Genomic DNA, 144179 nt, shown 5'->3' on the forward strand with positions numbered 1-144179 from the left:
AGGGTTAGGGTTAGTTTTAGGTTTAGGGTTAGGCTTAGGGTTACGTTTAGGGTTAGGGCTAGGGTTAGGGTTAGGTTAGGGTCAGTGTTAGATTAAGGGTTAGGGTTAGGTTAGGTTAGGTTTACGGTTAGCCTTATGGTTAGGGTTACAGTTAGGGTTAGGGTTAGTGTTAGAGTTGTGGTTAGGGTTAGGGTTAGCATTAGAATTAGGTTCATATTTAGGTTAAAGTTTAGGGTAAGAGTTAGGTTAGGGATAGGATTGTGGTTAGCGGTATGGTTAGGGTTAGATTTAGTTTAGGGTTAGGGTTAGGCTTAGGGTTTTGGTTAGGGTTATTGTTAGGGTTAGTGTTAGGGTTATGGTTAGGGTTTGGTTCAGGGTTAAGCTTATGGTTAGGGTTAGTGTTAGGTTCAGGGTTAGTGTTAGTGTTAGGTTTAGGGTTAGGTCAGGGTTAAGGTTAGGGTTAGTGTTAAGGATAAGGATAGGGTTAGGGTTAGGTTCAGGGTTAGGGTTAGGGTTAGGGTTAGGGTTAGGGTAGGGTTAGGGTTAGGGTGAGTGTTAAGGTTAGGGTTAGTGTTAGGTTAAGGTTTAGCGTTAGGGTTAGGGTTAGGATCTTGGTTAGGGTTAGGTTAGGGTTAGGTTAGGGTTAGGGATAGGGTTAGTATTAGGGTCTGGGTCAGGATCAGGTTTCGGGTTAGGGTTAGGTTTAATGTTAGGGTTAGGTTTAGGGTTTAGGGTTAGGATTAGGGTTAGTGTTATGGTTAGGGTTAGGATTAGCGTTAGGGTTAGCTTAATTATTAAAGTTAAGGTTAGGGTTATGGTTAGGATTAGGTTTAGGGTCAGTGTCAGGTTTAGGGTTAGGGTTAGGGTTAGGTTTAGGTTCAGTGTCAGGTTTAGGGTTAGGGTTATGGTTAGGGTTAGGGTTAGGTTTAGGTTTAGGTTTAGGGTTAGGTTAAAGATTAGGGTTAGTTTTAGGTTTGGGGTTAGGGTTAGATTCATGGTTAGGGTTTGGTTAGGGTTAGGATTAGGGTTACGTTTTGGGTTACGTTCAAGTTCAGGTTTAGGTTTAGGGTTAGGGTTAGGGTTATGTTTGGTTCAGTGTTAGGGTTAGGGTTAGGTTTAGGGTTAGGGTTAGGCTTAGGGTTGGGGTTAGGTTAAGGGTTGGGGTTCTGGTTAGGGTTAGGGTTAGGGTTTGGTTCAGGTTTAGGCTTATGTTTAGGGTTAGTGTTAGGTTCAGGGTTAGTGTTAGGGTTAGGGTTAGGGTTAGGATTAGGGTTAGGTCAGGGTTAGGGTTAGGTTTAGGTTTAGGGTTAGGGTTAGGGTTAGGCTTAGGGTTGGGGTTAGGGTAAGGGTTGGGGTTCTGGTTAGGGTTAGGGTTAGGGTTTGGTTCAGGTTTAGGCTTATGTTTAGGGTTAGTGTTAGGTTCAGGGTTAGTGTTAGGTTTAGGGTTAGGGTTAGGATTAGGGTTAGGTCAGGGTTAGGTTTAGGTTTAGGGTTAGGGTTAGTTTTAGTGTTATGGTTAGGGTTAGGTTTAGGGTAAGGCTTAGGCTTGGTTTAATGGTTAGGTTAAGGGTTTGCATTAGGGTTAGTGTTAGGGTTAGGTTAGTGTTAGGGTTAGGGTTTGGTTCAGGGTTAGGCTTATGTTTAGGGTTAGTGTTAGGTTCAGGATTAGGGTTAGGGTTAGGCTTAGGGTTAGGATTAGGGTAAGGTTAGGTTTAGGATTAGGGTTAGGGTTTGGTTTATGGTTAATATTATGTTTAGGGTTTGGTTCTGGTTAGGGTTAGTGTTAGGCTTAGAGTTATGGTTAGGTTAGGGTTAGGTTTAGGGTTATATATAGGTTTAGGGTTTGGGTTAGGATTAGCGTTAGGGTTAGTATTAGGGTTAGGGTTAGGTTCATGTTTAGGTTAAGGGTTAGATTTAGGGTTAGGGTTAGGGTTAGATTTAGGGTTAGGGTTAGGGTTAGGGTTAGGTTCACGGTTAGGTTAGTTTTTAAGGTTAGGGTTAGGGTTAGTGTTTGGTTCAGTGTTAGGGTTAGGGATTGGTTCAGTGTTAGGGTTAGGTTTAGGGTTAGGGTTAGTGTTAGGGGTAGGCTTACGGTTTGGGTTTTAGTTAGTGTTAGGGTCAGGTTCCTGTTTTGGTTAAAGGTTAGGGTTAGAGTTAGGTTTAGGTTAGGGTTAGGTTAGGGTTAGTGTTAGGTTAGGGTTCGGTTAGGTTTAGTGTTAGGTTTAGGGTTAGGGTTAGGTTAGGGTCAGTGATAGGTTAAGGGTTAGGTTTAGGTTAAAGTTAGGATTAGGGTTAGCCTTATGGTTAGGGTTACAGTTAGGGTTAGGGTTAGGGTTGTGGTTAGGGTTATGGTTAGGGTTCGGGTTAGGTTAGGGTTAGGGTTAGGTTCATGGTTAGTTTAAGGGTTAGCGTTAGTATTAGGGTTAGGTTTAGGGTTAGGGTTAGTGTTAGGTGAGTGTTAGTGTTAGGGTTAGGGTTTGGTTTAGGGTTAATATTAGGGTTAGTGTTAGGTTCATGGTTAGGCTTAGAGTTAGGGTTAGGGTTAGGGTTAGGTTAGGGTTAGGGTTAGGGTTAGTTAGGGTTAGGCTTACGGTTTGGGTTTTAGTTAGGGTTAGGGTTAGGTTAGTTTTGGTTAAAGGTTAGGGTTAGAGTTAGGGTTAGGGTTAGGGTTAGGTTTTAGGGTTAGGTTAGGTTTTAGGGTTAGGTTTAGAAGGTTAGGATTAGGTTTAGGTTATGGTTAGGGTTACAGGGTTAGGGTTAGGGTTAGGGTTGTGGTTAGGGTTATGGTTAGGGTTCGGGTTAGGTTAGGGTTAGGGTTAGGTTCATGGTTAGTTTAAGGGTTAGCGTTAGTATTAGGGTTAGGTTTAGGGTTAGGGTTAGTGTTAGGTGAGTGTTAGTGTTAGGGTTAGGGTTTGGTTTAGGGTTAATATTAGGGTTAGTGTTAGGTTCATGGTTAGGCTTAGAGTTAGGGTTAGGGTTAGGTTAGGGTTAGGGTTAGGGTTAGTTTCAGGGTTAGGTTAAGTGTTAGCGTTAGGGTTAGTGTGAGAGTTAGGGTTAGGGTTACGGTTAGTGTTTGGTTAGGGTTAGGTTAGTGTTAGTGTTAGGGTTAGGTTTAGGGTTAGCTTAATTATTAAAATTAGGGTTAGGGTTAGGGTTAGGTTTAGTTTTAGGGTCAGTGTAAGGTAGGGTTTGGTTAAGGTTTAGATTCATGGTTAGGGTTTTGTTAGGGTTAGGGTTAGGGTTAGGGTTATGGTTAGGATTAGGTTTAGGGTTTGCTTAATTATTAAAGTTAGGGTTAGGGATCGGGTTACGGTTAGGTTTAGATTTAGAGTCAGTGTCAGGTTTAGGGTTAGGGTTAGTGTTAGGTTTAGGGTTAGGTTTAGGTTTAGGGTTAGGTTAAAGGTTAAGGTTAGTTTTAGGTTTAGGGTTTGGGTTTTATTCATGGATAGGGTTTAGTTAGTGTTAGGGTTAGGTTTATGGTCAGGGTTAGGTTAGGGTCACTGTTAGGTTAATGGTTAGGGTTAGGTTAAGGTTAGGTTTACGGTTAGCCTATGGTTAGGTTTACGTTTAGGGTTAGGGTTAAGGTTGTGTTCAGGTTTAGAGTTAGGGTTAGGGTTAGGTTCATGTTTAGGTTAAAGTTTAGGTTAAGAGTTAGTTTAGGGATAGGGATGTGGTTAGTGTTATGGTTAGGGTTAGGGTTTGGTTATGGTTAGGGTTAGGTTCATGGTTAGTTTAAGGGTTAGTGTTAGGGTTAGGGTTAGTTTTAGGGTTAGGGTTAGTGTTAGGTGAGTGTTAGTGTTAGTGTTAGGGTTAGGTTTAGGGTTAGCTTAATTATTAAAATTAGGGTTAGGGTTAGTGTTAGGGTTAGGTTTAGGTTTAGGGTCAGTGTCAGGTAGGGTTTGGGTAAGGGTTAGATTCATGGTTAGGGTTTTGTTAGGGTTAGGGTTAGGATTAGGATTAGGGTTAGGGATTGATTAATTATTAAAGTTAGGGTTAGGGTTAGGGTTATGTTTAGATTTAGAGTCAGTGTCAGGTTTAGGGTTAGGGTTAGTGTTAGGTTTAGGGTTAGGTTTAGGTTTAGGGTTAGGTTAAAGGTTAGGATTAGTTTTAGGTTTAGGGTTAGGGTTAGATTCATGGATAGGGTTTAGTTAGGGTTAGGGTTGGGTTTAGGGTCAGTGTTAGGTTAGGGTCATTGTTAAGTTAAGGGTTATGGTTAGGGTTATGGTTAGGGTTGTGGTTAGGGTTAGAGTTAGGGTTAGGGTTAGGTTCATGTTTAGGTTAAAGGTTAGGGTAAGAGTTAGGTTATGGATAGTGTTGTGGTTAGTGTTATGGTTAGTGTTACGGTTAGGTTAAGGGTTAGTTTTAGTGTTAGGTGAGGGTTAGTGTTAGGGTTATGGTTAGGGTTTGATTTAGGGTTAATATTAGGGTTAGTGTTAGGTTCATGGTTAGGGTTTGGGTTAGGGTTAGGTTAGGGTTAGGGTTAGGGTTAGGGTTTGGTTTAGGGTTTGGTTTAGGGCTAGGGTTAGGGTTAGGGTTTGAGTTTGGTTAATGGTTAGGTTAAGGGTTAGGGTTAGGGTTATGTTTAGGGTTAGGGTTAGGGTTGGAGTTAGGGTTCAGTTTATGGTTAGAGTTAGATAAGCGTTAGGGTTAGGGTTAGGTTTAGAGTTTGATTTAGGGTTAGTATTGGGTTAGGGTTAGGTCCATGGTTAGGGTTAGAGTTAGCGTTAAGGTTAGGTTTAGGGTTCTGTTTAGAGTTAGGGTTAGGTTTAGTCTTATGGTTTGGGTTAGGTTTAGGGTTAAGGTTAGGGTTAGGGTTAGGGTTAGGGTTTATTTCAGGGTTAGGCTTATGTTTATTGTTAGTGCTAGGTTCAGGGTTAGTGTTAGGGTTAGGATTAGGGTTAGGTTAAGGATTAGGGTTTGGGTTAGGTTAGGGTTAAGGTTAGGGTTAGATTAAGGGATAGTGTTACGGTTAGGGTTAGGTTCATGGTTAGGTTAAGGGTTAACGTTAGGGTTAGGGTTAGGGTTAGGATCTAGGTTAGGGTTAGATTAGTGTTAGGGTTAGGGTTAGGGTTAGGGTTAGCGTTAGGTTTAGGTTTATGGTCTCTGTCAGGTATGGTTTGGATAAGGGTTAGATTCATGGTTAGAGTTTGGTTAGGGTTAGGGTTAGGGTTAGGGTTAGGATTAGGGTTAGGGTTTGCTTAATTATTAAAGTTAGGGTTAGGGTTAGGTTTAGATTTAGAGTCAGTGTCAGGTTTAGGGTTAGGGTTAGTGTTAGGTTTAGGGTTGGGTTTAGGTTTAGGGTTAGGTTAAAGGTTAAGGTTAGTTTTAGGTTTAGGGTTAGGGTTTTATTCATGGATATGGTTTAGTTAGGGTTAGGGTTAGGTTTAGGGTCAGGGTTAGTTTAGGGTCACTGTTAGGTTAATGGTTAGGGTTAGGTTAAGGTTAGGTTTACGGTTAGCCTATGGTTAGGTTTACGTTTAGGGTTAGGGTTAGGATTGTGGTCAGGGTTAGAGTTAGGGTTAGGGTTAGGTTCATGTTTAGGTTAAAGTTTAGGGTAAGAGTTAGGTTAGGGATAAGGTTGTGGTTAGTGTTATGGTTAGGGTTAGGGTTTGGTTATGGTTAGGGTTAGGTTCTTGGTTAGTGTAAGGGTTAGCGTTAGTGTTAGGGTTAGTTTTAGGGTTAGGGCTAGTGTTAGGTGAGTGTTAGTGTTAGGGTTAGGGTTAGGGTTAGGGTTTGTTTTAGGGTTAATATTAGGGTTAGTGTTAGGTTCATGATTAGGGTTAGGGCTAGGGTTAGGGTTAGGTTAGGGTTAGGGTTAGGGTTAGTTTCATGTTTAGGTTAAGGGTTAGCGTTAGGGTTAGTGTGAGGGTTAGGGTTAGGGTTACGTTTAGTGTTATGGTTAGGGTTAGGTTAGTGTTAGGGTTAGGGTTAGTGGTAGGGTTAGGTTTAGGATTAGCTTAATTATTAAAATTAGGGTTAGGGTTAGGGTTAGGTTTAGGTTTATGGTCAGTGCCAGGTAGGGTTTGGGTAAGGGTTAGATTCATGGTTAGGGTTTGGTTAGGGTTAGGGTTAGGGTTAGGGTTAGGATTAGGGTTAGGGTTTGCTTAATTATTAAAGTTAGGGTTAGGTTTAGGGTTATGTTTAGATTTAGAGTCAGTGTCAGGTTTAGGGTTATCGTTAGTGTTAGGTTTAGGGTTAGGTTTAGGTTTAGGGTTAGGTTAAAGTTTAGGTTTAGTTTTAGGTTTAGGGTTAGGGTTAGATTCATGGATAGGGTTTAGTAAGGGTTAGGGTTAGGTTTAGGGTCAGGGTTAGGTTAGGTTTACTGTTAGGTTAAGGGTTAGGGTTACGGTTATGGTTAGGGTTGTGGTTAGGTTTAGAGTTAGGGTTAGGGTTAGGTTCATGTTGAGGTTAAAGGTTAGGGTAAGAGTTAGGTTATGGATAGGGTTGTGGTTAGTGTTATGGTTAGTGTTACGGTTAGGTTAAGGGTTAGTTTTAGTGTTAGGTGAGGGTTAGTGTTAGGGTTAGGGTTAGGATTTGGTTTAGGGTTAGTATTAGGGTTAGTGTTAGGTTCATGGTTAGGGTTAGGGTTAGGGTTAGGTTAGGGTTAGGGTTAGGGTTAGGGTTTTTGTTAGGTTCAGGGTTATGTTAATTGTTAAGGTTTGGTTTAGGGTTAGGCTTAGGGTTAGGGTTAGGGTTAGGATTTGGTTTAGGGTTAGTATTAGGGTTAGTGTTAGGTTCATGGTTAGGGTTAGGGTTAAGGTTAGGTTAGGGTTAGGTTTAGGGTTAGGGTTTTTGTTAGGTTCAGGATTAGGTTAATTGTTAAGGTTTGGGTTAGGGTTACGGTTAGGGTTAAGTTTAGGGTTAGGTTTAGGTTAGTGTTAGGGTTAGGGTTAGGGTAATGATTAGGGTTAGGTTTAGTGTTAGGTTAGGGTTAGGGTTAGGTTTAGGCATAGGGTTTGTTTTAGAGTTTGGATTAGGGTTACTTTTAGGGTTAGTGTTAGGGTTAGGGTTAGGGTTTGGTTTAACGTTATGGTTAGAGTTAGGGTTAGGATTAGGGTTAGGGGTAGGTTTAGGGTTAGGTTCAGGTTTAGTGTTAGGGTTAGGGTTAGGGTCAGGGTCAGGGTCAGGGTCAATGTCAGGGTTAGGGTCAGGACATAGATTGAGTGTTACTCTCATTTTGGTAACTTAAATGTAGTTAATGTGATTTCATCAGGGCTGTCATCTAGGAAACTATGGTGCTATGTTTGTCTATTTTGTTGTATCCCAACTTTGGCACTACAAAAAATTTAGTTTGGTGAAGTTTGTGTTTGCATGTGTGAGGTAAGTATTTTGATTGAGTTCATGTAATCTCAGCAGGAGATACACATGAACAATGGCAGTGTCATGTGAGAGTTAGGTATTAAATGTATTTAGTGTGATTTCATCAGGGCCGTCTTCTATGAAACGATGGAGCTTGTTTTGTCTATTTCGTTGTATCTGAACTTTGGAACGACAACAAAGTTTATTTTGTAAAGATTGTGTTTGCCGATGTTGGGTAAATTACACTGAGTGAGTTTCATGTATTCTCAGCAGGGGATTCACATTGCACTGTAACTGTGTTAAGTCTGAGTTATGTATTAAATTTGGTTTTGTATAATTTCATCATGGCTGTTATGTATGGTGTGTGTGTGGCGTGTGTGTATGTAGTGTATGTATGTAGCGTGTGTGTGTGGTGTGTTTGTGTAGTGTATGTGTGTAGTGTATATATGTGGTGTGTTTAGTGTGTGTGTAGTGTATTGTGTGGTATATGTGGGTGGTTTGTGTGTCCGGTGTGTGTGTCTAGTGTATGTGTGTGGTGTGTGTGTGGTGTGTGAGTATGGTGTGTGTTTGTAGTGTATATATGTGGTGTGTAGGTTTGGTGTGTGTGTTTGGGGTGTGTGTAGTATATGAGTGTGGTGTCTGTGTTCTCTCTGTGTGTGTGTGTGTGTGTGTGTGTGTGTGTGTGTGTGTGGTGTGTGTTTGGTGTCTGTAGAGTAGTGTTTGTCTGTGTTGTGTGTGATTCGTATGTGTGTGTAGTGTATGTGTATACTCTATGTGTGTTGTGTGTATGTAGAGTATGTGTGTACTGTATGTGTGCGGTGTGTGGGTGTAGTGTATTGTGTGGTGTGTGTGTTTGGTGTGTGTGTAGTGTATGTGTGTAGTCTATGTGTGGTGTGTGTGTTTTGTGTGTGTAGTGTAGTGTATGTGTGTAGTGTATGTGTGTAGTGCATGCGTGTGTTCTGTGTGTAGGGTATGTGTGTATTGTATGTGTGTGGTGTGTATATGTGGTATGTATGTGTGTACTGTATGTGTGTAGTGTATGTGTGTGATGTATTGTGTTTAGTGTATGTATGTGGTGTGTGTGTGCTTTGTGTGTGTGTGTAGTGTATTGTGTGGTGTGTGTGTTTGGTGTGTGTGTAGTGTGTGTGTGGTGTGTGTGTTTGGTGTGAGTAGAGTAGTGTTTGTTTGTGTTGTGTGTGTTTCATATGTGTGTGTAGTGTATTTTGTAGGGCATGTATGTGTTCTGTGTGTAGGGTATGTGTGTATTGTATGTGTGTGGTGTTTATATGTGGTGTGTATGTGTAGGGAGCCGTTCCTGCATTCTCCATTACAATGATGGTGCCTGCAGGCACCGAATGTAAATTATTTCGCAGGCGCTGGGTAATTTCCATTTCTTTGATCTCTGCCTATCCCGTGGCTCATATGGCCTGAGGAGCTGAAGCCATTCATAGGGTGACACGTCCCAGGCGGCCACTGCCAGCCTTTATTAAGGGATGGGATTCTTGGCTCGGGGTCTCCGCTCTGGTAAGCTTATGCTCTCCTCTCTCAAGATGCATTAAAGCTTTCCTGCAGAAGGATCCGAATGTCCTGTGTGATTCTTGCCGGCGAGAATATCGCGCGGGACATCTATGTGTGTAGTGTATGTGTGTAGTGTATATGTGTGGTGTGTGTGTGTTTAGTGTGTGTGTAGTGTATGTGTGTGATGTATTGTGTTTAGTGTATGTATGTGGTGTGTGTGTGCTTTGTGTGTGTGTGTAGTGTAAGTGGGTGGTGTGAGTGTGTTTGTTATGTGTGTGTAGTGTATGTGTTTGGTGTGTTTTGTGTGTAGTGTATGTGTGTGGTGTCTTTGTGTAGTGTATGTTTTTGGTGTGTGTGTGTTTGTAGTGTATGTGTATGTGTGTAGTGTATTTGTGTGTTGTATGTGTTATGTCTGTGTGTTTAGTGTATGTGTGTAGTGTATGTGTGTAGTGTATTTGTGTGTTGTATGTGTTATGTGTGTGTTTAGTGTATTGTGTAATGCACACACACACCACCTACATACACTACACAAACACAGCACACACACAGCACACACACACCACACACATATTACACACACACACACACACACACACATTCACACACACCATGTTGCATTATGTCACATGTACCATGTTTGTGGCGTGTATGATCCATGTATGTCACATGTCACAAGCATGTCACACGCATGTCGCATGCATGTCACATGTCACACGCATGTCACACGTCTATGCAGAATGGGCACGTACAGGGCTTCTTTGAAACACTGGCTGACGTTGTCTCTGAGGCTGGGTCCCCTCACAAATCTCCTCAGAGTTGCTGTGAGCAGTTTCTGGTCCAAAGCTGATCTGTGGTTGGTGTTGTTTAGCACAGTGATTGACGGGGGAAGAATTTCCTCATGAAACCCGGCAGAAGCTGAAAAGGGTTCTAAACACAAAGGAACAGCGGCCATCACAGCTTCCGGGTTCCAGCATTTTCTCAAATGGGCTCTGTTTGCTACAAGTTTCTGACTCAGCATTAGTGGCAAAACCGCCAGGCTCTTTAAAGAGGTGCAGCTATCAAACAATTAATTGTTGTTTATGAGCAACGAATAGCACACTTCTTGGTGGTGACCTGAGCCTAGAAATTCCCATGAAGCCTAGACTGTCAGAAAGCCAAGGAATAGGATAGGGCAGCTGCCACCTTAATGTCAGCTGTGCTGTTTATCAGATTAAAGACTCATGGACAGAAATAAGATAGAGGAGATATACAGTAAAGACTGATTCAGATGAAGAAAAACCTTTAAACAGTTTACAGTGTATTTAAAAATATATGTAGGCTTGGGAGAGAAAAGATAAAGGATAGAGAAAGTCCTTAAAAGATGCAGAGCAGCTGGCACACACCCTTAATCTCAGTACTTGGGAGGCAGAGGCAGGTAGATCTCTATTATTCCAAGGCCAGCCTCATTACAGAGTGAGATCGAGGGCAGCCAAAGTTACACAGAGGAAACCTGTCTCAAAAAACAAAAATTAAAAATAAAATAGAGTTTTTAAAAAAAGGCTATGTAAAGATGGAAAATAATACAGTCTCACTACTGTATGTTATTGTGTTTTCTTTGAATTGTTTGGTTACTGAGGAAGCAGCAACAGCTGCTAAAAGATGTTTGATTATAAATGCTGCTGGATTAATCCAAATTATTTACTTTGAAAATGCTTTGACTCAAAATTTAAGTCTACGGACATGTTACTTCAGAAAGAGATACTTGTTTTGTTTCACAGAATATGAGAAGCTGTGGATTCCTTTCAGACTAATATTGTTTGATCAATCAAGACCCCTGAAACAGTAGCCCACATGATCCAACATCCAAAGCAGCTAAGACGATACAGTCTTTGAAGAAAGAAAAGAAGATATCGGGAGATAGAAAGACCTTCCATGTTTATGAATCCATAGAATTAACATAGTAAACATGGCCATCTTATTAAAATCTTTGTGAATCACTGAAGATGGGTTTAGTGAATCAAAGGGAGGCTCTGATCCATGAGGTCAGGCCAGTGGGGTGCCTGATTGTTGGCATTCTTCCCCTTTGTTTGTTACAAAAGATGAGGAACTAGCAAGGGGTGATTGTGAGGCAAGAATGAGGGTGCTTTGGTATTTAGACTGCTTTCTGTGGTCTGGGATGTTATCATCTTTGGGGCATTGCTGATATCACTATCAGTAACACATAGTCATGAGCCTTCAGCTCTGTGGCTAGCATTTGGTACTTCTGCAACAATAACTGACTAATTGATTAGAGATGTTTTTAATTCATTGGGGGAACATAGAGAAAACATCGATAAAGCAGGGTGCAATTATTGAAAGCAGAAAAATGAGATTGAGAGGCATCAGGAAGGAAAGTATTCACTTCCATATGGGGTTCTTAAGAGCAGAGAGGCTGGAGGCTGGAGTCAGTGCTTACATTTTTGGAGGTCTGTTTGTAGTAGCTGGATTTTGTTTTATATTCAACCTGATTGGATGACATAGATGACACATTCCTTTTGGAGGAAGAGGCAAAGGCCACCTTTTCAAGCTGTAAGAGTATCTAGTCCCTGTCCATCTTGGAGTACCACTGTAGCCATGGAGTCAATTAGTCCTTGAAGAGTGAGTATGGTTGGCCATCTGCTGGAGATCCTGGATGAACTGGGAAGAAAACAGATAACACAAGGTCAGGGAGCCTGTTAGTACTGCTGTCCTGGTGATGAAACATGCAGATATTCCTTGACAGCCAGGAGGGGCAAAATTCAAACCACATTTTATCTTGTTGGGCAATTATTGAGTCCATGACTGGAATTGATTGGGGTCCTTTTTTATGCCTTAACCCCAAATTGGAGAAGAGAAATAGTAGTGCACAAACTCCTGATCACCTAGCAGGTAGATGATGTAGACTTGAGTAACACAAAGAATGGAGGTGTTATGGACTATGGAGCACTGGGTCTGAAATAGAGTGTTGACTGAGGCTTAAGGTTTTTGTTTGTTTGTTTAGGAGATTTAATGCCCATACAAAAATACAAAACGCACAGGGCCTGAGATGAATGGTAAGGTAAGGTTATTTGACAAGGTTATGAGAGAAGCTGTTAAGTGGCAGTTGTAAGATAGTCCCAGGAGGCCCTTTCTGCCGACCGACGCAGGAACTAGGTGAGTGAGCCTCTGCACTTACCCAACTCCCACCCAAACCATCACTCACCCCAACCACCCCCACACCCCCGCCAGTGCCTGCCTTCTTGGGGAAGACACGCCCAGGAAGGGAAGACCTCCCTGTTCCCTGAATCTGGTAGCACCCCACTCTTCCACCCCTTTCTGACAACCGACCCAGGAATGAGGTGAGTGAGCCTTGGCCCTTACCCAACCCCCACCCAAACCATCACTCACTCCGACCACCCTGGGCCTGCCCCCACCTGCTTGGGTTAGACACCCACAGACAAGGAGGAGATCCCTGAATCTGGAAACACCCCACTCTTCCATCTCTTTCCGCCAACTAATCCACAAGGAATGAGGAGACTACCAGGAGAGGCAAGACCATCCAGAGTTGTGGACATTGAATTCCTGGCCCCCACACACCACTGGGTCACAGGAGGAGATAGAGAGACCCCAACTGCACCCACTAAAAGAAGATATGGAAAGAAGACAGAATAAGATTTCACTCAACAACAGAAAGACCAAGATGACACCACCAGAATCTAGGGACTCCACTCCAGCAAGCCCAACACAGAGCATGAAGATGAGATGGACCTCAAAAATTATCTCAGCAAGATGATAGAGACATGTAAAGAGGAAACAAGAAAATCCCTTAAAGAAATAGAAGAAAAAGCAAACAAAAATTACACGAAATGGAGGAAAAGACAAACCAAAAAAATTCAAGAAATAAACAAATCTCTTAAAAAATCTAAAGAAACCCAAGAAAAGACATCCAAACAAGTGACGGATGTTCTTGAAACAGTTCAAAGCATGAAAGATGAAATAGACACAATAAAGAAAACACAGAAAGAGGCGATGCTGGAAATGGAAAGGCTGGATAAACGATCAGGAACTAAAGATGTGAGTGTAACCAATAGAATTCAAGAGATGGAAGAGAGAATCTCAGCTATTGAAGACTCGCTAGAAGATATACATTCATCAACCAAAGAAAACCTCAAGTCCAACAAATCCCTAACACAAAATATCTAGGAAATATGGGACAACATAAAAAGACCAAACCTAAGAATAATAGGTGTAGAAGAAGGTGAAGAATCACCGCGCAAAGGTACAGAAAACATATTCAACAAAATCATAGAAGAAAACTTCCCCAACCTACACAAGGATATGCCTATGGAAGTACAAGAAGCTTGCAGGACACCAAACAGACTGGACCACAAAAAGAAGTCCCGCCGACACATAATCATCAAAACACCAAAACTACAGAATAAAGAGAAAATATTAAGAGCAGCAAAGGAAAAAGGACAAGTAACCTATAAAGGCAAACCAAACAGAATAACACCCAACTTCTCAATGGAAACTCTGAAAGCCAGAAGGTCTTGGATAGATACCCTACAAGCACTAAGGGAGCATGGATGTCAACCCAGATTACTGTATCCAGCAAAACTTTCAATCACTATAGATGGAGAAAACAAGATATTCCATGACAAAAACAGATTTAAACAATACATATCCACAAATCCAGCACCACAGAAGGTTCTGGAAGGAAAACTCCAACCCAACAAACATAACTACACTCACAAAAACACTGGCAATAGATAATCTAATTTTACCAAACATAAAAAGAAACAAGAGGGCAAAATCCACGTGCAATGACACCACCAACAATAAATCCAAAACAAAGAAGAACCAATGAACAATGGACATTAATATCCCTAAATGTCAATGGTATTAACTTGCCCATAAAAAGATATAAGCTAACATAATGGATACAAAGACAGAATCCATCCTTCTGCTGTTTACAAGAAACACACCTCAATTTCAAAGACAGGCGATACCTCAGAGTAAAGGGATGGGAAAAAAAATTTCCAATCAAATGGGCTCAAGAAACAAGCTGGTGTAGCAATCCTAATATCTAACAAATTAGACTTTAAACTGAAAACAATCAAAAGAGATGAAGAAGGGCATTTCATATTCTTCATAGAAAAAGTCCATCAAGATGAAGTCTCAATCCTGAACATCTATGCCCCAAATATGAAAGCACCCTCATTTGTAAAAGGAACATTACTAAAGGTCAAACCACACATAAAAACACACACACTTATAGTACACTTCAAAACCCCCTTACACCACTAGACAGGAACACCAGACAGAAACTTAACAAAGAAACAAAGGATCTGACAGAAGTTATGACACAACTGGGTTTAACAGATATCTATAGAATATTCCATCCAAACACAAAAAAATATACCTTCTTCTCAGTGCCACGTGGAACCTTCTCAAAAATAGACCACATAGTTGGCAGCAAAGAAAACCTCCACAGTTACAAAAGAATTGAAATAACCCTCTGTATCTTATCAGACCACCATGCATTAAAGCTAGAATTCAACAGCAATACGAATTGCAGAAAACCTACATATGCTTGGAAAATGAATAACACCCAATTGCACCATTCCTGGGTTGAGGAAGAAATAAAAAAAAGAAATTAAAGACTTCCTAGAATTTAATGAGAATGTAGACACAACATACCCAAACATATGGGACACTCTGAAAGCAGTTCTAAGAGGGAAGTTCATAGCACTAAGAAGAAAGTTCATAGCACCACATGAAGAAACTGGAGGAAAGTCACATTAGAGAATTGACAGAACAACTGAAAGCTTTAGAGCAAAAAGAAGCAAACACAACAAGGAGTAGTAGATGCCAGGAAATAATCAACCTTAGAGCCAAAATCAACAAAGTAGAAACTAGGAAAACATTACAAAGAATCAATGAAACAAAGAGTTGGTTCTTTGAGAAGATCAATAAGACAGACAAACCTCTAGCAAAATAACCAAAAGGTAGAAAGAGAGAATGCTAATTAACAAAATCAGAAATGAAAAGGAGGATATAACAACGGACACTGAGGAAATCCAGAGAATTTTCAGGTCATACTTTGAAAACCTGTACTCCACAAAATTTGAAAATTTGAAGGAAATGGACAGCTTTCTGGATAAATATCACTTACCCAAATGAAATCAAGATCAGATAAACAGTTTAAAATGACCTATAACCCCTAATGAAATAGAAGCAGTCATCAAAAGCCTTCCAGCCAAAAAAAGAACAGGGCCATATGGCTTCATTGCAGAATTCTACCAGAAATTCAAACAAGAGCTAATTCCAGTACTCCTCAAACTGTGCCTCACAATAGAAGCAGATGGGATATTGCCAAACTCTTTCTACGAGGCTACAATCACTTTGATACCCAAGCCACACAAAGATATGACTAAGAAAGAGAACTAGAGACCAATATCCCTCATGAACATCAATGCTAAAATGCTCAAATAAAATATTGGCGAACCGAATCCAAGAACATATCAGAAAAATCAGCCACCATGATCAAGTATGCTTCATCCCAGTGATGCAAGGATGGTTCAACATACGAAAATCCATCAATGTGATCCACCATATGAACAAACTGAAAAAGAAAAACCACATGATCATCTCACTAGGCGCTGAAAAAGCCTTTGACAAAATCCATCATCCTTCTTGATAAAGATCTTGGAGAGAACAGGAATAACAGGAACATATCTAAACATGATAAATGCAATATACACCAAACCAATAGCCAACATCAAACTAAATGGAGAGAAACTCAAAGCGTTTCCTCTGAAATCAGGAACAAGACAAGGCTGTCCACTCTTTCATATCTCTTCAATATTAAACTTGAAGCTCTGGCTAGAGCAATAAGACAAGAAAAAGGGATCAAAGGGATACAAATTGGAAAGGATGAAGTCAAACTTTCACTATTTGCAGACGACATGATAGTCTACATTAGTGATCCAAAAAAACTCTACCAGGGAACTCCTACAGCTGATAAACACCTTCAGCAAGGTAGCAGGATACAAAAATAACTCAAAAAAATCAGTAGCCCTACTATATACAGATGATAAATCCAATGAGAAAGAAATAAGGGAAACCACCTTTCACAATATCCACAAGCAACATAAAATATCTTGGGGTAACACTAACCAAAAAACTGAAAGACCTGTACAGTAAGAACTTAGAGACTTTAAAGAAAGAAATTAAAGAAGATACCAGAAAATGGAAAGATCTCCCATGTTCTTGGAGAGGTAGAATTAACATATTAAAAATGGCAATCCTGGCAAAAGCAATCTACAGATTCAATGCAATCACATCAAAATCCCAACACACTTTTTCACAGACATTGAAAGAACAATACTCAACTTTATATGGAAATATAAAAAACCCAAGATAGCCAAAACAACTCTTTACAATAAAGGATCTTCTGGAGGCATCACCATTCCCGACTTCCAGCTCTACTATAGAGCCATCGTTCTGAAAACAGCTTGGTATTGGCACAAAAATAGACAGATAGACCAATGGAATCGAATTGAAAACCCTGATATTGACCCACGCACCTATGAATACCTTATTTTTGACAAAGGTGCTAAATCTATACAATGGAAAAAAGATAGCATCTTCAACAAATGGTGCTGGTACAATTGGGTTCAGACATGCAGAAAATTGCAGATAGATCCATACCTGTCATCAACATGCACAAAACTTAAGTGCAAATGGATCAAAGATCTCACCATAAATCCAGCCACACTGAATCTTCTAGAAGAGAAAGTGGGAATTACCCTTGAACAAATTGGCACAGGAGACTGCTTCCTGAACATTATGCCAGTAGCACAGACATTGAGGTCTGCAATTAATAAATGGGACCTCCTGAAACTGAGAAGCTTCTGCAACACAAAGAAAGCAGTCAGTAGGACAAAGCGACCACCCACAGAATGGGAAAAGATCTTCACTGATCCCACATCTGACAGAGAACTGATTTCCAAAATATATAAGGAGCTCAAGAAGCCAGCCATCAAAACACCAAACAAGAAATTAAAAAGTGGGGTTCAGAATGGCTAAAACCAAAAATACCAATGCCAATCTATTCTGGAGAGGATGTGGGGAAAAAGGAGCACTCCTCCATTGCTGGTGTGAGTGTGAACTTGTAAGACCCCTCTGGAAATCAGTATGGTGGTTGCTCAGAAATATGGGAATCAGTCTACCTCAAGATCCAGCCATTCCTCTCTTGGGTATATACCCAAATAGTGCATGTTCATACAACAAGGACATATGTTCAACCATGTTCATAGCAGCATTGTTTGTAATAGCAAGAACCTAGAAGCAACCTAGATGCCCCTCAACTGAAGAATGGATTGAGAAAATGTGGTGCATGTATACAATGGAGTACTACTCAGCAGAAAAAAGCAATGGAATTTTGAAATTCGCAGGCAAATGGATGGAACTAGAAGAAACCATCCTGAGTGAGGTGACCCAGTCACAAAAAGACAAACATGGTATATACTCACTCATATATGAATTTTAGACATAGAGCAAAGGATTACCAGCCTATAATCCTCTTCACCAAAGAAACTAGTAAACATGAAGTACTCTAAGGGATAAATGGTTCTCAGGAATGGAAGTGGCATGAACTCCTGAACTAATTGGGACCATGAGGGTAGGGGGGAAGGTGCTGCTACAATAAGAGCAAGAGAAGAGGAGTAGAGGAGAGGAAATGGAGTGAAATATTGAGTTGGAGGAAGAATAGAGGAGAGAGAGCAGGATGAGATATACCATATCAGTGGGAGCCACTATAGATCTGAGAAGAGATCTGGAACCAGGGAGATCTCCATAGACCTACAAGGATGACACGATCTGACAATCCAGGCAATGGTGGAGAGTATAACTTAAAAGCCCTTCCCCTAAAATGAGATTGATGACTTCTCTTTATGCCATCCTAGAGCCCTCATCCAGTGGCTGATGGAAGCAGAGACAGACATCACAGAAATACACTGAGCTGAAATCAGGAATTTAGTTGAATAGAGGGAGGAATGAAGAGCAAAGGGGTCTGTCCCAGGTTGGAGAAACCCACAGGAACAGTTGGCCTGAACAAGGGAGAGCACATGGACCCCAGATGCTGTCGGGGAGGCCAGTACAAGACCGATCCAGACCCCTGAACATGGATGTCAATAAGGAGGCCTCTGCACTCCAGGGAGCCTCTGGTGGTGGTGTAGTATTTTTCCCTGGTGCAAGAAGGGACTTTGAGAGCCCATCCCACGTTAAGGGTTACACTGTGGCCCTGGACATATGGGGAAGGGCCTAGGACCAGCACAGGAAGATTTGGTGGACTTTGCAGAGCCCCCATTTAGGGCCCTATCCTGCCTGGGGAGTGGTGTGTGGATGGGGTGGGGAATAGGCTGGACGTGGGGGACGAGTGATGGGTGTGAAGGGAGGGAGAGGGAGAAGGGACTTACATGTGAAATAAGCTTGTTCCCTAACTAGAACTAATAAATAATAATAATAAAAAACTAAAAAAAATAGAAGATAATCCCAGGAGGAACACACAACCGGAAATCTCCAAAGTGGTAAGGTTGAGTGATATTAAGGAGCGTTAGGCTGAAGTCAGAGTCTAGAGCAGAAGACAAAATATCAGGTTTGTGTTATTTATGAGAGGGAATGTTAAAGAGGTTGTGACCTTGAAGGAATGTTTAATTACCTCTTCTACTTCCCCTATCTTCACGAGTTGGATAATTGTGATATATTGTTCTTCGGCTATTAATCATGCCCATTAGGTTCTGGGAGTGGAAGAAATGGTAGAGTTTCACACTTACAATTCTATAGGTTCCAGATATGGAGGTAAAGGGCCCCGTCTTGTTGATAGAAGAGGGAGTGAGAGTGAGGATGTTCATGTGGCAAATGGTATTGGCAAGATGAGTATGGGAACCCTCCATATCTGGCCACTCTTTAAAATAACCTTTTGTTTAGTCATAAGGGAAGCTGACAAAAAGGTCAGGAAACAAAGGAGGAGGAATGGATATAGAGGTGATGGGAAACCTAATTCCCTCCTGACAGCCTGCTATGGAGCAATTTTCCAACCTTATTTGCAGGGACTGTCTGTTTTTTGAACCTCAAATCTCCATATGTAAGGGTTGCCCTGGACAGAAGAAGACAAGAGGGAAAGGAGGTAAAGTCTGTGTCCAATCCAGGAGATTTGAGCATGGTTGCTGGGGTGAAGCCTCATTCTTCTGGAACTGAGGGCAAGGCCATTAATCAAGGTGTCCTCTGACACTTACAGGAATAGTGTCCTTTTGGGGTTGAGATGTAGGCAGGGAAGTTATCTTGATGCAGAGAAGTAAAGGACTTGAAGTAGGGTAGGTGAATACAATAAGGGAGGCCCTCAAGCATAGTGCTTAGGGACTGCAGGGGTTACAAGATTTACATTGAAGGGGCTTGCCCAGGGAAAGGGGAGAGGGAGCTGTTGGTCTTGAGAGGAGAGAGAAGGACCTTATCTCCAATATTGATGGGAGTACAGAGAGTTGGCACATGGTCAGGGTAGGCAGTGGTCAGTATATGTCATGGAAGGTGAGACTATGGGATTAGATACTATATTGGAATTTTTCAATTAAAATAGAGGAGTTAAAGGTATAAGACTCCAGATTTTTTCCATTTGATAGAGTTCCTTTAATGTAAAGGTGACATGTATCTTGACCAGACTGTCTACCTTTGAAATCTCTCACAAAGGGAAAACTGAGGCTGGATTAGGCTGAGTAGGGGAGAGACAGAGGAGGTTTCACTGCAGATCAGGAGTGAGTAGCAGGGAAACTGAGGGGTGCTGGTGGTATGGAAATGAGTGCCAGAGTTGGATGCTTAGAGGCCTGTTGTTGGAGAGGGAGAGGAGGAGACTGAAGGAACTGGAGGAAAAGGAGCTCTGGATTGAAGCTAGCGTGTGTGTGGGGGTTGTTAGCAGGGTTAATATACTAGTGGAGGCTTCCTCTTGTTCATACTTCATAGCTAAAAGGAGCTGAGTGGCTGAGTGAAGGAACAGAAAGAAAAGAGGCTTGGAGTGAAGATAAAAGAAAGCTTGGACATAGAGGATCTCCCTTCCTCCATTTACTCAATCTCTGCCGGTAGTTGTAAAGGTCTCAGATAATATTAGGATTTATAGTACCAGTAGGCAGCAGTTTAGACTGGCTTTCTAAGGGCAAGTGTGACTTCAAAGGCAGATGAGTTTAGAGGCCCTTAAGTCAGGCACTAGATCTAGATGTCTGAGGTTCTTTAAAAGGCATCCCAAAGGAGAATCTGGAAGTACAGAGAGTGATGCAGTTCCCACAGGTGAGGTAGAAGGTCCAAGGCATGCAAGGACCCAGGTAGGACTGAATTAAGGAGAAAAAAGTCAAACAGTGGATCATCATCCACAGTTTAAGAGCTAAGGCTAAAATCCTTAGAAGACACAGAAGTCTGGTACCAGAACTTCAAAAGAAGCCAGAAAGCAAAAACCATGCTCAAAAATGAAATCTCACCTAGAGGAAATAGTCAGAGGTGGGTATCAGTGAAGAGGGTCAACCATAGCCCTTAAGACCATAGCTGGGCATACCTTTGCCTCCAAAAATACCAGAGATGTGTCAGACACTCAGTAGTCACTTCCTCAGATCTAGGCAATCATCCATGTCAACTTAGAGGGAGGATGTACTAATTGTCTGCATTAGATGAATTGCCCAGTTTTCAGTTAGCTGAAAGGTGAGCCTGTTGCAGGTAGTCTGGGGACAGAGCCCCGGTTTACCTCAGACTGCTGGTAGGCAGGGCAAATGTGCAGCCACTAGGAGAGCCTCCGAGAGTCACACAGCACCAATGTAATGGTATAAGCAGCAGAAGGTGCCTTGGCAGGATGGAGCCAAGGAGCTCCATCAAAGTCACTCCATGAAACAGATTTTGCATGAGAGGTTTATTTGGGATGGGAGGGGAGTGCAGAGCAAGGGTGGAATAGAAAAAAGAATGGGGAGAAAAGGTATTGTCTTTTTTCTTCATTTTTTAATAAAATAAGAAAAAAGATTGTTTTACATGTCAATCCCAGTTCCCTCTCCCTCCCCTCCTCCTCTGCCCCCTACTAACACCCTACCTATCTCATACCATTTCTGCTCCCCAGAGATGGTGAGGCCTTCCATGGGGGGTGTTAGGAGTCTGTCAAATCCTTTGCTATAGGGCCTAGGCCCTCCCCAGTGTGTCTAGGCTGAGGGAGTATCCCTCTATGTGAAATGGGCTCCCAGAGTCCATTTCTATGTTAGGGATAAGTACTGCTGTTCTACTACAAGAGGCCCCAGAGATTTCCCAGGCCTCTTAACCGACACCCCATTCATGGGGTATGGATCAGTTCCATGCTGGTTTTCTAGTGATCAGTCTGGGGACCAAATATCCCCCTTATTCAGGTCAGCTGTTTCTGTGGGTTTCTCCAACCTGATATTGACCCCTTTGCTTATCACTTCTTGTCTGTAACTGGATTCAAGTTCAGTTCAGTGTTAAGCAGTTGGTATGTGTTTCTACTTCAACCAGCTGCTAGATGAAGGCTATAGGATGACTTATAAGTTAGTCATCAATCTCATTATCAGGGGTGGGAATTTATGGTCGCCTTTCCACTGTTGCTTAGAAGGTTAGTTGGTGTCATCTTTGTAGAATTCTGGACATTTCCCTAGAGCCTGATTTCTCTTTAAACCTATACTGGTTTCCTCTCTGATGGTATCTCTTATTTTTCTCTCCTTTATTCTTTCCCCTACACAACCTTCCTGTTCCTTTGGGTACTTCTCAACCCTCCTCTTCTCCCCTTCTCTTTCTCCTAGCTCTCTCTCCCCTCCCGGCATGTTCCCAATTTGCTCAGCAGATCTTCTCCCTTTCCCTTTCTCTGGGGGACCATGGATGTCTCTCTTAGAGTCCTCCTTGTGGCCTAACTTCTCTAATGGTGTGGATTGTAGGCTGGTAATCATTTGCTCTATATGTAAACTCCATATATGAGTGAGTGCATACTGTTTGTCTTTTTGTGACTGGGTTACCTTGTTCAGAATGGTTTCTTCTAGGTCCATCCATTTGCCTGCAAATTTCAAGATTCCATTGCTTTTCTACTGAGTAATACTCCATTGTGTAAATATACCACATGTGCTGTATCCATTCTTCAGGTAAGGGGCATCTAGGATGCTTCCAAGTTCTGGTATTACAAATAATGCTGTTATGAACATAGTTGAACAGATGTCTTTGTTGTATGAATGTGCTTCTTTTGGGTATATGCCCAAGAATTGAATTGTTGGATCTTGTGGTAGGCTGATTCCCATTTCCCGAGGAATTGCCATACTGATTTCCAAAGTGGCTGTACAAGTTGCACTCCCACCAGCAGTGGAGAGTGTTCCCCTTTCTCCACATCCTCTCCAGCATAAGTTTTACTGGTGTTTTTGATTTTATCCATTCTGACAGGAGTAAAATGATATCTCAGAGTTATTTTGATTTGCATTAACTGATGGCTAAGTATGTTGACCACTTTCTTATGTGCCTTTCATCCATTTTAGATTCCTCTGTTGAGAAATCTTTATTTAGTTGGTACCCCACTTTTCAATTGGATTATTTGGTGTTTTGGAAACTAGCTTCTTGATTTCTTTATAAATTTTGGAGATCGGGCCTCTGTCGTATATGGGGTTAGTGAATATCTTTTCCATTCTGTGGGCTGCCTTTTTGTCTAGCTGACTGTGTCCTTTGCCTTACATAAGCTTCTCAGTTTCAGGAGGTCCCATTTGTTAATTGTTGAACTCAGTGTCTGTGCTACTGATTTATGTCCAGGAAGCAGTCTCCTGTACCAATTCGTTCAGGGGTACTCCCCACTTTCTCTTCTAAGAGGTTCAGTGTGGCTTTATTTATGTTGAGGTCTTTGATCCATTTGGATTTAAGTTTTGTGCTTGGTGATAGACAAGGCTATGCCAGCATCCAGTTATGCCAGCACCATTTGTTGAACATGCTTGCTTTTTTCCATTGTACATCTTTAGTTTCTTCATCAAAAATCCAGTTGTTGTAGGTATGTGGGTTAATATCAGGGTTTTCAGTTTGATTCCATTAGTCTACCTGCCTATTTTTGTGCCAATAACAAGCTGTTTTCAGGACTGTAGCTCTATAACTCGAAGTCAGGGATGGTGATGCCTCCCAAACTTCCCCTATTGTACAGGGTTATTTTGGCTATCCTGGGTCTTCTGTTTCTCCATATGAAGTTAAGTATTGTTCTTTCAAGGTCTGTGAAGGATTGTGCTGGGATTTTGATGGGTATTGCATTGAATCTGTAGATTGCTTTTGATAAGATTGCCATTTTTACTATGTTGATCTCACCTATCCAAGATCATGGAAGATTTATCCATTTACTGGATTCTTCTTTAATTTCTTTCTTTAAGACTCAAAGTTCTTGCTATACAGGTCTTTTATTGTTTGGTTAGTGCTACCCCAAGATATTTTATGTTGTTTGTGGCTATGGTAAAGGGTTATGTTTCTCTGATTTCTTTCTCAGCCCTCTTATTGTATGTATGTAGTAGGGCTACTGATTTTTATTTTTAGTTAATCTTGTATACTGCCACTTTGCTGAGGTGTTTATCAGTTGTAGGAGCTCCCTGGAAGAGATTTTTGGGTCACTTATGTAAACTATCATATCATCTGCAAGCAGTGAAAGTTTGACTTCTTTCCAATTTGTATCCCTTTGATCTCCTTTTGTTGTCTTATTGCTCTAGTTAGAACTTCAAGGACAATATTGAAGAGATATGAAGAGAGTGGACAGCCTTGTCTTGTTCCTGATTTTAGAGAAATCACATTGAGTTTCTTCCATTAAGTTTGATGCTTGCTGTTAGTTTACTTTATATAGTTTTTATTATGTTGAGGTATGTTCCTGGTATCCCTGATCACTCTATGACCTTTACCATGAAGGGATGTTGGATTTTGTCAAAGGCTTTTTCAGCATCTAGTGAGACAACCATTTGGTTTTTCTTTTTCAGTTTGTTTATATGGTGGATTACATTGATGGATTTTCATATGTTGAACCAACCCTGCATCTCGAGGATGAAGCCTACCTGATCATTGTGGATGAATTTTCTGATATGTTCTTGAATTTGGTTTGCCAGTTCTTTATTGAGTTCTTTTGCATCAATGTTTATGAGGGATATTGGTGTGTAGTTCTTTTTCTTAGTTGTGTCTTTGTGTGGCTTGGGTACCAAGGCAATGGCAGCCTCTTAAAAAGAGTTTGGCAATGAACCTTTTACTTCTATTTTGTGGAACAATTTGAGGAGTATTGATATTAGCTCTTCTTTGAATTTCTGGTAGAATTCTTCACTGAAGCCATCTGGTCCTGAGTTTTTTTGGTTGGGATACTTTTGATGTCTGCTTCTATTTCCTTAGGGGTTATGGGTCTATTTAAGTTGCTTATCTGTTCTTGATTCAGTTTTGGTAAGTGATATCTGTCCAGAAAATTTTCCATTTCAACATAATAAAAGCAATAGACAGCAAGCCAACAGCCAACTTCAAATTAAATGGAGAGAAACTCAATGCAATTCCTATGAAATCAGGGACAAGACAAGGCTGTGCACTCTCTCCATACCTCTTCAGTATTGTCCTTGAAGTTCTAGATAGAGCAAAAAGTCAACAAAAGGAGATCAAGGGAATACAAATTGGAAAGAAAGAAGTCAAACACTCACTATTTGCAGATGATATGATAGTCTATATAAGTGACCCGAAAAACTCAACCAGGGAACTCCTACAGCTGATAAACACCTTCAGCAAAGTGGCAGGATACAAGATTAACTCAAAAAAATCTGTAGCCCTACTATATACAGATGACACATTGATGGAGAAAGAAATCAGACAAGCATCACCCTTTACAATTGCCACAAACAACATAAAATATCTTGGAGTAACACTAACCAAAAAAGTGAAAGACCTGTACCATAAGAATTTTGAGTCTCTAAAGAAAGAAATTAAAGAAGATACCCGAAAATGGAAAGATCTCCCATGCTCTTGGATAGGCAGGAGCAACACAGTAAAAATGGCAATCTTGCCAAAATCAATCTACAGATTCAATGCAATCCCCATCAAAATCCCAACACAATTCTTCACTGACCTTGAAAGAACAATTCTCAACTTTATATGGAGAAACAAAAGACCCAGGATAGCCAAAACAACCCTGCACAATAGAGGGACTTCTGGAGGCATCACCATCCCTAACTTTAAGCTCTATTACAGAGCTATAGTCCTGAAAACAGCTTGGTATTGGCACAAAAATAGACAGGTAGACCAATGGAGTAGAGTTGAAAACCCTGATATTAACCCACACACCTATGAACACCTTATTTTTGACAAACAATCCAAATATATATGCTGGAACAAAGAGAACATCTTCAACAAATGGTGCTGGCATAACTGGATGCAAACACGTAGAAGACTACAGATAGACCCAAGCCTTTCGCCCTGCACAAAACTTAAGTCAAAATGGATCAAAGACCTCAACATTAATCCAGCCACACTGAACCTACTAGAAGATAAAGTGGGAAATACCCTTCAATTAATTGGTACAGGAGACTGCTTCCTGAACATAACACCAGTAGCACAGACACTGAGATCAACAATTAATAAATGGGACCTCCTGAAACTGAGAAGCTTCTGTAAGGCAAAGGACACAGTCAGCAAGACAAAATGACAGCCCACAGACTGGGAAAAGATATTCACTGACAGAGGGCTGATATCCAAAATATACAAAAACTCAAGAAGCTATTCTCGAAAACACCAAACAATCCAATTAAAAAATGGGGTACAGAACTAAATAGACAATTCTCAATAGAGGGATCTAAAATGGCTGAAAGACACATAAGACAGTGTTCAACATCCTTAGCCATCAGGGAAATGCAAATCAAAACAAATCTTACTCCTGTCAGAATATCTAAAATCAAAAATACCAATGACAGTTTATGCTGGAGAGGATATGGAGAAAGAGGAACACTCCTCCACTGCTGGTGGGAGTGCCAACTTGTACAGCCACTTTGGAAATCAGTATGGCGACAACTCAAGAAAATGGGAATGAGTCTAGCACAAGATCCAGCAATTTCACTCCTAGGCATTTACCCAAAAGAAGCACATTCATACTACAAGGACATCTGTTCACCCATGTTCATAGCAGCGTTATTTGTAATAGCCAGAAACTGGAAGCAGCCTAGATGCCCCTCAACTGAAGAATGGATACAGAAAATGTGGTACATTTACACAATGGTGTACTACTCAGCAGAAAAAAAAACAATGGAATCTTGAAATTTGCAAGAACATGGATGGAACTCGAAGAGACCATTCTGAGTGAGGTCACCCAATCACAAAAAGACAAACATGATATGTACTCACTCATATGTGGACCTGCTTTATGATACATAGTAGTGACAGGGCTTTATCAGAGCTGTTTTTAATGATGTTGCTCAGAATGGTTTCCTTCCAGATGATGATTGAGAATCTATTTTAAAAATAAATGGGGCTATGTACCACAAGAGTAACAGAACTGTGCTGTTTTCTGGGATGTTTCTTACTTTTTTGCTGTTTTTTTTTTTAATGGAATGTGCTGGATGTCTCTACAATTTTGTTCAAATTGCTATTATTGTCATATATATAGATATAGATATAGATATATAGATATATATTTTGATTTTTTGGATACTTTTGCTGTGCTGTCAACTTTGGAAAAAATATCCCAGTTTACCATGTTCAGTTGGCATTGTTCAGAAAGTAACAGCCATATTGGCCTAGAAATGTTTAATTTAATTTTTTCCATTTGTACAGGGGTAATGCACTGTATTAAATATTTAAGGACTTATCTATGTGGATTTGATTACAAAAACTATTCTCTAAATAAAAAAAAAGATAAATGGGCTGAGAAAGAAATCAAGAGACATCACCCTTTGCAATATCCACAAATAACATAAAATGTTTTGTGGCAACACTAACCAAACAAGTGAAAGACCTGTATAGCAAGAACTTTGAGTCTTTAAAGAAAGAAATTAAAGAAGATACCAGAAAATGGAAAGACCTCCATGTTCTTGGATAGGTAGGATCAACATAGTAAAAAAGTCAGTCTTTCCAAAAACAATCTACTGATTCAATGCAATCCCCATCAAAATCCCAGCACAATTTTTCAGAGACCTTGAAAGAATAATACTCAACTTTATATGGAAAAACAAAAGACTCAGGATCACAAAGGCAACCGTGTACAATAAAGGAAATTGTGGAGCCATTAACATCCCTGACTTTAAGCTCTATTGTAGAGCTATAGTCCTGATGACAGCTTGATATTGGCTCAAAAATAGATAGGTGGACCATTGAAATTGAATTGAAAACCCTGATATTAACCCACTCATCTGGGAATCCCCAAGTTTTGACAAAGAATTTAAAAGCACACAATGGAAAAAAGAAAGCATCTTCAACAAATGTTGCCGGCATAACTAGATGCTAGAGTGTAGAAGACTGAAGACAGATCCATATCTATCACAATGCACAAAGCTTAAGTCCAAATGGATCAAAGATCTCAACATAAATCCAGGCACATTGAACCTCTTAGAAGAGAAAATGGGAGAGTCCCTTGAACTAATTGGCACATGAGACCACTTCCTGAATGTAACACCAGTAGCACAGACACTGAAATTGACAATTAATAAATGGGACCTCCTGATATTTAGAAGCTTCTGTAAGTTGAAGTACACAGTCAACAAGACAAAACGGCAGCCCACAGAATGGGAAAAGATATTCACCAATCCCACATCCGACAGCGGGCCGATTTCCAAAATATATAAAGAACTCACCCAAACACCAAATAATTCAATTAAAAAGTGGGGTGAAGAACTAAATAGGGAATTCTCAATAGAGGAATCTAAAGTGACTGAAAGACATTTAATAAAATGTTTAACATCCTTAACCTTCAGGGAAACGCAAATCAGAACAACTCTGAGATACCATCTCACTCCTGTCAGAATGGCTAAAATAAAAAACACCAATGATAGTTTATGCTGGAGAGGATGTGGAGAAAGGGTTACACTCCACTGCTGGTGGGAGTGAAAACTGGTGCAGCCACTTGGAAATCAGTATGTTGGTTCCTCGGGAAAATGGGAATCAGATTATCACTAGATCCAGCAATTCCACTCTTAGCTATATACCCAAAAGATGCACATTCATACAACAAGGACATCTATTCAACCATGTTCATAGTAGCATTATTTGTAATAGCCAGAACCTGGAAGCAACATAGATGCCCCTTAGGTGACGAATGGATAGAGAAAATGTGATACATTTACACAACAGAGCACTACTCAGTAGGCAAAAAAAAAAAAAAAAAAAAATGGAACCTTGAAATTCAAAGGTAAATGGATGGAACTAGAAGAAACCATCCAGAGTGAGGTAACCCAGTCACAAAATGACAAACATGGAATGTACTCACTCTTATATGGATACTAGATATAGAGCAAATGATTACCAACCTACAATCCACACTTCCAGAGAAGTTAGGAAACAAGGAGGACCCTGAGAGAGAGACATATATGGTCTCTCAGAGAAAGAGAAAGGGACAAGATCTCTTGATCGAATTGGGAGCATGGGGGAGGGAAGATGTAGAGAATGAGAAGAGGAGGGAAGAATAGGACATGAGGTAGCAGGAATATTGAGTCAAGTGAAGAATAAAGGAGATCAAGAAAAGAGATACGTCAATAGAGGGACCCATTATAGGCTTAAAGAGAAATCTGTTACTAGGGAAATGTACAGAGATTTACAAGGATCATCCCACTAACAGTCTAAGCAATAGTGGAGAGGTTACCTTTAATACCCTTCCCTGGTAATGAGATCGATGACTGATTTACCATCCTAGAGCCTTCATCCAGTAGCTGATGGAAGCACAAGAAGATATGGCTAAACACTGCGCTGAACTCCTGGTAGTCAATTGCCCAGAGCAAGGAGTGATGAGCAAAAGGGTCAAGACCAGGCTGGATAAACCCTCAGAAACAGCTGACCTGAACAAGGGGGAGCTCATGGACCCCAGACTGTTAGCTGGGAAATCATAAGACTCACCCAGACCCCCTAATCATGGTTTTCATTTAGGCGGCCTGGGCAATCTATGGGGCCTCTGGTAGTGGATCAGTATTTATCCCTAGTGTACAAATGGACTTTGGAAGCACATTCCATACAGAGGGATACTTTCTCAGCCTAGACACATGGGGGAGGGCCTAGGCACTGCTCCAAATGATATGACAGACTTTGAAGACTCCCCCATGGAAGGCCTCACCTTCCCTGGGGAGCAGAAAGGGTATGAGGTAGGCAGGGTGTTACTAGGGACAGGGGAGGAGGGGAGGGAGAGGAAACTGGGATTGACATGTAAAACAAGCTTGTTTCTAATTTAAATAAAAATGAAAAATAACAAACATGAAAAAAGAGAATAATTATTGACTACACACTCACTTTACATTGGGGTTATATGTATTCTATAGGCTTCCCTACTACTGAACATAACAAACAAGCTGATCATCAGATTCCAAATGTTTCCATTTCTTTTTGTTTAAGACTTTTGGACCTCCCAGAAGCAAATGTCAGCATGATTGATTGATAGACCCTGTCTCCTTTATGTTAGGAAGAAAGTTTTGACCCTGTAGCATTGCCAGAAATTTAAACTTGGTTACTGATGTACAAGTAGGTTTCACAGACCTAGAATATCAACTTACTATCAATGATATCTGTTGGAAATGGAGCTGTCTAACTTGTGACATTACAAGCTCATTTAGAAAGTGAATCCTAACTGGAAAGACAGCTGTACTCATTTAATCTTGTAAACAGGCCACATGAATTTTGACAATGATCTATGACTGATGAACATACAGGGAGTATTTCAGCTGTGATTTTTTTTAATTGCATGAGGAAGAGAAAGAGGTTGTGGGGATACTGGAATGGAAAATTGATGGCATCTAATTGGGTTAAAGAAGACTTATAATAGATACTCTGTTGGAAGAATAAAAGGCAAGGCTGGTGGTGAGAGTTGTCAGGTGTTCTGGGAGATGAAGCTCATTGTTTCCCTGATTTACTCTGCTCTCTTCCCAAATGTGCTTTTGGAGCTCAGTCAGCAAAGCTGGATTTGAAAATGAGAAAGCCTACTTAAACACTCCTTGACAACAACTCCTCAATTCTGAAAAACAACCTTTCCCAGACTCATCACATTTTCATGTGGCCGGGAGCTCAATGCCATGGGATGAGTTAATCTCCTCAGGTATACAATGGTTTCAGTTGGAGATTGATGCAGTTGTTTTAGACCAGTGACTTAATGATCTGTGGCTATTTTTATAATTTTAATGATTTTCATCTTGAAGCAAATACTCCTAACACTAAACATTCACTTTAGATTTCACTATCCCAACTGTAGCAAGCAGGTAGAAGACAATGGGAATACAAATGTCTCTGATGGTGGGAATTTGGCATTTGGTCTTTCAAGGGAATAAGGTGAGCAGCTTGGCTGTTTTTTGGTTGCAATGAGAAATAATGCTAACTTAATATCCTGGCAGTAAGATGGATTGAAATGGGTAGAAAAGTAAATTTCAAGAGTGCTTTGAAAGGCAAGGCCGGCACTAAGAGAAAGGGCTGAAAGAAAGAAGCAAAATCCTACCCTGTTTCAAAACTATTTTCAGGCCAAGGGTAAATTTTTCATGGTGTGAAACTGTAGTGCTTTTGATTTCCTGGCACAAGATGGGTTGATATTCCAGGCCTTACTCCTCCTAGAGCCTGCCTTCTTGCTATTAAAGCTGAGCTTTCACTGGGCTGAAAACTGCTTGTACATTGGCCATTTAACTAAGTTGCCAGCATTCTGCTCTCCTATGGAAAAGGTGGATCTTCAGTCACGTCATGTCTTTCCATTAGCGATGGTGGCTCTCCAGAGTAGGGCTATGGTTTAAACACAAATGGGCAGTGTGGGCCAAAATGAATGCAATTTTGAGTCTTCTATCTTTAAAAGGTGGATCTGGAGGCAATTTACTGAGTGTAAATTACAATTGACTTTGGAAGAAATAACTCATACACTTGATCCTCCTCAGATGTGTAGCCAACAGGGAGTATCCAGGCTAACATGAATTTTTACACATCTATCAGCTAAAGAAGAGATCCAAATGTAAAATTCTAGCTATCATATGGATTCGTGGAGGACTTGCAGCCCACAAATCAATGAATGATTTATGCTGAACCAAAAATGTACTTGCACCTTTTTTCTTATTTTTCTTAACCATTTTAGAATGATCCTGAAAATCACTCCTGCAGAAGGTTCTCATCTGCAGTGAGGGGCACCACTTAAAGCAGCCAGAAGCATATTTTTTGGCCAACTCCTCAGCCCTTGCAATGAATGGTTTTGTTACCTTTAAAACTTAAGCCAAGAAGACATTTTCCACCACATAGGTGTTTTGATGTGAGGTGCTTTGAAAGGTACCAAACTGTGTGTTACTTACTGTCACCAATTCCCTATGCTTTTGTGCTGCTCTTCAGCATCAGATTAACAGTCTGTTCCTGGTTACTGTCTCACCTCTTGCTGTGTGCATGTGCTTCTGCTTTTGCAGGCTCTGGGTGGTTCTCTGTTTAAGACTGCAGAAAAGACATGTAGTTAACATTAGTATGTGGGTAAGAAGGAATTTGTGTGTGCATGGTTAAGATTATAAAAGTGCTAGCAACTAAATTATAAACAGTACAAACTATTTACTCATTAACTAAATAAAAACTCACAACAAACATCCTCTTTTCGAACAGTGAGATTATCAGTTACAAATACTACATTCTTTGAAAAAGATGTCTGCCATTTTAGCTTTTTTTGGGGGGGGCGTTCTCTGTGTAGCTTTGGAGCCTATCCTGGCACTCGCTCTGGAGACCAGGCTGGCCTCGAACTCACAGAGATCTGCCTGCCTCTGCCTTCCCAGTGCTGGGATTAAAGGCATGCGCCACCAACGCCCAGCCTTGTTTTAGCTTCTTGATGTTGTTTTTTTTAACTATTTAGCATATTTCAACACCAGAGTTTTCCATCACACTGTCCACATTTAAAATATTCAATTAAGATATAAAGAACAAAGCCTCATTTGACTTGACTAATAACAATTACGTCATAATACCTTTGCAAAGAAGGTTGGGAAAATAGATTTTTAGTTAGGCACACTAAAACCCCAAGTACTATCAGGGTTCCCTTAGCTCAACAAAAGGAAACTAAAAGTTAAATAGACAAATAGTGTTATCTGCTACATCTATGACTTTCAAGGCCCAGTAGACAGACCAATGCCAAGTTCCTTTGGCAATGTACTTCTCAAACGGGATGCCTTTTAAAGCCACTTAAACTACATTTCTCATCTTATTAGATTTAAACAGAGGATTCTCAAAAGAGGAAACTCAAATGACTGAGAAACAGTTAAATTCTCAACATCCTTAGCCATCAGGGAAATGTAAATAAAAACTACTTTGAAATTTCATCTTTACCCATCAGAATAGAAGATCAATAAAACAAGTGACAGCTTATTTGGTGAGAATGCAGATCGAGGGGAACATTCATTCATTGCTGGTGGGAGTGTAAACTTGTACAGTTACTTTTGAAATCACTGTGGTAGTTTCTCAGAAAGATGTATGAGAATTGATCTATCTCAATATCTAGCTACACCAGTCTTTGGCATTATATCCAAAGGATACTTCATCCTACCACAGAGGCACTTGTTCAGCAATGTTCATTGTTGCTATTTATAATAGCCAGAAATTGGAAACAACCTACATGTTCATCAACAGATGACTGGATAGAAAAAATATGGTACATTTACACAATGGAGTATTATCCAACTGTTAAAAATGAAATTTACATGCAAATGTTTGGAACAACAACACAAAAACCAACAACATCATCCTGAATGAGGTAGCTCAGGCCCACAAAGACAAATATTGTATGTATTCACTTATATGTGGCTACTTGCTGTTAAGTCAATGATAGCAAAGCTACAATCCATGGAACCACAGAGGTTAGGTATAGAGTAAGGACTGTGTGTGTGGGGGGAGGCAGATAGACCTTCCTAGGAAAGGGAAATAAAATAGATGTTTGTGGATGGATGGGGATTGTGGGCTAGAAAAGGAAGATCAAATGGGGATGGGGAGAGGAAAAGAGGACAAGGGAGGAATGTGAGGAGAGACAACTAAAATTAAGGGCCATTTGAGGGATAATATGGAAACCTAATAAAAGTAATCTAAAAGAAATCACCCAATAATGGAGAAGACAGCAGCCAAAGTCACCATTTCTTATTACCAAATGAAGTTTTCAGTACTGGGATTAGGTAACATCTAATTGAGTTGTTGGCCAAAGGGTCCCATGGGAATCCCCAAACAGGCCAGGTTGTTTCTTAGACTATAGGAAACTCTCCATAAACTAATTGGAAAGCCCAATTGCTGAGGACAATTCATTAAACATGAACAAGACAAGCTGTTGCCTATATAGAGCCTTCATTCTTACTTTCTGGTATCTTTGTTACAGGAAAGTATTCTGCACCTTACTAAAAGAGAAACATAAATACCAACCAAACCACAAACCCTGAATTGACTGAAGTCCACTCCATAGAATAGAACACACAAGGACCTAAGGTAAAAGCAAAATGAAAAGGAAAGGATAAAAAAGTAGCAATAAAATGTTTACGAATGATGTTCTGCTATACTCATTAAGCAGTACCTTGTTTAATCATCATCAGGGAAGCTTCCTACTGCAGCAGATGGGAACAAATATAGAGACCCACAGCCAAATATTATGGAGACAGTAATAGACCTTGAAACACTCAGCCCTAAATGGGTTGTTTCCATCAAATTGATGCCCTCTGGGATCATGGAACCCTGCGAAAAAGGAGGAAGAAAAAGTGTAAGAGCCAGAGTGAGTGGGAATGGAGGACACAAGGCCCTCTAAATCAACAAGATTAAGACGCATATGAACTCATGGAGACTGATGCAGTAGGTCCTTTGCATATATATTATAGCTTTCAGTTTAGTGTTTTTATGGGATTCCTGAGTGTGGAAAAATGGGTCTCTGAACCCTAAGCCTTCTCTCGGACTCTTTTCCTCCTGTCTTTAGTTCTGTGTAATTCCACTGTGCTAGTTTTTAATTTAATTACTACTCCTTTGTTTTCTTATGAGAGACAGGAAGAGAGTGGAGGTGGGGAGAAACTGGAAGGATTAGAGACCATAATCTGTATATGCAATGCAAGAAAAAAATACATATTTTCATTTAAAAAGGAAAGAAAAAAGAATGCACTAGGAAGCATAATGACTATCTAGAATATACCTTGTTAATTAACACCCTTCCATTTTATGTTTCTGTTATTTGGAAAACATTTCTCCTAGGAATTTTCCTGCCTACTGATCTATTCAAGTCTTGCCTTATCAACAAAGTTCTCTCTGATATCCCAGAATCTACCTAGATTTTTCAGCATATGAAATTCATACAATCTGTGATATCCCCTCATTACAAATACAAAGAATATTAAAAATATCAGATTATATATTTACATATGAAAGTGAATATTGATTTCAAATGAAAAACCAGATCTGAAATCATAAACTATTTTAATATCACAAATCTAAAGCATAGCAAAAATATTTTTATTAGTAACTCACCAAATATTCCTCTTTAATGTTTTTCTCAATGTTCCTCCTTTAACAGGTGACATTTTTTTAAATGTTTTCTATAAAGAGAAAAAGGTATCACATTACTACCTCTAGCATGGTTTATAAACACACTTAAATTTTAGATCAACCACAGATGAAAAAAGCTTCAGATTCTTAACAACTTGTACTTCATAATATTCATGGAAAATTTTAGAACTGTTGTCATAATTAAGAAGCTATTACATTTTCTTTTTTAGCATTATAATTTCTTTTGTTTTCTTTTAAAAACAATCTTATTTTACATACCAATCCCAGTTTCCTCCCTCTCCTTTATTCCTGCTCCTCCCACCTTCTCCACTCCCTAGTCACTCCTCAGAGATGGTGAGACCTCCCATGGGGAATCAACAAGGTCTGTCATATCACTTGAGGCAGAACCAAGGTCCTTCCCCCTTTATGTAGGCTGAGCAAGGTATATCTCCATAGGAAATGGGCTCCAAACCAAAACAACAACAACAACAACAAACAAAACAGAAAACAAGCCAGTTCATGAACTAGGGATAAATATTGGTTCCCCTGTTACTGGCCCCACAAACTGCCTAAGCCACCCAACTGTTCCCAGCTGTCAGTCCAGAGTCGGTGAGCTCACACTTGCTCATGTCAGCTGTTTCTGTGGGTTTCTCCAGACTGATCTTGACCCCTTTGCTCATATTATTGCTCCTCCCTCTCTAGAACTAGACTCCAGGAGTTTGTTCCAGTGCCTAGCTGTGGATCTCTGCATCTGCTTCCATCAGCTAGGGGATGAAGGTTCTATGATGACTATTAGATTAGTCATCATCTGATTACAGGGGAAGGGCAGTTATCTTCACTATTGCTTAGAGTCTGACCTGGAGATGCTTGTGGATTTCTGAAAATTTCCTTGGCACCAGGATTCTCCCTAACCCTATAATTGCTCCCTCTATCAAGGCATTTCTTTCCTTGCGCTCCCGGTCTGTCCTTCCCCAACTTTGGAACTTCCTGATCCCGCATGTTATCTTCCCATTGGCCTTCCCTCCTTCCCACTCCCTCCACCCCCATCTTCCCAATGGCTCAGGATATCTTGTCTATTTCCCCTGTGGGGGAAATCTCTCTTAGGTCCTCCTTATATTCTGGCTTCTCAGGGTTGTGGTGTGTATGCTGTTTATCCTTTGACTTACTTTCTTAACACAGAAATTTCTCTCATTAGAAAATGAACAGCATTCTAAGGGATAATAATAAAATAAAAGAAGATAAAACAAAAACTAACATATTGAAAACAAAAAGCAGGAGGAAAAGAGTTCAAGAAAAGGCTCAAGAATCAGAGACCCACTCTTTCCCACATCAGCAATTGTATAAAAACACTAAAACTTGAGGGAATATCAAATTTCTTAAGGTTTGATCAATGATTATAAACACAATTTGACCGAAATATTCATTAACCTTCATATTATTATTGCAGTGGAATACTGTATACTATTTTAGCTTATCCAAAGCAAATGTACTGCTAACTTAACTGCCTCTTAGCAATGATCTAAGCATGCCTACGATCTACTCTGTGCTATCCACATAAGCAAATTGACAGAAGGAGAGGAGGGAATAACATGGCAGCAATGTGACTGATTTCATTTACAACAGCATATTGCTTTCACAGAACATATACTAAAATCGGTATGATACAGAGAAAATTAGCATAGTGTCTGAAAGGTTCAGGGGTTATGCTGGCCTGCCCCTGTCACCTGGCAGAATCCACTCAGGTAGTACCCTGGTCAGCCCAGGGTTCCATGGGAACTAAGTCTGCACAGAGGTGTAGAGGATTCCATTAAAATACAGACCCCTGGCCCCGTACTCTCTCTTCTCTTACACTCTCTTCTCCTACTCTCACACCCTCTTCTCTTTGCTTTCTTCTTTCTCTTGCCTTCCCCCCTCTTCTGTTCTATCCCTCCCCCACCTGTAATAAACTTTAATGTACCCTCCATGGTTCATGTTCCATAGCGTGAGTCTTTAAGCAAAAACCTAACTGTGTCTACACAAGGATGACATGAAAATATATGGAATATTTCACATTTAAAATAAACAACAAACAACTTAAATTTCCGACATTTATTAAAGCATTTTAGAAGAGGTACATAAAAGAGTGTGGGTTCCTGAGACTTCTACTTTGTTAGTTTCATAGTAAATCCATCTGATTCAAAATTATTACTCTGTGAACTTCCTGATTCTTCTTTCTGTGTTTATGTGTCTTCATATTATTTAGCATATTATAATGACATTTGTTTAAATTTTTACTGTTTGTTATCTTTTTCACCCTACCAGAATGTCAACTTTAGGATGAAAAGAGATGGCTCAGCCATTAAAGATGAGGCTTACAACAAAAAAGACAAAGGGGGACCTTTTTTCCCTAATTAGATTATATCCACTGTGAGGAAAGTTACACACACACACACACACACACACACATACACACACACACTACATTACATTTATATGTATATATACATATACATGTATATATATGATCAATAACTCAATGGCTTCACTTTTAAACAATTCTTAAATTGAGTTTTGCTTCTTAAGTGGGTACAAAGATGATCATTTTTATATTATACTTTTCGTTTTCAGAAAGAAAGATGAAAATATTACCAAAGGTGGTGATGATGGGGATGGAAGTGAGGAAATGTTTTCAGTAGAAGGAAACAGTTCATCACCATTAGGTGATGAACAAAGGATGTTTCATAAACCATCTGAAAATGCAACAGATAAGGGAGGCCAATTTTTTGACTTTTCAAAATGATTCTGGGCTGGGAAACACACATCAAGGTCTAGGGAAATCTAGCCTGTGTGTAACCAGAAGAAACACAGCAGTAAAATATTTGAGTTCATCCATAAGTTCCACTTGACGGTATAGCCATTGAAGAAGCTACCATGTTTGACAAAGTGTGTAGCACATAGGAATTTTCCATAAAGAACTTACTTTTGTTATCTCATGGGTTCATAATTCAATTATTTTGACTGTAGCTCAATGACAGGATGTTCTAGCCAATCACTACTGGTAGCAAAGATTCACAAAATGTTTCATCACATATCCTCTTGCAGCTTGTTGCTAGCTTCTTTGCACCTTCACATACCAGGAGATGAGGCCTATGGTGACTATGTGACACTTCTGTGCATCACCACAGAAATCCTCAAATATGTTCATTTTGGTTCTGGAAAACTAAGCACCCAGAGAGAATTGATTTCCATACAAGTGACAATCAATAGTTTAGAATTATCCTAGAAAATGTGTCATTGAATATCTGACTTTAAAAAAGTATACACAACCAGTAGAAGGCAAAAAAGTAGATTAGTAGTAGGCAGAGAGGACCAGGTTTGGATTAGAAAAATATGAGCAGCCCAAAGAAGGCAACCCTAATCTCTGCAGAAAGCAACTCTAAGGGAGCAGAGCTGACAGCCAATTCAGTAGCTACCATGAGGCCACCTGATTTAACTGAAAGCTGCATGCCACAAAGCACTGTATGGCAGCTGCTGGGATGGCCTATGTCCCAGTTGTCTCAATGAGGCTTTTCCTACTTGTATCTCCTGAGGCAAACTAGGTCATCATCCTCATGATTCTGATTATTTCTGTCCCCACCCTAACTGTGACTTTGTGTAACTAACTTAAAGTAAAGGAAATATAAGTAAAATTACTTTAAATCTCTTAAAAATATTTCTGATGTACTTTGACCTCAGGGCAACCATATTTATTTATTTATTTATTTATTTATTTTCAAATTAATAGTTCAGATATTTTTTCTTAGCTTTCCTACACAATAGTTATCTGCTAAGTCCTCATAGGAATCTTAAAATATTTTAACAAAGTCTGTAACCAACATATCTTAGGAATGAGATTCTGTATGTATATCTTTCTATCAGCCATACTCATTGATTCCAAGCAATACAGAATCATAAAATAAAAAGTTGAAAGGAACTTGAAATTGTTTTTTTCTAACTTTTCTTCAAATTAGCACAGTATCATGGAGGCATAGGGTGACGTCTGTTATTTATTTATTTATTTTACAATCTGACCACAGTTTCCTCTCTTCTCCTCTCAGTCCACCCCCACCTCCCCTCTGCCACCCCATCAACTCTTCCTCCATTTCTCTTCAGAAAAGTGCAAGCCTACCTTGGGTATCCATAAAGCATGACATATCAAGTTGCAGTAAGACTAAGCACCTCCCCCTTGGGTTGGGTGTTGTGTGATAGATTGTTTGTGTTCTGACAAATAAAGTTTGCTTGGACTGGGTGTTGTGTGATATTTTGCTTGTGTTCTGACAAATAAAGTTTGCTTTGTGATCAGAGGGTGGAATTATCCACTAGTTAACTACATAAGCTGGGTATTGGTGGCTAACGCCTTTAATCCCAGCACCCTGGAGATGGATAAAGGAAGTGGTAAGGTCAGGTGGAGACAGGATCTCATCCCTTTTGGTTGGAGAATCTAAAGAGCTCACAGATGCATTCTAGCAATGGCAGCTATCCTCAGCCAGCTGTGCACTGCCTGCGTTTTCCATCCAAATGTGTTATGCAGCTCATACTTCACCATCATCATCAGTGGATTTGGTGAGACAATTAGAAATTCATAAAGGTGGGAATTAGTTTTAAAAAGAAAAACAGATTTTTTTCCCACATTACAAAATGAGAAACTATATTATGATGGAGGGATTTAGGTCTTTGTATGATTACACAATAGGTGGTTTAAAAATAGAACTATTAAATGAGGGGATAATTAAGTTAAATGGGATTTTCATAATGTCAATTATAAACATTATAAGTTTGATAATTCTTGTTCTATCCCTAAAAATGTTGGTTGATATTCATGTCAACTTAGTTGGTATGAGTGTCAAGATATAGACAGGCCTTAGAAAATGTTATGAGAGAAAATAATGCACTTTGACTGATAAGTATCATGCCTTATGATATATTCAGACAAAGACATAGGCCTTTGAAGGAAAACCAGTCTCAGCATTACATTGTAAAGTTAGAGAGGAATAGCCTAACCTTAATTTATCTAATCATAATATAGGAACAACTGACAAATGACAGATATTCCTAAGGCTGTATAAAAGCTGACTGGATTCCTGTGGAAATGTTAGCTTTGAGGAAGGAGATTTAGGGAAGTGATAATCTCACGTGTTATGCATTCATCTTCTGTGAATCAGTTGTTAAATTCATGGTCAACTAGTAATGGAATTGTCCCACAAGACAGGCAAGACTTGGTTATAACAGTATTTGAGCCTGGTCCTCAATTGAAGTGGAGGACCTGACAGAAAGATGAGGCTAAGACCATTGAACAGCAAAGTGGCACTAGAGGTATTGATATTTTCTGAGACAAACATCTTGGAGAGGGAAATCATGCTGATGTACAAAATCAGTCTCTATATGTTGATCACACCTTGCCTGTATGCCACAAAGCAGATTTGAATGCTTGGGACAGAACTGAAGAAGGTGGAAAGAGAACTGAGTCATTTACTAAAGTTATAAGGGACCCCAATGAAATCATCACTGAATTTTTACAAAGATTGACTTCAATTGTAAAAATAATGAAGCCAAATTTAAAAGCTAGACAAATAATAATTTAATCTTTGACTTTTAAAAGTGCTAATCCACAATTCTAAAGGGTAATTAGACTTTTAAATGCAAGATAAGCACTTATATTATAAATATTGACATATTATAAATATGATATTTAATATTATAAATATTATTATTTATAACAATCATATCATATTATTATAATATTAAATTATAAATATTGAATCTCATAACAATGATAATTCTTGAATAGGAGAGATGATTCCCAGAGGTTTGAGAAAAAAATCAAAATGTTAGGTGTTTTACCTAAAAAAGTATTGTAGATATGGAATTCCTAGAAACAAGTTTCTTCTAATCCAAACATAAGATCCTTGCTTTATGGAGTATGCAGAAGGTGCAGCAAAAGTTAACATTGGACCAATGAATATAAATCAACAAGGGACAAACAAGGTAACCCTTATGCATTGGAAAACACCTTGGAGTGCTCTCTCATAGGCTTCCATGTCAAATTTGGTTCAGTCATTCTCTGTCATCATGAGGGAAATTGCTCCCCAGGGCAATTAAAGAATCTAATGACTATTGTAAAGCAAAAACAGAAACCATACTGTTCTGGAGGATTGAAAAAGCTTTAGAAGATAAAACAAAAATTTTAGGAGGAACCATAAAGAAAATGTTATAAAGATTAGATTTAAACAAGAGAGAACTCTTAACTAGAAGATGTAATAGTTCATCAAACAGCAAGACCATTCATTCTAAACTAACTTATAAAACGAACAAATGCTTTTTTTTTTGGTCAGATGTAACTTACCAAAAGGGAAACAACCTGAAGTTAGGATTGGGGAAGGGTTTTATTTTTATCTTTCCAGGAAAATGAAGACATCCAACTAAGGAATCTGAAGAACACTGGACAATACGACATCTGAAGAAAAAGGATGAGTAATCCAGAAAAATGTCCCAAGACACAGTTCCAACAGGTAGATCCTATTTCCCCAAATCTTTGTTTCTTCTGTTCTCTACAGACATATAATGCAAATGGACTTTTCTGTAGTCCCAGTTAATTTAAAAATTAAAGCTGGCTATGGAGTTGAAGCATGGCTCTCTCCTTCTCTAAACCCAAGCATGCTTGTTAAAAGGAAAATCCAAAATCTCTGTTTCATATCAGAAGACTCACCTGATGTTGGACAGAAGAAAAATTAAAACTAAGAGACTGTTCTATTGAAACTAACCTCATAGTTCCTTTGTTTTATTTTCACTCCTTAAACTTCTTCTTATGGTATATTATCTCAAAATTTATAAGATATGCATGCGCCTGGATGCACATGCACACACACACACACACACACACACACACACACACACACACACACACACATTACTACATTAATATATATTAATTTAATATAATTAAATCCAGGTGGAATTGTAGTAATGCCACTAAGCCAAAACACCATCAAAAATTGGCTTTCAAACATAAGCTGCTCAGGACAACTTCAGGTGGCTATCTGAGATGGTCTAGACTTACATAACACTCTAGCCACGACTTGAGATAAGCCATGTACTTTCCCATCACACAGAGACTGGACAACAAATGATACAGCTAGTTCTCCCAGGGCTTGACAATTATCCCATTTTCTCAGGATCCCCTAAAAGTGCTGTTACTCCCTGACACTGACATAAAAAAGTAATTTTAAAAACATATTGCTCACATTCCCAAGAGTTGGGGTGTCTGGTTTTTGGTCATTGAGTAGGTATCAGAATGCAGCCTGAAATACTGGGCTCCTGTCTTTCATATACTTCTCTAGGGCTAGGATTAAAGTTATGAGCTCTGATTCTTTTTTAGACTGATTCACTCTTGTGTTGGCCAGAGTGGCCTTGAACTCAGAAGTATCCATCTGCCTCTGATGAGTCATGGTATTAAAGGTGTGCTCCACTAAGGTTTAGCTTCTATGGGTAGCTAGTATGACTGCTGGGAGTAAAGTTGTGTATCACCTCTATAGCCTATGGCTGGCTTTGAATCCTGTACCCTCAAGCAAGCTTTACTAAATCATAAATAATATATCACCACAATGTAATGCAATTTCTAGTCCTTGGAAGCTATTGTTATAAACTATTTAGGATAGTAAAGAAATGTTAGTGGTTAATCAACTATTACAATCAAACTTGTAGTCATGTTAAGTATGTTTTCAAGGATAGATATTTTTAGGATGACAGGAAATCCTCAATTACATGAGAAGGTTCTTTTTACTTTACCTTTTTAAAAATGATATTGAAACTTATTTGCTCCTGGCAGCACCAATCTACTCCAGAGAACATGATGTGCATTGAAGAAACTCCATATGGAGTTTACTTTCTTTTAAGCAAAAGTTAGCCACTGGGCAAGACAAGACACTGCTGACAGTTTGCTGTCCAAATTGGAGAAGCAGGACACAAAAGAAAGTGACTGTCAAAATTTTCCAAGATGAGATAGATCAGCCCTTCAGATTTTCCTGCTTCACTGTAAATGAAGATAGTCTAAGCCGATAGCCTGAAGATGGATGCTCAAATGTTACAGAGGAACCTTGGTTGATTCTTCAGGCAGCCAACTGTTTCTGTCATTTCTCATATTTTTTGGAAGCTGCTTGCTTGCACTACCTACTTACTCAGGCAATATATTTTTAAGACAAGGTTTCTTTGTGTAGCCTTGGCTGTTCTGAACTCACTCTGAAGAGCAGGCTGGCCTTGAACTAAAAGGGAGTAAGGGGACTTGTTTTTGATGATAAAGCCAGGGTTGGTTGCTCCTCCCACCCACAAATGTACCCCACATATTCCCAGATGTCATCAAATTAGATTACAGCTTATCATCAAATTAGAAGGACCTTGAACTTTGGATCCACCTGCCTCTACTACTCAAGTGCTGATATCAGAACCATTTATGCAGTTCTGGGAACTGAACCTACAGCATTGCGCATGACATTCAACTACTCTACACTGAGCTAAAAGTGAGTGGAGAGATAAAACAAAAAGTGCCCAAGGAAGGAAGGGTAGCATTCTTTCATAAGGAGATTCTGAAAAGAGAAGAAAAAGAAACAGGAGAAAGTTGAGACCACCAGAGACTTCTAGATAGCCTTTGCTCTGGAATAGATAAACTCAGTGGCTGTCACCTTTTTAGGAAACCTGAGAACCTCTTGCTCTGACAATAGGGCCCCATGAGAACCCATATCTTTGTGAGAACCTGAAGGCTAGTGTCTGTCTTCGTATTCCCTTGTATAAGTCACAACTACATAAGACACTCTCTAATGAGCAGAGTGTGTGAGAGAAGCAAATTGATTTAAAAAGACTAGACAAGTATAAGACTTGTTTTCATTATAAACATTTAAAAATAGACCTGAGGTTGTAAATAACTTACTGAGTAGTTAAAATAAAAACTATAGAACAGTAATACAACAGTCATATATAACATCATGGTGTACAACATATCAATAGGGTATGTTCTTCAGGAACAGTATAGATTAGCTCTTACTAATATGAAAGGCCCATTTAAAATCCATCTCAGTTCTTTCCTCACCAAAGTACATTTCACTTTATTATTTGCCATGGTTGTTTGAATGAGAATGCCCCACATACATAGGCTCATATATTTAAATGTTTGGGTTCCACTGGGTGGACTGTTTTAGGAAGGATTAGGAGGTGTGGGCTAATTAGAAGTGTGTCTCTAGGGGCTGGCTTTTCCAAAGCACATGCCAGGCCTAGTCTCCTTTGTCTCTGTTTCTGTCTCTCTGTCTCTGTCTCCTTCTCCTGCTTGTGAATAAAATGGAAGCTATCAGTTACTGCTTCTGTGTTATGTCTGCCTGCCTGCTGCCATGTTTCCTTCTATGATGGTCATGGACTAAACCTCTGAAGCTGTAAGCAAATCCACAAATTAAATGCTTTCTTTTATAAGATGCTTTGGTCCTGTAGTCTCTTCAAAGCAAAAGAACAGGAACTAAGAAACTTGGAATTTATTTTCCAGCATTTATGCATTTGCCACACATGTTTGCTTAAATATTAAGTATTTTTTGTGATATTTTAGAAAAACAATTTCAAACTTTGCTTTGTGTACTTAATACTATGTATTCTTAGTACTTGCATGTTGTTGTACTTAGACCATTTGTGTCATTTTAACTCCTCTATGTCACATCATTGTATGATTATAATTTGCTTATCTATTGTCTGAATAATAACAGGCTGTTTGTGATGTAAACTGACTCAATCTCAGTGTGCATGTTTCTATAATCCCACATAGGAACCCATCCATTCATGACCCTGAGACAATCTTCTTAGGGAAAACATGTATAATTGAGGTAACGAAAATTCTACTAGGTCTCAATAATAAAAGCCCAGAAACAGATATAGGGGGACATGCTGGGGGATCAGAGAGAACAAGGAGCAAGCCAAAACTACCTTTACCCCACTAGCTTCCCAGAAGAAAAGAGAGTGAGTTCCTGTTTCCTCCTGCCTATATTCCTTTCTACTCCTAGCCATATCACTTTCTGTTTGTTTGTATACACCTTCAGACCTCTGTGGTTAGCTAGTGGCAAGCTCCACCCTGTGATCTTCATTTGTACAAAAACGATATCATCACAATTCCCCCTTTTGTCTAAAAATAAATATAAGAAAAACTGTATACAATAAGTATAATAACTATATGCAACATAAACATTCAATAAATACATCAAAAATGTCTAGTTCATTAACAATTGACCCTAACCCTAACCCTAATATCTATCCTATCTTGATGAGTCCAAGATAGGACTTGTACCTAATTTAATTTGGGATATATGCATCATGTTCTTAAATTTACTTCATGCTGTCTGGGGGTGATCTTTAGGGGATCCTGAAAAAAGGGTTAATTGTCAAGCTGTATCATTTGGCATCTGGGCTTGTTTCTAGTCCTGACTAGTACTCTAATCTGTGAGTCTGGATTACCTAAACTAGCCACATTGAAATTGTTCTGAGTAGTGTCTGTGAGGCTTGATCATCTTAGCTGGCCACTTCAAAATTGTTTGTAGTTCAAAGCCAAACTTCAATTGGAGCTGTTCAGCTTAATGTTGCTGTCATAGTCATCATGAAATTGTCATTGCGGGGCTTTTGGAGACTTCAATGGTTTTAGGTAGTCATGGTCTTAGCTCACTGCAGAAAACTGCTAGAGAATCAAAACAGAAATCATGTACAGAAAGATAGATGAAACCTTTTTCTAGATTTAGCTATTATTCTATATGACCATTAATAATCATGATAAAACTTTAAAATACATATATGTTAAACTTAAAATATTTATATATAATGTTTATTGTAGGGAGACACCATAACCATGCCCCGTAAGGGCTGGCTACAGGCGTGCCTGACCTGGCCTGCCAGGGCATGGTCAAGGTGAGGGCAGGATGATACATAATAGGTTTTTAAGGGGCTGCAAGGTACATGGGAGCCCTTCTCTCTCTCTGGCCTACCTGCCTTGTGGTTCCTGGAATGCTCTGGCTTGAAGGTTTTCCCATACCTAGTAAACACACCCCCAATCTGTTCTTAAATGCTGAGTAAGGATTTTTCAAGAAATTTCAGGTCCAACTCAACACAACCACAACTGAACATCTGCATCACCTGTGCCACCTGTTGGTCAAAATTGGTTACTGCAACTGGAGTGGAAGCAGACTGGTAAATATGGCCTAACATTTATCATTTGCCTCAATTTGTAACATTTTCACTTCTAATGTAAATTCAATGTTTGAGGAAGTTGTTGATCAGCCAATAATTGGCCTATATGCCTTACCAGCTGTTAGCATGCTAATGCACGCATTATCGCTAGCTAGAGGCCTCAGGGATAAAGCTAATTTTACCACATGCCTACAGGACATGCAAGCTTTACATAATGAGGTTTTGGAGACCAGACTGACCCATGATAAGTTTATGCAGCATGTAAAACAGAAGGTAGATGATAGGCTTTGCTCTATGTCTGATACGATACAGGCAAAGTGGTCAGAGACCGTGATGAACTAAAGCAAATTGGTAGCCAACTAGAAACTCAGATAGGCTCTCTATCCTGTAATCTGGATACTAGAATGCAATATACCCAGGTTAGGTTTAAACAATTGGATAATGTCATTAAATCAATGTCTGAAAAACATGAGAGAGTAGATAATAGAGTTAAATCTAGGTTTGAGTATTTGGAAGATGATATACAGAACAGGGCTGACAAATTAGAAAGGTCCATCAAGTTGATTGCTGGGGCAAATCACAACCTCAAGGCTAAACTTCAATTCCTGGATGGCAGTTTCCATGCCACCCAGATGCTAGCTAGAGATGAATGTATTAAACACTTAGAAAACCATATAGAAGAACAGTCACAGCAATTTATGGATTCACTATCATGCCTACAATCTTTTATGATTAAGGAGATTGAAACTTTTCTTGAGGATATCATTATGAGACTCAAGGATCATTGGGATGACATGGAGACAGAATCAATCTAATCCAAGGCAACTACTCCACCCAGGTATCTTGATCATTCTAAAGTTATTATGTGTACACCATTGGTCTACCCAGCAACAATGGTAGAAGAGCCACCAACTAAAAAACACCCCCAGGGACAGGTGAATGATCTTAAGCATATTAAAGAATCAGTTGTCTCATTTGGTCTTCATAGACCATACATAAAACAGCTATTACACTCACGGGCAACCTTTAACAGGGTGACGCCCACATATTGGGTAGCACTTGTTTCAGCTGTACTTGAGAATTCTTGTCAAATCCAGTGGAAGTCATTAAGGGAGGAAGGGAAGCTTCTTGAACATCAACCCATTAAGGACAGTTATGACGCTCTACTGGAGAAGATTCTGGGTGAGGGTATTTATGCTGACCCACAGGTTCATGCTGAATATGATGACCATATACTGTCCCTATACAAGAAAGCAGCACTAAATGCCTGGGATAAGGTTGGTGAGACAGAGGAACAACTGGAAGCTTATACCAAAGTAGAAAAGGGACCAACAGAACTATTCCAGGACTTCTTAGACCAGTTGACCAGGGCAGTAGAATTACAAGTAACAGATGCAGCAGTAAGACATTAGATTGTGTATACAGTAGCTTATGACAATGCAAACCCAATATGCAAAAGAATACTTTTTGCCTTTAAAAATCAGATCAGCTCCACTAGAAGAATGGGTTTTTGCATACAGCCCACATTGACTATAATATACAAGATGCTGCAGTCTGGGCAGGAGAAACTATCCCAAGAGGTTTCAAAAGGCAGCAGGAGATTAAGAGTTTTCACAATCCCTCATTTATCATTACATGAATGATATTCTTTTATCAGATTCTAACAAGGAGACTTTGGGACATATGTTTGACATGGTGAAGGAAGTTCTGACTAGATGGGAGTTACAGATTGCCCTGAAAAAGATACAAAGAGGAGATTCTATTAACTATTTAGGTTATAAGATAGACTTACAAAGAATCAGGCCACAGAAGGTACAAATTACAAGGGATCGTTATTAAACTCTTAATAGTCTTCATAAGCTGCTAGGAGAAATTTCTCAATTACAGACAATATTGGGGTAAAAGGACATGACTTAAGGCATTTGAAAATGGCTCTTAAAGGTGACAAGGACCTAAACAGTCCATGAATATTATCTGCCAAGGCAGAAAAAGAACTATAATGGGTAGAAAACAGAATATTGGGTGCACTTGTAGATCAGATAAACCTTGATTCAGACTATATTCTGGTTATCTTGCCAACCAGAGAATATGCTTCTGTAATTCTGATGCAGAGGGAAGACACATTATTGAAATGGATATTTCTGCCACATAAACAGAATAAAAAGTTAAATACATATATAGAAAAGATTAATGATTTGATTTTAAAGGGCAAATTAAGATTTCGTCAACTGACTGGAAAAGATCCAGCAGAAATTATAGTACCTTTAACTAAGGAAGAAATTTCCTCCTTATGGAAGGATAATGAATATTGGCAAATATCTCTTACTGACTTTTTGGGAATGATTAGCAACAACTGTCCCCAAATTGACAGAATTAAATTTATAAAAAAGACAGTCTGGTTTCTTCCATGCAATGTAAGACAAACTCCAATTTCTGGAGTTGTTACCTTCTACACTGATGCCAACAAATCAGGTAAGGCTGGTTATAAAGCAGTGAGGTAAGTAAAGTAGTTCAAAGTCCATATACATCTGTACAGAAGGCAGAATTATATGCAATTCTCATGGTGCTTATGGATTTTACAGAACTATTTTAATATAGTTACTGATTACCAATATGCAGAGACAGTTTTCTTACACATTGAGACTGCATAATTTGTTCCTGATAATGCAGAATTAACCTCGTTGTTTCTACAATTACAGGAAACAATCAGAAACAGAAGTAATCCTCTATACATTACCCATATCAGATCCCATATGTGTCTGCCAGGCTCACTAGCACAAGGCAATGATGAGATTGATCATTTGTTACTTGGAAGTGTGCTAGAAGCCTCAGAATTTCATAAGAAACATCATGTAAATAACAAAGGTTTAAAAAAAGGATTTCTCCATCACTTGGCAACAAGCTAAGGAGATAGTGAGAAACTGACCTACTTGTTCTTTTTATAACCAAAATCCACTGCCAGCAGGCAGTAATCCTGAAGGCATTCAGAGGAATGAGATCTGGCAGATAGATGTCTTTCCCTTTACAGAATTTGGAAATTTGAAATATGTGCATCATACTATACATATGGACTACTGCTCTCATCTCTGAAAAAGCTGATTCTGTTTTTGCACACCTGCTAGTGGTGATGGCAGTTATGGGTATACCTGCACAAATAAAAACTGACAATGCTCCGGCATGTGTCTCCACAAAATGGAACAGTTTTTCAAATATTATAACATAAAGCATGTCACTGGTATACCATACAATCCTACAGGACAAGCAGTGGTTGAGAGATCTAACAGAACACTTAAGGAGATGCTCCATAGACAGGCTGAGAAGTCAAAAGCTCCCAAACATAGGTTACATAATACTTTATTGACACTAAGATTTCTTAGTGCCAATAAAAAAGGACAAACAGCTACAGAAAGACACTGGACTACAGAAAAAACTGCTGAACTATATCAACCAGTATACTTCGAAGATGTATGAAGGCCTGGGCATGTGTTATATTGGGGTAGGGGTTTTGCATTTGTTTCCACAGGAGAAGAAAAATTTTGGATACCATCAAAGTTGATCAAGATTCAAGTTGAAAAAGGCAAACCTCTTGACAAGGACAAGTGACAGGTATTTTACTGAGATATATCTCATAAATGGGATAGAAACCTCATAAAGGAAAGGAAAGTGTTCTGCTTCTATCTTCACAGGAAAACTCATCTCCAGAAGTCCAAGAACAGTACATGGATAGATGCTTAAGAAGAGAAGGTTGCTATAGCCCTCAAACAAAGGGAGCATGCCATATGGTAAACTTTACAGCTGTCTCTCAAATGACTCTATTTCTCTTTATTTTTCTAGTCCCTATTCAAGCAAATTTAGAGTTGGATTTGGCTTTCCTCCTCTAAAATCCAAGCACGTTGTTTAACTAAACTTTAGAGTTTCTGTATTATATCAAAAAGCCAATTAATGTAATACAGAATGAGAGAAGAATTTGGGAACTGTCTTTGTCTTTCTTGGCTCTTTCCTTCAAGATATACACTGTCTCATAATCATTATTTTTCCACGATTGCCTTTTCCAGCATGCATACATATACAAGTAAACATTTCTCTGCTTACACTTACGTTTGAGTCCCACACACCCAATGAAGACCTGCCTGACAGCAATCTCTAAATGCTCTGGAAAGAAATTGGGCCATACCTCCTAGACTGCATTGGATACAACTTACTCCATTTCAACTGACACTCTGACCACAGCTTTGAGTAGAGTTCAATCAAGTTGAGGATTTCAACTTAGGTCTTCAATCCCTTCTAATGACTGGATATAATCCATTACAGACTTTCACCATACTAACATTTTCTACCCACAGGACCCCATGAGGCTACCATCATCCCATTTCAGCAGGAAGTAACTTGGAGGATGCTATGCCCCCATCCCCCATTATTGTCAATTAGGGTAGAGTAAGCCTAGTTAGGGATAACTTACTGTTGTTTATGGTTGGGATTGGAAGGAGGCATTCAGACTTGGACACCACCTTTCAGATGACTTTAGGGTTTAGCTGAAATAGACACAGTTAGCATGTGCCATAACAGATTACTGTATCTTCTTGTGTCTCACTTTTATGATTGTTAGTTATGGAAACTTTACACTGTTAAGTTTTAATCCTCTTTTAGACTAAAAGGGGAATTGTATTGAGACTTCATAACCACACCCCCTATGGGCTGGCTACAGGTGTGCCTGACCACGCCTGCAAGGGCATGGTCAAGGTGAGGGCAGGATGATTCATAATAGGTTTTTAAGGGCCTGCAAGGCACATGGGAGCCCTTCTCTCTGGCCTGCCTGCCCTGGGGTTCCTGGCACACTCTGGCTTGCATTTCGCTTGTGTTTATCTGAATAAAGATATCTTAACCTTACAGACTATGGATTGGCTCTCACTATAGTTTATCCATTAAGAAAAGCTGTTACAACTCAGTATAAAACCAAATGATTATGAGATTAGTAGCAATGCAATATTCTTTAAATATATGTTTTTGTTCTGTTCCAAATCAGGTGGTTCTTCTGACAAAAGACAGAGATTTGGGATTTCACATTAATAAACATGCTGGGGTTTAGAGAAGGAGAGAGCTACAATCCAACTCCAGAGCCAGCTTTAATCTTTAATTGGACTGGGACTACAAAAAGACCATTTGTATTATATATCTGTAGAGAAAAGCAGAAACAAAAACCAGAAAAACAGAAGATGTGAAATTTTATTCTGTTGGAAATATAGTATGGCAAGAGGCCAATTTAATCCTTTTCTTATGGAAAATTTTTGGATAATTTTTTTTCTTTTTCATCAGATGTCTTATTTGTCCAGTGGTCTCTGGATTACTTAGCTGGACACCTTTATTCTCCTGAAAAGACAAAAACAAAACCTTTTCCCAACCCTAAATTTGGGAGAGGTTCTCCTTTGGCAAGTTATATCTGATCAAATGGATAAAATGGCCATGTTGCTTGATGAAATGTCATCTCTTCTAATTAAGAGGTATCTTGTTCACAGGAAATCTTTTTCAATTTTGATGTCATCCATAGCTATTTTTCCCCCTATGGAAACAAAAAAAAAAAATAAAACCTTTTCCCCAATATAACAAATGTTGTGGTTTCCATTCATAGGTCAAGACATCTTTAAAGTATACTGGTCGATTTAATTCCTTAGTTTTTCTGTTATCTAACATCTCTCCACAGCTGTTGTTCCTTGTTTCAGAAAACTCAAAGTTAATAAAGCACCATGCAATCTATTTCTGGGGTTCTTTATCATCCTTTTCTGTTTATCTAGCATATCTGTTAGAGTTCTGCTTGATCTTCCTATAACTGCTTACCATGTAGGATTTTCTGGTATACCAGTAATATCTTTTATAATATAATAAGGAAAAACTGCTTCATTTTCTTAGAGATGAATGCTGGACCATTGTCTGTCTATATTTGTGCAGGTATACCTATGATTTCCATAACTTCAAGAAAGTGTTATTGACTGGTTAGACATTTCCAAACTCAAAGCAGCTGTCCATTGAAACCTGAATAGGTATCAATACTGGGGTGTACATGTTTCAATATTCCAAATTCTACAAAATGGAACATATCCATCTGTCATATAATTTCTTTGAGTACTATTAGGTTACTTCCTGCAGGTAGTAGAGTTTGGTTGCATAAAGAACAAGTAGGGCAATTCTTTACAATTTCTTTGGCTTGTTGCCAAGTGATGGAAAAGTTTGATGGGGGTAGTCCTTCTGTGTATATGTTTCTCTTATTGATTGATCAATAAAATACTGTTGGCCAATAGGGAAGCAAGATAGGTGAGAGTAGGAGTTGAGGAGGATTCTGGGAAATTAGTAAAGAGAAGTCTTGTGATCCAGGCAGGAAATGACACAGCAGGCAGACTCAGAATATAAGCAGGGACAAGCAGGAAATCACTCTCTTCCTCCTCTCTCTTCTCTGAAGTCACCATGTGATCCTGGAAAGAGGATGCATTCTGTCAGCATCCTCAATAAAATAAGTTCATATAAAATATATAGAATAGTAGTTATGGTTGATAATTAAGACTGAGATAGCAGATAAGATATCCTAGACATTAGCCAGCACCATTGTACCTAATATAAGACTCTGTCTATTATTTTGGGTGCCCACATGGTGGCAGGGCTTGGGTGGCTTGGCAGAAAGATTTATCATACAAAAGTCTGTTTTTATACCTTTTTCATTGAGACGGTGTTTTTTTAAATGAAATTCTGAGGCCTTTAGCACATTTCCTATCAGTAGTTGATCAATTTCATCATTTCTTTGTTGTAGAGGGCCTGGCTGACCCATATGGAAACAAATGTGTGTTATATACATAGGGTTACTCTTATTTCTGATTATGTCTTTTAACTAATTAAGTAATAAAGTCAATTCTGTATCATCTATAAAATCAGGTTTCAATATGAAAAACAATTCTTTCTCCATCTTTATGATCCATTAACCCCATGAAAATATCATATAATTTTGACTATTAGAATTATAAGAATCTAGATCCATTTACTTAAATTTTCAGATTTATAACTTGCCTTTTCTGATTTATTTGCATAAGTATAGAATGTAGGGGTTACAGTTATTTGTGTTGCCCATATAATGGGAGTAAGAATCCAGTCAGTTCACTTTATAAGTTGAATTCCCTTGCTTTGGGGACATTGGTTGTTAATCTCTCCCCCAAAATTATTACAAATTCTTTGCCAGGGTTTAATTTATACCCCCAATTTGTCAATTTCATCATTAGTAGCAGGTACTGCTGGATCTATTCCTGCTAATTGATGAAATCTCGATTTTCCTTTTAGAATCAACTCAGAGAGCTTTTCCACATTAGTTTTTATTTTTTTTTACTGAGTTTCCGAAATAACAATATCCATTTGATGGCGATATTGTCCCTCTGCATTAAAATTCCTGTAAGGAAATGTTTAGAGAGTTCATATGAATAGAACGCAGCTAAGCTTTCCTTCCACATGATCCACATGTACAATCTGTAATTTCTGTTCCACCAATACCAATTCTGTCTCATATTCACCTGGCAGTGACTACCTGGGCCCCGCCCTGCCAGCCTCCCTACATTCACTTGGTCAGATGGGCCAGTCCCTTTGGCATTCCCCCCCATGAAAATTTTTATCTGTCTTTTTCTTGTCAATGTATACTAAAGAAACAATGCCCACTGCACAATCCATGAAGGTTTGTCTGTCAGTCATTTTAAAGGTAGGTTGTTGGTATCTTTTGAAGATTAGTAGCTGCTGTGTCCTGTTTTTGCACAACCTGAATGCTCAGTGAATGTTCTTTATAAAACCTTCTTATAATTTTTCCAGAACCATATGTTTATTTGTGGTTTATTGCTAAGATAGGGGGAATGTTTATCTGAGTATTCCATTGCCAAAACAAATCACATCCCCACAAATTCATTGCAATATTGGAAACATATTGCTTTAATATTCTTCTCTGTCCTTCTATCCCTATACATTCAAGCCATCTCATGCTCTTTTACTTGATAGAAAATTTCAATCCCTAAAAGTTGAACATTTACCTCCTGAAGAGGGCAATTTGCTTGCCAAGATTCTTTGATGTAATTGTTACATCCACCCCTGTGTCTTCCAGACCTCCAATGATAACATCATTTATTTGTACTTTTAATTTTGGTCTCTGCTCATTTATAGATATTTGCCAATACACTTACTTTTTTATTTTTCTTGACTCTTTTTGTTCTCTCCTTTATAACTCTTCTATCATCCAGAGCATCATGATTTCTTACAGTAGGAACTTAGATATAGAGTCTATAAATACAGCACTTTGTGCAACTTTGGCACAATTAGGGCTTCTTTTGAGCACAGTGGCAAAGTAATTGTTTGGATAGACAATGATGCATTTATTTCAATATTTAATAAATTAAAACAGATGTGGAGTTGAGGTGTAAGTCATTTGTCCAACCACTTTATGAGCTCTGGGATCTTGTGAAGAGATCCATGAGCAGGAACCATAGTAAGGACTAATTATGACGATAAGCATGAAAACATAGACATCCAGAAAAATAGAAAATAAGATGATGCACTTCACCTTCTGGCTATAGTATAGGGGACTATTTTGTTATCATGTGTGAACACTGATTCATGGACTTCTACAAATAATGAGAGATCCACCATGAGGAAACAAAGCATCAAGCTATTACACATTATATAGTTTGGACACTGGGCATGGATACATAGCCTTGTTTGCATTTACAGATTGTTGAAGGACACATGGTGCTGCAGAATGGAGGATATATAACTTTTCTTTTTCTCCTTTCAGTAGTGCTAACAATAAACACTTGCTTACATTTCTTTCAATCTGTATGTACAGAAATACTTTAGCGATTAATTTTGGGAAGAGTGCTTTAGGCATGCAATAGATGGAAATTACTGAAAAAAATTAACTGGGGAAATTTTTATGTGACAATTTTAGAGGACTTGACAGACAAACATACTTTGTATTTTATATACTTTGGTTATAATTTCCTATATTTTGTCTTACCTGAATGTTAATAGGCAAAAGGTAAACTTAATATACCTTTCAACTACTTGAGCTTGAGGTTTCATAAGGAGTTTTATGAAATTTTAATTTAAGTATGTACTTTAAAATACTTTTTAATTAATTTCTTCCTTAATAGTTGGACTGAGATGATATATCTTACTTTTTATTATATTGCCTCAACTTCTCAAATAGATTGCACTTACTGAGGTAATGAATATGTAGTATTTTTATCCATTAGGACTAGCAGATACTTCATTGTTTATTCAGGTCATTTTGGAGTTTAAGGTACTAAATTCTAAAGGATGAGTTTATTCTTGCTTTTAATTTCATTTTTCAATCATACAGTTCCTGAGAACATACCTGGAAATGGGTGCTGTAATTATTACATTATTCATATTACTGATTATTTGTCATCCATGATGTATTAATTTTAAAAAAGAGCAAGAAACATACAAACAAACAAACAACAACAAACACGAGAGACAGGCACAATTTTAAAGCCAGAGGCTTATTTACAAGAACCAAACCTTGCAGCCTTTCCATTCACCTCCTTCCAGTTTCATCATTTATCCAAGGCTGCCTTGTTTCATTAGCTTGTTAACAGTATGGTTTCTATAGCAACACCCATTGGTTGTTGTGAAAATGAAAGCCACAGTGCAATCTCCTGCAGAGAAATCCTTGCTGCTGCAGAGATCAACTCATATTTTCTTTGTCTGATGTTTCCTATTTCTTCTGAGAATGACCTTTTTAGCAGAATATAAGCAATTTCTACTAATTACCAGTGAAATAAACAGCTGAAGTCAGGCAGCCCAGACAGCATGTCTGATATTAGCTTTATTTCAGTGTGGTACTGCCTGAAAGAGCAAGCCAATTTCCTTAGCCATAAATCCCACTACCAAGCACTGTTAACATGAAATAGAATGAAGGTCATTATACTTCTTTCAATCTGAGTCAAAAGGTTTTATTTAGAGAAAAATTTCCATATAGTATCGGTTAGGACTTTATCACAATAGGAAAAAAATTGTCTGGTGGTATTTTTTTTATGAGTGATAATATCTTAGTAATAAAAAGAGAATAATGTTTAAAATAAAAGTATGGAACATTAATTCTGATGATATAGAATTAGACATTCATTGGGGCAATAACTCAGTAAATCCCTTTTTGTCTCTATTTCTAGTCTCTATTTAATGCTCCACTTTTTAAATTAACCAACTGTTGACCCATTTTACTTTGACACATTCACACTTTTTGAGGTTAAGGTTAGAACAACTGAGAAGTTGTGAGTAATATTGACTGTGAATTTTATCAGTTTTACATCACTAAAATTAAGGTATTGTTGCTTAGAGTTTTGACTAATGGGATGGTTAATCCCAGGTCCTTCAGGAATTGATAAATTGTGACATTATTTATTATTTTCTTCAATTTCTTTTCAGGGTCTTCCTGATTTCCTCATGGTCTCCTCTATTCACTCTTGTTTAGTGATATCTTCTAGTAAGCTCAGTGAAACAATCACTGTAAATCTGCACAGCAAACAATTGCATTAAATCTCCCTATTCCAAAAATTAAGTGTGTTTAAAAACACACTTTCCTGTGTGTTTTTAAAAGTTTGTCCACCCAGGATAATGTGGTAGACTTTGGTGATCCCCTTTTGAGGGCCTTACCCTGCCTGGGTAGTGGAGGAGGGATGGCTAGGGGCAGGTGGGATATTGAGGGGCAGGAGTGGGAGAGGGAGAAGGGATTGACATCTGAAGCAAGTTTGTTCCTAATTTGAACTAATAAAAATTTACAAAAAGTTTGTCCATTATTTCAGTATTTTAAATGTTAAATATTATCTAAAGTCTTAATCTTTGGAAATGAAAAGCAATATGGGATAATATTAAGTATCTCAATCTTAATGACCAATGTTCAGTGTGCATATGAAATAAGACTTGGCAGTCTTAAATTAAGGCTTGTCAGTTGACAGAAAAGACATGAACCACAATTTTTGTTTCTATCTTCAATTTCATCCACATATTTGCTTTTAGAGGAGGTTCCAATATCTACCATGCAAACTATAAAATGTTGTCACTAAACACACCACACCACACACACACACACACACACACACACACACACACGGAGTTTAAGAAGATATTTTTAGTAAATTCTGTGGTTTCTATACATTATTTCCTGGCCCTAGTTTTATAATTGGAAAGAATGAAAAATAAACACCTTGTAGACTAATTATGAAGATGAAACCCTTCATACTGGGCATTATATTCTGAAATTCTGCAGAACTTATCTCCAGCATAAAAAGTTATTCCCTTAGGAAGAACTTTAGAAACTCTCTATATCCCTCATTTGAGGTACAGGCAAACCAAGACTCAAAATTCCATAGTTGGAGCTAGAGGGATGGCTCAGCAGTTAATTTTACTTACTGCTGTTAAAGATGGCCTAGGTTCAGTTCCCAGCACCCACATGGGGGCTCACAAATGCCTGTAACTCTAGTTTCAGGGGATCTTGATAGGGAAGTACTTCTGTGTATATTTATCTTATTGATTGTTAAAAAAATTCTGTTTGGCCAATGAGACAGCAAGTAGATGGGACTAGGAGTCAAAGAGGATTCTGGGAAATGTAGTAGAGAAGTGTGATCCAGGCAGGAAGTGACATAGCAAGGAGACTCATATTTAAGTGAAGGAGAAACAGGAAGCGCCCCTTTTTTTTCCCCTCCTGCTCCAGTGGCAAGATGTGATCCCAGCAAGGAGGGATGCCAATAAGGTGTCCGATAAGATAAGTCTTATAAAATATATAGTTTTATGATAGTTAAGACTGAGTTAGCAGATGAGAAGTCCTAGTCATTGGCCAAGCAGCTTTGTACCTAAAACAAGTTTCTGTGTATTCATTTGGGCCTAACTCGGGCAGGCGGCTGGCATAAAGCCCACACGTGGCGGTGGGGCTCAGGCAGCTTTTGGCAGAAAGATTTATCGTAACAGGATCTGACACCACTGCTGACACTACATGCATGTGGTGTACATATGTACACACAGGCACACACACACACACACACACACACACACACACCAAATAAATAAGTAAATAAATGACTTTGATCTACACTCCTTATACTTGTGTCATCTTAGGCTTCGTCTGTTATACTTGGGGAACTCTTTCTTCAGTGGTGAAAATGCCTTTTACCACACAGAAGCTAGATGCTATCACCTCTCATTGGCTGGCAATTTCTCCAACATCTGCCATCTGAAACAAATATTTCACATTCCCATGTTTAGCTAATCAGCCTCTTCTGTCTGAGCTATCCTTGATGACAACCCCTCAATGGAGTCAACTTCTCTTCATCTCAGAGCTCATGGCCTCCAGGCTTTAATACTTCTTCCCTTCACTCATTGCCCTTTCACTAGCACCTTGGGCAGCACTAATTTCTATGTTGTTGGTTTTTTTTACATCTCCTTCCTTTTAATTTCTATTATTCTATCATGTCTTCTCTCTGTCAGAAAAGACAAGGAAATCAAAGTTACTCACCACTACCACCAAAAATGGTTTCTGTGGCTAGTTGAATTTTTATACCCTCCAAATGATTCTTCCTGTTTTGTATAAAATTTTCTAACAAACAATTAAAACCCTTTATATTATAGTTCAGGAACATTCATTGATTTTCACTAGCTTTGTAGCAAGTTTCTGTTTTAATTATTCTTTTAAAATTGACTTGTTTTCCTGGAAGATATGAGTCAGTTTTAGAATGCCTGTTTAGCATGTGCAAGGCCTTGTGTTCTATCACTGGCACAAAAACAAGAGAAAACAAAACAAATTGAAGAACACCAAAACATATTTGATAAAACCTGTCTCTTGAAAACCCTAGTGACATCTGTGACATGGGTACTTTCTATACACCTGCCTCTGCCTATCCTCTGAGGGTAAAAAATCCTCTCTGATTGTCTGATCAACCTCTCTGATTAGTATAATCATCTTGTTCCTCATAAACTGAACTGAAATTCTCTGTGTGGCATGGCTTCAGTTTCTCATGTATCTGAGTTAGGTACTTGTGTTTCAACCCTTATTTCTAATGTTTTCACCAGCATATACCAGTCTGAATAATTCTCTTCCTGAAACACATATCTTTTGACTTTCATAAGCACTACTGTTCTACTCCTCTTCCCCAGATTTTGTGCTAAGCACTTTGGTCATCTGTACTAAGCTCTGCTTCTTAAAAGTCCACAGTACCACCCAATGTGACTATGATGAAATCACAGCTTCCTCTCTGGACAAACCAATCCACAACCAAATCTCCTACCAGGCAGTTTCCTTTGTCTCTTGATACTTTTTTACCTTGAAGAGTATACTAATTTTGAAAATATAGTTCTCACACAAGTATTGGCTTTTATACCTAGTTCCTACTTTCTCTTCCCCAATTCTAAAAGAAAAAAAATCAAGAAAGAATGTGTGGTGTTATTTAATAAAATGGCTTCCAAGGGGAGTGGCACTATTAGGAGGTGTGGCTTTGTTGGAGTGGCTGTGTTCTTGTTAGAGGAAGTATGCCACTGTGGAGTCAGGCTTTGGGGTTTCATATATGCTCAAGCCATGATTTATGAGGGAGACCATTTCCTTTTGTCTATGGGATCAAGATATAGGATCTCCAAGCACCTTCTGCCTGCATGTTGTCATGCTTTCTGCCATGATGAAAATGAAGTAAACATTAAAAATTTAAGTGAGCCATCAGAATTAAATATTTCATTTTATAAGAGTTGTTGTGGTCATGATGTCTCTTCACGGCAGTAGGAACCCTAACTAAGACAGAAGGTGGTTTCAGGAGTGGGGTTATACCTGTGATAACCTGACCATGTCTGTGTTTGAAGGAATATGGAATATGAACTGTGTATTAAAAAATCAGTTGAATACTTTAAATGCTATTCAATGCACCATCCTGGTAGGAACATGAAGACAGTGGTGCTGAGTGTGATTTGAACTGTGAATACCTGTTCAAAAGGTTTGGGGGAAGAAAATTTTTAGTATGTTGGCTAGAGAGCATTGTTGTAAAGAAAGTGGTTGCATTTTGCCCTTGTCAGAAGAGTCTGCCTGAGGCTAAATTTACTTAAGAGTTTTGGATTAATTCCCTTGGCAGAGGAAATCTCAAAACAGCCGAGTATAGACTCCATCCTGTGCTTATTAGTGGAAACTCTAATGAAGATTTATAATGATAGGGAGCAGGCTGAGCAGAGTAAAATACAAGTGAAATTTAAGGAGAAAAGGATTACTAGGGAATGGAGTGGATTCTGTGTTCAAGGAGATAAACAGATTAGGAAATGGGAAGTGATGACCTCAGGGCAAGATAACACTCAGCTTAATTTCCAATGAAAGGCAATTAAACAAAAGCTTAGAGCGGGGTGTGGTAGTACACTTCTTCAACCCCAGCACTCCAGAGGCAGTAGTTGGTGGACCTCTGAGTTTGAGGCCAGCCTCGTCTACAGTTCTAGTTTCAGGACAGCCAATCTTAGACAATAAAAAAAAAATGAAAACAGAAAGGTTGTGAAGATGTAATTGAGCAAGGGGACTATGTTTCAGCCATAGTAAGCACAAGAAATTGGCAGCTTTGGTCATGTGGTTCTGGAGGTAAGAATAGAATAAAGGGCCTATGGAATTTGCCTCCATAATTAAAGAAGGCCTCTGTGTCAAGGCATATGTCAGGGGTGTCCCTGAATGGGAACCTAGAGAGTGTGAAGATGTGAAGAAACCTGGATTGCCTTGGAGACCCCAAGATGTTGGAGATGCCAGAGTCATGGGATACCTGCTGAGTGGAGTTGCTAACCAGGAATTGGCACAAGACAAAGAAGTATGTTGCTCTCAACAAAGCTAAAAGGAGTTGGAAATCTGAAAGGCATTTCAACATCAGACATGGAGATACAGAGTTTGGAGTTTGCCCAGCTGATTGATTTTCAGTCTTATTTGTCTCATATTTCCCTAGTATGTTCCCATCCAAAAATTTTGATATATAGTTACAGGGGATTACAGTTAAGTAATTGTAATCTCAGATGAGACTTTGAACTTTAGACTTTAAATAAGTTTGAGATTGTTATTGACCATGGTACTTTTGAATTTGGGCTGAATGCATTTTTGCATTATGGCATGGCTACAAGCATTTTCAAGCCAGGGACTGGAATGTGGTTGTTTGAAAGAAAATGGTACCCAAAGGGAGTGGCACTATTTGGAGGTGTGGCCGTAATGTTGTACGTGTTGTCTTGTTGTGGGAAATGTGACACTATGGAACCAGGCTTTGAAGTCTTATCTATGCTCAAGCAACACCCATCGAGACAGACCATTTCCTGTTGTATGTGTGATCAAGATGTAAAACCCTTAGCTCCTTCCTTAGCACCATTTCTGCCTGCAGACTGCCTTGCTTCTCCCAATGAAGATAATGGACTAAACCTGTGAACTGTAAGTGAACCAACAGTATTAAGTGTTGCTGTGATAATGGTGTCTCTTCACAGCAATAGAAACCCCAACCAAGACAGAATGCTACTATTGTTGTAGGTGACTAATTCAGATGTGTTATTCTTTGAAGCCAGGTCAACCAGGTAAGTAGGGTCTGAGGAGCTCCAACAGGAAGACAAATGGATGGGTCTTTCCAGCATGCTCTTATCCCCAAGGATTACTGAGGGCCAATGTGATAAATGGGTTCTCCTGGATACATGCAGTAAAGGTGGAAACTCTCAGTTTACAATTTAAGCCAATAGAACAGGAAGTTACTCTGCTTTTGCTTCTCATGTGCCTGGAGAATTATAAACAATATTTCCAGTAAATACTTCTTCCTCCAAAAATGTCTTTCAGTGATCTCTATTGTAAACAACTGCTCTGATTCCCATAGAGTTTTAACTATATACACATCATTGAATTAGAAAATCTTTACTTATACCATAAGAAGCTTTGAATTTTGTGTAAAAGTTAATTTGGAGGACTTCCCTTTTATAGTTACCCCAAACATATGAGCACTCAGCTTTTCTACAGATTCCATTCAAAGGATAAAATTCAATGTTTCTGAGTTTTCTGAGACGTCTTATAAGCAGTTCTCCACATTCCTGTATTGAAAGGGAAGCCTCAAAGACAGACAAGAAAGGACACCAAGCTTAGGTTATCAATATCAATTCTGTAACACTAAACGACTCATTTTCCCACTTAAGTCCCAAGTGTCTGCTCTTCATACTTTCAGGAAAGACAGAATTTCAGTTACCATGAAAGCCCTGCAGGACTTTGTTGGGTCCCACATTTCATGCTCATCCTGCCGCACTATCTACTTCTGCTTATGTACCATACTCCTTCACTTGCTTCCCCTTTCATTTCCTAAAATATGCCAGGTTATTTTGAGTTGCTTCTCCATACGAACCTCATGTGATTGCTTACTTCTTTTGTATCCTTGTGCCTGTGGCATCAATTTTACAGCAATCTTCTTCTGTAATTTGGATATGGTTTGAGTGTGTTTACAGAGGAAGCTGTGATCTCATCATGGCCATGTTGGGTGATAGTGTGGTCTTTAAAGAAGCAGAGCTTAGTACAAATACAAATACTGAGGTCGTTGAAGGTCCTGACCTTGAAAGTGGTCATTTCTTTGAAGGTCCTGATCTAGAAAGGGATAATAATCTCAGGGAATCATAATTTCTTTGTTGAATAGAAGGGTGTTCTAAAAAAACACAACTGATGAGGCTGAGGAGGTGGCTCAGTCAGTTAAAATGCTTGTTATAGAAACATGGGGATCTGAGTTCAGATTTCCAGCACTCATGCCTGACATGATGACACTTGCTTGTGATTCCAGCATAGAGAAGGCTGAGACAGAGGATTCACTGGACTTGGTGGTTAGCCAGTTTTGCCAAACCTTTGAGAGATCTTGTCTCAAAAACTAAGATGGAAGGTAAATGAAGAAGACACTTGATTGAACTCTGGCCTCTGTGTGAATGCATGAACACATGCATGCAACTTTCTGGCTTCAAAACCATGATCCAAGTGAACTGCTTTCTTAAGATAAAGTGCCCTTTAATATGGTATTTTATTTTAGTTACTGAATACTGACTAATATACCTTATTTATGACTAATGTATATTCTTCAATCACATTTTAAAGAACAGATTCCATACCTCAAAGTCAAATATTTTGTTTTATAACCACTGATTTTCTTAAGGAATTTATTCATCCAATCAATGTTTGACTTACTGACAGTGCTTCTGTATTACTCTGGACAGTGTGTGTGTGTGTGTGTTTGTGTGTGTGTGTGTGTGTGTCCATCTAGTGCCATAATCATAGCATGTACACAGGACCTATACTTAGTGAAGAAATATATTGAGTTATAAGCACACATTTGAGGTATTATTGTTTTGTATTGGAAATATTTCCTAATAATCCCCCATGAACTGCACAATTAACGGCTCCTTATGGATTCCACCATATAACAATGATTTCTATGTAATAAGACTAGAGATTTTCTTATTATTTGGCCTTTAGAAGATCAAGTGAAGATAGGTGATAACTTTGTTTATCTCTGCATCTTGGCATGGCAGTAAGAACATTACGGCTACTCAGTACACTCAGTACTTTTTTGATGAGGGAATGCTCTGAGGTCTGTAGTACCAAGCTCAAATTTGCCATACACTCTATAAAGTGGATCTCATTTGATAAAAAGAGGTTGTTGGCGCTTTATTTCAGAAAGTTCTTGGATAGCATTGTCTATTCCTGGCATCTGGGATCCAAATACCTGGCTACCTCAACTCAAAGTTGTATGTCAATCAATTCTGCCACCTTCTCTCTTACTAGCAACTCTGAAGAGTTCTTCTTCAGACCGAGCTTAAGCTTGAGAAATACTACATCTTAAACATTATTATTGATTGTTACCTCTGGAACCAGGACAATTTCTATTCTTTCTGCACAGCTGTTTGTAATTAACAAATATCCAGATTTTTAATTCACATTGAATATCATTGAATCTATTGGCTAAGGTAAACATTTTAGAACAGTTCAGGCATGCTACTTTGTAAAGTATACTTATAAGCTATAGTCTGTAATTTCAATGACAAATTAATTAAAAACAAGACTGTTACATGTATGAGGTGCTGAGGAGGTAGGTCAGTGATAGAGTGTTTGCCCAGCATGCATAAGGTTTTATGTTTGATTCCCCAGCACCTCAAACATACATGTAACAAGAGAAAGGGAGAAAATTTAGTAAATTTTAAAAGAAAGGAGTGGCAATGAGTTATTATTAAGGTAGTTCCTGACAGTAGTTTGAATATAATCAATAATTCTTGGAAAACATCATAAGTGAGTACTTGCAAATAATTAGGTGGCTTTTTTTGGTGATAATTTCCTTTGAAATAAGGAAGGTAAAACAAGCAATAATGTATAAACAGGCATGAATCACATGTTTCACTTACTGTCAGGTTAAGCATTTCAGTGATGTGTTGCTGGACCTCTTTTCTCAGACATCGTCTTGCCATTTGGCCTTTCCTGAAGCACATGGTTCTCTGTAAAATTTCCCGTGTAATGTGCTCACTTACTCTGGAGTGAAGACAATTGTTTCTTTTATTTTTGTACTGAATCTGACAGAATTTTATATTTAATATGAGATGATGTTTTTCTTAGTAAATTGGTCTGTTGGACAAATATCTTTCTTGAATCTGATTTTATAAATCTTCTGTTCCTTTCTAGATTACATCATAGGGAATAAGAGTGTAATTTTTAGCCTACTATGAGCAACATTAGTAAATTGAAATTCATATCTAGGTTTATGATGTGTTAGTAGTGTATTTTTCCTCTTAATCTAGTGAATTTTAATCCTGTGATTAACTTTGATCTGCAAGTTTATTATAAGAAAATTGAATTCCTTTGTTAGTCCTAGCTCTAAGTTAAGATATGTAGCTTCTCTCCTTCCCAAGCCATCCTGCTGGAAGAAAGTTTTAAGACATATGTCAAATACTTAAAAAAAACTAATTTTTTTTCATCATTTTTAAAACCAAAGTTTTCTGTGACTGTGAGAAATTGTACCTTTATGAGAACTCAAGCATGAAGTTTTGTGATACCCATGTGAGATGACAGAAGTGGCCCAGGTGTCTTCTCCTGGCCTCCTCTATGTAGCAGAGCACGTCGTCTTCCCTACCCCACTGTCAGTGATCGACCACTGGGAAGGAGGAAAATAGGAGATGGGAATCAGGGTTGGAGGCAGTGAGCCTTTAGATAATTTAGTAACCACAAGCAGTGGTTTAACAGTTGAAATAAAATAATTTTTTTCTCAGAAAAACAATCCTGTTTTCAGAAGAGATGTAGTAAAATGAAATAACCAACTGAATCAAGATGGAAAAGGAAAAAAAATAGGTGAGACTTTGCTAATGAAGAAGGAGCTGATTTCTGTGATGATGATCCCATGCTGCGAATCCCACTAAATGCAGACTTGCAGTGTGTTTTGTTTTAATTACATATTCAAATTCATTCAGATTTAACTTACTGCTACTGCATGTAAACATGGACTACTCTTTTAACATTTTCAAGTTTCAACTCTGTATTACCCCATGCAAAATGTATGCGCTCAGTTGATTTGGACTATAAATGATCTATGTTCCTGTGATTGTAGCCAAGTAAAATGGAACTTACTGTGAGCAGTCATCTGAGCCCAACAGAATTTGGAGATAGCCTAAGAAATGGAAATGTTAAGGTGGAGAGGCTAGCAGGGATTCAAAGAAATACTAAACCATAAAAAATAATTCATTAAATGGAGTATATACCAGGGTTTTGTGTGACATTGAAAAAGATTATGGTGTCTAAAAATATTTTAGAGGCACAAGAGATTTTTGTTTTAACTAGGCTTTATAATTTTATTCAAAATAATGATGATAATAATAAAAACTCAGGGCATTATCTTACCTAGCAAGTTTTAAGGAGATTTGGATTCTATATTACATAAATTATGATATTGTGAAACAGAGCAGAAATAACCATACTCAGTGCTTATTTAGTATTTTATTACATAAAAGAAATAATGCAAATTAAAAACACACTTTTATTTTGCAGTTGTTTTGAGTAATGTATGCTTATAATTTTGTGTTCTAGGATGATGCCAGTATGGAATTTCTACTTTTGATTTCCTTCATTCTGAGAAATATATAATCTGTATGTTCAATAAAAATTAAATGATATAATAAGCAGTGACATTTTTAATATTAAAGTACTGACAGCGTAGTTCCATTGCTTCTGGTGGGGCTTCTGTTGAACTTGATTCCTGAATGGGATAATAAGCCTGACTTCAGTGATTTTGCTGTTCTCAGACAGCCTCAGGACATCTACATTTTACTGCTGTAACACCATCTGGACTTTGTTCAAAATCCTCCTTCTTATGAATTGTAGTTACCCAATGTCTTTCCCTGTATAAATACCATAAATTATCTACACTCAGTAGGGACTGCTGTCACTTTGCAATTTAGGTTATTCCAACCTTTCAAGACACATTTTTTTGTTACAATTTATAATTTATTTAAAGCATTTCACATTGAGACTTTTTTTTTACATGCTTAGATTTGTGCTTAGTGTTATATCCTGAGGGTTTATACTTTCAAGAGCTGAAAATTCCTAAAAACAAAATAAAACAAAACAAAACAAAACAAAAAAACAAGTGGGCTTGGTGGTACATATTTGTATTCCCCATGATCCCATTATTTGGGGAATTGAGGTCAAGGATTGACAATTTGATACTAACTTGGGTTACACAATAAAATATTGTCTCTAAAAGCCTAATTAGTTAAAATAAATAAGTAAATAGTAAAATATAGCTATGTAGGTCAGACAGAAAGAAAACATAAGTTAGACATTTAAATAGGATTAGCAAGACTTAATTCCTATTTTTCTCTTTAACAGGTAGAGTCTTGGAAGTAATGTTAACTTTTGTTCACTCATTTATAATTTTTCCCCATATCTGCTCTTCCTAATCAGAGAAGTGTCTCCTCCTTTGGCAGCAAGCAGCCAAGTAATGTATTGAAAGACCCTCGGACCGAGGAGTGTCCACAAATCGGACGGTCCCCCCAAAAACACTCAATGTCCAGTCCAACTGATGCAAAAACAAGAGGTAAGTTTATTGTGGGACGTTTGCGCAAATGGGCCTCCTAGTCCGACAGACAAAGGAAAAGCCTTGTTCCTCTAAAGCAGGCTACTTTTATAGAAGAAAAACCATAGTGCCAGCATCCTCCTCTTTCTTCCTCTGTGCCAGTAACCCAAAAGTTATTCGACTCATTATTAGACAGATTCTGCAGTCTACGCTTTTCAAATAAGAGAATTGAGTATGGGATTTGCTTAATTTTAAGTGACACTGCATGTGAGAATGGAGTGGTGTAGGGAGTCATGAAAATTCCATTAGGAAATTTCCAGCAGTTCCAGTAGCCAGGAGCTCTGGTCTGCATTGAATAGTGGATGATAACTGATTTGCTATTGAATAGAATGGCCTCAGCGGGGGAATGTCCCCTAGTTTGCATCTCTACAGAACTAAGTATTTGAATAGGCCTGCACCTGGGATGGAGGGCTAGGTGTATAAGTAACAAGTGAGGACAGTGAGTTAGGAGCTATCTAGCAGAGAGGGGTGTCAACTAGAGGAGAGAGAAATGGCTTCAGGGTCAGGGAAGCATGGTTAGGAAACAGGAAGATGCTGAATAAAGGAAAGACTCCAGTTTTGCAGCATGGAACTGAGAGCTCTCTAAAGATGACAAGATGCCCATGTTTGGTGTTTATTGCTGTAGGTTGCTAGGAATTTCCAAGTCCATGCCCCGTCACTCAGGCCAAACCTCATGGCTACAGTGGCTTGGGACTGAGACATGCTGGGCCGTGACAGAGTGACAAGTGGGACTGACAAGAATAGCAGAGGAGAGCTTCAGGATTATTCATGGGAATACCAGTACTGGCTGTTTGACAGCATAGGTATAAAGCAACAGAATTCTTCAAATGTCCACAAGTTCAGATGTGAATGAGAGCTAGGACTTCAGTTTTTAAAACCACATTTTTAAAGTTTCTAGGATGATCTCTTGCTCCATGGAAAAATATTTTAGTCAAATTGGGAAAGTCTTGTCTCTTCCATGTAGCATGAGAGCCCCCCATGTCAGGGGAAAGAGGAAGGTCAGGACAGAAATATGGTGTGGGCTCTGATGCTATGCTGGTAACTATTTGTGCTAGTCTGTGTTACCTATGGTTCTATAGCTCCAGTCAGTATCTTCCAAGGGTATGAAATTATTTACTGGTACACAGAGAGTCACAAATCCTGTTGGGCTGTTAGAACCCTGGAAATCTGAGGCCTCCGGAGTCTCAGCCTAGGACTTAGGTCACCCCAATCACAAGGCGGAGTTGAAAGCTTGATGCAAACTGAACGAGGCTTTATTGTTTAACGAGTTAACCCCGTATTTGCTCAGGTGTTTCACCCACCCACCATGGCGGATGGCTAGCAAGGACAGCTCGAACCGGCTGCATAGAGATCTTGTAGGGCAGCATAAGGGGAGTGTCTAGGGTTATGCACAGGCTCAGGATTGGTGTGCCTCCAGACTTGGAGGGTTTACCCTGTGTTGATTGGCCAACTGGTTGTTATGGCCCATAGGCCTTCCCAGGGTGGTTGCTATGCTCTGCACATCACTGCTGTGCACTTGTCCATTAAGCACACCCAGAGCCGTAAAGCATAACACCACCAGCTAACTTCTGATTGGTTCCTTGCCACGAGGCAGGCATCTGACTTTCTAGTGATTAGGACAAGGTCAGGAGGAGTGGGTGAGAAGACCAATAACTCAGCACTGGGAGTTAGTGAGTGCTGAAAAATCCTTTATTAAGGAAGTGACGCCTGGCTTCATACCCTCTCCCAAGGTCCTAATTGACTCAGGCAGCTGACTCTGGTGCATTATCTTTTTCTCATTGGTGTCTCTGAGTCAGTTGTCTCTTTGTTAGCAGTCTCTGGGCATACAGGAAGGCTTGGCTAAGGGAGGAAGTGTCAGCCATGCATGCACATGCTCATGTAGACTGGCCTGGGCACCTGGAGACTATGGCTTAGGTAGGCTGGCCCAAGTTTCTCCTATAGGTAGGGATCTCTAAGCTGAGTTAAAGAAACTGACGTCTGTATGCTCACTCAACTCCTTTATTTTTGTTCAAGTCTTGGTTCCCCATTCTACTCCTCCAATGTGGGCAGTTGAAGTTGACATTTAATGAATTATGAAACTCATGCAGATTACAATGAAATGGAAGCAGATAATTTTCCCAGAGTCTTTCTACATGACATTTCTGGGGATTCTCTTGTTGCTTCCTGTAATAAATTATATTTATGGGGTACTGAGTGAATTTCTCTGATGCATTCCTCCTAGTGCTCATAGGATGACTTTGATTTTCTGTACTGAATAGACAGGGCTGTCAAGTATCTAAATGACTGGATATGATTTTGACTCTTTCATCAGAAATTATAGATAAGTCCAGGTCAGTCTGACATGAAGAGAAGTCAATTGCTGATAAGTGACCTCATCTCTGGCAGATACTCTTTTGTAGAACATGTATAACCTTACATGTTTTAGTAACATTTGATGAATGCTGATAGAATATTCAGGTACTATTACGGATAATTTTCTTTTCATATACTGTTTATGTGAAGTTTTAGAATTGAGAATAATTTCCTCTTATTCACATTATTTTGTATCCTATTCTGAATGAGGGTTGGCTGATATAAATCCTCATGTATGAGAGTTAGTTGTGTTAAAACATCCTATTCTAGAGAAAATCCAACCATATTATTATTGTAAAATTTATGGTGTTTCCTTTTAGATTAAAAAATAGGAAGGCTGTAGATGCCATTGAATAGAATTAAATCAGATAGGTTGGGTTTCAATCTTAATTGTCTCATTAAGTAAATAAGCTAAATTGCTCAAATTTTGGGTTCTTCCTCTGAAAACAGGATACAGACTACCTTATAAAGAATATACCTTAACCTTCCCTTATGTAATAAATTATTTCTACAGCTTCTTTGAAACACCTGATGCTAGGCACTTACAAATATATCTAGTGAAAGTAAAGAGTGCATAATATGATCAAAATAGGTCTTTCTCCTACCTTAGCTAAAGCTTCAGTTTTAAAAGGACTGTTGTTAACTAGATGATTTTCTTCAAAATCTTATCTCTTATTTCTCACCTATTGTTAATTTTCTTGAGTCTCATTCGTGTGTGTGTGTGTGTGTGTGTGTGTGTGTGTGTGTGTGTGTGTGTGTCACATGAACAGTCTTTCCTTTGTAAAGTATACCATAATTAGTTACTTCTTTTCTGGTACTTTATGTTTTGAATTGTAATCATATAGTTTAAGTCTTTTATGTTAGTCTTTGGTTCATCATATAGCATTATGTTAAGAGGATTCATGCAAGTTTTTAAATACCCATTTATTTTACTTAATATTAATCTACTGCCTGTAGATATACATGCATGTATATGTATATATATATGTATATATATATATATATTATATTCATTATATATAGTATCTATATACACACATATATTATATATATGTGTGCATATTTATATCACAAATTGTTTATCCCAATTATAATTTAGCTGACTGCCATCTTTGGCTCTTAAAAACAGTATTCTGAAAATTTGAGAATAATCATTGTGTGAATACATTTTCATATCAATTGGGTAAAAGTATAAGAGTGATACATCTGGGTCACATGGTGAGTACATGTTAAAATTGTAAGAAACACCATATTTTTCTAGAATTCATCAGATTTTTCTCATCACTACACCAATAGATGGATTGACTTGGTATCTCACAGATTTAGTTTTTTTTATATTACAATCATTTCTTAAATTTAGCTATTGTAAAAACTGTACAATGATAGTTCATTCTGATTTTAATTTGCATTTCTCTCCTAATGAGTCCCTTCTCATGTGTTTTGTATCAGTCACTTCCTTTTTGGTCAAGGGTCTCATTTAAATCTTTTGTTCACTAAAAATATCAGGTTGCTTATGTTATTACTACAAATGTCTCTATAAATTCTGAATTTATATCAGATATCTTTCTTTTACAAATAAGGCCTGTCTGGGGGGTCAGAGAATGGAGCTTACCACTAGCTAACCATAGAGGTCTGGAGGTCTGTACAGACTGACAGGAAGTGAGATAGCTGGGCATAAAAAGGATATAAGCAGAGACAAACAGGAAATTGCTCTCTTCTCTGCTGAGATGCTTAGGAGATAAGGTGGGTTGCTCCTTATCACTGATCTCTCAGCATTCCCCTCTGTATCTGACTCTGGCCTTTTATTATGTGGACCAATTAAAAACTCTTTTTACAATTATATCAGCTACATGATTTGTGTTTATTTCTGTTTCATGTCTTGCTTTTACACATAAAAGAGTTATTTTTACTGATTTTAATTATGTGTAGGTGTCTGCATATGCATATATACATACAAGTGCAGGTGAACACAGAGGCCAGAAGTGATAGATGCCATAGAGCTGGAGTTACAAATGGCTGAAAACCCTGTGATGGGATTGCTGAGAATTGAACTCAGGATCTTTAGAAGAGTCACAGGTGCTCTCAACTACTGGCATACCTTCCCAACCCCCACACAACAAACCCTGCCTGTAACTGCTGAGACACATCCTCTGGCTTATAACTGCAGAGACACTATCCCTTTCACCCCACCATAGCCCCCACTCCACCTTCCCACAGGGATCTTATAACTACTGAAAAACTCCCCCACAACACTACCCTCCATCCAGGGTTTATAACTACTGAGACACATCTCCCTGGCTTATAACTGCTAAAATACTCCATCCACATACAATCCTTCCCCAGGGAGGCTTGTAATTGCTGAGATACCTCCCCAAATGTGCTCCCCATCATCTCCCTACACTATCACCCTCTCCCAGGTTTGTAACTGCTAGATACCTCCCCAGCCCCAGGTCTGCAACAGCCCTGGCCTCTTTACTTTCTTAATAATATCATTGAAGGGACAGTAAAATTAGTTTCTATAAATTCTTGTTCTTTTGTTTTTGACTAATGACTTTTGTGTCCTGTGGTGGTTGAAATTAGAATGAACCCCATAGGCTCATACTTTGAATGCTTAGTTATCAGGGAGTGGCAGTACTTGAGAAGAAATAGGAGGTTTGTCCTTTTGGAGCAAGTGTGTCATTGGGGGTGGGGTTTGAAGTTTCAAAAGCCCAAGCTAGGCCAATCTCTCCTCTCTCTCCTCTCTTCCAGCTACCTGCAGATCTAGTAATCTCAACTTCTCCAGCGCTGTTTCTGTCTGCATGCCCCTATTGACTACTTCAATGAGCCATGAGGATAATGAACTAAACCTCTGAAACTGTAAGCAAGCCGCAATTAAATGTTTTCCTTTATAAGAACTGCTGTGTTCCTGGTATCTCTTCACAGCAATAGAACATTGACTAAGTCATGCCCTGAGAAATCTTTGTCTTTCCCAAAGTCAAAATATTTTGGTTTTTGCTGAACTTTAACTTAAATAAAATTGTTAATTAGTTTCTCAATAGGACTGCAAAAATTAAGGTTTGACTTTAAAAGCAAATGATTTTCATCAGATCTTTAAAAGGAACAGGGAAAGCAGCATTATGTTAATTCTTATAGGTCAACCAATTATGGCATAAATAATTACAAGAGGTAAGGCACAGACACACAAATATTACTGTCACTCACATTTTTCCCTTTTAGAGTTCTAATAATAATTCTAGGTTAAATATTTGTTGATAAATGTTCACCATATTTTATTCACTTAAATTTCTTAATACCATCCAGCTCTCTCCCATCCCTACCAGCTCTGGCCATTTTATTATGTCTGTGGTTAATGTATAGTCTCCTGAAGGAATAGCTCCCAGAAAAAAAAATGCTTGTCTGGTTAACAGCTATGACATATTAGAGACTGTGAGTCTTCCAGTACTGCAGAAAGCTGCTTAAACCATTTCTTAAATCAGAGACTATATTCATAATGTTTTTATAGATAATTCATTTTAAAATAGAGTTCATCTCATATGGTAGTTACAAGGTATTTTTCAACTATATATATAGTTTTAAAATGTTCACTACTTTGAAAAATGATCAGCTTTATTTTTCCAAACTCTTGATTTTTTCATCCCTAACCAGCTTGTATTCTCTAAGACTGCATTCCAGTCTATATGTAAACTAAATCACACCAATGAGTCCTGGGGCTGTTTCCTCACACCAAATCTTTCTTGTTTAACATTCCTATGAGAGAGAGAGAGACAGAGAGAGAGACAGAGAGACAGAGAAAGACAGAGAGAGAGAGAGAGAGAGAGAGAGAGAGAGAGAGAGAGAGAGAGAGAGAGAGAGAGAGAGAGAGAGAGACCTGCTTGGCATTCTGCAGATGTTATACTCCTGTTACATTTTCGCATTTCTGGGTGATGGTTTTGTTGCATAAAAGAACTAAGCTGGGGAGGGTTTTCAGATTTTTGAATTATAGAAATAGTATGATGAAACAACAACAACAACAACAACAAAAAACCAACACTCTAATGATCCCCAGCAGAGTTAAGTGTTTTTGTGAAATCTATTTGGAAAAACAGAGGGTTGTTCTCCCCCTGCTGTGAATTTCCTGCTTTTCCTAGACTCTGATGTACAGTACTAGTGAGAAGCAGTGTGCCTGTGGCTTGTTATGCTTCATTAAACAAATGTGGGTAGGTAAGTGAATCCCAAGCACCAAAAAATGTAGCATTTTAGTCTGTGTTCATTTTCACTCATTGAAAAGTCATATTTCCATTCCATTTCTCTTTTATCTTTCAAATTAGTAAGCAGCAATTTAATGTAAAAGCCACCGATCTTCCTTTGGAATTATTCAAAATGTTCTCAAATGAAAATGATTTTATGTAAATAACACATATTATTATTTCCTTTAGCTTTCTGAGGATTTCTCTTTACCCTCCCCCATGTTACTTTGAATGTCTTATAAAAGCAGTTGGAATGTAATTGATACATTAAGAATCCAAATGCCATCATTTGCTTCACTGAAATCTGTTATCTTTAATCTGTTTCTTCCCAGGGAACATGTCAACTGTGATGGAATTGATGCAGCTTCTCTGGTGTAGCTTCCCCAAATCACTAGTACATCCTTCTGACAGGAATTTTGTAATACATGCTAGCAAATTCCAAATATGGCATCAAAGAAGAGGTCTGGAGGTGAGGTGGGGAGGGAGATCCTTGAGATCTTAGTGAAGTTCAATCAAACTAGAAATCTTACAAGAGCCTCAGAACAATACCTTTGTTATTTACTGAACATCCACTATGTTGCTGGCACCCAGAACACGTCCTTCATAATTACCCTCACTTGGTTAAGCACTTTCTACCTGCTTAGTAGAAAAATAAAGGAACAAATATGATTCAGCCAAGGTTAAACAACCAATGAAGAGGAGATCAGTGATGTAAATTTCATTTCCCTGGTTCTTATGTGCACTCAAAATCTGCACCCACAGCAACCGTTGAACAAGCTGTTAGGAACATGCATTTTGAAAAGGCTTTTTTTTTTCTTCAAAATTACTCTGAAACCTCAGCTCTGTTTTTGGTTTTACATCCCTTTAACAGTTTGTAGTTAAACTTAAACACACACACACACACACACACACACACACACACACACACACACACACACACACTGTCCTCATCCTCAGTCTTTATCCCACCCTGAAAGAAAGTCCTTGAAATTGTATTCTAGGGCTTTGCATGTTACTTTGTAAATAAAATGCAATAGAAACACAGGGGTATCAAGCTCAAGCCAGCATGAAATTTGCCCTGTTAGAGAGCCAAACCTCACTGATAGTCCCCCAGGGGCATGTAGGGTATGTACACAGCACCACTTCTTCCAGCCAAGCCTCTGGACTTGGCTGCTAGCATCCTGCTATGATTGTGGCTGCATCTTGTTATAGGGACTAAGAATTAGCTTTGCAGCACATCATCTTCTACAAACCAGAAATAACCGAGGTTAGAGATGTCGACATTTTATTTAAAAATGAAATACTGACAGTTCTCTTTCCCCAAATATTTATCCATCTTTAGTATTTTGTCTCAGAAAGGACACACAGTTTTGTGCTCTGAATTTGAGCACATCTGATTTTGTAAGTAATGTTTTCTACATAACAGAAGGGATGTTAAGCACCTTCTCTGCTGCTGCCCTCTCTGTAAAACTGGCACAAATCTGATGCCCCAATGCATTTTAAAGGATGTTGGTGCTATTTTTTTCCACCCACAGTTATCAGCTCTCTCTTTACCAAGCATTTTTTTTTCTTTTTATGTTGGGACATGCCAAGCAGCAGCTAAATTTTAGCTCTGCTATAACTTATTTACTGAAAACTTTAAATGGATGCTAATCTCACAAAACGTTATTCACATTCGTGATTTTATCCAGTCCTGCCATTGTTCTATAACATTCCCAAGCAATAGCATCTTGTTGAGCAGGGATATGTGAGCCAGACAACTTTCTAGTTAGCTCAATTTCCCAGTTAATTCTTACCTAATATGACAGTCCTTTTGGTTCATGCTTAGGATGAAATTTCTTTCTTTCTTTCTTTCTTTCTTTCTTTCTTTCTTTTTTTTGTTGATGTTCAGTATTCTTTTGTTTATTTATTTATTTGATTGTAAACAGATTTTTCTCTCATCCAATACATCTGAATTACAGTTCCCTCCTTCCACACTTCCCAGCCCTCCAACCTCCCCTCCCCCCAAGATCCACTAACCCCATTTCCCTTTAGAAAAGAGCAGGCTTCTAAGAGACAATAACCAAACACAGCATAACAAGATACAGTAAGATGAGGCAAAGGCCTCATATTGAGCTTGGAGAAGGCAACCCAATAGGAGAAAAAGAGTCCCAAGAGCAGGCAAAAGAATCAGAGCCATACCTGTTCCTACTGTGAGGAGTTGTATATAAACACCAAGCTAACAGCCATAATATATATATATATATATATATATATATATATATATATATATGTGCAAACTCTTGCAGGCCCTGTTGTAAGGAAGTGTGGTGTTGCTGACTGAGGAACTCTGGGTTATATATTTCTTTGCAGTTTTTAGAGAGAGCTCTGCCTGTAGACTTTCCATTGGTTGCCTCTGACCTCCTTCTTATTATCTTTTATGAGTTCAAATTCTGGATTTTTTAGGTACTATTTGATTTGGGCAACTTCTTTTATCTTCTTCAAGTCTCAGTTCAATCACCTGTAAAAAATAATTAATTACCTCAAAGGAATGTTGTCAAGGGCAACTACATAAATCATACCAATGCCTTAGCAAATTTGTCACCCAGTTGAAAGTGAATCATAACACCATTAATACTCCTTCAACTCTTAATTATTGCTAGCCCTCAACACATTGATGATGGCTTTTTTTGTGAAACTGCAACATAAGTAAGATTATTTTGTTCCATTTGCCTTTCTTTTGTACAGACAGTTTTCTTGTACTAGAGGAAAAATACCCATATCAGGTTAGCTCTGGATTAGAGTACCCATAAAGTACGTCATGTCATTTGAGCAAATATGCTGTTATAGAGAGGAAAGATATTTAGCTAGAGAGCTTAGTTAGGTTAACTAACTCATGAGCTGGAACTTCAAATACTTCTTTTGGATTTTAAAATATCCTTACTACTGCTCAGTTCCTGATGACCAAGCAACCCTGAGTCTGCTGAGATAGCAGGGATATTCTTGCCCCTACTCAGGGCAGAGGTGAGCTTTGGCCCCTGCCTTGGGTCCAACTTCCTCCTGCCCATGCTGGGAATTCCTGTCCTGGGGTCTACAGTCAGGTCCACTTGGCCCCTGAGGACCAAGCAACCCTGAGTCTGCTGAGATCACTGGGCTAGTCCTTCTCCCACTCACCTGGAGAGGGAGTAACTCAGACCCACCTGCACCCACCTTGATACCCATCAGAGTATCTGACCCTCTTGAACCCACCAGAAGAGAAAATTGAACCCGTACACATCAGAAGAGGAAGAGACACCACGTGCACCCACTGGAAAAAAAGATGGGAACATGAAAGAACACATCCAACAACAGAAAAACCAATATTACTCCACCAGAGTCCAGGGACTCAATGACAGAAAGACCTGAACACCCCAACACAGATGAAGCAGAAGAGAGCAACCTAAAAAACAACTTCATACAGATGATAGAGACCCTAAGAGAAGAAATGATAAAATCCTTCAGAGAAATGGAAGAAAAGACAAACCAAAGATTGCAAGAAACATTTCAAACAGTGCAAAGTTTGAAAGCTGAGATAGAGACAAAAAAATGCAAACAAACAAACAAAAAACCCCCACTGTTATGATAAATCTTTCTGCCATAAGTCGCCTGAGCCCCACCGCCACATGTGAGCTTTACACCAGCCGCCTGCCCAAGTTGGGCCCAAATAGATACACAGAAACTTGTATTACATTCATAGCTGCTTGGCCAATGACTAGGATTCTCATCTGTTAGCTCAGTCTTAATTATCATAAATCTATATATTTTATAAGACTTATCTTATCAGACACCTTGACGGTGTCCCTCCTTGCTGGTAGATCACATTGTACTGCTGGAGCAGGAGCGGAGGGGAAAAGAGGGCCCTTCCTGTTTCTCCTTCACTTAAATATGAGTCTCCTTGTTATGTCACTTCCTGCCTGGATAAGCACTTCTCTACTACATTTCCCAGAATCCTCTTTGATTCCCAGAATCCTCTAGTCCTGTATAACTTCCTGTCTCACCCCACAGTCTGAGGGAATGCTGTAATTAAAACAAAATATGAGTAAATGATCAGGAGCTACAGATGTAAGCATAACCAACAGAATACAAAATACAGAAGAGAGAATCTCAGGTATTGAAGTTACACCAGGAGAAATAGACCACCAAATCCCTAACACAAAATATCCAGGAAATATGGGACACCGTGAAAAAGACCAAACCTAAATATAATAGGTACAGAAGGGGAAGAAACCAATCTCTACGGTACAGGAAACATATTCAACAAAATCACAGAAGAAAACTTTCCCAACCTAAAGAAAGACATGCCAGTGAAAGTACAAGAAGTATAGATTACCAAATAGAGTGGACAACAAAAAGTCCCTTCATCACATAATAGTTAAAATCCCCAAACATATAGAATAAAGAAAGAATATTAAGAGCAACAAATGAAAAAGACAAAGTAACATATAAAGGCAAACCTATCAGAATTACACATGACTTCTCCATGGAAACTCTGAAAGCCAGAGGGTTCTGGATACATATTCTACCTACACTAAGAGACTAGAGATGCCAGCCCAGATTACTATACCCAGCAAAGGTTTCAGACACTATAGATGAAGAAAACAAGATATTCCATGACAAAAACAGATTCAAACAATACATATCCAGTAATCCAGCCCTACAGAAAGTACTGGAAGAAAAACTCCAACCTAAGGAAGATAACTGTACTCACAAAAACATAGGCAATAGATAATCCTACTTTACCAAACGTCTAAAGGAAAAACAACAACAACAACAACAACAACAACAACAACAAAAAACCAAAAAAAAAACCAGGGTAAATCAAAACATAATACCACCACAACCAACAAATGTAAAACAAACAAGAATATGCACTCAATGGAACTTAATTTCCCTCAATATTAATGGTCTTAACTTGCCCATAAAAAGACACAGGCTAACAGAATGCATGCAAAGACAGAATCCAGCCTGCCCTGGGGTCCATCGATCCCTGAAGACCCTGGGACCCTGATTCTGCCGAGATTGCTGGGCTATTCCGACCCCCACAGAGTGCAGAGGTGAACTGCTTCGGCCCTGCCTTGGGCCCAACTTCTGCTTGTCCACTCTGGGACCTCCTGCCCAAGACAGAAAGACTTGACTCCTGAGGACCAAGCAACCCAGAGTCTTCTGACATCAATGCACCAGTCCTGCTTTCACTCACCTGAAGATAAAGTGCAAGCAACCAACTTGAGACCCATCACAGTATTGGAGCCAATTGCACCCACCTGAAGAGAACACCTGTCCCATACACACCAGAAAAGGAAGTGACACTACCTGAACATACTGGAAGAAGAGATGGGAAGACTACAATATAAGAACACACCCAACAACAGGAAAACCAATATGACAACACCAGAGTCTAGGGACTCTACACCAGCAAAACATGAACATCCCAACACAGAAGAAGCAGAAGAGAGCAACCTTAAAAACAACTTCGTGCAGATGATAGAGAATCTAAGAGAGGAAATCAGAAAATCCTTCAGAGAAATGGAAGAAAAGACGAACCATATGATGCAAGAAATCAAGGAAAGCCAAGAAAATACAATTAAACAGCTGAAGGAAACAGTTCAGGACTTGAAAACTGAATTAGTGATAATAAAGAAAATATAAACTGAGGAGATGCGGGAAGTAGAAAAACTGAGTAAACAATCAGGAACTACAGATGCAAACATAACCAATAGAATACAAGAGATAGAAGACAGAATCTCAGATGCTGAAGATAAACTAGAGGAAATAAACTCATCAAGCAATAAAAATCCGAAGTCCAATAAATCCATAACACAAAATATTCAGGAAATATGAGACACCATGAAAAGACAAACCTAAGGATTTTAGGTATAAAAGAAGGTGAAGAAACCCAACTCAAAGATGCAGAAAACATATTCAACAAAATCATAGAAGAAAACTTCCCCAACCTAAAGAAAGACATGCCAATGAAAGTACAAGAAGCCTACAGGATGCCAAATAGAGTGGACCACAAAAGAAAGTCTCCTCATGACATAATAATTAAAACACCAAATGTACAGAATAAAGAAAAAATATTAGGAACAGCAAGGGAAAAAGGCCAAATAGCATATAAAAGCAAATCCATCAGAATTATACCAGAATTCTCCATGGAAACTCTGAAAGCCAGATGGACCTGAATAGATATTCTACCAACTCTGAGAGAACATGGATGCCAGCCCAGACTACTATACCCAGAAAAGCTTCCAATCACTATAAATAGATAAACAGAATATCCCATGACTAAACCAGATTTGAACAATGTGTTACCGCTAATCCAGCCCTACAGAAAGTACTGGAAAGAAAACTCCAAACTACAGAAATTAACTACACTCACATAAACATAGGCAATAGATAATCCCAATCTACAAAACCACAAAATAAAAGGCAGGGTAAATCCACATACAATACCAAAACCAACAGCAAATCAAAAACAAACAAGAATAAACACTCAATGGACCTTAATATCCCTCAATATTAAAGGTCTTTCCTCACCTATAAAAAGGCACAGGCTAAGAGATTGGATATGAAGACAGAATCCATCCTTCTGCTGCATACAAGAAACACCTGGAATTAAAAGACACACATTCCCTCAGAGTAAAGGGTTGGGATAAGATATTCCAATCAAATGGGCCCAAGAAATGAGCTAGGGTAGCTATCCTAGTATCTAACAAGTTAGACTTCAAACTAAAATCAATCAAAAGGATGAAGAAGGTCATTTCATACTCATCACAGGAAAAATCCATCAGGAAGATGTATCAATTCTAAACATCTATGCTCCAAATACAAAGGTACCAACATTCATAAAAGAAACATTATTAAAATTCAAATTACAAATAAGGCCTCACACAGTTATAGTGGGAGACTTCAACACCCCACTCTCACCACTGGACAGGACTACCAAACAGAAACTTAACAATGAGACAAAGGAACTAACAGAAGTTTTGACGCAATTGGGACTAACAGACAGCTATAGAATATTCTATAGAAACACAAAATAATATACCTTCTTTTCAGCATCACATGGAAACTTCTCAAAAATTGACCACATACAAGGCCACATAGCAAACCTCAACAGGTACAAAAAAAATTGGAATAATCCCTTGTGTATTATCAGACCACCATGCTTTAAAGTTAGAAATCAAAAACAAAACAAAGTGCAGAACCTACCAACTCATGGAAATTGAAAAACATGCAATTGCACCATTCCTGGGTCAAGGAAGAAATAAAGAAAGAAATTAAAGACTTCAATGAAATGGAATTCAATGAAAATGTAGACACAACATACCCAAACTTATGGGACACTTTGAAAGCAGTACTAAGAGGAAAGTTCATAGCTCTAACTGCTCAAATGAAGAAACTAGAGAATAGCCACACTAGAGAGTTGACATTACAGCTGAAAGCTCTAAAACAAACTCACCTTGGAGGAGCAAACTCCAGGAAATAATCACACTGAGGGCAGAAATCAATAAAGTCAAAACAAAGAAAACAATTCAAGAATCAATATAACAAAGAGATGGTTATTCCAGAAAATCAACAAGATAGACAAACTGTTATCCAAACTAACCAAAAGGCAGAGAGAGAACATGCAAATTAACAAAATCAGAAAGGAAAAAGGGGACACAACAACGGACACTGAGGAAATCTAGAGTATCTTCAGATCATACTTTGAAAGCCTATACTCCACAAAATTTGAAAAATTTAAAGGAAATGGACAATTTTCTGGACAGTTATCACTTACCAAAATTGAATCAGGAACAGATAAGCAACTTAAACAGACCTATAACTTCTAAGGAAATAGAAGCAGTCATCAAAAGTCCCCCAACCAAAAAAATCCCGGGGCCAGATGAATTCACTGCAGAATTATCCCAGAAATTCAAAGAAGAGATAATACCAATATTGCTAAAATTGTTCCACACAACAGAAGCAGAAGGGACATTGCCAAACTCTTTTAACAAGGCTACAATAACCTTGATACCTAAGCCACACAAAGACACAACTAAGAAAGAGAACTACAGAACAATATCCCTCATGAACATCGATGCAAAAATACTCAATAAAATATTGGCAAATAGAATCCAAGAACACATCAGAGAAATCATCCACCATGATCAAGTAGACTTCATCCCAAGGATGCAAGGATAGTTCCACATATGAAAACCCATGAATGTAATCCAACATATAAACAGACTGAGGAAAAAAATCGACATGATCATCACACTAGATACAGAAAAAGCCTTTGACAAAATCCAACACCCCTTCATGATAAAGGTCTTGGAGAAATCAGGGATAACAGGAACATACCTCAACATAATATAAGCAATATACAGCAAGCCAACAGCCAACATCAAATTAAATGGAGAGAGACTCAATCCAATTCATCTAAAATCGGGGACAAGACAAGACTATCTCCATACCTCTTCAAAATTGTCCTTGAAGACCTAGCTGGAGCAATAAGACAACAAATGGAGATAAAGGGAATTCAAATTGGAAAGGAAGAAGTATCTCACTATTTGCAGACAATATGATAGTCTACATTAGTGACCCAAAAAACTCTACCAGAGAACTCCTACAGCTGATAAACACCTTCAGCAAAGTGGTAGGATACAAGATTAACTCAAAAAAAAATCTGTAGCCCTACTATAACCCGCTGAGACATTAGTGGAGAAATAAATCAAAGAGACATCACCCTTTACAATTGCCACAAATAACATAATATACACTAACCAAAACCGTTAAAGACCTGTACCATAAGAATTTTGAGTCTCTAAAGAAAAAAATTAAAGAAGGCCAGAAAATGGAAAAATCTCCCATCCTTTTGGATAGGTAGGATCAACATAGTAAAAATGGCAATCTTGCCAAAAGCAACCTACAGATTCAATGCAATCCCTATCAAAATCCCAACACAATTCTTCACAGACCTTGAAAGAACAATTTTCAACTTTATATGGAGAAACAACAGACCCAGGATAGCCAAAACAACCCTGTACAATACAGGAACTTCTGGAGGCATCACCATCCCTGACTTCAAGCTCTATTACAGAACTATAGTCTTGAAAACAGGTTTGTATTGGCACAAAAATAGACATGTAGACCAATGCAATAGAGTTGAAAACCCTGATATTAACCCACATACCTATGAATACCTGATTTTTGATAAACAATCCAAATTTATATGATGGAGCAAAGAGAACATCTTCAAAAAATGGTGCTGTCACAACTGGATGCAAACATGTAGAAGACTGCAGTTAGACCCAAGCCTATTGCCTTGCACAAAACTTAAGTCAAAATGGATCAAAGGCCTCAACATAAATCCAGCTACACTGAACCTATTTGAAGAAAAAAGTGGGAAACACCCTTGAATTAATTGGTACAGGAGACTGCTTCCTGAACATTACACCAATAGCATAGACACTGAAGTCAACAATTGATAAATGGGACCTCCTGAAATTGAGAAGCTTCTCTAACACAAAAGACACAGTCAGCAAGACAAAACGGCAGTCCAGAGACTGGGAAATGATATTCACCAACCCTACATCTGATAGAAGGATGATCTCCAAAATATACAAAGAACTCAAGGAGCTATTCTCGAAAACACCAAACAATCTAATTAAAAAGTGGGGTACAGAACTAAATATACAGTTCTCAATAGAGGAATCCAAAATGGCTGAAAGACACATAAGAAAGTGTTCAACATCCTTAGCCATCAGGGAAATGCAAATCAAAACAACTCTGAGATACCATCTTACTCCTGTCAGAATGGCTAAACTGAAAAATACTCATGACAGTTTATGCTGGAGAGGATGTGGAGAAAGGGGAACACTCCTCCACTGCTGGTGGGCATGCCAACTTGTACAGCCACTTTGAAAATCAGTATGGTGACTACTCAAGAAAATGGGAATGAATCTACCACAAGATCCACCAATTACACTTAGGCATATACTCAAATAAGCACATTCATACAACAAGGACATCTGTTCAACGATGTTCATAGCAGCACTGTTTGTAATAACCAGAAACTGGAAGCAGCCTAGATGCCCCTCAACTGAAGAATGGATAGAGAAAATGTGGTACATTTACACAATGGAGTACTTATCAGTGGGGGACAAACACAACGGAATCTTGAAATTTGCAGGAAAATGGATCGAACTAGAAGAAACCATTTTGAGCGAGGTAACCCAGTCACAAAAAGACAAACATGATATGTACTCATTCACATGTGGAATTTAGACATAGAGTAAAGGATTACCAGCCTACAATCCACACTGCCAGAGAAACTAGTAAACAAGGAGGACCCTAAGATAGACATACATGGTCCCCTGGAGAAGGGGAAAGGGTCAAGATCTCCTGAGCAAATAGGGAGCACTAGAAGGGGGGCTAGAAAATGAGAATGGGAGAAGAGGAGGGATGCAGAGGACATGATGGAGCTGAAAGGTTGAGTATGGGGAAGAATAGGAGAAAACAAGAAAGGAGATGCCATTATAGGAGACATTTTAGGTTTACAGAGAAATCAGGCACTAGGAAAGGTCTGGAGAACTACAAAGATGAAACCAACTAGCAATCTAAGTCACAGAGGAGAGGCTACCTTAAATGGCCTCCCCTGATAATGAGATTGATGACTGTCTTATATGCCATCCTATAGTCTTCATCCAACAGCTGGTGAAAGTAGAAACAGACACCCACAACTAATCACTTTACTGAATTGGAATCCAGTCACAGAGAAGGATGAGTGAAAAGCAAATCATCCAGACCAGGCTGGGGGAACCCACAGAAACAGCTGACTTGAACATCTGGGAAATCTTGTTCCCCAGACTGAGAGCTGGAATACCAGCATGGGGCTGATTTAGACCCTAGAAACATGGATTTGTGTGAGGAAACCTCAGAAATCTTCAGGACCTCTTGTAGTATTTCAGTACTTATCTTTAGTATAGATGTGGACTTTGGGAGCCCATTCAACATAGATGACTACTCCCTGAGCCAAGACACATAGGGATGGGTCTAGGCCCTATCCCAAAGGATATAATAGACTCTGATGACACCCTATGGAAGGCCTCACATCAAGGGGAAACAGAAAGGATATGTGATAGATAGGGTTTTAGTTGGGGGGAGTGGGAGAGGATGGGAGGGATAAGGGAACTGGGATTGTCATGTAAAACAATCCTGTTTCTAATTCAAATAAAAAAAGTTGAAAAACAGACAGAATCCATCCTTCTGCTGGATAAAACAAACACACCTCAACTTCAAAAACAGACATTACCTCAGAGTGAAGTTTTAAGGTAAGGTAAGATATTCCAATCAAATGGAAGCAAAACACAAGCTGGTGTAGCTATACTAGTATCTAACAAATTAGACTTCATCAAAAGAGATGAAGAAGGTCATTTCATATTCATCACAGGAAAAATCCATCAGGAAGATGTCTTAATTCTAAAGATCTATTCCCCAAATACAAAGCCACCCACATTTGTAAAAAAAAAACTCAAATCACAAATAAGACCTCACACAGTTATAATGGGAGACTTGCACACCTCACTTTCAGCACTGGAGAGGACCACCAGAGAGAACCTTAATAAAGAGACAAAGAAACTAACAGAATTTATAACTCAATTGGGATTAACAGACATCTTTAGACCATTCCATCCAAACACAAAAGAATATACCTTCTTTTCAGCACCACAAGGAACCTTCTCTAAAATCAGACACATACTTGGCAACATAGTAAACCTAAACAGGTCCAAAAATTTGGAATAATGCCCTGTGTCTTATTAGACCCCCAGCTTAAAAGTTAGAAGTCAACAACAACACAAATTGCAGAAAATCTATCAACTCATGGAAATTGAACAATGCGCAATTGCACAATTCCTGGGTCAAGGAAGAAATAAACAAAGAAATTAAAGACTTCCTAGAATTCAATGAAAATGAAGACACAACATACCCAAACTTATGGGACACTTTGAAGGCAGTATTAAGAGGAAAGTTCATAGCTCTAAGTGCTCACACGAAGAAACTAGAGAATAGTCACACCAGAGAGCTGACATCACAGCTGAAAGCTCTAGAACAAATGGAAGCAAATTTACCATGGATAGACACCAGGAAATATTCAAAATGAGGGCAGAAATCAATAAAGTTGAAACAAAGAAAACAATTCAAAGAATCAATGTAACAAAGAGTTGGTTATTCCAGAAAATCAACTAGATAGACAAACTTTTATCCAACTAACCAAAAGGCAGAGAAAGAACATGAAATTTAACAAAATCAGAAATAAAAGGAGGGACATAACAACAGACACTGAGGAAATCCAGAGAATCTTCAGGTCATACTTTGAAAACCTGTACTCCACAAAATTGGAAAATTTAAAGGAAATGGACAATTTTCTGGACTGATATCATTTCTCAAAATTGAATGAGGAACAGATAAACAACCTAAACTGACCTATTACCTCTATGGAAGTAGAAGCATTCATCAAAAGTCTCCCAACCAAAAAAAAATCCCAGGGCCAGATGGCTTCACTGCAGCATTCTCCACCAGAAATTCAAAGAAAAGCTAATACGAATACTTCTAAAATTGTTCCACACAATAGAAGCAGAATGTTTATTGCCAAACTCTTCTTAAGAGGCTACAATTACCTTGGTACTCAAGCCACACAAAGACACAACTAACAAAAAGAACTACACACCAGTATCCCTCCTGAACATTGATGCAAAAACATTGAATAAAATACTGACAAACTGAATCCAAGAACATATCAGAAAAATCATTCACCATGATCAAGTTGACTTCATCCCTGGGGTACAGTGCTGGTTCAACATATGAAAATCTATCAATGTAATCCACCATATAAACCAGCTGAAGAAGAAAAACCACATGATCACCTCACTAGATGCTGTAAAAACCTTTGACAAAATCCAATACCTCTTCATGATAAAGGTCTTAGAGAGATCAGGGATAACAGACATATCCGAACATAATAAAAATAATATACAGTAAACCAACATCCAACATCACACTAAATGGAGAGAAAAATAATGATAAAATCAAGAACAAGACAAATCTGTCCATTCTCTCCATATTTCTTCAATATTGTCCTTGAAGTTCTAGCTAGAGCAATAAGACAACAAAAAGAGATCAAGGGGAAAGGAAGAAGTCAAACTTCCACTGTTTGCAGATGATATGATAGTTTACATAAGTGACCCAAAAAACTCTACTAGGGACCTCATACAGCTGATAATCACTTTCAGCAAAGTGGCAGGATACAAGATTGACTCAAAAAATCAGTATCCCTACTCAATACAGATGATGAATGGGCTGAGAAGGAAATCAGAAAACCATCACCATTTACAATAGCCACAAACAACATAAAGTATCTTGGGATATCACTAACTAAATAAGTGAAAGACCTGTATAGCAAGAACTTTGAGCCATTAAAGAAAGGAATTAGATACCAGAAACTGGAAGGATCTCCCATGCTCTTTTATATTTAGGATCAACATAGTAAAAATGGAAATCCTGCCAAAAGAAATCTAGAGATTCATTGCAATCCCCATCAAAATACTGGCACAATTCTTCAAAGATCATGAAAGAATAATACTCAACTCAACTTCATATGGAGAAACTAAAGACCCAGGATAGCCAAAACAACCCTTTACAATAAAGGAACGTCAGGAAACATCACTATTTCGGACTTCAAGCTCTATTATAGAGCCATAGTCCTGAAAAGAGCTTGGTATTGGCACAAAAATAGACATGTAGAACAATGGGATCAAATTGAAAACGCTATATGGACCCAAACAGCTACAAACACCTGAGTTTTGACAAAGAAGCTAACGTTATACAATGGAATAAAGAAAGCATCTTCAACAAATGGTGCTGGCATAACTGGATGCTGCCATGTAGAAGACTGCAGATAGATCCATGTCTATTGCCATGCAAAACTTAAGTTCAAATTGATCAAAGACCTCAATATAAATCCAGCAACACTGAACCTATTAGAAGAAAAAATGGGAAGTACCTTTGAATGAATTGTTACAGGAGACCACTTCCTGAATACATCTACAATTAATCTACAATTAATAAATGGTACCTCCTGATGCTGAGAAGCTTCTGTAAGGCAAAGGACACAGTCAGTAAGACAAAATGACAGCCCACAGTCTGGGAAAACATATTCACCAACCCCACATCTGACAGAGGGCTGATCTCCAAAATTTACAAAGCACCCAAGTAGCTAATGTTCAAAACACCAAATAATCCCATTAAATCTTGGATACAGAACTAAATAGAGAATTCTCAATATAGGAATTGAAAATTTCTGAAAGACACATAAGAAAGTGCTCAACATCCTTAGACATCGGGGAAGTGCAAATCAAAACAACTCTGGGATACCATCTTACTCCTGTAAGAATAGCTAAAATAAAAAATACCAATGACAGTTTATGCTGGAGAAGAGGTGGAGCAAAGGGTAAAACTCCTCCACTCTTGGTGGGAATGCCAATGCATACAGCCACTTTGGAAATCAGTAAGGTGATTTCTCAGGATAATGGGAATCAGTCTACCAGAAGATGCAGTAATTCCACTCTTTGAATGGATATAAGACATCCATTCAACAAGGACATCTGTTCAACGATGTTCATATTAGTATTATTTTTAATAGCCAGAACCTGGAAACAACCTAGATGACCCTCAATGAAAAATTTATAGAGAAAATATGGTACCTTTACACAATGGAGTACAACTCAGTGGAAAAAAAATGGGCTTTTGAAATTTGCAGGCAAATAGATGGAGCTGGAAAAAATATTCTTAGCAAGGTAACCCAGTCACCAAAAGACAAATATGGTATTTACTCACTCATATATGGATTTTAGACAAAATAGCAAATGATTACCAGCCTACATTCCACACTGCCAGAGAAGCTAGGAAACAAGCAGGACTCTATGAGTGACATACATGCTCCCTGGGAGAATGGGAAAGGGACAAGATCATTGGGGGAGGGGAGATGGAGCTAAGAGAATGAGAAAGGTAGAAGAGGAGGGGTGAGGAGGATATGAGGGAGCAGGAAGGTTGAGTTGGGCTTTGGGGGGCAATAGAGGAGAGCAAGATAAGAGATGCCATAATAGATGGAGTCATTATAGGTGTAAAGGGAAATCAGGCACTAGGGAAATGTTGGAGATCTACAAGGATGACACCAACTAACCATCTAAGCATCAGAGGATAGGCTACCTTAAATGTCCTCCCCTGATAATGAGATTGATGACTAATGCATATGCTGTCCTATAGCCTTCATCCAGCAGCAGATGGAAGTAGAAGCAGACACCCACAGCTAGACACCCACTCGAATCCAGTTGCAGAGTAAGGGGAATAATGAACAAAGTGCTGAAGACCAGGCTGGTGAAACCAGCAGAAACAGCTGACCTGAACAAGGGAGAGCTCTTGGTCCCCAGACTGATAGCATGGGACTGATACAGACCCCATGAACGTGGGTGCCTGTGAAGAGGCCTAGGACATCTATTGGGCCCCTTATAGTAGTAGATCAGTACTTATCCCTAGCATAGGATGGACTTTGCGAACCCATTCCACATAGAGGGATACTCTCTGAGCCTGGACACATGGGGACACATAGAGCCTACATCCTATCCCAAAGGATATGACAGACTCTGAAGAACCCCACATAGACTGCCTCACCCTCCCTGGGGAGGAGACAGGGTATGGGATAGGTAGGGTGTTAGTAAGGGGTGGCAGGAGAGGAGAGGAATGAGAGGCAACTGGGATTGATATGTTAAACAATCTTGTTTCTAATTTAAATAAAAAATGGAGAAAAAATTTTAAAAAAGTCCTTACTAATCTGTGTTTTTATTTCAATAACTTTACTCAGTGAATTGGCTGATGATGGTTGATGGGGAATGGGATTTGATTGTTGAAATCCATGATTAGACAGTCTACCTGCTTTTCCCTCTTTTCTTACTCCTTTCTCTTTTGTCCCAAAGATGAGCACAAACCAAGGGAAGAAGAAAAGTTCATTTGCTATCTGGTTATCAGCCCCCTCATAACCATCAGCTCCATCATGCAAAGGTCGTCTTCTAAGGCCTTCAGGGTGAACACTTTGACCTCTCTGCCAAATCACTTTTCCAGAAAGTGCCAGGAGATCATGTGTCACTTATATGAACTTGTGGCCTAGTCAAGCTGATATAATGTGTTATTCTTTTTTAGGCTAAAATATGTGCTCTCCAAGAGCAACACCATTTCTAGTCTGTTTGAAAGGTTTTATTTCTTTCCTGAAAAAATTAAGATGTGTTTGAAGTAATGAATCATTACTAACGATTATTGCATCACATTTAAATAGCATATTAAAACAATGTTATAATTCATTTCAATGAACTTATGATACATATTTTAGTTGCATTAGTTAGAGGTATGCAATTTGATTAGAAAAGTGTTTCAGATGAATGTTTATTTTGTACATTTAAAAACCAGGTTTTATTGCTTTAAAAGTGGGCACTTTAATTTTACTAAATATACTGTGACAGATTTCTTACTACTTTGGTCTTATGATAAATATTTATGTTAATTTTTGATCACTTAAGGATTTAAAGTATATTGAAGCTACATCACTAAATAGAAGATAATTCACCTTAAAATAAAATTATATATTGAACTATTGCTAGCATGGAACTTAATTATGGTTCATTAGCATATTATAATATTACATTATAGTGGAATACTATAAAAATTATAGGTTTTTTCTGGTTTAAATTTACCAATGTAGATAGTCAAAATTAAAACAACAAAACCTTCAAAGGACCAAACCACAGACTTCCACCATTGGATCAGTGAGGGGACACGGCAGGCAGGGAGAGAAGGATGAATAAATTCAAGAAATTCAAGCATGGTATTTTGCTGTTTTATGTAAAATGAACCCACAAACAGAAATCTGTCACATTTTCATAGACCTTCACAGAAGAATATGGTATAATTATCAGTTTGTAATTACATGGCTTAAAAAGTAAAGTGCTAAACTAGCTCAAGTTTTGTTTCTATAACTAACAACTTACATGTGGGGACTTACAAAGTAAAAGATATATTTGCTTCAGAGTTCTGAAAGCTGAAAATCATGGCAATACAGACACTCAGCTCTTGTGAGGTCTTCATGGCAGATGACATCAGAATGGCAGTACCACATGTGGAAAATGCCACACAACAAGACAGGGAATAGATTAGCCTTTCTTTTTAAAAAATATTCAAAAATTACCTTTTGTGTGTGTTTGAGTATGCCCTGATGTACATGGAGACCAGAGAACAACTTTTAGGAGTTGGTTCTTTCCTCGTATCATGTGGGTTCCTGGGATTGAACTTGTCATCAAGCTTGTTAACAAGTACTTTTACCAGTTGAACCATCTTACCAGCCCCACATTTTCTCTTTTCACAATTCATTCTGTGTGGTACTAAAAACTGATGTCAATACTCAGAATTTGTGATGGGTATTGGGTATTTGAGACCATCTCTGTTGCCTTTGAGAAATGTTTTGGTTTTGGTTCTCTTCTTGTCAATCACATTTGAAGGAATGACACCCTGAATTTTTTTTTTTACCAGCCATCCTTTCCTTACTTGAAAATTTGTTTATTAGTCTTCTTTTTTGTGTGTGTGTATCATACTGCTTAGTAAAGGTTGTGTTTCTGGTTTAGGCTGAGGATCTCACTTGACAATTCTGACCTTGACCTCCTGTGACATTTGAAGGAACTTCAAGAGCAAACCATTTCTAGGAAGGCTATAATGACAAAGATAGCCAGCATTTCTGGCGTGCTTACAGCTTTCATTTGTATTAACTCATTTGATTGTTATTAAAAACTCCATGGAGTAGATTTAAAGTTATCCATCTTTTATGGATTTTAAAACTGAAGCAATGACAAAAATAACTATAAAACATGGTCATTAAGTAAGAATGGTCATCTGAACCCAGACTATAGATTAAGTGGCTCTATAACTTAAGCAAAACTATCTGCTCATTTATGGCCTTTCATAGGAACAGTGAAATCTGGGGGTGGTAAACTATAAAAGAAATGAATTCAGAAGAGTGTGGAAGCTACCTCTGACACATCACCCAGTTTAATTTTAAATCAGATCACTTTTCATAGTGATCAAGAAGATCATCTTGATCTCAAAGTGTTTTCTTTCAGGAGTGGGAATCTGTTTTCTTTCAGGTCTCCTAAATTATACTGGTATAGTTAAGTTTGTCCTTTCTCTTTAACTCAATTCAATTTACAAACAAAAAGGTGGTTTAAGGGCTGCAGATACAGCTCAGCTGAAGAATGCTTGACTAGCACATGCCAAGGCTCTTAGCATAGGATGGGGAGGGGTATCCAGGGCAAGTAACAAAAACATCAAACCATAAATAACCAGCCAGACCAAATCAAAGAAACAATGACAGCAGCAACAGTAACAACAGAACCTGACAGAAATAGTTTCACAAAAGAAAACAAACAAGCACAAATCATTTTAAAGGTGAAGTGAACATTGTAGGTGATTAACATACAGAATTTAGAATGTGTTTTATTTAACACATATGCAACAAAACTAAACCAAACAAAACCTTAAAGCAGACCACATCAAATTACTCTAAATAAAAAACAAATGAAAAAGGAAAAAAAATAAGAAGTCCTTGGAAAACAAATTGTGATGATTTTAATTTAACTTGTGGATCTTAACACCAGAATTTGGTCAAAAGATCTAGATAATTTCTCAGAAAATGTTACATATGTTCATATTCCCTGACAAATAAGAATGGCTAATAATCCACTTTGCTAGTTCTGTGAGTTTGGTTATTTGAATAATTGATGGTTATTTAGCCATAATCCTTGTATTCTAAATCCTCAGGAAAATTATTGTTTTAAAGATTGCTTTTCTTTTTAAATTGGTATTTAGTGAATTCTCTGTTCACAAAAAGGAAATGGGTAGTTCAGACACAAACTTCCTAGGTTTGACTTCAGCCCTTCTCTTTGCCAACAAAGGCATGAAGAGGCTACCCCAGTCTAAGATGTGTTTTATAAGCTTGGACTTGCCATCACCAAAATCAGTGGTCTACAACAAAGATGTCTCACCAGATGTCCTTTGGAGAATGAATAAGAAAGTCTGTGAACACTCAGGCCATTGGCACACATATCTCAAGACAAGTGCTAGCCAATCTATTGTAAACATTGCTTTCATTTTGAAGTTTAAGACAATGAGTCCTCTTGGAAAGATCAGGCTCCTTTTGATACCACTGGAAATTTCTTATTTAACTCAGTTTTGACTGGAGGGATGGAACCTCTTTTCAATGACATGGATGATGGTCAATTTAACCAGAATAAGATAGAAAACAGAAAACTGGAATTGAGCCATTCAGGGAGTAAGTATGGAAGAACTGCATATCAGTAAGAAAATGTTAAAGAACATTTTGCAAGAACCACCAATGCCAAGGTTTCCTTGCATAAAATATAGCACAAATTCAGGCTTCTAAGCTCTATGTACCTCTAACCTTTGCCTCTTTTTATGTCTCTATTTTTTTTTCCTCATCTGACAGACCACATGCCAAAGTGCAACTGAGAATCCCTCACTCTTGTGATTTAAAGCTTACAGCTGCTTCTCTGTCTCAGACATGACAGCTGCTTTTCAGATGTCTTCAAAACAAGTGTAAGAGTGTTAATGTGAACTTGAGTGGCTGCAGGAGAGAAAAAAGAGTTGATAAAAAAAATCATATGCATTCAACTCCAAAGCTTTCCATTGATCTTTCAGGATCTGGCAAAACATTTGGTTTATTTCATAAGCTAATTGGGTATGTGAAAGGCTACTTGGCATTTGCTACTGACTGAACCCAACAAAAGTGATCACAAAGCTGTGTAATCAATAATGTATTGATTATAATTATGTTATTGGATTAGCCATTTGATCAATGTTGTATGCTAATATGTTAACAAGCAAATTACCAAGCAACCCAGAAGCATAATGTTGGCTCTGATTGCATTACAAACCAGTGATCTAATGACCCATCAAGTTCAAGGGGTTAGTTATACAAATAAACACCCTAAAGTATTTTTTCCATTGAAGATTTCTTCTCTGCCAAAGAAAATACTTTCTCACGTAAGATTCTAATGCAATTACAATTAGCAAGCAATTTCATTGGGATACCTAGTTTCCAATCAGATTTCATTTACCAGGAAGGAGGCTTCAGAATCTCAGATAAAATAACCTGTGGAAGTTTTGGGAAAACTTATGAAATATTAAAAAGGCAGGCATAACGTGCTTTGAATATCCACTTTCATGTCTCAAGTTTGGTCCGTGTATCTAGGCTGAGAGTATCTCTCCAGAGGGAATGGGCTCCCAAAGCCCATTCCTACATTAGTGATAAATACTGGTTGCATTGCCAGAGGACCCATAGACTGCCCAGGCACCCCACCTGACACCCACATTCAGGGACCAGGTTCAGTCCTATGCTGGTTCCCCAGCTCTCAGACTGGTGTCACTGACCTCCCACTTGCTCAGGTGAGCTGTTTCTGTGTGTTTCCCTGGAATGGTCTTAACCTCTTTGCTCATGACCCCTCCCTCTCTACAACTGGATTCCAGGAGTTTGTCTCAGTGCTTAGCTGTGAATCTCTGTTTCTGCTTCCATCAGATACTGAATGAAGGCTCTATGATGACACTTAAGGTAGTAATTAATCTCATTATAGGGGAAGGTTATTTAAGGTAGCTTCTCCACTATTGCTTAGATTCTTAGTTGGGGTCATCCTTGTGAATCCCTGGAGATTTCCCTAGTGCCAGATTTCTCTTTAAGCCCATAATGGCTCCCTCTATTAAGATATCCCTTTTCTTGCTCTCCTCTGTTATTCCCCAACTTAACGATCCTGCTTCCTCATGTTCTCCTCCCCTTCCCTTTCTCTCCTCCTCTTCCTCCTACCTCCTTCCCACTCCACCCATTCTTCCAATTTACTCAGGAGATCTTGTCCTTTGCCACTTCTTGGGGGGTCCATGTAGGTGTTTCTTAGGTTCCTCTGTGTTTCCTCGCTTCTCTGGGGTTCTGGATTATAGACTGATTATCCTTTGCTCTATGTCTAATATTCACTCATGAGTGAATAAATACCATGTTTTTCTCTCTGTATCTGGGTTAGCTCACTCAGGATGGTTCTTTTAGTTCTATCCATTTGCCAGAGAATTTCAAATGTCACTGTTTTTTATCACTGAGTATTACCCCATTGAGTAAATGCACCACATTTTCTTTATCCATTCTTTGGTTGAGGGGCATCTAGGTTGCTTCCAGGTTCTGGGTGTTACAAATAATGCTGCTATGAACATATTTGAACAGATGTTCTTGCGGTATGCATATGCATCCTTTGGGAATATGCCTAAGAGTGCTGTTGCTGGGTCTTGAGGGAGATTGATTCCCATTTTCCGGAGAAACCACAATAGTGATTTCCAAACTGGCTGTACAAGTTTGCATTCCCACCAGCAATGGAGGAGTGTTCCCCTTTCTCCATTTCCTCTCTAGCATAAGTTGACATTGGTGTTTTTTATTTTAGCTAATCTGACAGGTGTAAGAAGGTATCTCAGAGTTGTTTTGATTTGCATTTCCCTGATGGCTAAGTCTGTTGAACAAATCATTAAGTACCTTTCAGCAATTTGAGATTCCTCTGTTGAGAATTCTCTATTTAGATCTGTACCCCACTTTTTTAACTTTTATTTTATTTTATTGGTTCAAATTGGGAACAAGCTTGCTTCAGATGTCAATCCCTTCTTCCTCTCCCTTCCCTCGCCCCCAACCTTCCACCTGCCCCTAGCCATCCCCCCTCTACTCCCCAGGCAGGGTAAGGCCATCAAAAGGGGCTCCCCAAAGTCTACCACATCATCCTGGGCCAGGCCTAGGCACGTCCCCATGTATCAAGGTCAAGAGAGCATCCCTTCACATGGGATGGGTTCTCAAAACCCCTTCTTTTTTTTAAGGTCTTACATTTTTAATACAGTGCATTACCCCTGTACAAATGGAAAAAAATTAAGTTCAACATATTTCAAGAAGAATATGGCTGTTAATTTTTGTACAATGCCAACTGAACACAGTAAACGGAGATAATTTTTCCCAAAGTTGACAGCATAGCTAAAGTTTCCAAAAATTCAAATTATATATGTATATATATGCATATATATGCATATATTTATATAAAAAGACCAATAATGGCAGTATGTTATGCATCAATAGCAGCAACAGCGTTTCCAGGTTCTGCAGTCATTTGAACAAAATTGTAGAGACATCCAGCACTCTCCATTTAAAAAACAAAAAAGTAAAAAACAAAATCCCAGAAAAACAGCACAGTTCTGTTGCACTTGAGGTACCTAGCACCATTTTTCTTTTAAATTAGCTTCTCAATCATCATCTGGAAGGACACCATTTGAGCAATATCATTAAAAACAGCTCTGATAAAGCATGGTCACTACTACTCTGATAAAGCAGGTCAACATATGAGTGAGTACATATCATGTTTGTCTTTTTGTGATTGGGTTACCTGGCTCAGAATGCTTTCTTCGAGTTCCCTCCATGTTCCTGTAAATTTCAAGATTCCATTGTTTTTTTCTGCTGAGTAGTACTCCATTGTGTAAATGTACCACATTTTCTGTATCCATTCTTCAGTTGAGGGGCATCTAGGCTGCTTCCAGTTTCTGGCTATTACAAACAGTGCTGCTATGAACATCGTTGAACAGATGTCCTTGTTATATGAATGTGCTTCTTTTGGGTATATGCCTAGGAGTGGAATTCCTGGATCTTGTGGTAGACTCATTCCCATTTTCTTGAGTAGTCGCCATACTGATTTCCACAGTGGCTGTACAAGTTGGCATGCCCACGAGCAGTGGAGGAGTGTCCCTCTTTCTCCACATCCTCTCCAGCATAAACTGTCATTGGTATTTTTGATTTTAGCCATTCTGACAAGAGTAAGATGGTTTCTCAGAGTTGTTTTGATTTGCATTTTCCTGACGGCTAAGGATGTTGAACACTTTCTTATGTGTCTTTCAGCCATTTTAGATCCCTCTATTGAGAATTGTCTATTTAGTTCTGTACCCCACTTTTTAATTAGATTGTTTGGTGTTTTCGAGAATAGCTTCTTGAGTTTTTGTATATTTTGGAGATCAGCCTTCTGTCAGATGTGGGCTTGGTGAATATCTTTTCCCAGTCTGTGGGCTGTCATTTTGTCTTGCTGACTGTGTCCTTTGCCTTACAGAAGCCTCTCAGTTTCAGGAGGTCCCATTTAGTAATTGTTGATCTCGGTGTCTGTGCTACTGGTGTTATGTTCAGGAAGCAGTCTCCTGTACCAATTAATTGAAGGGTATTTCCCACTTTATCTTCTAGTAGGTTAAGTGTGGCTGGGTTTATGTTGATCCATTTTGACTTATGTTCTGTGCAGGGTGAAAGGCTTGGGTCTATCTGTAGTCTTCTACATGTTTGCATCCAGTTATGCCAGCACCATTTGTTGAAGATATTCTCTTTGTTCCAGGGTATATATTTAGATTGTTTGTCAAAAATCAGGTGTTCATAGGGGTGTGGGTTAATATCAGGGTTTTCAACTCCATTCCATTGATCTACCTGTCTATTTTAGTGCCAATACCAAGCTGTTTTCAGGACTATAGCTCTGTAATAGAGCTTAATGTTAGGAATGGTGATGCCTCCAGAAATCCCTCTATTGTACAGTTTTGGCTATCCTGGGGCTTTTGTTTCTCTATATAAAGTTGAGAATTGTTCTTTCAAGGTCAGTGAAGAACTGTGTTGTGATTTTGATGGGGATTGTATTGAATCTGTAGATTGCTTTTGGCAGATTGCCATTTTTACTATGTTGATCCTGCCTATCCAAGAGCATGGGAGATCTTTCCATTTTCTGGTGTCTTCTTTAATTTCTTTCTTTAGAGACTCAAAATTCTTATGGTACAGGTCTTTCACTTTTTTGGTTAGTGTTACTCCAAGGTGTTTTATGTTGTTTGTGGCAATTGTAAAGCGTGATGCTTGTCTGATTTCTTTCTCCACCAATGTGTCATCGGTATATAGTAGGACTACAGATTTTTTGAGTTAATCTTGTATCCAGCCACTTAGCTGAAGGTGTTTATCAGCTGTAGGAGTTCCCTGCTTGAGTTTATTGGGTCACTTATATAGACTATCATATCATCTGCAAATAGTGAAAGTTTGACTTCTTCCTTTCTGATTTGTATTTCCTTGATCTCCTTTTGTTGTCTTATTGCTCTAGCTAGAACTTCAAGGACAATATTGAAGAGGTATGGAGAGAGTGGACAACCTTGTCTTGTACCTGATTTCATAGGAATTGCATTGAGTTTCTCTCCATTTAATTTGAAGTTGGCTGTTAGCTTGCTGTCTATTGCTTTTATTATGTTGAGGTATGTTCCTGTTATCCCTGATTTCACCAGGACCTTTATCATGAAGGGATGTTGGATTCTGTCAAAGGCTTTTTCGGCATCTAGTGAGATGATCATGTGATTTTTTTTCCTCAGTCTGTTTCTATGGTTTTTGTATGTTGAACCATCCTTGCATCCCTGGGATGAAGCCTACTTGATTGGGATGGATGATATCTCTGATGTGTTCTTGGATTTTACTTGCCAATAATTTGTTGAGGATTTTTGCATCAATATTCATGAGGGATATTGGTCTGTAGTTCTCTTTCTTAGTTGTGTCTTTGTGTGGCTTGTGTATCAAGGTTATTGTGGCCTCATAAAAAGAGTTTGGTAATGACCCTTCTGCTTCTATTGTATGGAATACTTTGAGGAGAATTGGTATTAGCTGTACTTGGAATTTCTTTTAGAATTCTGCACTGAAGCCATCTGGCCCTGGGCTTTTTTTTGTTTGGGAGACTTCTAATGACTGCTTCAATTTTATTAGCGTTTATAGGACTATTTAAGTTGCTTATCTGTTCTTGATTTAATTTTGGAAAGTGAAATCTGTACAGAAAATTGTCCATTTCCTTTAGATTTTCAAATTTTGAGGAATATAGGTTTTCAAAGAATGACCTAATGATTCCCTGGATTTCCTCTGTGTCTGTTGTTATGTCCCCCTTTTCATTCCTGATTTTATTAATTTGCATGTTCATTCTTTGTTGGTTGGTAAGTTTGGATAAAGGTTTGTCTATCTTGTTGATTTTCTTCAAGAACCAACTTTTTGTTATATTGATTCTATGTATTGTTCTCCTAGTTTCTATTTTATTGATTTCAGCCCTCAATTTGATTATTTCCTGCCATCTGCTCCTCCAGGGTGCATTGGCTTCTTTATTTTCTAAAGCTTTCAGTTGTGCTGTTAATTCTCTAGTGAGATTATTTTCCTGTTTCTTCATGTGGGCATTTAGCACTATGAACTTTCCTTTTAGCACTGCTTTCAGAGTATCCCATAGTTTTGGATATGTTGTGTCCACATTCTCATTCAATTCTAGGAAATCTTTAATTTCTTTTTTTTATTTCTTCCTGGACCCATGAATTGTGCAATTGGGTGTTACTTAATATCCATGAGTTTGTAGCTTTTCTGTAGTTCTTGTTGTTATTGAATTCTAATTTTAAAGCATGGTGGTCTGATAAGACACAGGGGGTTATGTCAAATTTTTTGTACTTGTTGAGGTTTGCTGTGTTGCCAAGTAGGTGGTCGATTTTAGAGAAGATTCCATGTGGTGCTGAGAAGAAGGTAAATTGTTTTGTATTTGGGTGGAATGTTCTGTAGATATCTAGTAAGTCCAATTGCGACATAACTTCTATTTGTTCTTTTGTTTCTTTGTTAAGTTTCTCTTTGCCGGTCCTGTCTAGTGGTGAGAGTGGGGTGTTGAAATCCCCCACTATAAGTGTTTGTGGTTTTATGTGTGATTTGAGTTTTAGTAAGGTTTCTTTTACAAATGTGGATGCCTTTGCATTTGGGGCATAAATGTTCAGAATTGAGACTTCATCCTCATGGATTTCTCTGGTGATGAGTAAGAAATGACCTTCTTCATCTGTTTTGACTGATTTTAGTTTAAAGTCCATTTTATTGGATATTAGCATTGCTACCCCCACTTGTTTCTAGGGTCCATTTGATTGGAAGATCTTTCCCCAATCTTTATTTCTTAGGTACCGTCTGTCTTTGAGGTTGAGGTGAGTTTCTTGTATGTAGCAGAAGGAAGGATTCTGTATTCTTATCCATTCTGCTAATCTATGTCTTTTTATAGGCCAGTTAAGACCATTAATGTTGATGGATATTAATTACCATTGATTATTGTTCATTCTTGTTTGTTTTTGATTTGGTGATGGTGGCAAGATTATGTGTGGGATTCTATTCCTTTTTTCTTTTGACTGTTGGTAAATTGGAATTATCTATTACCTATTTTTTTTCTGGTTGTAATTAACTTCCTTGGGTTGCAGTTTACCTTCCAGTACTTCCTGTAGGGTTGGATTGCTGGATATGTATTGTTTGAATCTGGTTTTGTCATGGAATATCTTGTTTTCTCCATCTATAATGATTGAAAGCTTTGATGGGTATAGTAGTCTGGGCTGGCATCCATGATCTCTTAGTGTAGGTAGAATATATATCCAGGAACTTCTGGCTTTCAGAGTTTCCCAGGAAAAGTCAGGTGTGCTTCTGATAGGTTTGCCTTTATACGTTACTTGACCTTTTTCCTTTGCTGTTCTTAATATTTTCTCTTTGTTGTGTATACTTGGTGTTTTGATTATTATGTAGCGAGGTGACCTTTTTTTTTTTGGTTCAGTCTATTTGGTGTTCTGTAGGCTTCTTATATTTTCATTGTCATGTCTTTCTTATGTTGGGGAAGTTTTCTTCTATGATTTTGTTGAATATGTTTTCCGTGCCTTTGAGTTGGATTTCTTCACCTTCTTCTATACCTATTATTCTTAGATTTGGGCTTTTCAAGGTATCCCATATTTCCTGGATAATTTTTGTTAGGGATTTGTTGGACTTAAGATTTTCTTTGGTGATGATTTTATTTCCGCCAGTGTGTGTTCAACTCCTGAGATTCTTTCTTCTGTCTCTTGTATTCTGTTGATTATTCTGTTACATCTGTAGTTCCTGATCATTTACACAGCTTTTCTATTTCCAGCATTCCCTCAGATTGTGGTTTCTTTATTGTCTCTATTTCAGTTTTTAGGTCTTGAATAGTTTCTTGTATTTTTTGGTTTGTTTTGTCTTCAATTTCTTTAAGGGATTTTCTCATGTCCTCTTTGCCATCCTCTTTGAGGTCCTCTATCATTTTCCTGAAGATGTTTTAAAGTCATTCTCTTCTGGTTCTTCTGCATCATGATGTTGAGGTCTTATGGTCTTACTGGTGTATGGTTCCTAGTCTCTGGTGGTGTCATATTGGGTTTTCTGTTGTTGGATATGCTTTTACCTTGTCTTCTTCTCATCCTTTCTTCTGGTGGATGTAGTAAGTGTTTCTTGTTCTCCTGGTGGGTGTGGGAACACGGTTCCCTTCTGGTAGATGCAAACAGATCCAATACTCTGATGTTGATGTCGGTCCTCTTCTTGTGGATGGACATGTCACTGTTACCTGGGTGTTGGCAGTGTTCGGGTGTGCTGCATCCCTCCAGGCCGGCAGTTGGAGGTAGAAGTGTCACCAGACCTCGGGGTGTCGTATCCCACTGCAGAACTTTATATGGCCCGAGGGTGCCTTGTGTCAGATGACTCTTAGTAGTGACGACGAGCAGGAGCCAGAAACAGCCCCTGGCCTACCTGGGCTGGTGGATGGAGGCCGGGCTGCCTCTGGGTGTTTGGTGTTCGGAACCCACTGCCGCTACCGAACTGGGTCTGGCACCTTGGTCCCTTGCATCAGATGACTCTGAGCTGCGATGACGAACCCTGTACCCCACTTTTTATGGATATTTGGTGTTTTGGTGACTAATTTCTTGAGTTCTTTCTATATTTTGGAGATCAGCCCTTTGTCAGATGTGGGGTTGATGAAGATCTTTTCCCATTCTGAGGGCTGCTGTTTTTTTTTTTTTTTTTCCATTGTTGTTGTTGTTGACTTTGTCCTTTGTCTTACAGAAGATTACCAGCTCCCATTTTTAAATTAACCTATTGTCTAACTACTGTAATTGAAGAATTGAAAAAATAATGAGGTGCACCCATGTGTGAGCATGTATATGTGCACATGCTGAGTCTGAGCTCATTTGTATATATGTGCACATGAAGGATGAAAGACTGTAGCAGTTTACAACTCTGAGACAGAACATGCAACAAAGAAAATGCTTATTGTTGCTTTATTCATTATACCAAAGAATTGGAATTAACCTCATTGTTTATCAACAGATGAATGGATTATGAAAATTTGATGTGCATATACAAAAAATGAAATATTACCGATATCTAAAGAAAAAATAAGTTAAAACTTTTGCAGGAAAATATATTCCCTTAGGACTTAGGATGTTTTATTACACATTCTCAGAAAGAAATAAACAGTACAGCAAGAAGAAAAGAGAACAAGAAATATTCATCATAGAGTATGAGGAAGAAATCCTCCTTATATCTCCCCCTTTCTGTTTATTGCATTCAGCAATATACCTGAGTTTATATATATTAAGCTAAATGATTTATAGTTCTAAGTCTGTCATGGATTTTTGGGGGGGTGGCTGATTGTGGATAAGGGCATAAATTTAGTGTGAAGTTTCACTGCTTCCATTTTGAATGTCATTTCTAATGTGTGAATTTTTGTGTGTGGTATTTTCAATGATTTGTTTTGTAATAAAGGGAGCTTGCAATGATTTCCACATCAATATCACTCAGTTTATAAATCTAAGCATTAGTTCTCTTGCTGTCAGCACTTCAGACTCCACCAGGAATCAGTCAAGAAAGCTGTTCTTCCTGCCTCCTAGAATCATCATACAAAATAAAGATTCTGCATTTGGAATGTGGCTAACAGTTTGGTTGATGATGCACCAAGCAATAAGGAATGTGCATTCCATCCTCAACAGTGTAAGCTCTTCTGTTCCACTGGCTTATTCTTTATTAAGAAAAGCAGATGTGACTTAAGGAGAAGGGACATGAGATGCATACTGTGGAAAAACCATGACTTTTTTAACACATTTTGAATTTCAGCATTTCCCAGCCTTTCTTTAAAAAACAAAGAAACATTCAGTTTCTTGCAAATCTGACATTTTTATCCCTGAAACAAAAACATATATTGTAAATTTTACTTTATTTTATTTGTGTGTGTGTGTGTGTGTGTGTGTGTGTGTGTGTGTGTGAAGTATGTGCTCTTAAGACTGGAGATTATCTCCAAGTGGCTAAATTTACCCAATGTATAGTTATTTCCCTTTGAAAAAAAATACTTAAACATTCAAAGGCTATTTTTCTTCAGTACTAGATACACTAGAGTTGTTCCAACTGTTGGTCTTAAACATACTAGTCATTTGCTGTCCATCTCTAGAATCAAGTATACTTATTTAATTTTAGACTCTGGAGATACATGCAAATGCACAGAATTTGCAAGACAGATATTTTGATTAGAGGCTCTTACTAACATTCATTTGTATATTTCTTTTCCATTAGTTGTTTACATGTTACAAATAATATTGCCTTTGAAGCATGATGCGTATGTTCCATTAATCAAAACTCATGATTTTTAAATGCTAGGGATTTCAAAACTGAAGAAATAACTAAGAATTAGTTTTCTGGCTGCTTTTATGCCAGAGGGAGTCTTTGTTACACAAAAATCCATCCAATGGTAGAACTGCTGGATGTGTGCAACTATTAGAAATTTTAAAAAATCAATAAACAGATTTCACACAAAAAATAGATGGATACTCATTATACTGAAATTTTAGGATCTTTGTATATGGACTTTAACAAAACTTGGAAAGAACATGTTTTGTAATGTAATTATACCATTTGTATATTTAAAATTGACTTTTGAATCATTCCCTCTGTTGTTTCTGCATCTCCTCATCTGTCAGATACAAGTTTATCTGTTTATTTAGATTAGACAATGGGCCAAATAAAGTATCAAGTAAGAGTCTGAGTAGCCAAGGAGCATTCAAAGCTACCCTACCATAGAGGATGGGAAATGACACAGATATAAATGCTACTCAATGATGTTTAATTGTATTTCATTTAGTGATTTAGTTCTATACCAAACATAAAACATCTGGATATTTCACATTATTTTAATTAGTAAATTTATTTACAAATTGGTACTGGCCTATGTTATCATCACCCTATTATTGAAAACATTTTAATACAATTTTATTATATCTTAAAAATATCTACCCACCCAAGAAACACATCTTCATTTTAAAAAATATAATTGAATAACATCACTATGTTGATTTTTGCTATTTGATTCAAGACAAGGTTTTAGTATGTAGCCCAGGTTGGCCTTGAACTAATTATGTAGCCCATGCTAGTCTTGAACTTGCATTAATTCTCTGTCTTGGCCTCTACAATGTTGGAACCACAGTCATGTGTCTAATATCTGAATGTAATGCAGGGGGCTGATTGCTCTTGCACTGGCTACTTAGAAAGTCAATTTGCTAAACTGTTTATCTGGGCTGTATTCAAGGATACTGAATAGAGCAAATTTAAAGACTCTTAAAGACAAAGACTTTAATAAAGCCAGTGATCTATAAGGCTGAATATGAGTGGTAATGAGTTTTCCACATCCCTCAGTTTCCATGCCACCTGTGATTCTTATGATAGCATTTTGAGTAGCCATATTTTTTTTGTCTTTTTAAAAAAATAACTAAAACCAGTATTGCATTTGTGACTGTAGCTGGCAAATGCACACTGAAAAAAACCATAAACTGATCTCATGGGAATCATGGCATTAAGAAAGTAAAAACAAAAACAAAAACAAAATCAATCTTGACTGCTTTGGCAAAAACAAACAAACAAACAAAAACAGTATGAATGGTGAGTTGGTTATACTAGTACAGATTGATACAATAAATACACACTGAAATAATGGAGGAATAATAATACCTGTAACAAGCAATATTCAAGAACTTCTCTGTGCTCAATCCATACACTATACCCCAAAGGATTAATTAATGGGGCACTGATTCCATGCAAAACCGAGAAGACTGCTCTAGGGGACACTAACATGCACAGAATATGAACTATATTAATAAACTGTCATAATACTTCTATAGCAGTAGCTTGAAGAAGAATAAAAAACCAGATGCAGTTAATGTAAATGTTATGCTAATGAATAATTACAGATACCTTTACATTCATGTTTATTGCTGCACCATTCCCAAAAGCTAGGTTTTGGAATCAGCCAAAGTGTTCACCACTGGGCAAGTAAAGGAAATATGGCATATAAAGAGCAGGGTTATGTCTAGCCACAAACAAGACCATCAGTGTGTCATTTTCTGGAACATGGAATTTGAGATCATTACATTAAGTGAATCAAGACACTATAAAAAGACAAATATCACATTTCTTTATATGTATAACTTAGTTTTTTATTTATAAATTTGAAAGCAGAAGATGGACTCTCTGGGGAGAGGAAATGGTCTAGAAGTGGAGTGGAGACAAGAGAAAGAACTATTAGAAGTAGACAGGAGCAAAGTAAGTAAATGCATGTAAGAAAATGCCATAATGAAACCTTTTACTTTACACAGTGAATGCACATGGATTTTTTTAACAAAAGGATTTCTTGTTATTCTATTTCATGTGATGAATATCTCTCAAAGAGTAATTAATACATAAACTTGATAACAGCTATTTCTTATTTGATATCACTATGGAGTGCCTGCTAGATACCAGGCACATTTTTTCTATTGTTTTTAATTTATGCAACACTATATCGAAGAAAAACATCATTATTTCCATTTTGAGGATATGGAGACTAAAAAAAATAGAAAGGTAATTTCTCAAAGTTACATGTCAAATTTCTTCCAAAACCAGGATTCTGGTCTCATACAGAGGCAGAAAAATTCCCTTCCTCTCCCTGTCCTTCATTTGGTTCTCAAATGCTCACCAGGCCCTTCCAGACAACCCTGATACCTTTGTCTAGAAGCAAAAGATTTAAGGATGTCTAGCTCAGCTCTCAGAAGCTCATCTCCACATTAGCTCTGGTTAACTGCAAGGTGTTCAGGGCTTCTTCCTTTCCCTGCATCCTAGTGATGACATAGTGATCTTCAATTTCTTATTATGAGCACTGAAGTTTCTGTCTGAACAGTCTAGCTATCATTGTGTTCATTAAGACCCCTGTGCAGCTTGGGAGACTTTTAGAACTCCATCAGCAGTGAGACAATGACTGCCTATGTGGACAGTCCACAATTGCCTGATTTGGTCACTTGGTACTACAGAATCCCTAATAGGAACATGAGATATTTGCAGATAAGGTCCCCACTAACCCTTTATTCATCTCAGTACAACCAAGTTCAAGTACTACTGAGCAATTTTCAAATCTCAGAATGCAGTTTATGTTTGTCTGAAAGGCAGGGCATGAATAGTTCCCTCTGCTTATATTTTCTCTTTCTCTTTGTTTTCTATGTCTTTCTCTATTTTTGTACTTCTTCCACAAAGTTGACTGGTGTTTATTACAGGCATGTCAGTTTGGTTCTTATCCTTCTCTCCAGGTTAATTCCTACATGGGGGCCATCACTGTATTTATGGAAACCAGGACACCCACCGCAACACATACACTCCATAACACTGTTTTCATGGATATAAATCTATTCACCAGGCAATTCCAAGGACAATAAAATCAACAAACATTGCTGGTATGATCCATTTCTATGTTCTTTGATAAAGGAATTTCCTCCTCATTGTAATATTCTAATGTACTAGCTGACTCTCATAGATCTTCTCAGACAACACTGATGATTTGGTTTCTGAACATTTTAAGAATTTGAAAATAGCTCTTCAAGAACAGTGCAAGGGGCTGGTAAGAGGGCTCACGGGGTAAAGGTACTTGCTGCTAAACCTGAAAATTTGAATTTGGTCCCTGGATCCCATGTGGTTGAAGGAGGTAACTCACTCCTGCAAATTGTTCTCTGACCTCCACATGTGTGCTCTAGTGCATGTGTGCCCTTGTACATGCACACATGCACGCACTCACACACACACACACACACACACACACACACACACACACACACACAAAACAAAAAAATTTCTAAAAAACCTACACAAGGAGTAAAATATCCTTTCTTTCACTTAAAGCCTCTAATTTACTTAAATAATCAGGAGGTATGGATTAGCCACCACATTTTAGATATTTGAATTATTCCTTAGTCTTTTTAAACTCTGAAGAGAAATTCATTTCATCCCATGCAAGCACATATTCAACCTTTTTTATTTAATTGATTTCTTAAGTCAATCTATTTTTATGTACTTGTTTGGTAGTTTTTTTTTTTTTTAAACTGTCTTCATTTTTGTGGCCACCTTAATTTTCTTCTTCAGATTAAGATCAGCATTTGAGGCTAGAATTTAAACCCCAGAAAATATGACAAGTAAAGAATCTTTAATTTATGAAACTGAACAAGTTGGCTAATCCAAACTTCTCTAGGGATTTAATGGGAGATGTCTATAATTCTCTGAATTGTATTCCTTTCACAGTGATATTTTGTAATTCCATTCTATTACCCTTGCTTAACATCAATGAGATAAAAAAGATCACATTATGGTGATTGATGTTCTTCAAATTGAATGCATGTTTCCATGTACAAAGCTGTCTGCTAATTTAAAAACATAGCATGTAACATAGAATCATGACCATGGTCATCACTCAGCTGGGACCAGATAGCATTTTTTTAATCTATTCATTGGATTTAACAAGATATGGGATGAAAGCAGAATACAAAGTGAGAGTAGATTATTCTGTAGCACTCCTTTTGGTCAATTCTTGGCAATTAAGCAAGGAAACTGAGGCTTCATGTTTCCATGGAAATAAACCTCAAGGTCAAAGAGGCATATGGAAGGTCAGCCAATGACAAAGGAACATCTTAGAGGCCATCTGGATGAGTGACCTGACATAATTAGTCATTAATCCCACTCTGGGGAACAATAGCAGTGGCAGAGAGTGTTTGGGCTTTGATCCTGGTCAGGGTGATCTCATGGGGGAGAGGGAAAAAAGCTCCACTTGGTAACTAAGCAGATTACTCCAGCATACTGTTAGCTAAAGACAAGGTGGCCAATGAGGCCAACAGGATGGCATTTTACATATTAGAATATACTTCTCTTTACTTATCACAGGCTTTTCTAGGGCCATGTGGCTTTCGGATTAGCTTCTGGGTAGCATTTTTTACAGTTTACAATGGAAATGAGAAAGAGTCCCAAAATACCTTGCTTAAAATTCTCAAGCAGCAGATGGAAAGATTGCTGGAGAGCCAAAGGCAGCTTGGTTTACAGGTGTCAATATTTACTAAGCAAAGTTTGCCAGGGGGTCTTTTGGGAAAAAGCATAGAGAATAGTTAATCAGTAAAACAATAGCAATCAGTTTGTTTTCTGATTTGAGCAGAATGGTTAGAATTATAAGTTGTCTTAAATGGAAAAAATGTACTCATGATCATCTGTCTTTCTCTTTGGCTCATCTTTTTTTATTTATTATTCTTAGCTGACTTTGATCAGCTACCTCTTGCATATTTGAAGGGCTGATGATGTTTGGAGATTGATCTTGTGCATTTCTGTAAAGTGTGAACATGTTAGCTGTCTTTAGAAGTGTGTGTATTTCAATAACTACTGAAACTACCCCCTTCTCCCCAGAGGTAATTTACTGGGAGTAAAGAATAGTAGCCAGATGAGGGAGTGTATACACTTGACCAAAGTCTCTTTATTGAGATAGCTTTCTAAATAATGAAATTTGAAAGTCATTGTGAGCCTTTGAATTTTCAGAGCAGAATCTAATCAATCATTTGGCCTTTATGACAAGCTATGTATAAAGTCAGTAGAAAGAGCATGAGACTGAGAATCATGAAGTAAGACCAGTTCTAGTCCCACTCTACAACTAATGTAATGTGCAATCATTTTGGAAGTGTTCCTTTAGCTATGGAGTGATGGGATGCATAATATCATGTACTGAAAATACATTTTCCCTCTAGAATGCTGACTCTTAACAGCTAGATAGTGGCTGTCTGTACATCTGCTCACAGTTGAGAAAGATTTACTTTAGAGGGAAAGTGATTAATAATGTCTGCCATTGGTGTGCAAAAGAAATGGCAGCCTCGGTATTAAATTCATATTTCTCTGAATTTTAAGAAAATTGGAATGGAATTATTTATATTAAAATTTTTTAAAGTTGTGACAAATTGTCACTGTTGGTACTGATAGCAGAGTACCAGCAATGTAGGATTCACATTACAGTAATGCACACACAATATAAAATGCTTTGCTTTCCAGTGGTTACCTAAGACATAGTGACCATTAACAAAATTAAAATTGTAAATGTAATCAGTGGCATGAAGCATCCCCTGAACAGTACTGTTGCATCATTCCTTTTTCCACTACACATTCACTTCTGAAAGTACATCACAAAGATAGATGTTTAGGAATGTTTTGAGTTTTTCAAAAGATCAGAAATAGGTGGTATACATAGCACATAGCTTCTAGTTTTCTTCTCATGCTGCTTTTACTGATGATAAAAAGAAACTAGTTATGTAGGACTCCATCCTCTTGCCTTCTATTAAGAGTCATTGATTTTTCTGATGTGACAGGCTAAGTCATGCAAATTATTTGGTCCAGCATTTGCAAACATGAAAAAATTTCAGAATTTTCTTCTTTGAGTAAATGTCCTCAAAGCTGCATACAGTGTGACTTGGGTTATACTATATAGAGATACTGCAGATAATAACATAGCATTCATTTTTTAGTAAAAAAGTTTACTAAAATATTTTAGTAGTTTAGAGCTTCAAATGTCCTGAAAAATTTTATACTCAATTTTCTGTTAAATCTTGTTTATTTTCATGTAATTATCTCAGTCACAGTAAGTTTAAGGCAATAAGTCCAGGGAACAAAGTTGTCAGAAGACACCACATTTGGGGAATTGTTCAGTTTTGCTCCCTTGGCTTATAGTCTCTTGACTGCAAATGTTTGAGCTGAGCAGTTTGTGAGCAGACAATGACATGTCCAGTATCTCTGAGGCCCAGAGGAGCCAATTCTGAATACTTGAAATTATTTTCAGTGGCAACTTGGAAATAGTGATCAGAAAACAAACACAAAAAATAAAAAAGAAAGTCTTCTTCAAAAGTTGATTCTCCTTTTATGACAGAGTCTCATTTTATGACATGTTGCACATTTTTCTGTGAGTTAATAAAGGAAGGATTTTAAAGCTATGTGTCTGTTGTTCATTGTTCAAGACTCATGATAGCTGTTTTCAAAACACTTTATGTGACAAATTACTTTATTTGAAATTTTACAACCAAAAGTTTAAACAGTAAAAATTCCACATAGCCATTGCTGTTTATTTCACACTGCTGTTTAAATTGGAAGACTTTATAGGATCTTAGGTATTACAGAAACTGTACAACTTCAAATAATCCTACACTGGTATGATTGTTTGCAACCATGAATTTTATACTCTGTGTGGTGTAGAGTACTTGTAACACTAAGAAATATCTGTGAACTTTCCTGTCAAACACTATATGTGGAGTAGAATAAAATGCCCACATTTATACTACAACAGAATTCAAAGGCTACCCAATAATTAGTCAGAATTCAGACCAGTGATTTGGGGGAAAATGTTTTGTTATTAATATTATTGTTGGCTTAAAGTAGATGGGGGAAGCTCAAGAGGCCTCAACCCTACATGAAAAAATATGGACAGCTATTGTATGCTGAGAATGGGAGAAATAGTCTTCCACAAGGAAAGCACACCACTTGGTTGTCTAGTACCGAAAGATCAGCCCTGAAAACAGGCATACAAGTAACATTATACACAGTGAGCAAGTTATGTTAGGAATATATATATAATAAACAATATATATATAATAAACAATATATAAACATTATATATATAATAAACAATGAAGAAGGTCATGTATTTGAAAGACAGCAAGGAGGGTTTGGAGAGAGGGAAAGAAAGGGGGAAGTTATGTAATTGTAATCTCAAAAAAGAGGGATAGGAAAAAATGCTAGTTTATGGTAGTTGTGAAAAGGAGGATCAATTTTTTTCCTAGCTGTACTGTTATTTTAATTTAATTTTTGATAATTTCATAAATGTGAATGATGTACTGCAGACTTCTGTTATTTACCACCAGATATCCCCTTCTTATCACTTTCTCACTGCTTCAGATCCTTTTCTCTTCCCAACTAGACCTGCCCTACTTTCATGACTTTTTTTTCTTGCATGCTTTTTTCAGATAGCCATAGCAGTTGTGTTCATATGACTACATCAACCATGTCCTATCTAGAAGAAAACACTTCATAGGCCTCCTCCCTATTCTCCAGCACTTGAAATCTTTCCATCTCCTTTCCTGTGATGTTCCCTTTAACTAGGAGGGAGTAATACAGATGTCCCATTTATGGTAGAACAGTCAACCTTATTCTCAGCATTTTACTTACTATGCACCTCTGTATAAACTGTTACTCACTGCAAAAAGAGGGCTCTCTTGTTAAGATGAATACAGTGCTAGTGACCTTTGCACTGTTTTTAATTCTCTACGATACATCCCCTTGTTGCTTGTGCCCAGAGTTGGCTGTTTCTCCCCCTTCCCTTGGTAATTTACAAAGTCTCAGGAAAGGTATTAGAAGACTGCATCACAGGGCAATTTTATCTATCTTCCCACTTCAACAACAGTACAAGATCCTGTGGGTAATGGACACAGTTTTAGAGGATTGTGTAGATTTTTAATGTGGTAATATTGTTTCCTTGAGTACTTGAAATAATTTGTATCAAATATCTCCATATTTTCAATTAGTTTTGTTCTTCTATAGGCATAATGTGCTTATAAAACAAAATCATATCCACAGCTGTTGAGAAGTTCCCACTCTCAGAGAAATTTTTCTCCCTCCCTAGCACAGCACAAGTTTTTTTCCTCACTTTACGAACCCTATCCACAGAAAGTGGAAAGTAGCCTTGAACACACTGGCACAGGAGAGCACTGGCTCTAAATATAACACCAGTAGCACAGACACTGAGATCGACAATCAATAAATGGGACCTCCTGAAACTGAAAAGCTTCAGTAAGACAAAGGACACAGTCAACAAGACAAAACGTCAGCCCACAGAATGGGAAAAGATCTTCACCAACCCTACATCTGACAGATGGCTGATCTCCAAAATGAATAAGAATTAAACAAACAACATCATCACACAAAATAACCCAATTGAAAAATGCCAAAAGACCTTAATACCCTGTGATACAATCCTTGGGCATAAACCCAAAGGATGCTCAATCATAATACAAGGACACTTGCTCGACAATGTTCATAGCAGCATTATTCATAACAGCCAGAACCTGGAAACAACTAAAGAATGTAGTACTACTCAACTGTAAAAATGATGACCTCGTGAAATTTTCAGGCAAATGGATGGCACTAGAAAAAAAAAAAAAAACATCTTGAATTAGGTAACCCAGACTTACAAAGGCAACCACAGTATGTATTCATTTATAAGTGGTTATTAGATGGAAATGATGGAAATCAAGGATAACCAGACTAATTCACAACTGCAGAGAAGCTAGGTACCAAGAATGGCCCTAAAAGGGGCACATGGATCAGCCTTTGAAGGGAAATTAGATAATATTTACTGTGTAAACTGGAGATGGAGGTGGTAAGGGAAGTGTAGGAGGAATGAGAACATGAGGGAACAGGATGGTAGAGACAGGTAGGGATGTAGTGGGAAGAGCAAAGAAAGAGGTATCTTAATAGAGAGAGCCACTATAGGGTTAGGGAGAAACCTGGTGCTAGGGTAATTCCCAAGAATCAACAAGAGTAACCTCAGCTAAGACTCCTAGCAATTGTGGAGAGGAAGTCCAAACTGTTTTACCCCTGTAATCAGATTGGTGACTATCCCAACTATCATCATAGAGTCTTCATCCAGTAATTGACGGAACCAGATGCAGAGATCCACAACCAAGCACCATGCTGAGGTCTGGGAATCCCAAAGAGAGGGAGGAGGGAATATATGAGCAAGGCAGGGGGGAGGTCAGGGCTGTCAAGAGAAATCTACAAAGACAGATGAACCAAGCTCAAGCTCGTGAAAACACATGGATTCTAGACTGACAGCTGAAAAGACTTCAGGGGACTGAAGTAGGCCCTTTGTATATGGGAAACAGTTGTTAACTTAGATTACTTGAGGGTTCCCAGGAACTAGGACCACGATGCAAAACTGGTACAAGAGCTAGCTTGTTATAGCTCATTCCCTGTAGTGGGAGAGGGTGTTGACCTTGCCCCAACCTATTGTGCCAGACTTTGTTGACTCCTCATGGGATCCCTTTCCCACATGGATGAGTGCCCTGGGTTGGGCTTGGGGGAGGTGAGGTGGGGTGGGAGGGAGAACTGTGTTGAAATGTAAAATGAAATTTAAAAGAATAAATTATTCAAAAGATCATCAGACAGAAAAACAAAAAACAACAAAAAAATCTCTTCACAAACCATCCAGGTCTTTACTTTGGCAGTCATCTTGAAAACATTTTCTACTCTTCCATTGGACTATGTAATTCTGGACTATTAACTCATGATATCTCAAATTTCCCTCTCTAATTTTCAGAGGCACCTTCCCTGCCTCTGAATGACCAGTAGCATTAACCCCTTTGTCACAAAGGTTCAGAACATTTTGTTCATATCACTATTTTAAGTGCTACAATTACTTTAAAATATTTTATTTTATTATTTTATTTTATTTTATTTATGTGTGTGTCTATGTACATGTTTCTGTGTGTCCTTGGAAGCCTGAAGAGGGAATTGAATCATGTAGGACTGCATGTGTGTGTTGGGACCTGAATTCTAGTCCTATGAGAGAGCTGTAAGTGTGTTTAACCACAAACTCATCTCTCTAGTCCCCACTTTTTTTTTTTTTACTTTTAAGTATTTATTAGACACTATGAAAACCATAAATTACCCAGATGTGTTTTGCACTGGCAAGAATCTTACATGTTTAACAGGGAGTTAGTTGGCTAATTTAAAATACAACCATGAGGGGGAAAATGTTTCTTTTGAGCTGGGGGTGTCTCCTGTAGCCTAAGTTGGAGCAGAACTTCTGAACCTTCTTTCCAAAGTGCTAGGCTTACAGGCAAGCACCACCATGCTGTGAAGAAAAAAAAATACAATTTTTTTGAAGAACATTTAAGGAACAAGGTAGACAACAGGCTTATCTTAATATGTAATTTTTGTGTCATTGTAGTTAAAACATGTTGTTCAGTGGGTTAAAAGGGCCCACTTTTTGAGCATATGCATACACTCAGTGAATGAAATTTTTTTACAGTATTATAATTTGAATAGGTGCCAAATGTCTTGTTCCTTTTCTTCAATCGGGAAGAGGAAATTATTTTCCAAATCACTTGGACAAAAATGACCATTTCCCCACACCATTCTGTAGTATTACAGATGCAGATGCAGTGACAAGGGACTTCCTCAGCCTTTCAGAGAGGACATCCCACCTCTCATGATCTCATCAGCCAGGAGAATGTTGGTGGCGATCACAGTACAGGAGTGAAGCAGCTGCTTCTTCACACAGTAGTTATCCCACACACCCATCTATGCTGCCACCATTGGCTCACCTGTGTTCAAGTCCACACAGATAAGTTGACCTGATTCTGAATGTTCAGCTTGAACTTTAACTAACGTTTCCTGAAGGTCAAAACCAGAGTTCTGCGCAAGAACCTTGAGAATAATGAGCAAGGCATCTGCAAATGCCTGGACTCCAAGCTGAGCCCTGCCTTTCACACTGGGCTTGTATTTAATCAGAGCTTCTGCCATTGCCGCTTCTATTGCACCAGCGCCTGGGACAACACAGCCATCATCGATAGCATTTTTGATGGCCCTCAAGCCATCTCTTATTGCATCCTTGATTTGAGTCAGTGTGTGCTTGTTTGGTCCTTTAACCAGTAATGTGACAGACAGAACGGGGATTGTTACATTTCTCAATAAAGGTGAACTTCTCTTCGCCCAATGTTACTCATGGACAAGACCTGCAAATCCCAAACAGTGAGGATTCAGGTCATCTAAGGAATTCAGAGTTATACTGCCACAAGCAAGTGTCAGCCTCTCCATTTTTCTCCTCTTGGTCCTGCGCAGAGCAACGATGTCTTCTTTTGCACGTGCATCCAAGGAAAAGGGGTCAATCCCCTTTTGGTTAATAACGACAAATCCTTTATCTGAATCACCACAGACTTTCTTTTTCAGTTCTATTATCTTTTTAACTCTATCTTCAATGAATTTTCTTTCAACCTTTACTAGTTTTTCTCGCTCTTCGGCACTCTTGTAAAAAAAAACCAGAATTCACTTCGGTTTTCTCATATTCTAAGGACACGTTGCACGTGAGGATGTAGGCATTTTCTACTCTTCATATCAGGATGCCGTGCTCCATGATCCAAAACAAGCCCACTGATTAAGCTTGTATCAGTTTCAGATTTATGTTTCATCTCCATGATCTCAACCATGAAGAGGTCAATGGGTTCATCTGTTTTCTTAATGGCCAAAACGGAGTCCACTACAGCCTCTGTTAAGACATCTGCGAGTTCAGCATGAAGAGATGCTCTGGCTATATCGATGAGTGTTTCTCTGTCCATCTCTCTGCTTACTTTGACTTGTTCCAAAAACTGGAGTGCCTTTTCCTTTGCAGCTTCAAAACCTTCAGTTATTTTCCTGGGATGAAAACCCTCAGAAATGTAGAGGTCTGCCTGTTTTAGCAGCTCCTCAATGATAAGGACATTGGATGTAGTACAATCACCAGTATGTCATCCTGGGCTGTAGCTACTTTTGCTATTAAAGAAGCTGTTGGGTTTGAATACGCATTTCGTGAAGCAGCACATTGCCATCTTTAGTAAGCTTGATGTCTCCAGCACCAGAAACAAGCATCTTCATGGTTGCCCTTAGGCCCCAAGTTGGTCCTCAGTACATCCTGCAGACCCCGTGCCGCGCTGATGTTCACGGCCAACGCTGCCTGCACCCGGACCACCTAGGGTTTAGGCTCTTCACCGCCGCCATGGCCGGCAGAGCTCAGGGAGAGGCTGAGAACAAAGTCTAGTCCCCACTTTTAAAATATATATGTGGTTATTATTTTCCTCTCTTCATCATCTCATGCAAGTTCTTATACATCACTATGAAAATCATGAATAAATTAATGGAGATTTTTGGTCTTTCATTTTTTTGATCAGCTTTCCTTTTAACTTGAATCTCTAAGAAAAGACATTAACAGAGTTCATGGTTTTCAAAAATTATTAGTATCTATGAACTGTAAAAAACAATGTATTTCAGATGACATTTTATTCATATATACCATGTGTTTTGAACATATTGAATGAATTTTTACATTAGTGTTTTCTATGACTAAAATTCATTATAATCTTATCCTGTAAGCTTGTCCAAAATTTCCTTAAAAATTACACCTTGACCTAAATATGATTCATATATGCAGATAGGGATAGAATGTTCATTTTCTTGTGCTTCCAAGGTGTAAATTTTGTCCTCATAAAAAATATTCTCTGTCTTTTTTTGTATGGTGTCAGAATTAACAGTCAGATTTACATAGTCAGAAATGTTGTATACACCTATGAGAGTACTCATTAACACAAGTCATTTTCTTCTTTAAGACTAAATCCCAGCAGTGACTGGCTTAGTTAAGAGGCAGAGCTTTGCAACTGAATCAGCAACATAGAAGAACTTAGTCTAACTGATTTGACTGAGAAAAAATGCTTTCTCACAGGAATGCAAGGCATAACGCATTTGAATGTATCACATTCTTATGAATTCAGATTATTAATAGTCTGTCTTATTTATTCATAGAATCCTTGAATTACTCAGACAATAGATTTCAGAAAACTGTTATGCTTCAGTGATTACTATAATCTGTAGTTTCCTATAAGAAGTAGGTATAGATGACACAATGCTGAAGGTAGTGCTACTAGATATAAAAAAAAAAAAAGACCAAAAGGTGGACCACAAAAGAAAGTCCCCTCATCACATAATAATTAAAACACCAAACGTATGGAATAAAGAAAAAATATTAAGAACAGCAAGGGAAAAAGGCCAAGTAACATAAAGGCAAACCTGTCAGAATTACACCAGACTTCTCCATGGAAACTCTGAAATCTAGATGGACCTGGATAGATATTCTACCAACTATGAAAGAACATGGAAGCCAGCTCAGACTACTATACCCAGCAAAGCTTTCAATCACTGTAAATGGAGAAAACAAGATATTCCACGATAAAACCAGATTTAAACAATATGTAACCACTAATCTATCCCTACAGAAAGTACTGGAAAGAAAACTCCAACCTAAGGAAATTAACTACACTTGCAAAAACATAGGCAGCAGATAATCCCACTCTACAAAAGCACAAAATAAAAGGCAGGGTAAATCCACATACAAAACCAGTACCAACAACAAACCAAAAACAAACAAAAATAAACACTCAATGGACCTTAATTTCCCTCAAAATTAATGGTCTAACTCAAAAAAAGACACAGGCTAACAGATTGGATATGAAGACAGAATCCATCCTTCTGCTGCATTCAAGAAACACACCTCAAATTCAAGGACAGACATTACCTCAGAATAAAGGGTTGGGATAAGACACTCCAATCAAATGGACCCAAGAAACGAACTGGAGTAGCTATCCTTGTATCTAACAAGATAGACTTCAAACTAAAATCAATCAAAAGAGACGAAGTTCATATCATATTCAACACAGAAAAAATCCATCAGGAAGAAGTCTCAATTCTAAACATCTATGCCCCAACTACAAAGGCACCAACATTTGTAAAAGAAACATTATTAAAACTCAAATCACAAATAAGACCTCACACAGTTATAGTGGGAGACTTCAACATCCCACTCTCACCACTGGACAGGACCACCAAACAGAAACTTAACAAAGAGACAAAGGAACTAACAGAAGTTATGACCCAGTTGGGATTAACAGACATTTATAGAACTTTCTATCCAAACAAAAAAGAATATAACTTCTTTCAGCATCACATGGAACCTTCTCAAAAATCGACCACATTCTTGCCAACATAGCAAACCTAAACAAGTACAAAAAAAAATAGGAATAATCCCCTGTGTCTTATCAGACCACCATGCTTTAAAGTTACAAATCAAAAACAAATTAAAGCGCAAAAAACCTACCAACTCATGGAAATTGAACAACACGCAAGTGCACCATTCCTGGGTTAAGGAAGAAATAAAGAAAGAAATTAAAGACTTCCTAGAATGCAATGAAAATGTTGACACAACATACCCAAACTTATGGGACACTTTGGAAGCACTACTAAGAGTAAAGTTCATAGCTCTAAGTGCTCACATGAAAAAAAACTAGAAAATAGCCACACCAGAGATTTGACGTCACAGCTGAAAGCTCTAGGAAAAATGGAAGCAAATTCACCCCAGAGGAGCAGACGCCAGGAAATAATCAAACTCAGGGCAGAAATCAATAACGTTGAAACAAAGAAAACAATTCAAAGAATCAATATAACAAAGAGTTGGTTCTTTGAGAAAATCAACAAGATAGACAAACCGCTTTCCAAACTAAGCAAAAGGCAGAGAGACATCAGGCAAATTAGCAAAATCACAAATGAAAAGGGGGATATAATAACGGACACTGAGGAAATCCAGAGAATCTTCAGGTCATACTTTGAAAACCTGCACTCCACAAAATTGGAAAATTTAAAGGAAATGGACAATTTTTTGTACAGTTATCACTTACCAAAATTGAATCAAGAACAGATAAGCAACTTAAACAGACCTATAACCTCTAAGGAAATAGAAGCAGTCATCAAAAGTCTCCCAACCAAAAATAGCCCGGGGCCAGATGGATTAACTGAAGAATTCTACCAGAAATTCAAAGAAGTGCTAACACCAATACTCCTCAAATTGTTCCACAAAATAAAAGCAGAAGGGACATTGCCAAACTCTTTTTTTTTTTTATTAGTTCAAGTTAGGGAACAAGCTTGTTTCACATGTAAGTCCCTTCTCCCTCTCCCTACCCTCACCCCCATCCCTCATCCCCCCCACCCCATCCACCCACCACTCCCCAGGCAGGGTAGAGCCCTCAACAGGGGCTCTGCAAAGTCCACCAAATCTTCCTGTGCAGGGCCTGGGCCCTTCCCCATGTGTCCAGGGCCAGGGTGTCTCCCTTTGCGTGGGATGGGCTCTCAAAATCTTTTTACGAGGCTACAATAACCTTGATACACAAGCCACACAAAGACACAACTAAGAAAGAGACCAATATCCCTCATGAACATTGATGCAAACATTCTGAATAAAATCCTGGCAAATAGAATACAAGATCATATCAGGAAAATCATCCACCATGATTAAGTAGGCTTCATCCGAGGGATGCAAGGATGGTTCAACATACGAAAATCCATCAGTGTAATAGAGCATATAAACAGACTGAGAAAAAAAAAAAAACACATGATCATCTCACTAGATGCTGAAAAAGCCTTTGACAAAATCCAACATCCCTTCATGATAAAGGTCTTGGAGAAATCAGGGATAACAGGAACATACCTCAACATAATAAAAGCAATATACAGCAAGCCACCAGCCAACATCAAATTAAATGGGGAGAGACTCGATCCATATCCTCTAAAATCAGGGATCAGACAAGGCTGTCCACTCTCTCCATACCTCTTCAATATTGTCCTTGAAGTCCTAACTAGAGCAATAAGACAAAAAAAAAAAGGAGATCAAGGAAATACAAATTGGAAAGGAAAAAGTCAAACTCTCACTATTTGCAGACGATATGATCGTCTACATTAGTGACCTGAAAAACTCTACCAGGGAACATCTACAGCTGATAAACACCTTCAGTAAAGTGGCAGGATACAAGATTGACTCACAAAAATCTGTAGTCCTACTATATACCGATGACACATTGGTGGAGAAAGAAATCAGGGAAACATCACCCTTTACAATTGCCACAAACAGCATAAAATACCTTGGGGTAACACTAACCAAAAATGTGAAAAACCTGTACCATAAAAATTTTAGTCTCTAAAGAAACAAATTAAAGAAGACACCAGAAAATGGAAAGATCTCCCATGCTCTTGGATAGGTAGGATCAACATAGTAAAAATTGCAATCTTTCCAAAAGCAACCTACAGATTCAATGCAATACCCATCAAAATCCCAACACAATTCTTCACAGACCTTGAAAGAACAATTCTCAACTTTATATGGAGAAACAAAAGACCCAGGATAGCCAAAACATCCCTATACAATAAAGGAACTTCTGGACGCATCACCATCCCTGACTTCAAGCTCTATTACAGAGCTATAGTCCTGAAAACAGCTTTGTATTGGCACAAAAATAGACAGGTAGACCAATGCAATAAAATTGAAAACCCTGATATTAACCAACACACCTATGAACACCTGATTTTTGACAAACAATCCAAATTTATACAATGGAACAAAGAGAACATCTTCAACAAATGGTGCTGGCATAACTGGTTGCAGACATGTAGAAGACTGCAGTTAGACCCAAGCCTATCACCTTGCACAAAACTTAAGTCAAAATGGATCAAAGATCTCAACATAAATCCAGCTACACTGAACCTATTAGAAGAAAAAGTGGGAAATACCCTTGAATTAATTAGTACAGGAGACTGCTTCCTGAACATTACACCAGTAGCACAGACACTGAAGTCAAAAATTGATAAATGGGACCTCTTGAAACTGAGAAGCTTCTGAAAAGCAAAGGAGACAGTCAGCAAGACAAAACGTCAGCTGGGAAAAGATATTCACCAACCCCACATCTGACAGAAGGCTGATCTCCAAAATATACAAAAAAACTGAAGAAGCTAGTTCTCCAAACACCAAACAACCCAATTAAAAAGTGGGGCAAAGAACTAAATAGACAATTTTCAATAGAGGAATCTAAGGTGGCTGAAATACACATTAGAAAGTGTTCAACATCCTTAGCCATCAGGGAAATGTAAATCAAAACAACTGTGAGATACCATCTTACTCCTGTCAGAATGGCCAAAATCAAAAATGCCAATGACAGTTCATGTTGGAGAGGATGTGGAGAAAGAGGAACACTTCTCGACTGCTGGCGGGAGTGCCAACTTGTACAGCCACTGTGGAAATCAGTATGGCGACTCCTCAACAAAATCAGTCTACCACAAGATCCAGCAATTCCACTCTTTGGCATATACCCAAAAGAAGCACATTCATATAACAAGGACATATGTTCAATGATGTTCATAGCAGCACTATTAGTAATAGCCAGAAACTGGAAGCAGCCTAGATGCCCCTCAACCAAAGAATGGTTAGAGAAAATGTGGTACATTTGCACAATGGAGTACTACTCAGTGAAAAAAAACAATGGAATCTTGAAATTTGCAGGAAAATGGATGGAACTAGAAGAAACCATTCTGAGCATGGTAACCCAATCGCAAAAAGACAAACATGGTATGTACTAACTCATAGGTGGATTTTAGACATAGAATAAGGACTACCAGCCTACAATCCACACTGCTAAAGAAGCTAATAAACAAGAAGGTCCCTAAGAGAGACATACATGGTCCCCTGGAGAAGGGGATAGGTTCAAGGTCTGCTGAGCAAATTGGGAGCACGGGAAGAGGGGGAGGGAGCTAGGAGAATGAGAAGGGAAGAACAAGAGGATGCCGAGGACATGAGGGAGCAGAAAGTATGAGCCAGGGGAAGAATACACAATAACATGAATGGAGATATCATAATAGAGGGAAACATTTTTGGTTTACAGAGAAACCAAGCACTAGGGAAATGTCTGGAGACCTACAAAGATGACACCAGCTAACTATGTCAGCAATGGAGGAGAGGCTACCTTAAATGCCCTCCCCTGATTATGAGATTGATGATTGACTTATATGGCTTCATATAGCAGCTGGTGGAAGTAGAAGCAGACACCCATAACTAATAACCAATCTGAACTGGAACCCAGATGCAGAGAAGGACCAGTGAAGAGCACAGAAGTTCAGACCAGGCTGGTGAAACACACAGAAACAGCTGACCTGAACATCCAGGAACTCTTGCTCCCCAGTCTGATAGCTGGGATACCAGCATGGAACTGATCCAGACCCCAGGAACATGGGTTTCTGTGAAGAAACCTCAGAAATCTATGGGACCTCCTGTAGAACTCCAGTATTTATCCTTCGAATAGGTGTGGACTTTGGGAGCCCATTCCATATAGAGGAATACTCCCTGAGCCGAGACACATTGGGGTGGGCCTAGGTCCTATTCCCAAAGGATACGATAGACACTGATGACACCCTATGGAAGGCCTCATCATCCAGGGGGAGCAGAAAAGATATGTGACAGAAAAAGTTTTAGTTGGGGGGGGGGGAAGAGGAGGACGGGTGGGAGAAGAGAACTGGGTTTGTCATGTAAAACAATCCTGTTTCTAATTCAAATAAAAAACTTTGGAAAACAAAACAAAACAAAACAAAAGATGGTCTTCCCATGAGGAGAATAATCTTTTTTTTAAAAAATAATATTTTTGTTAATTCTTTGAGAATTTTATTTAATTTTTTACTTTTCTTTTTTATTATATTTAAAATAATTCTTCACATGTCAATCCCAGCTCCCTCCCCTCCTACCCTGCCTGCCACCATACCTCCACCACATCCCCTCTGTGCTATCCAGAGAGAGTGAGACCCACCATGAGGATTGCGAAAGTCTGTCATATCATTCAGGCCAGGGCCTATGCCCTCTCCCATGTGTCCAGGTTGAGAGAGCACCCTTTCACCTGGAATGGGCTCCCAAAGTCCATTCATATGCCAGGGATAAATACTGGTCTACTACCAGAAGTCCCATAGATTGCCAAGGCCTCATTTACTGACACCCACATTCAGGGGGTCAGGATCTGTCCCACGCTGTGCCCCAAACCATTAGTCTGCGGTCCATGAGTTCTCCCTTATTCAGGTCAGCTGTTTCTGTGGGTTTCACCTACTTGGTCTTGACCACTTTGCTCTTCACTCCTCCCTCTTTGCAAATGGATTCCAGGAGTTCAGTTCAGTGTTTAGCTGTGGGTGTCTGCTGCTTCTGTCAGCTACTGGATGAATGTTCTAGGGTGGCACATAAGGTAGTCATCAGTCTCATTATCAGGGAAGGGCATTTAAGGTAGCCTCTCCACTACTGCTTACATTGCCAGTTGATCCTTGTAGATCTCTGGAAGTCTCCCTAGTGCCAGATCTCTCTTCAGTTCTATAATGGTTCCTTCTATATCTCACATCCCGCTTTCCTCTATTCTTCCCTCTAAATCAGCCTTCCTGATCCCCATTTCCTCTTCCCCTTCCTCTTCTCCACATCTCTTTCTCCCATCTCCTCCCCTCCATGTTCCCAAACAGTTCAGGAGATCCTATCCCCTTCTTCTTCTCCTAGGGACCATGCATGTTTCTCTTAAGGGGTTCCCCCGATTCCCAGTCTCTCTGGTGGTGTGGATTGTAGGCTGGCAATCCCCTGATCCATATATAAAAATCCATAAATCAGTAAGTACATACCATGTTTGTCTTTTTGTCACTCAGGATGCTTTCTTCTAGTGCCATCCATTTGCCTGTGAATTTCAAGATTCCATTGTTGCTTTGTCTGCTGAGTAGTACTCCATTGTGTATATGTATCAGATTTTCTCTATCCATTCTTCAGTAAAGGGTCATCTAGGTTGTTTCGAGGTTCTGGCTATTACAAATAATGCTGCTATGAACATGGTTGAATAGATGTCCTTGTATGAATGTACATCTTTTTGGGTATATGCCTAAGAGTGGAATTGATGGATCTTTTGGCAGACTGATTCCCATTTTCCTGAGGAACTGCCATAATGATTTCCAAAGTGTCTGTAAAAGTTTGTACTCCCGCCAGCAGTAGAGGAGTGTTCCCCTTTCTCCACATCCTCTCCATAATCAACTGCTATTGCTGTTTTTTTGTTTTTTTGTTTTTGTTTTTTTTTTTGCCATTCTGACAAGAGTAAGATGGTATTTCAGAGTTGTTTTGATTTGCTTTTCCCTGATGGCTAAGGATGTTGAGCACTTTCTTAAGTGTCTTTCAGCCATTTTAGACTCCTCTGTTGAGAATTCTCTATTTAGTTCTGTACCCCACTTTTTTAATTGGATTATTTGGTGTTCTCCAGATTAGCTTCTTGAGTTCTTTGTAAATTTTGGAGATCAGCCCTTTGTAGGGTTGGTGAATATCTTTTCACATTCTGTGGGCTGCCTTTTTGTCTTGTTAACTGTGTCCTATGGCTTACAGAAGCTTCTCAGTTTCAGGACGTCCCATTTATTAATGGTTGATCTCAGTGTCTGTGCAACTGGTCTTATGTTCAGGATGTGGTCTCCTGTGCCAATTTGTTCAGGGGTACTTCCTACTTTGTCTTCTAATAGGTTCAGTGTAGCTGGATTTATGTTGAGATCTTTGATCCGTTTGGACTTAAGTTTTGTGCATGTTGATAGATATGGATCTTGTCTATAGCCATACCTCCCTAAATGCACCCAATCTCCTATAATCTTAGAAAATTTTATACAATGTATTTTGATCATATGCACTTGCTTTCCCCTATTCCTCCCAGATCTACCCACACTTTTTATCTATTCAATTCCATGTTGTCTCTCTTTCTTTGTAAAGCCCATTGTGTACAATTTTTTTTTGCCAAATACACCTAGATTTGGGGCCTGACAAGGGTCACATTCTTAAAAGAAACTAACACTTTCTCTCCCAGAAGCTATCAAATGGCAATAGCTTATATGATAGGAGCCGGATTTCTGTACCTGACCTCCCAATTCTATTCTGGGGTTTTGTTGGGCTTGAGTTTTCATAGGTGTGGTGTATGTTGTCACAGCTACTGTGATTTCACATGCTCTGTTATATCTGGGAACACTTACTGTAGTCATCTACCATCTCTGGCTTTCACAATCTTCTACTCTCTCTTCCATGATGATCCCTGAGCCTTGAGGGTGTGAATGATGTAGATCCCATTTAGAGCTGAGCATTTTGAAGTCTCCTCTCCTATCATCTGCATATTTGCCAGTTGTGTATATCAATGGTAAGAGCATAAGTGTGTTATACATGAAGAAGCTTGAGAGTCAAAAGATGCACTAATCTATGGGTATGGCAATGTCATTAGGAGAAAGACTGTTGTTGGATTTTCTTTGTTCTTTCAGGTCATCCCACTGCTTTAGCCACAAATAAACACACAAACACTGTATTAATTATGAAATTGTTGTCCAATGATTAGGCCTTCTTATTGGCTAGCTCTCTCTTAAATATTAACCCATTTCTATCAATCTATGCATTGCCACAAGGCTGTGGCTTACCCAGTAATGCCCTGGCATGTTGTTATTTCTTTGGCAGCATCGCAACTCTGTCCCAGGCTGCCTCTGCCTACTTTTCCCAGAATTCTTCTTGTCTTCTAGTTCCACCTATCTTCCTGCCTCATTGGCCAAACAGTGTTTTATTTATCAACCAATAAGAGAAACATATACAGAAGGATATCCCCCATCAACAGACATTTTAATTCTATCACCACTTAGCAGAATAGTAGTACTTTTTCTGGGCAACTGTAATCTACATACATAGGATTTTGCCTTGATAATGGTGCCTAGTTTGGGTTCTATCTTGTGGATTCAGTTTTAAATATTCATGACATTATCACACCAGTGGGCATATCTTGCTAGGACATTATTGTATATCATAGAGCTTTCTGTTAGTAAAATTGATGATGATTTTTCTTCTCTTGTAGCATGCACTCAACCTTCCAGACTTATAAAAGCTGAAAATAGGAATGAAGCTTCCAGGTCAGTGTACATATGATTTCTCCATATATTATGACTTAAGTATGGTGTGTTCCGCAAGGGTTAGTATCATGAAGTTTCTGGGTGATAAGCATCTTAGTTAGGATTTCTATTGCTATGATAAAACATCATGACTAAAAGCAACTTGGGGAAAAAAGGGTATATTTTAGTTTACAACTCTGAGATCATATTTATCATTGAGAAGTCACGGCAGAAACTCAGGATAGGATCTAAAGGGGAGACTGAAGCAGAGGTCATGGAGGAGTGCAGAGGTCATGGAGGAGTGCAGAGGTCATGGAGGAGTGCAGAGGTCATGGAGGAGTGCTGCTTTCCTGTTTGCTCCTCTTTCCTGCTTCCATATCCATGTCAGGAACATCTTCTCAGAGATAATACCAACTACATTAGGCTAAGCCCTTCCACATCAATCAACAGTCAGAAAAAATGCCCCATAGACTTGCCTACAGACAACTTACTGAAGACATTTTCCCAACTGAAGTTTCTTTTTCCAAGATAACCTGACTTGTGTTAAGCTGACAAAACAAAAGACAAGCGAAAACCAAAAAAAATTAACCAGCACAGTAATGAAGAGCAGCAACAATAGCTTGTAATGTGTTAGATCCTATGGGACCCCAGCTGATGAGGTAACTCACTCCTGGTCCTGGGGTCTTTTCTTTTCCTTTCTTTTCTTTTCTTTTTGTTAGGATGGAGTGTCTCATTGGGTTTTCCCCCAGTTCTAGAGTATCCATTTAACTTTTTTTTGTATATGCATATCTATGTATCTAAGGAAGCTTATGATGCCTAGTTTGGGTTCCATCTAGCTTTCATATAGCTTTTCAAAGTTATCCTACCCATATCCTTCCTCTATCCTGCCCTCCAATTCCTACTCCATTTAACCTTCCCCCTTTCATTATTCCCTCTCCTCATTTATATCACTGTATTTTATCTATTCTCCCTTTAAAGATTTCCCCATTTCCCATGGCCCATTGCTAGTTTCCTTACTTCTATGGACATTTCAAATAGAACTTGCATATTTGAAGATTCAAAACTAACATCCACAAAGAGAGAAAACATGATTTTGGTCTTTCAGTGTCTCACTCAAAATAATTGTTTTCAGTTCTATCCACTTGGCTGCGAATTTCATAATTTTGTTTTTCTTAATAGCTGAATAATATTTCATTGTTTATGTCTACCAAATTTTCAATGTCCATGCATTAGTTGATGAACATCTAGGTGGTTTCTATATTCTGCCTATTAAGAATAGTGCAACACTGAACATAGGTGAGAAAGTTTCTCTGTAATAGTATATAGAATGTATGCACAAGAGTGGTATAGCTAGATAATGTAGTAGATCTATTTCTAGCTTTTGAAGAACTCATACACTGATTCCCTTACTAAACACCAGTTTGCACTCCTACCAGAAATGAATAATTGTTCCAATTCTGTACTTTCACATCAGCATATTTTGTCATTAAAAAATCCATTCTGACTATGTTAAGAGCTCAAAGTGATTTAATTTTCATTTCCTTGGTGATAACTTGTCCCGCGCGCTATGTTCTCAGCCGGCAAGAATCACACAGGACACTCGGATCCTTCTGCAGGAAAGCTTTAATGCATCTTGAGAGTGGGAGAGCATAAGCTTACCAGAGCGGAGACCCCGGCCCAAGAATCCCGTTCCTTAATAAAGGCTGGCAGCAGTCGCCTGGGACGTGTTACCCTATGAATGGCTTCAGCTCTTCAGGCCAAATGAGCCACGGGATAGGCAGAGATCAAAGGAATGGAAATTACCCAGCGCCTGTGAAATAATTTACATTTGGTGCCTGCAGGCACCATCATTGTAATGGAGAATGCAGGAACGGCTCCCTACAATAACTAAGGATGATGAACATTTGTAAAAATGTTTATAATTTGTATTTTATTTTTGAGAATTTTCTCTTAAGCTTTACATGATATTTTAAAAATTGAGTTAATTGCTTTCTTGATGCTTACTATCTCACTGTGTGATATAGTGCTGCTATAGAGTTTTTTTCCATTATGTAGGCTGCCTCTTCACTCTAATGATTGATGTACTTTGCAGCACAGAAGTTTGCAGTTTCCTGTGATCCACCTTGCAGATTCTTGCTCTTGATGCCTGTCCTATTGGGGTCCTATTCAGAAAGGCCTATCCAATGCCTACAAATTCCAAGGAATTCTCTGTTTTCTCCTCAATCAGGTTCATGGAATCATGTCTTTTTTTGAAGCCCTTGATCTATTTGGAGTTGTTTTACACAGAGAAAAAGATAAAATTTTAGTTTCATCCTTTTGTATGCAGATATCTAATTTGATCGGCACTTTTTTTGTTGAAGATACTGTCCTTACTCCAGTATGAATTTTCTAAACTTTTGTTAAAAACCAGGTGTCTGTAATGGTGTGGTCTTATATTTAGTTCCTCAACCTTATTACATTGATAAATGTGTCTGTTTTAAAGCCATTATCATGCTGTTTCATTATTATAGCTCTGCAGTATAAATTAAAATTGGGTATTCCAATACCTCCAGCAGTTTTTTTTTTTAATGTTGACTACTGTTTTTGGCTATCCTGGTTTGTTGTGTTTTCATACAGAATTTTGCATAATTTTCAATTTCTCTTAATAAGTATTTTGGATTTTCTTGAATCTGTAAATTACTTTTGGTGGAAGTGTCATTTTCACAATATTTCACAATCCTACATATCCATAAACATGGTAGGTCTATCTGTCTATTAATGTCTTATAAAATTTCTTTCCTCAAATTTTAGTGTTGTTATATACTCCTTCACTTGGTTGGTTATATTTATTCCAAAACTTTTGTGATGATTATGAAAGATATTGTTTGCCTAATTTCTTTCTCAATATGTTCATCGTTTGCATATAAATAGGAAGATTAATGATTTTTGTATCAATTTTGAATCCTGCTACTTTGCTGAAAGTATTTATCAGCTGTGGAAGTTTCATGGTGGTGTCTTCAGAGACGTTTTAAGATTATTTTTAAATTAATTATTTAAATTAAAACCAACCTTATTTTAACAATCAATTCCAGCTCCCTTTCCCTCCCATCCTTCCATTACCCCCACCTTCTTCCAAATCTGCCACTCATTCAATGCTCAGGGATGGTGAAGCCTTCCATAGGGGGTCATCAAAGACTGTCGTATCATTTAGGGCAGGACTGAGGCCCTTCCCCCTGTATCTAGGCTGAGAAAGTATTCTTCCATAGAAAATAGGAAGTTTGTGCATTAGAGATAAATACTGGTTCCACTGCCAGAGGCCCCATAGATTGCCCAGGCCCCCAAACTGACACCCACACTCAGGGGCCTGGTTCGGTCTTTTGTAGGTTCTCCAGCTGTCTGACTGGTGTCCCTGAGCTCCCACTTGCTTAGGTCAGCTGTTTCTGGGTTCTCCAGCATGGTCTTGACCTCTTTGCTCATCACTCCTCCCTCTGTAAAACTGAGTTCCTGGAGTTCCCCTCAGTGCTTAACTGTGAATCTTTGCTTCTGTGTCCATCAGCTACTGGATGAAGGCGTTATGGCGGCACTTAAGGTAGTCATCAATCTCATTATAGTGGAAGGACATTTAAGGTAGCCTCTCCACTACTGCTTAGATTCTTAGGTGGGGTCATCCTGTGGATCCCTGGAGATTTCCCTAGTATCAGGTTTCTCAGTAAGCCCATGAGGGTTCCCTCTATTAAGGTATCCCTTTTCTTGCTCTCCTCTGTTTTCACCCAACTTGAGCTTCCTAATCATTCATAATCTATTCCCCAATCCCCTTATCCCCTTCTCTTTCTCCTACCTTCCTCACCCTCCCCACTGCTTCTAATGAACTCATGTCCTTCTCAGGGTCCTCCTTGTTTCCTACATTCTCTGGAGTTGTGGATTTTATGCTGTATGTTGTATATTGCCTTTATTATGTTTAGGTATGTTCCTGTAATCCCTGATCTCTCCAAGACCTTTATCCCAAAGGGGATGTAGGATTTTGTTAAAGAAGATTTTCATCATCTACCTAGATGATCATGCATTTTCTTTTTCAGTTTGTTTATATGGTGGAATACATTGACAGATTTTCATATATTGAACCATCCCTGAATCTCTGGGATGAAGCCTACTTGACCATGATGGAATGATTTTTCTGATGTGTTCTTGGATTGGATTTTCCAGTATTTTATTAAGGATTTTTACATCAATGTTCAAGAGGGAGATTGGTCTGTAGTTCTCTTTTTTAATTGTGTCTTTGTTTGGTTTGGGTACCAAGGTAGTTATGGCCTCATAAAAAGAGTTTGGCAATGGCCTTTCTTCTTCTATTGTGTGGAACACTTTAAGGAGAATTGGTATTAGCTCTTCTTTGAATTCTGGAAGAATTCTGCACTGAAACCATCTGGCCCCAGGATTATTTGATTGGGAGACTTTTGATGACTGCTTCTATTTCATGAGGGATTATAGGTCTATTTAAAATGCTTACCTGTTATGGTTTAATTTTGGTAAGTGATACCTATTTAGAAAATTGTCCATTTCCTTTTTTCCAATTTTGTGGAGTATGGGTTTTTGAAGTATGACTTGATGATTCTCTGGATTTCCTCATTGTTCATTGTTGTGCCCCCCTTCACATTTCGGATTTTGTTAATTTGCATATTCTATCTTTGTCTTTTGTTTAGTTTGGATAAATTTTGTCTATCTTGTTGATTTTCTTGAAGAGCCAACTCTTTGTTTCACTGATTCTTTGTATTGCTTTCTTTGTTTCTACTTTATTCATTTAAACCCTCAATTTGATTATTTGCTGGTACCCACTACTCCTGGGTGAGTTTGCTTTTTGTTCTAGACCTTTCAGGTGTGCTGCTCTTTAGTGTGACTATTCTAAAGTTTCTTTATGTAGGCACTCAGTGCTATGAACTTTCCTCTTAGCACTACTTTCAAAGCTGTACGAGGTCCCTGATAGAGTTTTTTGGGTCACTTATGTAGAGTATCATATCATCTGCAAATAGTGAAAGTTTGATTTCTTCCTTTCCAACTTGTATCCTCTTGATCTCCTTTTCTTGTCCTATTGCTCTAGCTAGAACTTCAAGTACAATATTGAAGAGATATGGAGAGATTGGACAGCCTTGTCTTGTTCCTGATTTTAGGGGAATAGGTTTGAATTTTTCTCCTTTTAGTTTGATGTTGGCTGTTGGTTTGGTGTATATTGCTTTTATCATGTTCAGATATATTCCTGTTATTCCTGTTCTCTCCAAGATCCTTATCTTGAAGGGATGATGGATTTTTGTCAAAAGCTTTTTCAGAATCTAATGTGGTTTTTGTTTTTCAGTTTGTTTATATGGTGGATTACATTGATGGATTTTCATAAGTGGACCCAGCCTTGCATCCTTGGGAAGAAGCCTAGTTGATCATGGTGGATAATTTTTCTGATGTGTTGAGTATTTGTTGAGTATTTTTTACATTGATGTTCATGAAGCATATTGGTCTGTAGTTCTTTCTTTGTTTTATTTGTGCCTTTGTGTAGCTTAGTTATTAATGAAATTGTATCCTCAGGAAAGAGCTTGGCAATATCCCTTCTGCTTCTATTGCGTGGAACAGATTGAGAAGTACTGACTGATATTAGCTCTTCTTTGAATTTCTGGTAGAATTCTGCAGTGAAGGTATATGGCCCTGGGCTTTTTTTTGTTGGGAGGCTTTTGATGACTGCTTCTATTTCGTTAGGGGTTATAGGTTCATTTAAACTAATTATCCGTTCTTCTTTTAATTTTGGTAAGTGATAAAAATCCAGAAAATTGTCCATTTCCTTTAGATTTTTGAATTTTGTGGAGTACAGGTTTTCAAAGTATGCCTGAAGATTCTCTGGATTGCCTCAGTGTCCGTTGTTATATCCCCCCTTTCATTTCTGATTTTGTTAATTAGCATTCTCTCTTTCTACCTTTTGTTTAGTTTGGCTAGAGGTTTGTCTATCTTGTTGATCTTCTCAAAGAAACAACTCTTTGTTTCATTGATTCTTTGTAATGTTTCCTAGTTTCTACTTTATTGTTTTCAGCCCTCAGTTTGATTATTTCCTGGTATCTACTCCTCTATGGTGTGTTTGCTTCTTTTTGCTCTAAAGCTTTCAGTTGTTCTGCCAATTCTCTAGTGTGATAGTCCTCCAGTTTCTTCATGTGGGTACTTAGTGTTATGAACTTTCCTCTTACCACTGCTTTCAATGTGTCCCATAAGTTTAGGTATATTTTGACTACATTCTTATTAAATTCTAAGAAGTCTTTAATTTCTTCCTGGGCCTAGGAATAGTGCAATTGGGTGTTACTCAATTTCCCTGAGTTTGTAGTTTTTCTGCAATTTGTATTATTGTTGAATTCTAACATTAAAGCATGATGGTCTGATAAGGTACGGGGAGTTATTTCAATTCTTTTGTATCTGTGGAGGTTTGCTATGTTGTGCAGTATGTGGTCAATTTTAGAGAAGGTTCCATGTGGCACTGAGAAGAAGGTATATTCTTTTGTGTTTGGATGGAATGTTCTATAGATATCTATAAATCCCAATTGGGTCATAACTTCTGTTACATCCCTTGTTTCTTTTTAAATTTCTGTCTGGTGGTCCTGTCTAGTGGTGAAAGTGGGGTGTTGAAGTCTCCTACTATAAGTGTGGCAGGTTTCATGTCTGGTTTGAGCTTTAGTAATATTTCATTTACAAATGTGAGTGCCTTTGTATTTGGGGCATAGATCTTCAGGATTATGACTTCATCTTGATGGACTTTTCCTGTGATGAGTATGAAATGCCCTTCTTAATCTCTTTTGATTGATTTTTGTTTGAAGTCTAATTTGTTAGATATTTGGATTGCTACACCAGCTTGATTCTTGGGTCTATTTGATTGGAAAAATCTTTTCCCAGCCCTTTACTCTGAGGTAACGCCTGTCTGTGAAGTTGAGGTGCTTTTCTTGTATACAGCAGAAAGATGGATTCTGTATTCTCTTCCGTTCTGTTAGGCTGTATCTTTTTATAAGCAGGTTAATACCATTGCAATTGAGGGATATTAATCTCCAATGATTGTTGGTTCTTGTTTGGGATTTATTTTTGGTGGTGTCATTGTGTGTGGATTTTTCCATCCTGTTTCTTTTCATGTTTGGTAACGTTGGATTTTCTATTTCCTATGATTTTGTCAGTATAGTTATCTTCATTATGTTGGAGTTTTCCTTCCAGAACTTTCTGGAGGGCTGGATTTGTGGATATGTATAGTTTAAATCTGGTTTTGTCCTGTAATATCTTGTTTTCTCCATCTATATTGATTGAAAACTTTGCTGGGTACTGAAGTCTGGGTTGGTATCCATGTTCTCTTAGTGTTTGTAGGACAGCTATCCAGGCTTCCAAAGTTTCCAATGAAAAGTCAAGTATAATTCTGACACATCTGCCTTTATATGTTACTTGGCCTTTTTCCTTTGCTGCTCTTAACATTTTCTCTTTATTCTGTAAGTTTGGTATTTTAATTATTATGTGGCGAATGGACATCTTTATGTGGTCCAGTCTATTTGGTGTTCTGTAAGCTTCTTGTACTTTCATGGACATATCCTTCTGAGGTTGGGGAAGTTTTCTTCTATAATTTTGTTGAATATGTTTTCTATACCTTTGAGCTATATTTCTTCACCTTCTTCTATACCTATTTTTCTTAGGTTTGTTGTCCCATATTTCCTGGATATTTTGTGTTAAGCATTTGTTAGAATTGAGATTTTCTTTGGTCGATGACTGTATATATTCTAGCGAGTCTTCAACAGCTGAGATTCTCTCTTCCATCTCTTCTATCTATTGGTTATACTCACATCCTTAGTTCCTGATCGTTTATACAACCATTGTATTTCCATCATCCTTTCATTCTGTGTTTTCTTTATTGTTTCTATTTCAGCTTTTATGCCTTGAAGTGTTTGGAGTGCTTCCTTCACTTGTTTGGTTGTTTTTTCTTGGCTTTCTTTAGGTTCTTTAGGAGAATTACTTATTTATTGTTTTTTGTTTGTTTTTTCTTCTATTTCCTTAAGAGATTTTTTTCTGTTTCCTCTTTAAGTGTCTCAAACATCTTCATAAAGTAGATTTTATGTCTGTCTCTTCTTCCTTGTGCTTTTCAGATCTTGCTGCTGTGGAGTCCCTAGATTCTTTTGGTTTCATATTGCTCTTTCTGTTGTTGAGTGTGCTCTTATTCTGTCTTCTTCCCATCTCTTCTTCTAGTTTGTGCAGGTGGGGTCTCTCTATCTCCTCTTTTCACCTGTTGGTGTGTGTGGGCCAAGACATCAATGTCTGCAGCTCTGGATGGTCTTGCCTCTCCTGGTAATGTCCTCACTCAACAGGTGTCAGGGCGGTGGAGGAGGAAGGAAGAGTGAGGTGTTTCCAGACACAGGGAGGTTCTCCATGTCTGGGCGGCTCCACTCTATCCCAGTTTTCTTTCAGTAGTATTTTGTTTATTTTCTGTACTTTCTATAATTTTACTCTTTTTTTATATGTAGCTTTATTTCTTTGTGTTCAAATAGAATACATGATGCTATTTCAATTTTCCTAAAATTCTTGAGAATTGTTTGTGTCCAATATGTAACTTGTTTTGTAGTTTCATGGGTTGCTGAGAAAAAAATATATTCTCATATATATATATATCTTTGAAAGTTTGATCTTCAAGTGTCCTAAGTTTCCTGCATTTTTTAAAAATTTATTTATTAGTTCCAGTTAGGGAACAAGCTTGTTTCACATGTAAGTCCCTTCTCCCTCTCCCTCCCCTCACCCCATCCCTTGTCCCCCACCCCCAGCCTACTCCCCACCACATCCACCCACCACTCCCCAGTCAGGGTAGGGCCCTCAATGGGGGCTCTGCAAAGTCCACCAAATCTTCCTGTGCTGGTCCTGGGCCCTTCCCCATTGTCCAGGGCCAGAGTGTAACCCTTCACGTGGGATGGGCTCTCAAAGTCCCTTCTTGCACCAGGGAAAAAATACTAATGCACCACCAGAGGCTCCCTGAAGTGCAGAGGCCTCCTTATTGACATCCATGTTCAGGGATCTGGATCAGCCTTGTACTGGCCTCCCAGACAGCATCTGGGGTCGATGTGCTCTCCCTTGTTCAGGCCAACTGTTCCTGTGGGTTTCTCCAACCTGGGACAGACCTCTTCACTCTTCATTCCTCCCTCTCTTCAACTTAATTCCCAATTTCAGCTCAGTGTATATCTGTGTATGTCTGTCTCTGCTTCCATCAGCCACTGGATGAGGGCTCTAGGATGGCATAAAGAGAAGTCATCAATCTGATTTTAGGGGAAGGGCTTTTAGGTTATCCTCTCCACCATTGCCTGGATTGTCAGATCGTGTCATCTTTGTAGGTCTCTGGAGATCTCCCTGGTTCCAGATCACTTCTCGGACCTATAGTGGCTCCCTCTGATATGGTATCTCTCATCCTGCTCTCTCTCCTCTATTCTTCCCCCAACTCAATATTTCTGCCCCTTAATTCCCTTTCCTCTACTCCTCTTTTCTTGCTCTTATTGTAGCAGCTCCCTCCCCCCTACCCTCATGCTCCCAATTAGCTCAGGAGTTCATGCCACTTCCATTCCTGGGAATCATTTATCCCTTAGAGTCCTTCATGATTCCTAGTTTCTTTGGTGAAGAGGATTATAGGCTAGTAATCTTTGCTCTATCTCTAAAATTCATATATGAGTGAGTACATACCATGTTTGTCTTTTTGTGCCTGGGTTACCTCACTCAGGATGGTGTCTTCTAGTTCCATCCATTTGCCTGCGAATTTCAAGATTCCATTGATTTTTTCTGCTGAGTAGTACTCCATTGTATAAATGTACCACATTTTCTCAATCCATTCTTCAGTTGAGGGGCATCTAGGTTGCTTCCAGGTTCTGGCTATTACAAACAATGCTGCTATGAACATGGTTGAACATATGTCCTTGTTGTATGAACATGCACTATTTGGGTATATACCCAAGAGAGGAATGGCTGAATTCCCATTTTTCTGAGCAACCGCCATACTGATTTCCAGGGTGGTCTTACAAGTTCGCACTCCCACCAGCAATGGAGGAGTGTTCCTTTTCCTCCACATCATCTCCAGCATAGATTGTCATTGGTATTTTTTATTTTAGCCATTCTGACAGGTGTGAGGTGGTATCTCAGAGTTGTTTTGAGTTGCATTTCTCTGATGGTCAATGATTTTGAGCACTTTCTTAAGTGTCTTTCAGCCATTTCAGATTCCTCTGTTGAGAATTCTCTATTTAGTTCTATTGTTTGTTGTTTTGGTGGCTAACTTCTTGAGCTCCTTGTATATTTTGGAAATCAGTCCTCTGTCAGATGTGGGATCAGTGAAGATCTTTTCCCATTCTGTGGGTGGTTGTTTTGTCCTACTGACTCTTTTGCCTTGCAGAAGCTTCTCAGTTTCAGGAGGTCCCATTTATTAATTGCAGACCTCAATGTCTGTGCTACTGGCATAATGTTCAGGAAGTGGTCTCCTGTGCCAATTTGTTCAAGGGTAATTCCCACTTTCTCTTCTGGAAGATTCACTGTGGCTGGATTTATACTGAGATCATTGATCCATTTGCACTTAAGTTTTGAGCATGGTGACAGGTATGCATCTATCTGCAATTTTCTGCATGTCCGAATCTAATTGTTCCAGCACCATTTGTTGAAGATGCTATCTTTTTTCCATTGTATAGATTTAGCACCTTTGTCAAAAATAAGGTATTCGTAGGTGTGTGGGCCAATATCAGGTTTCCTGATTGTTTTATTCCTGTGTTTTCTTTGATTTAAATTTTTATTTAACTGAATGATCCAATTTTTCTACCTGATCTTTGAAACATGATATTTCTCTTTCATCTGATCTAGTCTATTGTTGAGGCTTTCCATTGAACTTTTTGTTTGAGTTTCCCAAACTTTTCAATTTAAATTGTATTTCAGTTTGCCTTTTCTTCAGAGAATGTCTATTATCTCTACCTTTCAGTGATTGTCTTTGTCCAATGAAGTAGAACCTCTGGAAGCCCAAATAAAGCCTTCCTCCCTTAAAATGGTCACCCAGATATCTTGGTGATAGTGAAAATAAGAAATGCAATTGTGCAATAAATTGATAAATGAATCCCCAATATATAAAATTTACAGAAAATATTTATACTTTCTAGAAAGGATTCACTGCTGCAATATATTGAATGAATTACTGTAAAAGGACTATTACTCTTTGACTTTCTATAGTATTTGAGAGCTATAGAACCCATGTTCTCTTTAAATCAGGAGAAAATTGAGAAAAGATGCTGGTTCCCATCAAAGCAAAGCAGAGAGGGAGGTTAGTTAATCTCTAGGAACTTTAGTGGGTTAATGGGAGGGAAAAAGGGACTAGGACATAACATAACCTGGATTCCGTTAAAGGAACAGTGACCAGGAAAGCCATACAAGGACAACGAGCCTTTGAAAAGTGAACAGTGAATAACAAGTGATCCTCACACTGGAACCTTGTCAGAAATAGAAAGAGAAGCCAGGACATCTGAGTCTGTAGAGATTTCTGTCATTGGCTCCAAAACATTGAAATTATTACATTAAAATCATTAGTATTTTATACTACCTATTAATTGTACTCACCACATTGATATATTCTGGCAAGCTTTACTCTAATTTTCCAAGTAAAATTATCCCACTGTCGCTTCCCAGCATGCACACCCTCTGGGTCCTATAGACACCTTCTTCTAAGTCCAATACCTTGTTTTCTATGGTAAAGTCTATTCTCTCACCATTTCAAAACATTTAAAAATTGATTGACTGTTTTAATGGGAATCACCTCCCTCTTTTATACTAAAAGAATTAAAATTAGGTATCAAAAATAATATTTCTTATACCTATCAATTGTAAAAGTCATCTTTGAATTTATAATTAAATTTTTTTCAGAGTTTATGAATTATGGTTATTTCTTTTGTTCTATTTTCTATTTACAGAGTTAAATGTATTCGTATAATAACACTGAAGCTTTCTATTGTTGATTAATAAAGTTAATAATAAAGTAATACATTTCTTACCCCTTCAAAATCATCAGATTAATACTGAATGTTTTTTTCTTTTTGCCTTTGTTTCTTTTTATATTTATTTGTCTTTTTTTCTTTTTGACAGACTGAATATGATATTTATTTCTTTTTGTCTTTGTTTTAGTTACAGACAAAAATGGGTTTTTTAAGATTTTTTATTTTTATTATGTATACAACATTCTGCTTCCATTCTTCTGTACACTAGAAGAGGGCACCAGATCTCATAATGGATGGTTGTGAGCCACCATGTGGTTGCTCGGAATTGAACTCAGGACCTCTGGAAGAGCAGTCAGTGCTCTTAACCTCTGAGCCGTCTCTCCAGCCCTAGTTACAGACAAAAATGTTTACAGATGGTGACAATAAGTAAAAGATGAGATCTTCCATTTCTTCATTCTGTTCAAATTAATACTAACCAGTAAGAATTTATTAAACAGTTATAATTTAACCAAATTAAAATTGGACAGACCCTAAGAGAGACATACATGGTCCCCCAGAGAAGGGGAAATGGACAAGATCTCCTGAACAAATTGGGAGCATGGTGGGAGGGGAGAGGGAGGTAGGAGAATGAGAAGCAGAGAAGAGGAGGCCAGAGGAGGACATTAGGGAGCAGGAAGGATGAGTCAGGGGAAGAATAGAGGAGAGCAAGATAAGAGATACCATAATAGAGGTAGTCATTATAGGTTTAAAGAAAATTCAGGCACTAGGGAAATCTCCTGAGATCTACAAGGATCACATCAACTAGCAATCTAAACAACAGAGGATAGGGTACCTAAAATTCCCTCCCCTGATAATGAGATTGATTACTAACTTGTATGTCATCCTATAGCCTTCATCCAGCAACTGATAGAAGTAGAAGCAGATACCCACAGCTAAACAGTGAGATGAACTGGACTCCAGTTGCAGAGAGGGAGGATTGATGAGCAAAGGGGTCAAGAGCAGGCTGGTAAAACCCACAGAAACAGCTGTCCTGAACATGGGGGAGCTCATGGTCCCCAGACTGATAGCTGGGAAACCAGCATGGGACTGATCCAGACCCCATGAACATGGTGTCAGTGAGGAGGCCTCAGAAATCTATGGGGCTCTTGTACTTATCAGTATTCATCCCTAGCATAGGAATGGACTTTGGGAGCTCATCCCACATAGAGGGATATTCTGTGAGCCTAGATACAAGGGGGAGGGCCTAGGCCCTGCTCCAAATGATCTGACAGACATTGAAGAACCCCCCTGGAAGGCCTTACCCTCCCTGGGGAGTAGAAAGGGAATTAGATAGGGGGTTGGTGGGGTCAGGGTAGGAGGGGAGGGAGAGGGAACTGGGATTGACATGTAAAACAATCTTGTTCCTAATTTAAATAAAAAATGGAAACAAAATAAAATTGGAGCATTTGAGATCATTCCTGGGAAAACATGAGTGCTGATTTCCACAGAGCATGATAACATTGTGGCATAATGCTAGGCAGGAGGTTTCAACCCAGTATCATCTCAGAAAGAATCCAATATAAGAACAAAGGCAAATGAGGGAAGCAAAGATGCTATTTTGAGCAATCCAAATGATGTGTAATTTGAGAACTTCTAGGGAATAGAAGGAAATAGAGTATAAAATCAGTTGAAAGTAAAGTATTGGGATATTGTTTTGCATGCTGCTTCATTTTCTTTTCATTGGCAAACTAATGGAAATTAGAAATGATGGGGGCAATTAATAGCAGTGGGAAGTAGTGGCTATGGAAACATGAATGGGGCCAGGGGACATTACAAACCTCCAGTGGTAATAATCGTGGTCTGCAGTTAGACTCCTCTTCCCAGTCTCTTTTTGTAGGCTACCTCCCCATCCGACTTCACCACCCACCTGCTCTTTAATTTTCCCAAATGCTAGAGAAAATAGCACAGCTGGCAGAGTTCCAATAGAGCACAAGCCCGAATGAGGGGAAGTTCAAAGTTCAAATCTTCCTTAACCACTGTAGTCCTTGGTGATAATTAACATCTTTGTTAGGTTCATGGGAGCAGCTAACAACATAATCAGTGTAAAGGGAAAGTGCTCTCTTTGGGCTACCTCCACAGATCTGCGAGTCTCATGATGTATGTTTAATACTAGCATAATCATAGCATCTTAGGGTTAATTTTGCTGCTAGGAAACAACTTGGAAAGGAAAGGGTTTATTCTACTCACAGTTCCATATAAGGTTTCATCACCAAAAGCAGTGAGGGCAGGTACTCAAACAGAGCAGGAGCCTGCAGGTAGAAGCTAATGCAGAGGCCATGGAGGGTGCTGCTTATTGGCTTGCTCAACTTGATTGCTTGCTTTTTTTTCTTTCTTTTTATTTTAAACATATAATTTTTATTTTATTCTTTGGGAATCTCATATCATGAACCCCGATTCCATTCCATTCATTTTCCAGTCCCTTCATAACTGTCCTTCACCATTATAGTGTCCTCCAAATGAAAATAAAAAAATAAAAACATTGATTTAAAAAAGCAGAAAACAAAACAAAAACCCACTTTGCTCTTCCACCTTCCCCACATCTCCTTACCTCCTTACCTCTTCACTGCTCTTATTGTTACTGGGAGCTGCAATGTGTCATCAAGTATATCCTTTTTTCAAAACAGCTTTCCTTGCAAATATTCTTTGTAGTGGTCTGATTCAAGACCATGGGATGCTGATATACTCTCAGTCCTGGACCCTCATCTAAACTCTTCTTGGATGTCCTGCTGTTGCCTGAGTCATGGGGAATCCTGCAACTATGGTTCCACAAGACCAGATGCTTCATCAACTCCAGCAGGTCATAGATGTGGTATATATCAGTGTAGGCCAACTCACAACACTGTATGTGAGTCTGGGTGGTAGCTGAGTTGGTCAGTTAGTCCCTCTGATGGTACTGCCCTCATTAGGCAAGTAATAGAGCCAGATCTCCTGTGCTCATAACATGGAGGGGGGTTCAACTGTCCCATGAAGGGCAGGGCTATTTCTCCCAGGGAGGTGCAGAGTCAGATCTCCCAGGGCCAACAGAAAGGTAGGGACTGCTCAGTACAGCCCTCAGGCTTCAACATGCATGGTTTTCATGTCCTAGCCTGGTAATATGGGCCACAGAAATCACCACAGACCCAAACTGTAGCAGGATCATGGAACTAGACATAGCTTTCAGCAGCTTTAATCCCAGAACTAGAGAGGTATATAAGGAAGAAGCAAAGTCAGTCTTAGGCAATTAGTCTCCAACCACATCAAAGAGAGAATAGCAATGTAGGATTGCAGTCTGAGGTTTGGTGGAGAGCATTGGACTCTGAGGATTCATGGAGCCAGGATCACTCATTTCAGTCTGAGGTAGAGGTAAGAGTAGGTGCTGTCTGCTTTGCTTCTCTGATCATTAGCTTGAAGATTGAACCCCAATGTCTATCTCTAGGACTTTATTATTCATATTAAAAGTCTCTAAAAACCAAACAAAAGAAGAAGAATGTAAAATGGAAGAATAGATAAATGTCTTTCCCTTATATTTGAATAAGAGAAAATAAACTTCTGCAGGAGGTTTTTGCTCAGAAAAAAATAATGTGGTTTATTCCAATAATCTCTACATAAGCCCCATTCCTTCCCTTGTCTTTTTAATACATATATCTGCCTGTACAAAGGTACTTTCCAACCTCAATACAAAGATCCTTAAGAAAAACCACATGGATTTTGTCAAAGGCTTTTTCAGCATCTAGTGAGATAATGATGTGGTTTTTCTTTTTCAGTTTGTTTATATGGTGGATTACATTGATGGATTTTCATATGTTAAACCATCCTTGCATCCCTGGGATGAAGCCTACTTGATCATGGGGGACAATTTTTCTGATGTGTTCTTGGATTCAATTCACCAATATTTTGTTGAGTAGTTTTGCATCGATTTTCATCAGGGATATTGGTTTGTAGTTCTTTTTTTAGTTGTATCTTTGTGTGGCTTGGGTATCAAAGTGATTGTAGCCTCTTAAAAAGAGTTTGCCAATGTCCCTTCTGCTTCTATTGTGTGGAACAATTTGAGGAGTACTGGTATTAGCTCTTGTTTAAAATTCTGGTAGAATTCTGCAGTGAAGCCATATGGCCCTGGGCTTTTTTTTTGATTGGAAGGCTTTTGATGAATGCTTCTATTTCACTAGGGGTTACAAGTCGATTTAAACTGCTTATCTGTTCTTGGTTTAATTTTGGTAAATGATATCTATCCAGGAAACTGTCCATTTCCCTTAGATTTTCCAATTTTGTGGAGTACATGTTTTCAAAGTATGACCTGATGATTCCCTGGATTTCCTCAGTGTCCTTTCTTATATCCCCCTTTTCCTTTCTGATTTTGTTAATTAGCATGTTCTCTCTCTGCCTTTTGGTTAGTTTGGATAAAGGTTTGTCTATCATGTTGATCTTCTCAAAGAACCGACTCTTTGTTTCATTGATTCTTTGTAATGTTTTCCTAGTTTTTACTTTATTGATTTCAGCCCTCAGTTTGATTATTTCCTGGCATCTACTCCTCCGTGGTGAGTTTGCTTCTTTTTCCTCTAAAGCTTTCAGTTGTTCTGTCAATTCCATCGTGTGACTATTCCCCAGTTTCTTCATGTGGGCACTTAGTGCTTTCCTCTTAGCACTGCTTTCAAAGTGTCCCACAAAATTGGGATGTTGTGTGTACATTCTCATTAAATTCTAGGAAGTCTTTAATTTCTTTTTTATTTCTTCCTCAATCTAGGAATGGTCCAATTGGGTGTTATTCAATTTCCATGAGTTTGTAGGTTTCTGCAATTTGTATTGCTGTTGAATTACAGCTTTAAAGCATGGTGATCTGATAAGATTCTTTTGTAACTGTGGAGGTTAGGTTTGTTGCCGACTATGTGGTTGATTTTCGAGAAAGTGCCATGTGGCACTGAGAAAAAGGTTTGGATGGAATGTTCTATAGATATCTGTTAAACCCAGTTGGGTAATAACTTCCATTAGATACTTTGTTTCTTTGTTGAGTTTCTGTCTGGAGCTCCTGTCTAGGGTGAAAGCAGGGTGTTGAAGATACCTTCATGATAAGGATCTTGGAGAGAATGGGAATAACAAGAACATATCTAAACATGATAAAAGCAATATGCAACAAACCAACCGCCAACATCAAACTAAATGGAGAGAAACTCAAAGCGATTCCTCTAAAATCAGGAACAAGACAAGGCTGTCTACTCTCTCCATATCTCTTCAATATTGTATTGAAGTTTTAGCTAGAGCAATAAGAAAAGAAACACAGATCAAAGGGATACAAATTGTAAAGGAAGAAGTCAAACTTTCACTATTTGCAGATGATATGATAGTCTACATAAGTTACACAAAAAACTCTACCAGGGAATTCCTACAGCTGATAAACACTTTCAGCAAAGTAGCCAGATACAACATTAACTAAAAAAATTCAGTAGCCATACTCTATACAGATGATAAATCCAATGAAATAGAAATCAGAGAAACATTACCCTTCACAATATCCACCAGCAACATAAAATATCTTGGGGCAACGCTAACCAAAAATGTGAAAGACCTGTACAGTAAGAACTTTGAGTCTTTAAAGAAAGAAATTAAAGAAGATACCAGAAAAATGGGAAGATCTCCCATGATCTTGGATAGGAAGAATCAAAATAGTAAAAATGGCAATCTTGCCAAAAGTAATCTACAGAGTCAACGCAATCCCCATCAAAATCCCAACTCAGTTCTTCACAGACTTTGAAAGACTAATACTCAATATGGAAAAACAAAAAACCCAGGATAGCCAAAACAGCCATGTACAATAAATGATCTTCTGGAGGCATCACCATCCCTGACTTCAAGCTCTACTTAAGAGCCATAGTTCTGAAAACAGTTTGATATTGGCACAAAAGTAGACAGATAGACCAATGGAATTGAATTGAAAATCCTAATATTAACCCACACACCTATGAATACCTTATTTTTGACAAAGATGCTAAATCCACACAATGGAAGAAAGATAGCATCTTCAACAAATGGTGCTGGCACAACTGGATTTAGACATACAGAAGATTGCAGATAGATCCATAACTGTCACCATGTACAAAACTTCAGTACAAATGGATCAATGTTCTCAACATAAATCAAGCCACACTGAATCTTCTAGAAGAGAAAGTGGGAGATACCCTTGAACGAATCTTGCCTTGCCTTGCCTGGCCTTACATAGATGAGATTCTATCTCCAGAACCAAACCTAAAGGAAATACAGGCCTTGCCTTGACTGTCCTTGCCTTTCCTTGCCTATCCTTGCATTGACTAAATGAGATTCTATCTCCCCAACCAAATCTAAATAAAACCCATGCTTTGTCCTGCCTTGCCTTGCCTAGCCTAAATGAGAGTCTGTCTCCCCAAACATATCTAAAGAAAATCCATGCCTTGATATTCCTTGACTTCCCTTGCCTATATGAGATTCAATCACCCCAACCAAATCTAAGGAAAATCCATGCCTTGCCTTGCCTTGTCTTGCCTTGCCTTGCTTAAATGAGATTCTATATCCCCAACCAAATATAAATAAAATGCAGGCCTTGCCTTGCCTTGCCTAAATGAGTTTCTATATCCCCAACCGAATCTGTAGAAAATCCATGCCTTGCCTTGCCTTTTCTTGCCCGGTCTTTCCTTGCCTATATATTATTCTATCACCCAACTAAATCTAGAGATAATACATGCCTTGCCTTGTCTTGCCTTGCCTTGCCTTGCCTAAACCTGCCTTGCCTAAATGAGATTCTACCTACCCAAAAAAATCTAAAGAAAATCCATGCTTTGCCATGCCTTGCCTTGCCTAAATGAGATTCTATCTCCCGAACCAAATCTAAATAAAATCCAGGCCTTGACTTGCCTTG

At 38.4% G+C, this 144179-nt stretch overlaps 2 long non-coding RNA genes and 1 pseudogene across 10 annotated transcripts; 1 reads left to right on the top strand and 2 right to left on the bottom strand.

Annotated features, from left to right (window-relative positions):
* Nucleotides 1-11079: 11079 nt before the first annotated feature.
* On the bottom strand, nt 11080-77098 carry LOC103163383. 9 transcript variants are annotated; one of them, XR_003487508.2, is made up of 10 exons: nt 76622-77098; nt 73982-75932; nt 65351-65390; nt 64748-64880; nt 64138-64261; nt 37448-37687; nt 34471-34538; nt 33536-33693; nt 31302-31434; nt 11080-11472 (listed from the first exon to the last, which is right to left on the bottom strand). It is a non-coding gene; the product is annotated as an uncharacterized LOC103163383 (long non-coding RNA). The 9 variants fall into 9 exon arrangements; XR_003487507.2 differs by having other exon boundaries at nt 76612-77098; XR_004771011.1 differs by having other exon boundaries at nt 73982-74068; nt 75614-77095.
* Nucleotides 29190-74105, top strand: LOC113831505. Its single transcript, XR_004771015.1, has 6 exons — nt 29190-30079; nt 33344-33450; nt 40908-41015; nt 66683-66815; nt 71955-72062; nt 73765-74105. It is a non-coding gene; the product is annotated as an uncharacterized LOC113831505 (long non-coding RNA).
* Nucleotides 77099-113954: 36856 nt separating the features above from the next.
* Nucleotides 113955-115547, bottom strand: LOC100768103 (annotated as a pseudogene).
* Between the last annotated feature and the right edge of the window lie 28632 nt (nt 115548-144179).

The sequence above is a fragment of the Cricetulus griseus genome, chromosome 8 (assembly GCF_003668045.3).
Source record: "Cricetulus griseus strain 17A/GY chromosome 8, alternate assembly CriGri-PICRH-1.0, whole genome shotgun sequence".
NCBI classification, from domain to species: Eukaryota; Metazoa; Chordata; class Mammalia; order Rodentia; family Cricetidae; genus Cricetulus; species Cricetulus griseus.